Here is a 144,179-nt window from a genome sequence, read left to right as displayed (position 1 = left end):
CAAAAAATACCAGTTGGGTGCATGGCAGGACTCAGAAGGGAAGGAGTGATTTTTGGATTTTGCGGCTCAGATTCTGGTGGAATTTTGGTGGGTGCTATGTCGCATTAGCAAGACCCCCCAAGCACCAATACAGTGGAACCCCCCCACAAGTCACCCCATTTTGCAAACTACACCCCTCAGGGAATTCATCTAGGGGTATAGTGTACATTTCAAACCCCCAGGGGTTTCACCAATTTTGATACAAGTGGGCAGTGAAAATGAAAAATTACATTTTTTACACAAAAATGCAGTTCTGGCTCGAAATTTTTCATTTTCAGAAGGTATGAAGGAAAAAAAGCACCCCAAAATCTGTGCCCCAATTTCTCCCGAGTACGGCAATGCCTCACATGTGACCAAAAAATACCAGTTGGGTGCATGGCAGGACTCAGAACGGAAGGAGTGATTTTTGGATTTTGCAGCACAGATTCTGGTGGAATGAATGGTGGGTGCTATGTTGCACCAATACAGTGGAACCCCCCCACAAGTCACCCCATTTTGCAAAGTACACCCCTCAGGGAATTCATCTAGGGGTATAGTGTACATTTCAAACCCCCAGGGGTTTCACCAATTTTGATACAAGTGGGCAGTGAAAATGAAAAATTACATTTTTTTACACAAAAATGCAGTTCTGGCTCAAAATTTTTCATTTTCAGAAGGTATGAAGGAGAAAAAGCACCCCAAAATCTGTGCCCCAATTTCTCCCGAGTACGGCAATGCCTCACATGTGACCAAAAAATACCAGTTGGGTGCATGGCAGGACTCAGAAGGGAAGGAGTGATTTTTGGATTTTGCAGCTCAGATTCTGGTGGAATTTTGGTGGGTGCTATGTTGCATTAGCAAGACCCCCCAAGCACCAATACAGTGGAACCCCCCCACAAGTGACCCCATTTTGCAAACTACACCCCTCAGGGAATTCATCTAGGGGTATAGTGTACATTTCAAACCCCCAGGGGTTTCACCAATTTTGATACAAGTGGGCAGTGAACATGAAAAATTACATTTTTTACACAAAAATGCAGTTCTGGCTCAAAATTTTTCATTTTCAGAAGGTATGAAGGAGAAAAAGCACCCCAAAATCTGTGCCCCAATTTCTCCCGAGTACGGCAATGCCTCACATGTGACCAAAAAATACCAGTTGGGTGCATGGCAGGACTCAGAAGGGAAGGAGTGATTTTTGGATTTTGCAGCACAGATTCTGGTGGAATGAATGGTGGGTGCTATGTTGCACCAATACAGTGGAACCCCCCACAAGTCACCCCATTTTGCAAACTACACCCCTCAGGGAATTCATCTAGGGGTATAGTGTACATTTCAAACCCCCAGGGGTTTCACCAATTTTGATACAAGTGGGCAGTGAACATGAAAAATTACATTTTTTTACACAAAAATGCAGTTCTGGCTCAAAATTTTTAATTTTCACAAGGAATGAAGGAGACAAAGCACCCCAAAATCTGTGCCCCAATTTCTCCCGAGTACGGCAATGCCTCACATGTGACCAAAAAATACCAGTTGGGTGCATGGCAGGACTCAGAAGGGAAGGAGTGATTTTTGGATTTTGCGGCTCAGATTCTGGTGGAATGAATGGTGGGTGCTATGTGGCATTAGCAAGACCCCCGAAGCACGGTGAAATTATGAACCTAATATTCCATAGATGTGTGGTATATTTTAAAACACTCCTTTATACATAGGCCGGGTTTGTCGGGGCAAGTGTCACACTGGAAAATAGTTTGCTTTCTTATTCCCTTTTTATAGCAAACTTTGCACCTTTTTTGTGTCCTGCCCTTTTTTCCAGTGGAGGGGATTTCATCAGGAAAATGCTGCCCTGGTACAATACGGGGGCCAGTACTAGAAGTACTGGGGCCCTCTGCCTGCTGGTTCCCAAATATTAGGCCCTTTATGACTTCCTCTTGAAAGTGCATAAATGTCCCCCTCTGGCCGGTAGAACGGAATAGCACGTAAGCGTTATACAGTGCCATCTGGATGATATACACGGCCACCTTCTTGTACCAGATTTTTGTTTTCCGCAGGGCACTGTACGGCTTCAGTACCTGATCTGAAAGATCCACTCCGCCCATGTACCTATTGTAATCCAGGATACAATTAGGTTTGGAGGTGTGGGTACTGGTACCTCGTACAGGGACGGAGGTGGTACTGTCTCCGTGAATTGTTGTCAGTATAAGGACATCCCTCTTGTCCTTATATTTGACCAACAACATATTTTCGTTGCATATTCCCCTGCTTTCACCCCTTCTCATTACTTGGGCAATGTGCGTTTTTGGGAGGCCTCTTTGGTTCTTGCGCACAGTACCGCAAGCTGCTGTACCTCTTGAACCAAGGGCCTTAAACAGGGGGATGCTGGTGTAAAAGTTATCCACATAGAGGTGATAACCTTTATCCAGGAAGGGGTGCACTAAATCCCAGACAATTTTCCCACTAACACCTACGAGGGAGGGGGGGCATTCTGGCGGTTCAATTCTTGAATCCTTCCCTTCATAAACCCTAAACCTGTGGGTGTACCCTGAGGTGCTTTCACACAGTTTATACATTTTTATGCCATACCTTGCCCTCTTACTGGGAAGGTACTGGCGGAATTTAACCCTTCCTTTAAAATGTATAAGGGACTCGTCGATACAAATAAATTTTTCAGGGATGTACACCTCTTCAAATTTGGCACTGAAATGATCAATGACCGGCCTGACTTTGAATAGCCGGTCAAAGGTGGGATCATCTCTGGGTGGGCACTGTGCATTATCGGTGTAATGTATAAATTTAAGAATTGTCTCAAATCGAGTCCGGGTCATGGCCATACGGTAAAATGGAGTACTGTACAGAACATCTGTACTCCAATATTGCCTAATTTCTGGCTTTTTTACTATGCCCATATGAAACACCAGACCCCAAAACGTCATCATCTCTACTGCATCTACAGGGGTCCACCTAGCAAATGATGACGTGGGGTTTTGAGCAATAAACTGCTGGGCATATAAATTAGTTTGGTCCACCATTAAATTTACAAAATCATCAGAGAAAAATAATTTGAAAAAGTCAATTTCTCTGAGACCTGTGGAATCAAATTGGATTCCTGGCATGGCCAAAAACTCAGGAACCTGGGGCTCAAAATTGTCTGGTGGTGGGGTCCATACGAGATCAATTGTTGGGGGGGGGGGTCTCAGCTGCTCTACGGGGGCGTCTTTGAGGGGGTCCCTCATCATCAGAGGAGGAAGAGGAGCTTAAGGCGAATCCTTCAAATTCCCCGCTTGCATCACTGGCTGTGTCAGAGTCAGAAGCAAGCAGGGCATATGCCTCCTCCGCTGAATACATTCTTCTGGATGACTGTGATGACATTTGGGAGGACATTTGGGAGGACATTTGGGAGGACATTTTTATTTTTGTGTTACTGGTAGTGAAATGTTTCAACACGTGTATAGTGTAGGGGGGGGGGTACAAACTTTATTTCAACCCGGGGGATATGTAGTGTGTATGTAGTGCAGAAAAAAAAAAAATACTTTATACCAATAAAAAAAAAAAAAAATGAAGGGGTTAAAAATAAAAAATTGAAGGGGTTAAAAAAAAAAAAAAAAAAAAGGTCCTGCGTCAAAAAATGAGCACAGATGTTGGTCAGTAACGTCTGTCACTGAACAGCGCTCAAAGGCAACAGGAATTTGATCAAAAAAAAAAAATAAAATAGATCAACCCTGTGCCGAAAAAGATGATCAGTGATGTACGTCACTGATCAGCGCACAGCGGCCACAGGACACCCACAAAATCACAGTGTGTGTAAAAAAAAAATTAAAAAAAGACCCCACAGCACACACACAAAAAAAAAAAGGTGATCAGTGATGCGACACTGATTACCAGTGAGGTGCAGCAGGTGTGTGACAGACTCACTGACACGGTGTGGTGTGATGAGTACCTGGACTCTGGACTTGCCGGCTTCAGATCTTCACGGCCTCTTCTTGGATGAACCTGTGGCAGGGAATGGCACAACCCAAGGAGGACCCACAAAAGCAACAGTACCACAATTAGCAGCGACAGTGATTTTATTTACCACTACACTGACTGGCCGCTGCAATATTTCAATAAGTTGCAAATGATGTAACAAATACTCAATAAACAGACATTTATAGTAAAGCATAAAATCAAACAATAATCACTCTCTACTTCCGCAATCAATTTAAATGATTCAAAAATCTCAATATACTCTAACAACAAATCATTTAACATACACTGCCACAGAATACCAGTCTCTGGCTCAAACCAATGGTCCCTCGTCGACGGGTCCTCAAACATATAAGTGTATGTCCCTATGATAGTGTGCACACTTATTTATGATTCCTAGGGAAGGGTGAATGACAACAACAATCCTCACTGAGGGGCAGGCAGATTCCCGGCTCAGGGGTAACCTCCTGTTTGTAACTGTAAAACAGGCTGCAGGGATAGCCTCAATATAGATCTGTCCTGGACAGGGTGAATCTAGCAGGCACTTCTCTGCCCTGCTTCTATATACTTTTACTGGGGTTAGGCAGACCTTGTCCTGTCTGAAGGGCTCAGTAGGGTACTAGCCTTTGTAGTGGGAGTCTATGAGGTGGCTCTATTTCCTGATATCCCCTTACAAGGGTGCAGATGCTGTCTCAGGGGGACTGGATCAGTACCTTGGGTGTTGCTGGCTTCTGCCACATGAATCTCTGGCTATACTGCTGCATGCTGTCTGGCCCCTCTGCTGGGTGCTGCAGTGTGCTCTCTCTCTCTCTCTTCCTTCTGCTCATACTTGGGACAGCAACCTCCTTTATCTTCCTTTCACATGCCTCAGTGCACTTGTTCCCTCTGTCTTTAGGCAGCACTCTCCTTTTCTCTCTGACACTGGAGTTGTTGCAGCTCTTCTTCACAAAGCTTTTACCCTCTCTCCACATGTCCTCTCTCTCACTCTGCTGCTGGGATCCCCTCTGACCTCCCAGCTTCCTGTCACATGTGCAGGGACACTAGCTGAGTCTGTTAACCCCTCACAGCCCTGCTGACAGGGGAAAGGACCTGTTCTGGCAGCATTGGCTGCAATGTTAACTCCCTGGGGGCACAGGAATAAAAGAGGTAGAGCGGGGTGCCACATACCTCCATGCTAGAAATTTGCCTGTCCCCAGGCAACCAACCAGGGGCATTCAATCCTGAGTACAGTCTTTCAATGTCCATGACAAAATATTTGAACGGTCAAATAAAACAGGTACAATTATACATTCAATAACATGTACGCATTACTACCTTTCTGCTGTCACCTGGCTATCTAAAGTGGGCTCCCTGGGTCAACCATCCCTCCGCCACAGGACTCCCATCCCTCTGCGGTCCAGGTGCTTCACTGTTGTCCATGGATGGTGCCCACTCTCACGGTGTGCAAACGGCTCTAAGCACATCTCGCCTCTCGGTCTTGCTTCTTAGATCTCAGTATCGCCTGCTGGACCCTGAAGGCGAATTCTTCTCCTGATATGGTTGTATATTCTCTGTTCGTTACAGGCTTCCCATTGATGGAACAGGTCTCGGCCTTCTCATCTCTCTTCGGCGTTTCTATCTCAGCCTTGGGTTCGGGTGGTGGCATAGCTGGTTCTGCTCGTTCTTCTTCTGATGGCTCCACTGTCTGTGTCGCAGCCATGTGGACCACCATCTCAGGGCTTCTCTGCAGGTCGATCACCCTGGCATTTGTCTGCCTTAGGTTTGCCACCCGATAGTCGGCATTGTCCATTCTGGGTACGTACTCCCGCGTCAGCTCAGGGGGAAGGTGAGGCCTGGTCACTTCTTGCCAGTTCTGGTGGACTGCCTCACTCAGCACAAACGGTTTCTCGCTTTCTCTCAGCGGTTCACGTTGCCTCGTGACGTCAGGTTCCGGTGGGCGGGGCATCTGTTCCGGTTGAGGAGGGTTGGCGGTAAATCTGTCACTCTTGCCATTTGTTGTCCTGTTGTGCTGGTAGCCTTGCTGATGGTACTGTGGAGGCTCTTTATGGTGCGGGTAGCGCCAATGTTGCTCTGGAGCGTGTCTGTTGCTGTGCACCTGGATTCCATTCGGGCCGGTCACGTTGGCGGCCTTGGTGCCTCTCCTCCCGTTCACCAGTTCAAACTCTACGGTTTCGCCATTTTTCAGGCTCCGGAAGTTGTGCTCAGGGTCGGCATGCTGAATGGCGGTGTAATGCACATACACGCTACGCCCTGTATCTGTGCGTTGAATGAAGCCATACCCGCGTGGTACGTTGAACCACAGGACACGACCTGACATTCTTCTTGGGCCGGTTCGCGGTCTATCCCTTGACTGTATCACACCGGATGTTCTTGCTGTGTTCTGAAACACTGTCGGTGGACCTCCTCTCACGTGTCTTCTCGCAGTCTGTGGGCATACGATGACTCGGTCAGAGGGTAGTCGTTCTGACCTCAATGGGGGATTCCACTGCTGTCTGCGCCTTCTGTCGCATTCGCGTCGCCATCTTCTATGCTCATATTCCTCCTGTTCTCTTCTCTGGTCAGCTAGGGTTTTCCTCATCTCCGTCATCATCTTGATGATTCCATCCAGTGCGACAGACATTTCACTGATGGATTGGTCATATGTGGTGGGATTGCCTTTATGCACTTCCATGTCCGATCCTGTTCGTGACGCCAAGTGTGACAGACTCACTGACACGGTGTGGTGTGATGAGTACCTGGACTCTGGACTTGCCGGCTTCAGATCTTCACGGCCTCTTCTTGGATGAACCTGTGGCAGGGAATGGCACAACCCAAGGAGGACCCACAAAAGCAACAGTACCACAATTAGCAGCGACAGTGATTTTATTTACCACTACACTGACTGGCCGCTGCAATATTTCAATAAGTTGCAAATGATGTAACAAATACTCAATAAACAGACATTTATAGTAAAGCATAAAATCAAACAATAATCACTCTCTACTTCCGCAATCAATTTAAATGATTCAAAAATCTCAATATACTCTAACAACAAATCATTTAACATACACTGCCACAGAATACCAGTCTCTGGCTCAAACCAATGGTCCCTCGTCGACGGGTCCTCAAACATATAAGTGTATGTCCCTATGATAGTGTGCACACTTATTTATGATTCCTAGGGAAGGGTGAATGACAACAACAATCCTCACTGAGGGGCAGGCAGATTCCCGGCTCAGGGGTAACCTCCTGTTTGTAACTGTAAAACAGGCTGCAGGGATAGCCTCAATATAGATCTGTCCTGGACAGGGTGAATCTAGCAGGCACTTCTCTGCCCTGCTTCTATATACTTTTACTGGGGTTAGGCAGACCTTGTCCTGTCTGAAGGGCTCAGTAGGGTACTAGCCTTTGTAGTGGGAGTCTATGAGGTGGCTCTATTTCCTGATATCCCCTTACAAGGGTGCAGATGCTGTCTCAGGGGGACTGGATCAGTACCTTGGGTGTTGCTGGCTTCTGCCACATGAATCTCTGGCTATACTGCTGCATGCTGTCTGGCCCCTCTGCTGGGTGCTGCAGTGTGCTCTCTCTCTCTCTCTTCCTTCTGCTCATACTTGGGACAGCAACCTCCTTTATCTTCCTTTCACATGCCTCAGTGCACTTGTTCCCTCTGTCTTTAGGCAGCACTCTCCTTTTCTCTCTGACACTGGAGTTGTTGCAGCTCTTCTTCACAAAGCTTTTACCCTCTCTCCACATGTCCTCTCTCTCACTCTGCTGCTGGGATCCCCTCTGACCTCCCAGCTTCCTGTCACATGTGCAGGGACACTAGCTGAGTCTGTTAACCCCTCACAGCCCTGCTGACAGGGGAAAGGACCTGTTCTGGCAGCATTGGCTGCAATGTTAACTCCCTGGGGGCACAGGAATAAAAGAGGTAGAGCGGGGTGCCACAGGTGCACAACCTTTGGTGCAACTGACAGGTATATATAAAAAAACAAAAACCTCTGTACCCCCAAAAAAGTTGCTGATCACCTCAGATATAGTGATCAGCACAAAAGGCGGGGGCAGCAGACACAAAATTTAGCACTCTCTATCACTCTCTGTCACTATCTCTCTCTATCTCTCTATCTCTCACTATCTATCACTCTATGACACTGCAGCAGCAGCACTGACAGGTATATCTATATATAAAAAAAACCCTGCGCCCCCAAAAAGTTGCTGATCAGTTAATTTATACTGATCAGCACAAAAGGAGGGGGCAGCAGTCAGTTATATAAAATATATATAGCACAATCTGTCACTATCTCTCTCTATCTCTCTCTCTCTACCTCTCTCTATCTCTCTCTCTCTATCTCTCTCTCTCTATCTCTCTCTCTATAACTATCACACTGCAGCAGCACAAAATATAGCACTCTGTCACTAGGCCTCTCTATCTCTCTCTATCTCTCTCTCTCTATCTATAACTATATCACACTGCAGCAGCACAAAATATAGCACTCTCTGACACTATCTCTCTCTATCTCTCTCTCTCTATCTCTCTATAACTATCACACTGCAGCAGCACAAAATATAGCACTCTGTCACTAGGCCTCTCTATCTATCTCTCTATCTCTCTCTCTCTATCTATAACTATATCACACTGCAGCAGCACAAAATATAGCACTCTCTGACACTATCTCTCTCTCTATCTCTCTCTCTATCTCTCTCTATCTCTCTCTATCTCTCTCTATCTCTATCTCTCTATCTATCTCTCTATCTAGCTAGTACACTGCAGCAGCACAATTTCACAGAAAGGCACAAGTAGCAACAGGATCCAGGAAGCAGTGATGAAGCAGCGATCAGGTAAGTATGGAGCAAGTATGGAGCAAGGTTCTGGTCAGTATGGCGGCAGGGGGGTACGGTGACCGCACTGCACGCTATTCCAGACCGGAATGGCGTCTGCAGTGCAGTCACCGTTAGTTTAAATCCCCCTCCTTGGCTGTGATTGGTCCGTCGGTCCGACGGACCAATCACGGCCTTTGGGGGCGGGCGGGGTGAGGTGGGGTGACACCAGTGTCACCCTTACACCCCGCGGTGATTGGTGCTGTACTTTACAGCACCAATCACCTCTGATCCCGTGTCACCGGCGAACGTTATTCGCCGGTGACACAGGAAAACGCTGTAATTGGCTGTTCACACTGAACAGCCAATCACAGCGATCGCCGACGGGGGGGCGGCATCGCAGCCCCCCCTGGGCATGCACGGACATGTCTGCTGTCAGGGACAGCAGACATGTTGAAACTGTCACCGCGTCTATAGACGCGGTGACAGTTTAAATCCATGACGTACATTTACGCCATGTGTCGGGAAGTGCTTCCCGACCATGACGTAAATGTACGTCAAATGTCGGGAAGGGGTTAACCAAATTACAGTAAAATCATTCTTCAATAATTATTTTTAATAATTAAACATTTATGGATTATATGGACCTATTTAGGAGTTTAAAAATATTGTGAAAATGACAGCTATCGTCACATTTTCGTAAAGTTATAAACGGGTAGCTGGGCTCCGATTAGATCAACTGCTAACGGAATGGATTTCTGGAAGAAGCTAAATGAGTTTGAAAGGGGATCAATGTAGGATGGCTGATCGGAGGCATGTGTGAGAGATGTATTGTGGATGTTATGAAGGTCCCTTAATCCACTGGGGCTTTTGTGATTAATATGTGTAAGAGGAGCGGTCATTGCCGGAATGCACTTCGCCCTGGAAGACCTCAGCCAACCGCAACCCATGGACCATAGAGTGCAAAGCAGGGGTTACCACATGCATACAAGTTCCAAATGGCCACTAATGTGTTGGTTTCGACAAGAACATTTTGTAGGGAGGCCCATGTACTTGGATATTATGGGTGAGCAGCTGCTCTATTCACAAAGAAGAATTCAACGCAGCACTTAAGATGGTGTAAAGAGTGCAAACACTGGATAGTGGACCAATGGCAGCGAGTGTCACGGAGTGACAAATCACTTTGAAGATCAGGAGGAGGGGTTTGACGATTACCAGAAGAGTGTACAGTATAGAATGGAGGTGGTGGGGTTATGCTGTGGGGCATAGGTCCACTAGTTATACTGCATGGTCACATTCAGTGCTATTTTTGTAAGAAAGTAGGTTCAGGAACTGTGGGTGGGGCAGAAGTGGGCAGAGCTACCAAGGCAGGGCATCAACTGTTGCATAAACTAAATTATTTTTTAAACATAATGCCCTCAGCAGTGCCATATATACACATTAAGCCACAAGTAATGCCATATATACACATGACACCTGTAGTGCCAGTTACACAATGCCCCAATACCCGCAGTAATGCCAGAAACTTAATGCCCCCAGCAGTACCAGATGAACAATTCCCCCCCCCCCCCCAAGCCACTGGTGCAAGTCTAAAAAAAAAAAAAAAAAAAACCTCAGCGGTACTGTGTGCAAACAAAAAATGGGTGTAGCCACATGGGGTGCGGCCAATGAAAATGGGGGTATTATACACATATGCCCCCAATAGTGCCAGATACACATATGCTCCCACGGTGCCATGTATGCCCCCACAGTGCCAGAAACACATATGCCCCCAATGTGTAAGAATTTCCCAGCAGCAGTGCAACTCACCGCTGCTGTTGGGGAGTGGACCCCCTGCTGTCTGTCTCCTCCGCCGCATCACGCGTCTGTCCTTCCCCTCACTGTGTCCCTGTGACTGGACCGTCAGCCAATCAAAGTTCGCGGGCTGGCTCCTGCTTGGCTGCCAGCCCGTGAGCTCTGATTGACTGATGGCCCAGTCACAAGGACACAGTGTGCTCTCCTCCCATTCCCTCAAAAGGGAATCAGCAGCCGTCACTTCGCCCGGCAGAGGAGACAGACAGCAGGGCAGGTTGCAGAGGTCCCAGAAGCCGTTACTGATGATGTCATTTTGAAAAGAGCTTCAGTATTGGTGTTCCAGGGCTTTCTGGCCCACAAATATCCCTGGTCACATTACCTCTAAGTAGTATAGAGATGTTCTCTATAACTCTGTGCTCCCTACATTGCGGTAGTTCTACGACAATGCCACCTTTCATGTTTCCATGGTGACGCTGGACTCATATACAGAAAATGCGATAACCCGCAAAGAACTGGCCAGCTCAGAATCCAGATTTTAACCCCACTGTGGGGTCGATCCTATTTGGTGTGGATGATTCGCGAGTGCGAATCATCACGACACTGGGCGTACTATACAGCGGGCTGAATTCGCTTAAAAGTGCTCGTACCTCCATCGGGTTATAAGCAATGGTAAGCGAATTCGGCCCAGCGAAGAGTGTGAGATCGGGCTGAATCGGGTGCCGTTGCCGACATTTACACACATGAAAATGGCACCAGAATGGCACCTCGCACCCTTCGGACCTAATAGGATCGACCCATGAGTTTGAATTAAAGAGACAGGTGCGTTCTAGGCCGACTCGACCTTCTTCAATGTCACAGTTAGCAGCTGTACTAAAAGACAAAACGGCAAAACCTACCACCGGCTGTTGTCCAGGAACTTGTAGGCCGTGTGCAAAGAAGGGAGTCTGCAGTGGTGGCTGCACCTGGAGGACCTGCAAAATACATTCGTCTATTTACCGTCAATGTCCAATAATTTTGTCTACACAGTGGCCCTCATTCTGGTCTGTGCGATCCCCCGTGTGTTCGCACGGTTGAGCAATGTTGAGCATCTGCGCATGTGCAGACACTTGGTGCGAGCGGGCATGGTGAACTGCCAGTTGGCTGTCCTGTTCGCACACGGTGCTATTTTACCTTGTGATGTGGCTCCCATGTACATCATATCGCAAGGTACAAAAAGTATGTGCAGCAGGTACTGTTATCATACCAACATGATCCATGCCAGGAGGGACACAATGCTCTGCTCCTGGGCTTCCCTCGGAATGTTTGATTGACATCACCAGGTGGATGCGGATCGTACTGTCGACAGCACTTAGGGCAACAGTCATTAGGTTGACATGTGTCTAGGTCGACATGGTTTTTTTTTTACTGATTTTTTTTTACCTGAATGTCGACATGGACACAGTTGGAAGTCAACCGCAGCCGCTCACTACGCTAGCGATGCTTTGGGCACACTATTTTATTCTCCAACCACGCCCTAGTGCAGGGCTGGGCAACACCGGCCCTCCAGATGTTGATGAACTACACATCCCAGCATGCCTTGCATCAGTTTCAGCATGGCCACATAGCCAAACTAATGCAAAGCATCCTGGGATGTGTAGTTCACTAACATCTGGAGGGCCGGTGTTGCCCAGCCCTGCCCTAGTGGATGGTAGGGCATGAAAAACGGCCTGTCGGCACATGTCGGCTCAAAAACAGTACAAATAACCATGTTGACCTTCCGACCTAACGATGTGTCCATACCCCCCAACATTTCCTTCTCCAGTAGGGACACATTGCTCTGCTCCTGCACTTCCCTCCGAATGTATGATTGCCATCACCTGTGGTAAAGCACCTTTCTTATCAATTAACCTGTTCAACACAGATGGCAGTAATCCTACATTAAGAAGTGCAGGAGCAGAGCATTGTGTCCCTCCAGGAGAGGGTCATGTTGGGAGGTATGTATGTCGACCTAAGTGCTGTCGACAATACAACCGTATCCCCACGCAGGTGATGGTAATCATACATTTAGATGGAAGTCCAGAAACAGAGCATTGTGTCCCTCCTGGAGAGGGTCATTTTGGGGGTATGCTTTTGAGATCTCGTCCAAAATGCACGTATGGGCAGCAATAGTGCTTAGTATTAGCAGTAAGGTCATGAGTTTAAGTCCTTGGTCTATCGGTGACAAGTTTGTATGTTATCCCTGTGTTTGTGTCGGTTTCCATTGGGCACTACAGTTACCTCAGGGTTGCCTACCTGACCCTCTCCATGAGGTAGAAAATACTCTGTTCCTGGTCTTCCCTGGTAATATATGATTACCAGCACCTGTGGTGAAACACCTTTCTTATCAGTTACCTAGCTCCACACAGGTGATGGCAATCATACATTACCAGGGAAGACCAGGAACAGAGTATTTTCTCCCTCATGGAGAGGGTCAGGTAGGAAACACTGAGGTAACTGTACAGCACAGCAGCAGTGTGGAGGCTCCCACATGGCAGCGTACACACCAAACCCACCCCCAGGTTACTCCTGTCCCTGCTCTCTTTAACCTTTGGTGCAAGTGACCTCCATAAATAAAGACACCAATCTGTACTTGTGTTACATATTATTTATATGGCACCCTCAGATTACAGGGAACCCCTCCCCCCTAATCACCGCTCTCATGTGACCCCTGTTCCCCAAGTCACCCCACTTATTTCTGTAAGCCAGCACCAGTCACCCTGACCTCCATGAGCCAATTCTCCCACCTGCTTCTCCATTCCTGCTTCCACCATTAGTCTGACATTACACCAGTATGCTCTTACCTGGAATGCAGTTACAGCAGTTTCCTAAATTACAGTCCAGGTTTTAAGGATATTGATGCATGAGTCCAGATGATTAAATCAAATTGACCAAGGTACTAATTATGTCACCTGTGCTCAAGCATGGATATCCTCAAAATCTGAATAATGGGCCTGATTCAGACCTGCTATAAACACTCGCAGCCCAGCGAGCAGGTAGCCGCCCTCCCTGACAAACACACGCTCCCTGCACTTCCCCGCCACTGTGCACGGGTGCGAATGCATATGCAGTCGAGCACACAGGGGGGACATCATTCACCATCAAATTATTTTCGCCTGTTCGTAGCACTGAGTGAGCCAGGACTGCAAAGGCCGCGGGAAGAAGGAATCCACTGATGACATTAGCTGCCCTCCCTCTCGACGGCCAGGGTACATAAGCATTTTCTGGCAGTTCCAAATGCCCGCAGGGAACGTGGGACGCGTTAAGAAACCAAAAGGCCGGTTTCACACACTCCGGCTCCTGCCGGACGGTGAAATCCCGCACGGCCAGGGAGCCGTGCCGCACACAGTAGTTTATCATGGAGGGGATGGCCACAGCCCGGCAGCCGTCCCTTCCAGTGGCGGGATCCAGCTGCAGCCGTGCGGCCGGGCCGTGACCGTCCCGTGTGAATGGACACAATAGTGTCCATTCACAACTACTGTGTGCGGCACGGCTTCCTGGCCGTGCGGTATTTGACCGTCCAGCAGGAGCCGGAGTGTGTGAAACCGGCCAAAGGCTTCTATGCGGTTATTGCGGCTAGAGCTGGCATAACTTCCCGTGGTGAAGCCCTCGCAGGGGGTCTTTATTGCATATCAAAATAACAGGGTTTTCACTGTATTTCCAGTTTAGTACATCCAGTGTGTGGTACTATAAGTCTCAGCAAGGCAGCACCACACATTACATAGGGAGTGCAGTATAGGGCCTCTCCCTATATCTCCTGTGTGTATCCTGCTTCCCCTGCATCTCTCCAGCCACCATATAACAGTAAGGGCCTGATTCATGTTTGTGATACCCCTTTCAGATCACAGTGCCGGGTCGGACCTGGGATCTTGATCTCTGGTCCAACCCAGAACCAACCCGGGTCCAATGCTTTCACATTAAAGCCAGGTCCACCCATTATAAAATGGGCGACCCTGGTTGTAAACTTTGGTGCTCTTACACCACACCTCAGTCTGGGTCATCACTTCGTTAAACCAGTAATTACCCGGGTCCAAGGTGCGATGTGAAAGGGGTGTACAGAAAGCAAAAACATAAAGTAACTCTGTGTCTGGAAGAAACCATGCTGCCCTGCAGGGGGAGCAAGTACATTTATATTTGTTCTGTGCAGGGTAAATACTGGCTAGTTTTGCATGCAGCACAGAAATGTTAGACAGCTTTATGGCTCTGCACAACACACCTTCCCCACCTGCAGTGCATCATGGGTTTGCCCAGTTGCTTGCTAACAAACATGAATCAGGCCCATAAGTCTCATACACACTATTCAGATCTGATATACAAATGTTTCTGAAAATGGACAAAACCATGTGCACTGCAGGTGGGGCAGATGTAACATGTGATGCAGGCACATGGCAGCAAGGATGGTAACGTCCCATTCCAATGCAGCCTATTTACTCCTATATACTCCAGAGGAGAAAAAGAGGGTGTCCCTGAGACATTGCCAGGTAGGGAAAGGAGAGAGAGGGGTGGGGGAAGACAGCACGGGAAAGAGAAAAAGAGGGGGCTGTGGAGGCAAGGAGTATGAAAGAAGGGGGGTTGTGGAGATAGGGGACTGTGATGGGGGATATATACAGTGGGCTGGGCATATGGAGTGGGGAGAGAGGGGGCTGGAGAGACAGGGAAGGGGGAGATGGGCGTTGTGGTGGGGGGAGAGAAGGGGCTGTGGAGACGGAGTGGCGAGAGAGGGGGCAAAGGAGATGGAGTGGAAGAGGGGGCAAAGGAGATGGAGTGGAAGAGGGGGCAAAGGAGATGGAGTGGAAGAGGGGGCAAAGGAGATGGAGTGGAAGAGGGGGCAAAGGAGATGGAGTGGAAGAGAGGGCTGAGGAGACAGGGAGTGAGGGAGGGGAACTGCGGAGGGGGCTAGGGAGACGAGGACGGGAAGGTAAGCAGACAGAGAAAGGGGACTGAGGACAGAGAGTAGGGTGGCGACAGAAATAACTTGTAAAGTACCTCCTTATCCCCCCATCCTGGGTAAGTACCCAGTCTCCCATTAGCAATAGCGGCACTTCTGTCGGGTCTCATCAGCCCTGCAGATCCGGATCTCCCGCAGCGCTGGCATCTTCAGGTGCATCAATCACGTGACGCGCTGTTTCCCTCACTGACCGGCGCCGGAAACTCCAGGTCAATTGATCTCCAGCACCGGCCGCAGCATCAGGTCTCATGATCTGCTGTCACGCTGCGCATCGCTCTCTCCCACCTCTCCCTCCGCTGCAGACCTCTTGCTGCTGCTGCTGCTTCCAAATGCCTTCAGCGCTGAGGAGCCGCCGGGCATTCAGAAGCAGCAGCGGCAGTAGGTCAGCAGCCACCCTACTTAAAAAAAAAAAACCCTGAGTGCGCCATTGCCTAGTCCCTGTATACTGCAGACCCCGCAGGGTTAGTGGGTGCCAGAGCCCGGCGCCCCTGCTGCCGCCCGCTCCCCCAAGCGGCAGCGGGGGCTGCCTTACGCTAGCTACGCCACTGCTGTAGACCCTTTGAGCCACACCCGTTACCAGCATGTCATTGGTTCCTCAGTCCTGTGCCCACAACACATGCCGATCCCTGACAGAAGCGGGGTAGGTCTTCTCTAGGTGACCGCTTTACCATAGAGATGTTTTATGTCTTCATACAGAAAAACCAGGACTGTCGCACCACAACAGCTACTGAGACAATAATGCAAGACACCAGAAACATTCCGGAACCTTTATTAGTTACATCACTGATAAATAACTGAAGAACACTCATTTATTAACTGAAGAATACTCATAACTATACAGTTACATAGAAATATTACGCTGATTGGTACAAATTACTTTATGAATGATATATATTTGCCCTGTCAGGAATAGAACAACAGATAACGTTAGACATGACACACAGATGCTGAAACACTGAATACACAACTTGCAGTGTCCACATAATTACAGTATACACCAATTCCCTGCACCATCATTGTCTGTATAAATATACATAAAAACTTCTGTATCCACTACATCATTCTAGTGTTCCACCAATCAGATTCCTCTCCCTGACTGCTCCAGGCTATCCACACAAAAAAATGTACATAATCCCCTTCCCATACACCTGATACAGCATACAGGGGCTCAGTGAAGGTGGCAGTGTAGGTGTGTAAGTGTCTGATCGGGATGCGGTCATCTATTAGAATGAACTTAGGTCTACAGTCATTAGGTCGACCCCACTAGGTCGACTGGCAGGAAGGTCGACCTGACTTAAGGTCGACATGGGCCAAGGTCGACATGACTTAAGGTCGAATTTGCATAAAGGTCGACATGAGGAAGGTCGACTGGTCATAAGGTCGACATGGGTTTTTCACTGTTTTTTGAGCCGACATGTGCCGACAGGCGGTATTTCATGCCCTACCATCCACTAGGGCGTGGTGGGAGAATAAAATAGTGTGCCCGAAGCATTGCGAGCGAAGCGAGCGATGCGAGGGTCCGATTCTCATTGCCAACTGTGTCCATGTCGACTGTGTCGACATTCGGATAAAAAAACAGTGAAAAACCCATGTCGACCTTATGACCAGTCGACCTTCCTCATGTCGACCTTTATGCAAATTCGACCTGAAGTCATGTCGACCTTGGCCCATGTCGACCTTAAGTCAGGTCGACCTTCCTGCCAGTCGACCTAGTGGGGTCGACCTAATGACTGTAGACCTAAATGCAGTCTGACGAATGATCCCATTCCGTCTGATCAGGTCACACACAGAATAAAAGGACAGCTGTCCTGCCTCATAATCCACATACACCCTCACTCTATCATAGGGAATACTGCCAGGTAATGGGATCATCTCACTGTCATATACCACTGAATACTCATGATAAGTCCTATCCACGCACCAAGATGTGTTATTATATCCAATTAGTGACTCATCCCCTCTCCTGTCTATACTGGGATAACACCCCCCACACACCAGGTGTCTGCGTTACTGACGTCCACATCCCAGTAATGTCGCCCTGAGGAGAATCCCCTGGTGCTTAACACCTGAGGCTCATCCTGGAATCTCTCTGGTGTCTCTGGCTGACTCTGTTTTATTGAAGACCTGGCTGCAGTTTTCATGTCACCTGATCGTGGGCCTTATTCTGGTTGGTGCGGCCGGGCCGTACGCGTACGTCCCGGGTTTTTTTATGATCTGCGCATGCGTACATTCGCTAATGCGCAGGCGCGACCACTCAACAACGCTTACGGACGGGTCTCTACGTGCGAAAAAACCTGTACGCGAGTGTACGGGTATTGGGGGCGGCATAGGGGCGTGAAGAGGGGAGCGGCCGAAATAATGAGGGAAAATGGGCGTAAATATGGGCGTACACGGGGGTGTGTACCAAAAATGAGCGGTGCTACTACCGCACGATCGACTAAGGCACCGTTCATTTCGGACACAAAACAGGCGTCCGCCAACCGCCACCTCAAACCACCCCTACAGATACCGCATGCCAGCGTGCGCCTGGGTTAGCTAATTAACGCTGATTCCTACTCAAACACATACACCTGAATGTAATAAGCAATGCTGCAGTCTATTAAGTCCAAACCATGATTTCACTACCTGCAAGCCACACACAGCACTCAAACACATTGGAAGCTTATGTTTCTATACTTCTCTACATTTAAAGGTTTGTTTAATTTAAGGTAAGAATCTTTTTAAGACCTGCTTATATATGCTAAGGTAGGTATTTGCTAAACAGTTAGACACATTCACTACGTGCTTTCATAGACTTTACACAGTAGCACACTCAATCTACACAAGTCGACATGTGTCAACGTGTTCACTCTAATACAAACATAGGTTTTGTATTTAGGATACAATAACATAAACCACATCTAACACCTACAAAGGATGTTTCAGCAATGTTTTAAGCCCCTAACCACTATTTTGCACATTAATTAATTCAATTAATTAATTTTCATAATTATAGTTGAAAGGCAAGATTTGCAGGTCCATATATATGAAGGGTATGTCAGCGTACACGGACGTACGCTCACTCTCACGAGCGGTGACATAAGCTGACTTTTCTATTGAAAACAATAGGGATCCGTCCGTGCAAGCTGGCGTACGCTCAGATCTCCGCAAGAAGGCGGTGGGAAGACGGACGAGAGACGTCCGTAAACGGCGGCGTACGCTCAGTTGTACGCCAGTTGTCGGAGTGTAAGGGCTGGCCCGTCCGTGTACGTTGTACGCTCATTTGTACGCCACTCCCCTTTTACGTTGTTTATGCCCGTACGTATGCGGCTGAGTTGTGGGTGGACTTAACCCCAACGGCCGCGTGCGGCTAGCGTACGTTAATAGCGAACGTACGCACGTTTGGCCGCTCCAACCAGAATAAGGCCCATAATTATATGGTACTTGTTTCCTAGCACGGCCACAACGATCATGATCGTGGGCATCGTGAGGAAAAATCGTGGGCATCGCGGCCATCGCAAGCACTAAAAAATCGGGTGCGATGGCCGCGACGCGATGCCCGCGATTTCCCCATAGGGAACAATGTTAAATGCCTCAATTTAGCCACGATGCCCCCGATTTCCCATAGGAAACAATGTTAAATGGGTCAATTTACCCAAATCATCATAGGGAACAATGTTAAATGGGCCATAAACCCCCCAAAACACCCCTGAACAGAGAAATGTCCCCCCAAAAGTACTTTACGCCACCCCACGATCAACCCGAAGCGTGGCGAGCGCAGCGAGCCCGCGAGGGGCGGTGGTACGCGTCCTCCGACCTTTTCATACCCCCACTATCCACGCCGGCGTGGAGTTGAGAATAGAATAGTGTGGCGAGCGCAGCGAGCCACCGAGCCCGAAGCGCGGCGAGCCCTGCGAGGGGACACGGATACCTGTGAAGCCCGCGAAGGGACGCGTTTACCTGTGAAGGTATCCGCGTCCCCTCGCCACGCTTCGGGCTCGGTGGCTCGCTGCGCTCGCCACACTATTCTATTCTCAACTCCACGCCGACATGGATAGTGGGGGTATGAAAAGGTCGGAGGACGCGTACCGCCGCCCCTCGCGGGCTCGCTGCGCTCGCCACGCTTCGGGTTCGCGTTGATCGTGGGGTGGCGTAAAGTACTTTTAGGGGGACATTTCACTGTTCTGGGGTGTTTTTGGGGCTTTCTGGCCCATTTACCATTGTTCCCTATGATGATTTGGTGAAATTGAGGTATTTAACATTGTTCCCTATGACAAATCGGGGGCATCGCGGGTACATTGAGCCATTTAACATTGTTTCCTATGGGGAAATCGTGGGCATCGCGTCTGGACCATTTAAGCCTTTTTTAGCCACATACGACGCGACCGACGCGATTTTGACTTTTTTCAATGCATTTCAATGGGAAAATCGGGGGCATCGCGTCGGTCGCGTCGTATACCACTAATAATGACACCCGATGCCCGCGATTGTGGCCGTGCTAGGAAACAAGTACCAATTATATTTTTACCCGCTGTGTGATATGTGATATGTCTGCTGGTGTCTGCACATAGAAACATACATTTATTCCTGTTATTATATCAGATAATGTTTGTAAATCCCTGAGATAAGGCCTACATCCAGGTCTCCTACTTGGCCATGCTCAGCCTCCTCTAAATCCCCCTTCTCAATGCCCTCCTTCTCGTTGTTCTCCTCTATGTCTCCCTCCACCACCATCTCCTCCTCTCTCTCTTCAGTAGCCTGTTTTTGGACAATAGTCATTGGATCAGTCATGGAACATGGCTCCTCTGTATCAGACAAGTCACCAGTGTCTGGTTCCTGTAAGACAGTCACTGGGTCAGACATGTTACCCAGCTCCTCAATCTGACACATCTTCCCGGCAATCTCATCCTTCTTCATTTCCAGCTGCTGAATCAGATCGGAGACTGAGAGTGAAGCACTCTGTTCCTGCTTAGAGATCTCATTCAGCACTCTCTTCTCTAGGACCTTCAGCTGTCTCCTGATGTCTCTAAACAGGGCAGTGATTGTCTCTGTTGAACCAGCTGCTTTTTTCTGATCTTCACACCTGCGTTTCTGCAGACTCTGGATACTTTTCTCAGTCTCGTCTCTATTTGTGGTCAGTTTCTGCAGAACATTTCTCAGTTTCTCCTTCTTCTTCTCAGAGGCCTCACCCAGCATCTCCACCATGTGCCCCCGATGCTCTCCAGCCAAACTGCAGGACACACAGATACAGACATTGTCCTCAGTGCAGAAATACTTCAAGATCTCTTTGTGCAGGGAACATGTTCTTTTCTCCAAGGAAGTGGTGGGATCAACCAAGACATGTTCTGCTGACTTGTTGTGTGTCCTCCAATGTATATCACAGAGAGAAGCTTCACACTTCAGACAGGTTTTAAGAACAGGTACTTGAGAGTGAACACAATAAGTGCAGAACATCCCAGTTCCCTCCTCTGGAATAGAGCGTACACGTTCTGCTATATTGCAGAGCTTTCTGTTTATCTCTAGTGCAGGATGATCCAGATACTCTGCTCTGCATTCTGGACAGGTAAAAACTGTAGTCCTCTCCTGTGTATCCAGCACATGATCAATACAGGCCCGGCAGAAGTTGTGTCCACATCTCAGGGTGACAGGATCTGTATAAATGTTCAGGCAGATAGAACAGTCCAGCTCCCGTCTCCATACCTCCCAACTTTTCATTTGAAGAAATAGGGACGCTCGCGCGGCGAAGCCGCGCGAGCGCCCGAAAAGGGGGCGTGGCGTATGTAAATGAGGGCGCGGCTTATGCTAATTAGCCGCAACCTCATTTTCATACGAGAATAGACGCTGTGCGCATGCGCACAGCGTCTATTCTACTACATTGGGGGGTCTCCCAACTGCCACCCCCCCCGCAGCGGGACAATGCCTGCCGCGGGTGGGACGTCGGGACAGGACCCGAAAATCGGGACTGTCCCGACGGAATCGTGACAGTTGGGAGGTATGGTCTCAGATCAGCAGACGCCATAGCTGGTAGCAGAAGAGAGAAATGAAAGTGAAAGTTTCTGACTCTCAGATATCAGTGGGCTGGACTCATAGGGCGGTATTCAATGAGGCAGAATCGCCAAGTTTTATGGCGATTCTGTGTTTTTTTCGTGTGTGCCGGCGTTTTTTTGAGCTGAAAAAGCGAATCACCCTATTCAACGACTTCTATTCGCCGATGACGACCGGTGAATGAAGCACCAATCGCCAAATGTTATTCTCTACAAATCGCCGGTTTTTGTCTATAGGAATTTTCATGGGGATTCGCCGGTAGTCGACGGGAATCACCATGAATCGCCAAAAGTGTATTCAATGAGAGGTTGGCGATTCTTATTTCTTGTTTCATATCGCCGTTCCTCACCGAGTGTCCCTCGTCATCTTTTTATGGTGAACTTTGTTATGAACCTGTGAAATAATTGGTTTTAAGTGTTTAATTTCACTCTGCAAGTGTAATCTAATATTATTTGCTGCCCTTGTGTGATTTGATGGTTGTAGAAGTGCTATACAAATATATATTTAATTTTTTCTGGTATTTTTTTTTTCTCCCACAATGCACTGTTCTTACCCATGGTGCACCTCACTTACCCATGATTCTCCTCCCCACCTCACTCCTTCGTTTGGCCTTTGAGGAGATTACACAGCTTTTGCAGTCTGCTGTATTGGAATCGTTTTTTCAGGGTAATTTGCATTTTTCTTGCATTTCACTGCAATTTCTTACAGTACTGAAGCTGTTTAGTGAAACGCCGGATTGGCTGAGAATCGCCGTTGGGGGCGGCGATTCTCAGCCACGTTGAATAGGGTGACACAGCTAGTCCCGGCGACTCCCGACGAATCCCTACGCGTGGCGAATCGACGTAAAAAAACCGGCGAATGGCTGGCGATTCTGAAATCAGAATCGCCGTGACCAACGATTCACGTCATTGAATACCACCCATATTCTCCACACAGGGTGGGGCTGAGCTTATATTTCAGCTAGGGATGGCCATCGTTGCAATTGCCATCGATGGATGCCATCGATGGCAATTCTGCAACTGGCCATCTATAATGCTAAACTATGCAATGGCTGACCATCGATATTTTTACATATTGATGGTCAGCCATTGTGTTTGATTGCTTGCCCAGTGGGCCAATCAAAACACAGGGGCGGGGCTTCGGGGGTGTCGGGGGGCGAAGCTATGCTCTGTGTCCCGGCACTTTGAAAAAAAAAAAAAGCAAAACATCGTTTTGCTGTTCCATCGATGGAGGGAAACCATCTGGTTCTCCCCCATCGATGGCAAAAGTATTCGACATCGGGCATGAACCATCAATGATTTTGAATCATCGATGCTCGATGGCCATCCCTAATTTCAGCTAATACTCATAGGTACAAGACAGTATTATGGACACAGCTAATCCATAAAGGAACAACATGCTAAAATATATTTGTTTGTTGGGAGGCTTGCCACCTAGCATCAGCACTGTAGGTTAGGTGCAAGCCTCCCAACAGAAAGTAGGGGCAAACACAGAGTTTTTGTAAGGGGGTTCCCTCCCACAATCCAAAAATATACTGGTAGGCCAATTGGTTCCCAACAAGCACTGCAGAATATGTGTGCACTATAGAAAACACTGGTAATAAATAAATAATACTCCGAAAACAACTGAGATGACAGCCAGTGTGGTGCCGTCAAGAGAATTCTGTATGGTAGCAGTGGTGTAGTTAGGTGCCATGGCGCCCGGAGCAAGGGCATGTTTTGCGCCCCCCCTCCCCCCCAATATGTCATAGGTGAGGCTCCTGCGCAGTGAAAAGTTGGCACAGACCAACATTATACCACACACCGTAATGCCCATTGCACATTTTAGTGAACTTTGTAATTCCAATTACACATAAGCCCACACATGATGCCCATGACATACTATATAACACTCCGCAATGCCCATGACATACTATATAACACTCCGCAATGCCCATGACATACTATATAACACTCCGCAATGCCCATGACATACTATATAACACACCGCAATGCCCATGACATACTATATAACACTCCGCAATGCCCATGACATACTATATAACACTACGCAATGCCCATGACATACTATATAACACTCCGCAATGCCCATGACATACTATATAACACTACGCAATGCCCATGACATACTATATAACACACCGCAATGCCCATGACATACTAGATAACACTCCGCAATGCCCATGACATACTATATAACACACCGCAATGCCCATGACATACTATATAACACTCCGCAATGCCCATGACATACTATATAACACTCCGCAATGCCCATGACATACTATATAACACTCCGCAATGCCCATGACATACTATATAACACTCCGCAATGCCCATGACATACTATATAACACTCCGCAATGCCCATGACATACTATATAACACTCCGCAATGCCCATGACATACTATATAACACTACGCAATGCCCATGACATACTATATAACACTCCGCAATGCCCATGACATACTATATAACACTACGCAATGCCCATGACATACTATATAACACTCCGCAATGCCCATGACATACTATATAACACTCCGCAATGCCCATGACATACTATATAACACTCCGCAATGCCCATGACATACTATATAACACACCGCAATGCCCATGACATACTATATAACACTACGCAATGCCCATGACATACTATATAACACACCGCAATGCCCATGACATACTATATAACACTCCGCAATGCCCATGACATACTATATAACACACCGCAATGCCCATGACATACTAGATAACACTCTGCAATGCCCATGACATACTATATAACACTCCGCAATGCCCATTGCATACTATATAACACTCCGCAATGCCCATTACACATTTGACACATAAGTGCCACTTACCTAGATGCTCAATGCCAGGGGCTTCATGCTCAATGCCAAGGGGCTTCATGCTCAATGCCAAGGGGGACTGAATTTGCTCGTTGCCCAGGGGTGCAGAACTGTGCAGCAGCCCGCTCCCGGCCACTGTGCAGCAAGGTGGGAGGATGGGTGCAGCAGGGTAGTAGGGTCTGTGGGTGGGTGCAGCAGGCTGGGAGGGTTGGTTGGTGCCGCAGGGTGAGTGGGTGCAGCAGGGTGGAATGGTTGGTGGGTGCAGCAGGGTGGGTGGGTGTGTGCTTGCAGCATGGTGGGTGGGTTAGTGCAGCAGGGTGGGTGGGTGCAGCAGGGTGGGCGGGTTGGTGCCGCAGGGTGGGTGGGTGCAGCAGGGTGGGACGGTTGGTAGGTGGGTGCAGCAGGGTGGGTGGGTGTGTGCTTGCAGCAGGGTGAGTGGGTTTGTGCAGCAGGGTGGGTGGGTGTCTGCTTGCAGCAGGATGGGTGAGTTTGTGCAGCAGGGTGGGTGGTTGCAGCAGGGTGGGTGGGTGGGTTTGTGCAGCATTTGGGTTTGTGCAGCAGGGTGGGTGGGTGGCTGCTTGCAGCAGGGTGAGTGGGTTTGTGCAGCAGGGTGGGTTTGTGCAGCTGGGTGGGTGTTTGGTTGCAGCAGGGTGGGTGGGTTTGTGCAGCAGGGTGGGTGGGTGCGCGGGTGATGCAGGGTGGATGCAGCAGGGTGGGAGGGTGCACCTTACCTCACCCCTCCCCCTGCTGTGCTGTGCTGCGTCGCGTCCACCCCTCCCTCCCCTCCTCCTGGCTCCCCGCTGTGTCCGGGAGAGAGACGCGCACTGCTGCTATGTAAAATTCATATCTCCCGCTGGACCGCTAGCCAATAGGCGCTCGCGGTCCAGCAGCCACCAGTTGATTGGCTTTTGGACCGCAAGCGCCCATTGGCTAGCGGTCCAGCGTGCGGGAGACGTGTTGTGAATTTTACATAGCCGCCACAGCAGCACGTCTCTCGCGGGGGAGCGGGCGGGCGAGCTGGCAGTGCCGGCACAGCTCCGGCGCCAGGCTAGCTTCCTGCGCCCGGAGCGTGTGCTCCGCCGGCTCCGGGCTCGCTACGCCTCTGTATGGTAGATGTAAATTGGCGACTCTCACATGCTCCAAATGATGGGGTGTTCCTGGTATGCAGCGGTTAGTGCCTTACCAAACGTTGTCCATGAAAGGACAACTGATGATCGTTGACCCAGCGTCCGGGTAGCCCCACAGGAGAGCTGCTACAACACAAATACCTCACGGTAATACACAAGTTAATACTAATCTCACAGATCTTTCAACACATATTGATGAAGAGGGAAGGTCCATCATTAGGTCAAGATTTGTTAAAGCTTGTATAAGCATGGTCATAAGAGAGACGTCCTACTACGAGCTATATTGAAGATGGTACTTGGTGGTGTCGCATTCCCATGGAAATGATGGGGGTGCCGGGGGCGGGCAGCTGATGTCAGCAGATGCAGACGGCATTTAAATGTCTTGCAAAGCTGAGAAATTTGCAGCTTTGCAAGTCAACCAGAAAAAGGTCCCATATTCCCAACATCTCCAGCTACTGTTGAAGTAATTGTGATGGGGAAGGTTCATTCCTACACACTCTATGGCCTTGTCCAACTATAAAAGTGTTTTGGAGCTAGGTCAGTGCAATGTTGTCTAGTATACTAGGTAGGCCTGCCTCTGTCCAGTGATACTTCTGTGGCGATACTTTGTGCCCCGGTTACTGTATATCTGTTAGTAAGTTTATAGTCCATGTATGCAATGCAGACAAATCTTTGATTGACAAACATTGGAAATGTTTGGTGGCTCCTTCACTGAATGTCCTGCATGCTCGTATCGTGTGTGGCCTCCATGGATTACATGATTACATCTCCTGACTGCAAAATAACGCTGTGAATACTTCTCACAACATATGGTTCTCAATCCCCCCCCCTCCCCCCCTCCTGTTAGTATTTCCTTATTTTTTACTTTTTTATTTTTATTATTTTTCAATATATGAGACCAGGTGGCCCTGTGGTTTTTGTGTCACCAAGGGACCTTTAGCTGGGTTTTTGTCTGTTTGTCTCTAAAAAACGTTTTTATTACTTATGTTCTCTGTACCAGGCGTCTATTGTTTTTGTAAATGCTGTATCTTTATAGTATTGTGGGCCTGATTGAGTACCGCTTAGCAAGCAGCTTAACCCAACCCGTCGCACATCCGAATGCCCAAACTGCCCCCCCCCCCCCCCCTGCCACTGAATCCCCGCGGTAACATGCCTGGGGATGTATGCGACCACATCCCCTCTCCTGCAGCCAAAGGCGAGAGAAATCATTCGATGGTCACCGATCATCGAATGATTTCTCTCTCCATCAGAAATAAGTCAGTCTAAACTGACTTTTATTTCCGACGGAGTCCGATGAAGAGGGGTCGGGCGCTGACATAATGTGACGTCAACTGCCTGCCCCCAGCAGGCAATGGTCTGCCTGCATCCCCAGGGGAACAACTAGCATTTTCATGGGGACACCTGTTTTTTAATTTCCAAAAATTTATTAATAATAATAAATTAAAAAAATGAATGCCTTTTTTTTTAAATGTAATGCAATAATATAACAATAATAATAACAATAATAATAATAAATAAATACAACTGCACGTGACACATGACCCTCTGTCGCAGGTGGCAGAACAGCTCATTAATCCCTTTGGAGAAGACGATGATGACTTTGAAACCAACAGACTGATTGATAGGAATCTGCAAGTAAGAACATTAATGAATCGCAAAAATGTGACAGGAAATCAGGAGGGGTAAATTTACTAAGGTGAGAGTTTTTAGAAGTGAGATGTTGCCCCTAGCAACCAATCAGATTCTAGATATTATCCAAAACGCGCTGGATACATGGTAAGTAGGTAAGTATCTGATTGGTTGCAACATCTCTCACTTCTAAAATCTCTCATCTTAGTAAATGTGCCCCAGAGTATCTGTGGGTGGGGGGTGGGGGGGGGACTATTCATGAAGCCGTAAGTAACCACAAGTAACTGAACACAGGGCTTTTTACTCATTTGTTCTATTCAGGAAGTGGGTTACCGTGGAGATGGTACTAACTTCTCCAGCGCCGGTCCACTCCATATTCCATACTGCTGCAGCTGGCAGGATGGGTAGGTAGTCACCTGAGGCGGGTGGGTATAAATGTACAAACTGCACCATGTCAGCCCCATCTCCTGCCCCAGGACCCATGGATAGTTACATTTCCAATTATGGGGGTGGGGCAGTGGTCGAAGTGGGCCGGTATACAACGGTATGGTATACTGGCACTTCTCCACTGTGAGACTTTTTTTTTTTAAGTAATAGGAGTGTGCAGACTAGTGTCTGCACACTCCTATTACTATATGTAGCGTTGTGGGGGGTGTGGCCAAGACCGGCATGCAGTAGGAGCGTCTCGCAGCGGCCCTGCAGCATCGTGTGTGAGCCGCCATCATCCCTCCCTCCGTCTGCCTGTCAGGCTCCGCTCCCGTCCTCCCAAAGGCCCGGACCACACGGCGCACCGGATCTGGCTCTCCTGACCCCGCTGCAGCGTCTCAACAAGACACAACTGCTCTCCCAGGACAGTGCTGTCCACAACAAGCTCAGTGAGCCGCCATTTTGGGCCTTCCACCGGACACTGGGCCTTATTTTGGTTCATTCTTTCTGACAAAATCCTTCTTAGATGGACAAAACCATGTGCAGTGCAGGTGGGGCTGATGTAACATGTGCAGAGAGAATTAGATTTGGGTGGGGTTTTACTTCAAAGTGAGATCTATATTGCAGTGTAAAAATAAAGCAGTCAGTATTTACCCTGCACAGAAACAAAATAACTCACCCAAATCTAATTCTCTCTGCACATGTTACATCTGCCCCCCTGCAGTGCACATGGTTTTGTCCATCTAAGAAGGATTTTGTCAGAAAGAATGAACCAAAATAAGGCCCACTATTACTAAGGTACCTGTGTACTACTAGGGGAGGTCCTGATACCACCAGTCTCCCAGGGACAGTATATAAGTCTGAAACCCGCATGACCAGGTCCACAGCAGTGGCTGTATGCTGCATGATGTATGCTCTCCCTGGCGCTGTCCCTCTTTTTCTTATTCTCCTTGTCGCTGTCCCTCCTCTCTCACTCTCCATTGCTGTCTCCCTCTCTCCCCATCATTGTCCGTCATTCTCTCTCCCCATTGCTGTCACCTCACCCCATCGCTGTCCCTCCTATCTCTTCCCGCCGCTCTCACCTTCCCCATTGCTGGCCCTCCCTCTCTCCCCATCCCTATCCCTCCTTCTTTCTCTTCCTGATGCTGTCTCTCCTTCTTTAGCTCCCCGACATTGTCCCTGGGTGGGGCACTTTAAGTATTTTGCTACGGAGCCCATGTTCTAGTTACGCCCTGGTGGTAGCTTCAGCTGTGTTTTAGCAGCCGTAAGCACCAAAGAAGTGGCAGCTCGGCACAGCGGCCTGTGATGTCCACATTCTCATGGCTCTGCCCCTTATGCCTTATACACTACAGGACAAGCCCCTTTTTGAGTGGCCACGCCCCTTTATAGGTGACCACGCAACCTTGCCCCGAGCGCACCTGCACCTTCGGCGCACGCATAATTACATCCTTATTTTTTGCATACCCCCACTTCTAAATTTCCACTTCAAGCACTGGGGTGGGGCCTAATGATGTGACCTGTGTCCTGAGAGTGGGGGCAGTAGGACTGTCCATATTACATGTGTTCCTGGAATGAGTGGACACTGGGACTGTCTGTATTACAAGTAATGATAATGAGTGGACATCTAGATAGTCTGTAGCACATGTGTAATTAGAGAGGGGATGCTGAGACCAGGAACGATAATGTATAGGCACACTGGGCAGCTGCCAACGGCCCCCCGATTTTAGGGGCCTTACTTGAGCAGGGGTGACCTTGTGTATCCAGAACCTCTTTTGGGAGGCTGGTAGAGAATGCTGTCCAACCATTGTGAGTGTGAATTGCACATACTCAGAACCTCTCACTCTGCTGCCAGACAGTAAATGGCTGTCAGCATGCTGATTGGTGGATGGCTAGCACTATCTACCAATCAGAGTGCAGCATTCTCTACCTGCCTCTCATCCTGCTGCCAGACAGTGAGAGGCTATCAGCATGCTGATTGGTGGATGGCTGGAGCTATCACAGTGCTGACAGCCAGTCACTGTATGGAAGCATTAGGAGAGAAGGTGCAGGACTGCAGGAGGGGTAATTTATGGTGTTTTATGTATTTCCATGAATACGTTTGTAGAGACCCCAGTACATATCTTTGCCCAGAGTCTACAATGCTGATAAGACGGCCCTGATTGAGACTGTCTGTATTACATGAATCCTGAAAGTGAGGGGACATGGTTACTGTAACAGGAGGTTAGTGTACTATTGGAATACAATAGATACATCATTAATTTTTTGGGAAAGAAATCCACACAAACACAGGGAGAACATACAAACTCCACACAATTAGGACCTTGTGGGAATCAAACCCAAGACCTCAAGAATGTGTAATAAAGTAATAATAACCATTACACCATCCATGCTGCAAGGAACTAAACCAGATGTTCTCAGCATTGATTTGTATAAGGTCTTATGTGAATGCAGCAGCACACATTCATGGGGTACAGTACGCAAACCATTATTAACCCCAAGGTGTGCTAAAATATATCTACAGCTAATTAATTGGACTAAAAGGGTAAACATACTAGTTTAATCCATGCTTCCGTCAGTACATCCAGAAAACATGTACTGTTCAGAGGGCAGGTTTCATCCTTTGTTCTCTTCCAATAGGTCTCTCTCTTATCTGTGGATGACATGTACCAAAACCTGCCACCAATGGTAAAAGACAAGTACTGGGACGAGCAGAGTGCACTACCTCCCTATACCGTGGCAACAGCATCCGAAACCCTGAAACCATCCTTCATGGGCTCCACCTTCGACATGCGGTATGGACTCACTCTGTATCTGTATATTATACCCCTTTTACACCGTCGAAAAATCCGGGTCAGCGGCAGGTCAGACCCGGATCTTCGGCGGTGTAAATCCCTAACGCCGTGTCCCTTTACACGGGACTTCTACCCAGGTCCTGACCTGGGTAGAACACGGCTAGGACCTGGGTAGAGGGCGGTGTAAATGGGAACGCCGGGTCGGATGACCCGGCTCCCATTTACATGAATGGGGAACGTCCAACCTGCGGACCACAGCGTCCGCAGGTTGGACGGGTTGTCAGCCTGACACTGACAGCCGGCGCTGCTGTCTGCTATACCCTGCAGACAGCAGCGGCGGCGGGGGAGGGAGGTGAGCGGATGCCTGTGTGCGGCATCCATTCACCTCCTGTGCGACAGCGGGGGGGGGGGTGCGCGCGGGGACTGGGGGCAGCCCAGCAGCTTACCTTAGTGCTGGGATGCCCCCAGCAGCGTTGGGCGGTGATTGGCGCTTGGAGATGACATCATCCTGTCATCTCCAAACACCGGGGGCGGGGGCGCGGGTGCGGGCCGTCCGCCCGGTGTAAATTGCACTAAATGCCGGGTCGCACCCGGCGTTTTGTTGTAAAAGGGGTATTAGGTAGAATGGAGAAGACAATGGCCCTTATTCTGGTTCACTCGCAAAGACAAATTCCTTTTCAAATGGACAAAACCATGTGCACTGCAGGTGGGGCAGATGTAACATGTGTAGAGTTAGATTTGGGTGAGTTATTTTGTTTCTGTGCAGGGAAAATACTGACTGCTTTATTTTTACACTGCAATATAGATCTCACTTTGAAGTAAAACCCCACCCAAATCTAATTCCAAATGTAAAGCGCAACGGAATATGCTGCGCCATATAATAAACTGTAAATAAATAATTATCTCTGCACAAGTTACATCTGCCCCTCCTGCAGTGCACATGGTTTTTTCCATTTGAGTAGGAATTTGCCGTTGCGAGTGAACCAGAATACGGGCCAATTAGTAAAAGGCAATGAGTACTGGTTAATGATCCACATAATAATATGAAGTCTGAATACAGATTGGATATAATGATGAACATGCAGAATAGGGTTATGTTATAAATTAGAGTTTGCTGCATCTTTCAAAAACTTTTGGGCATTCATTTTTATATTACTTTATAACTTAATTTTCTTATAAAAAACTGAGGCGTGCTGTATAGTCAAATCCTAGTTCATCTGTGATTGATACTTTGGGTCTTTCCCAAAAATGAAAAGGTGACCCAATAGTGGGGCTTTCATTTTTAGTTCCTCCTTCCCCAAAGTTAGGGGAGTCTCTTTAATTCAGAACTCCCATAGGCCCATTTCCACCACAAGGTTCTTCTGGGACCACTTCCCTAGAGGTCTAGTCATCAGCCCCTCCTTGTGGCCGCTCTTCTTACAATAATATCAGGAGATTATAACAGGGTTGCCGACTTTAAGATTCTCCTCTCCGGGAGAAGCCCGGAGAGGAGAGATTCAGCAGCAACTCAGGGGGGCGGGGCTTGCGAGTGACATCACTAAGCACCGCCCCATGATGTTAAATCAGCTAATTCACGGATCTCCGTGGAGGGGGCGGGGCTAAAATGACACGATTGTGCCGTTTTAGCTCCGCCCCCTCCTCTGAGACCCGAGGATTGCGGCATTTTAATGCCGCGATCCGGGAGTCAGCGGGGGTCCCCCCTGAATCCGGGAGGGTTGCCCACCCTTCCGGGGGGGCCGGGAGGGAGCCCCGATTTTCGGGAGACTCCCGGAAATTCCGGGAGGGTCGGCAACCCTGGATTATAATAAAATATGGTATGATAGGGATTGTAGTCTTTCAGGAACTACCGAAAAATATCTTGGCCACTTAGTATTAGGGTCAGAAACAGAAACAGTTGTACATTCAGCCTGGTCTAGGCGAGGGGCGACCCTAACCTTCTAATACAGGATACAGCCTGAGAGAGCACCCTCTGTAGGTCGGAGGCTGATACTGAACAGGGAATTAATAAACTGGGCAAAACTAAGAATGCAAAGGGTTCATGTGCAATTACTGGAAGGGCCACTATTTCATTCATTGCACACACTGTATCAGTACCTACATTGGCAGGTATTCGATGCGGCCGGCGAGGGGGTTAAACAGCGAGGATTGCAGAAAACCAGCAATCCTCGCTGTTCAACCCCCTCGCCGACCACTCGCCCTATTCAACCTTCTGGGGAAATCCTCGCCGTCACAGGACGGCGAGGATTCCCCCAAACAGCGAGACCCGCGGCTAATGCAGCGAACCCACTGTATTTAGCCACGCCGGTTCCCCCTCGCTCAAAAAATGGAGCGAGGGGGAATTGGCGTATGAGGAGGGGTGCGTTGAATACTGACAGAGTGACTGGTGACAGCGAGCAGGAAGCCTGCTCGCTGTCGCCGCTCGCCCACGGCATTGAATACCCCCCATTATCTCCTTCATATATTACTAATAAAATCTGCTTTGCAAATTTTCAGTCATGCATATATATATATATATATATATATTGAAAAAGTCACATTGTACCGAGATTAAGTTTTCATTGAATGTGTGTCCTTTCTTTTCAGCATTGTTGGGGATTCCGAGCAGAGTCAGCAAGTGTCAGCCACTCCCAACCTCCCCCGAGCTCGCACTCCTATGCTCAGCCGCTTTCTGTCCTCCGCCGCTTCCCCTGCAGTGAGCATGAAAAACTTCATGGGCCGGGGTGCGCGGAACCACCACCTTGTCCGCTTCAGAGGGGATGGGTTCCCGTCTCCCAATCCAAATGCCCGTTACAGCGATCTTGACCCAGATGGACGCATTGATGAGGAGGAGAACACAGAGGATGAGAGTAGGGCCAGTGAGCCACCAACCCCTCAAGTCATACCCAGGATTCCTCGAAGGCTTGAGGCCTCTGAGAAGCAGAAGAAGATGGAGCAGCCCAAGGTCCCTCTTATTCTAATCAATGTTGAGGAACCTTCTGAGGAGAACTTGGATCCAGACCAGACGGAAGAGTAAAGAGAGATGTCTACAGTGGTCCTTAAACCTCTAGTAGAGATCAGGGCCGGCAACAGAAATCTTGGGGCCCAGTACACTTATATTTCTGGGGGCCCCCCTACACCCTCCCCTAAATCCCAGTACTGAATAAAGCTGTAATGTACACTGTATTACTGTACTAAGTGCAGCATGCTTACGTGATCGTCACTATTGTATCATTGCGGCTCCATTTTAAATAGTAAATAATAAATTTACTTGATCATTGGATTAACTACCAGCCAACACACACACACACACAGGGGTCACTACCAGCTCCCGCCCATACACACAGGGGTCACTACCAGCCCCCCACACACACAGGGGTCACTACCAGCCAACACACACACGGGTCACTACCAGCCCCCACCCATACACACAGGAGTCACTACCAGCCCACACACACACAGGGGTCACTTCCAGCCTACACACACACATACACATGGGTCACTACAAGCCCACAAACACACACACACAGGTCACTACCAGCCTCCCTGTCCACACACACACACAGGGGTCACTACCAGCCTACACACACACAGGGGTCACTACCAGCCTACACACACACACAGGGGTCACTACCAGCCTACACACACACATACACAGGGGTCACTACAAGCCCACAAACACACACAGGGGTCACTACCAGCCTACACACACACAGACACACACACACGGGTCACTACCAGCCTCCCTGTCCCCACACACACAGGGGTCACTACCAGCCCCCCCCCCCACACACACAGGGGTCACTACCAGCCTCCCTGTCCCCCCCCCCCCCCCCCACACACACACACACACACACACACACACACAGGGGACACTACCAGTCTACACATACATTCTCACACATACACACCCACACCCACACAGGGGTCACTACCAGCCTACACACCCACACACACACACACACCCACACAGGGGTCACTACCAGTCTACACACCCACACAGGGGTCACTACCAGTCTACACACCCACACAGGTGTCACTACCAGCCTATACATACATACATACATACATACATACATACATACATACACACACACATGGGTTACTACCAGCCTAAACATACATAAACACACACATTCAGGGGTCACTACCACCCTTCACCCACCCACACACAGGGTATGGAGCTACTGAGGCAGAACCACATGCACTAACCTGGGAGCACTCCTGCTCCTCCCCAGCCTTTTCTCGGAGCTCCTTGCTGGCCTGGGCTGACAATCTCCACACACAGGCACAGCTACTTCCTGTTGTACTTGTTCTGTCACTCCCCCTTGTGGATGACTCCAGCACGGAGCATGCTGCAGCTCCGTGTCCAGAAGAGGGGAAGGCTCCTGTGCTGCTGCCACGGCTGCTGGTAAAGTCTCCCTGGCTGCTGATTGCTAGCAGACTGGCTCTGCTGGGCGGCTCTCTCCCGAGTGGCTGTGTGAAGCCGAAGGCTGAGCAGCCTGCAGAGCCGGCCCTAGCCTAAATGACACCCTAGGCAAGATTTTGGCTGGCGCCCCTTAGCACCGCCACTAGTTCTGCCTCTGACCCTGCTCCCCTTTCCCAGCACCATCAACCCTCATCATAGCAGTCATCATTTTGGTGCTCCTACCCACAATATTTTAAATAGAAACAGTGCACACATTCTGTGCACAGCCCAAACAGGGGTGTGTTCTTGCTGGGAAGGGGAATGGCCTCACTCACACACAGAATATAGGCATGCTGCATATCATTTTAATCAGCAGAAGCTGCTGATGCCCCTAGGCATTCCAAATGCCCTAGGCAATTGCCTAGTTGGCCTATGCCTAAGGCCGGCCCTGGCAGCCTGCTTGGGGGAGGCTGAGCAGTCAGAGGGCAGCCAGTGCAGGTGGCAGAGCGGCTCAGGGAGTAGGACTGTAGAAGAAGGAAGCACTAGCTGAGGTGACCGCAGGGGGAGGGGGATGACTGATCAGGGAGACGACTGAGTGGACACCCAAGTTTATCACTGCTGCAGCCATTCTTGGGGCCCCTCAGATCGTCGGGGCCCGGGTCAGCTGTCCCCTTTGACCCCCCCTGTCGCCGGGCCTGGTAGAGATAGGAAACCTGTGGATCGCCTGGAAACAAACTGCGCAGCTATATACTATCTTTATTGAGTCGTTCAAATATTATTTACTGACAGTGACAAAATTCCCCTTCCAGGGAGGTAGACGTAGCTCAACGTTCTCTTCAGCATTGTCTAACTAGAGATTGTGAATGTAGAGTTGCCTGCGAGGTACCTGGGTGTGTAGTAACGGTCCCCTGCGATCTGTAGCCATTTGCACACCGGTGACTCATCTACTGGATACATTAGTGCACCTCATTTTTTTACCCCAATGTATTCAATCTATAGAAGTTTTATTACAAATCCATTGCTTCAATTGTTTGTTTCAGCAGACCAGTTATCTGTCCGAATCCAAATCTGTCACTTTCATACAGCAGTATCATGTTAGACCACATAGATTGTAAGCTTGCGAGCAGGGCTCTCCTACCTTTTGACTGTCTGTAAATACCGTTTGTTGTATCACTGTCGCCTTTTGTAAAGCGAAACGGAATATGTTGCGCTATATATGAAACTGTTAATAAAGTTACTTGTCTTGGACAGGAAACAGTTAATGACCCTTATATTAGATAAAATGTTTAATTTAATTATAGGTGAAGTTAATTTTAACTAATTATTCCCGACAGCTGTAGTGGAAGAGCTATCAGCCAATGGAAATATGGAAGGGTGCTACACCCGGCCTCACCAGACTAAGGGGCGCATTTATCATTATAAAGCGATGCCGGCGTGATGACACCGCCGGCCATCGCATTGCGGTATCATCTGATACCGCCAGGATTTATCAAATTGAGGGCGCAGGGACAGGGCTCCGAAAGGAGCCCGTCCCTGCGAAGCCCTGACGCGGAAGCCGGGAGGTCAGCGCATGCGCGGTTATGCGCTGACCCCAGCCATAGGCTACAATGGGCTATCGCCATATCAGAATGACGATAGCCCAGGGGTGTGATGCCGGGCTGCCCGATGTTGATACATCGGGCAGCTTCGCATCCCCCATAGAAACCTATGGGGGATGCGGCCGGCGGCGGTGAAGGGGGGGATCGCAGCAGGGATCGGAGATTTGGGGGTACTAAATATTTGCGGTAATCCGTTTTCGGGGATTTAACCGCAAATATTGCTTGATAAATGCAGCCCCAAGAGGCAAATGGGTATGGGTCGACACATGCAAGGGGTCGACCACTGAAGATCGACACAGCTAAGGTCGGCAGGGTTGGAAGATTGATACAAGCATTAGGTGGACAATGGCTAGTCGACAGTCAAAAGGTCAAGATGAGTCTTTCACATTATTTTTGGCCCGAATGTCGACATAGTCGACATGGACACCGTTAAAGTGTACAGTGTCCCCTTGCATGCCTCGCTAGTCTCCTTCCACACCCCAGTGGATGGGTAGACACAGAGGCGTAGCGAGGGCGGTGCCGGTGGAGCACCAGCTCCAGGCGCAGGAAGCAATCATGGCGCCGCAGCCGTGCCAGCACCGCCATCTCGCCCGCTCAGGTGCCCAACTCAGTGCGGCTCCCCCGCCGGCTCCCCACTGCCCGCTGCATCCAGGAGACGTGGTATATTTAAAAGTCACTCACATCTCCCGCTGGACCGCGCTCGCGGTCCAGCAGCCACCAGTTGATTGGCTGCTGGACCGCGAGCGCCTATTGGCTATTGTATGTGATGGGCATTGCGGTGTGTTAGTATGTGATGGGCATTGCGGTGTGTTAGTATGTGATTGGCGTTGCGGTGTGTTAGTATGTGATGGGCATTGCGGTGTGTTAGTATGTGATGGGCATTGCGGTGTGTTAGTATGTGATGGGCATTGCGGTGTGTTAGTATGTGATGGGCATTGCGGTGTGTTAGTATGTGATGGGCATTGCGGTGTGTTAGTATGTGATGGGCATTGCGGTGTGTTAGTATGTGATGGGCATTGCGGTGTGTTAGTATGTGATTGGCGTTGCGGTGTGTTAGTATGTGATGGGCATTGCGGTGTGTTAGTATGTGATGGGCATTGCGGTGTGTTAGTATGTGATGGGCATTGCGGTGTGTTAGTATGTGATTGGCGTTGCGGTGTGTTAGTATGTGATGGGCATTGCGGTGTGTTAGTATGTGATGGGCGTTGCGGTGTGTTAGTATGTGATGGGCATTGCGGTGTGTTAGTATGCGACGGGCATTGCGGTGTGTTAGTATGTGATGGGCATTGCGGTGTGTTAGTATGTGATGGGCATTGCGGTGTGTTAGTATGCGACGGGCATTACGGTGTGTTATATAGTATGTAATGGGCATCATGTGTGGCCTTATGTGTAATTGGCATTATGGCTGTGGCTTTATGTGTAATTGGTATTACAAAGTTTGCTAAAATGTGCAATGGGCATTACGGTGTGTGGTATAATGTTGGGCCGTGCCCACTTTTCACGGAGCAGGAGCCTCACCTACTACAAATGGGGGGGGGGGGCAAACATGCCCTTGCTCCAGGCGCCGTGGCACCTAGCTACAGGCATGAAATATCGCCTACCAGCTCAGAAAGCAATGAAAAGCTCATGTCGAACTAATACTTGTGCCGACCTCCCAATCATGTCAACCTATTTCATGTGTCGACCTAAGCCATGTAGACCTTCAGTGGTCGACCCAATGCAGGTCAACCTTGGGGGTAAATTTACTAAAGCTTCAAAAAACATAAATAGTTGATGTTGCCCATAGCAACCAATCAGATTAAGTCATTTTCTAAGATGCAATAGAGAAATGATAGACACAATCTTACTGGTTGCTATGGGCAACATCACCTTTTTTTCATTTTTAGAAGCTTTAAGAAATGTTAAGCCATTCGCAAAGGGGGGGGGGGGGTGGGCTGCACATGCGCATAATAGACCATGCGCAGTCCCCAAAACATCGATGATGAATGAACGAGAATCACCCCCGCGGTGAGTTACCCCCTTTCACATCGCAGCTAATTACCGGGTACAAGGTACCGGCTAGAGCTGGCGAAGCCCCGGCGGTGGGGCTTTAATGCCTATGAAAATGCGGTAAAAACCCCAATAACGGGGTTTTAACCGCATTTTTAGTTTAGTAAATCCAGTGTGTGGCACTATAAGTCTCAGCAAGGCAGCACCATTTATTACATAGGGAGTGCAGTATAGGGCCTCTCCCTATGGCCCTTATTCTGGTTGGTGCGGTAATATCCGCGTGCGTTCGTGCCGCCGATGTTTTGTGTCTGCGCATGTGCGAGCGGGACACACGGCCAAATTCCGCATGAAATGTGTACACTACGAACAGGGGGTGGAGAGGGGTGTGAAGGGCTATTTGGGCTCATTACCATATGTTTACACCCCGCGTTTCATGGGCGTTCCCATGAAAACGCTGGGCGTCCGTATGGTAATGCAGCCATGACGCACGTGTAGGGGGCGGACATATGACATTACAGGATGTCAGCTGCCCACACAGATCCCTGCTTTAGCACGGAGAAATGCCCGTGTGGTCTGAGGTTGCGGGAGCTGCCTGGCCACTCGGTCCTGCATTTGATGGTCTACGACCATCGAATGATGGGGGAGGTTCCAAGAGATGGAGGAGGTGTATCCGTAAGAAATACACACGTGCTCCGTGCGGTCAGCGGATTACCGCATTCGGACGGAGTGAGCGATCTGTACGAAAGGCGGGGTTTAGGACGCACGGTCCTGGCCGCATATTCGGCTCCGATCAGAATAAGGGCCTATATCTCCTGTGTGTATACTGCTTCCCCTGCATCTCTCCAGCCACCATATAACAGTAAGGGCCTGATTCAGGTTTGTGATACCCCTTTCACATGGCAATGCCGGGTCGGACCTGGGATCTTGATGTCGGGTCCATCCCAGAACCAACCCGGGCCGATGCTTTCACGTTAAACCCAGGTCCGCCCATTATAAAAAGGACGACCTGGATAGTAAGCTCTAGCGCCACACCTCGACCCGAGTCGTCACGTCATCAATCCAGTAATTACCAGGGTTCGAGGTGCGATGTGAAAGGGGTGTACAGAAAGCAAAAACATAAAGTAACTTTGTGTCTGGAAGAAACCATGTTGCCCTGCAGGGGGAGCAAGAACATTTATATTTGTTCTGTGCAGGGTAAATACTGGCTGGGTTTGCATGCAGCCCACAAATGTTAGACAGCTTTATCGTTCTGCACAACACACCTTCCCCACCTGCAGAGCCGCCCCCGATGATGCAGGCACATGGCAGCAAGGATGGTAAAGTCCCATCCAATGCAGCCTATATTCTCCAGTCCAATAATGCAAGATACCAGAAACATTTCAGAACCTTTATTAGTTACATCACTAATAAATAACTGAAGAACACTCATTTATTAACTGAAGAATACTCATAACTTTACAGTTACATAGAAATATTATGCTGTTTGATACACATGACTGTATGACTGATACATATTTGCCCTGTCAGTAATAGAACAGATAACATTGGACATGACACACAACTACTGTAACACTGAATACACAACTTGCAGTGCCCACACAATTATACACCAATTCCCTGCACCAGACTCACTGTCTGTATATACATATAAATATCTGTATCCACTGCATCATATTATGTAATGCAACCAATCAGATTCCCCTCCCACCAGCTCCAGTCTCCTCTCATATTTCTGTACAGAATCCCTTTCCCATACACCTAATACAGCATGAAGGGGCTCAGTGAAGGTGGCAGTGTAGGTGTGTAAGTGTCTGATCATGTCACTCACAGAATAAAAGGCCATAGAAAAAAAGGACATCTGTCCTGCCTCATAATCCAAATAAATCCTCACTCTATCATAGGGAACACTGGCAGGTAACGGGATCGTCTCACCGTCATGTATCACTGAATGCGCCTTATCAGAAGTCCTATCCAAGCACCAAGACTTGTTATTCCATCCAATTTGTGACTGCTCCCCTCTCCTGTCTGCACTGGGATAACACATCCCCACACGCCAGGTGTCTGCGTTACCGACGTCCACATCCCAATAATGTCGCCCTGAGGAGAACCCCCTGGTGCTTAACACTAGAGGATAATCCCAGAATCTCTCTGGTGTCTCTGGCTGATTCTGTTCTATTGAAGACGTGTATACAGTTTTCATGTCTTCTGAGATAACTATGGGCCTTATTTTGGTTCACTCTTTCTGACAAAATCCTTCTTAGATGGACAAAACCATGTGCACTGCAGGTGGGGAGAGAATTAGATCTTGTGCAGAGAGAATTAGATTTGGGTGGGGTTTTACTTCAAAGTGAGATCTATATTGCAGTGTAAAAATAAAGCAGTCAGTATTTTCCCTGCACAGAAACAAAATAACTCACCCAAATCTAATTCTCTCTGCACATTTTACATCTGCCCCCCTGCAGTACACATGGTTTTGTCCATCTAAGAAGGATTTTGTCAGAAAGAGTGAACCAAAATAAGGCCCTATATTATTACCCGCTGTGTTTTCATCCAGTGATAGGTCTTCTGATGCCTGCAGAAACATACATTTATTCCTGTTATTATATCAGATAATATTAGTAATTTCATTGATATAAGACCCACATCCAGGTCCCCTACTTTATTGGCATGCTCATTAGGTCTTCCACTTTCCTCTCTATTCAACTTCTCAATGACCGCCTCTTCATTCTTCTCAGTATCTCCCTCCTCCTTCTTAGTGCCCCCCTCTTCCTCCACCTGTTTTTGGCCAATAGTCATTGGATCAGTCATACAACATGGCTCCTCTGTATCAGACAATACACCTGTGTCTGGTTCCTGTAAGACAGTCATTGGATCAGACATGTTACCCAGCTCCTCAATCTGACACATCTTCCTGGCAATCTCATCCTTCTTCATTTCCAGCTGCTGAATCAGATCGGAGACTGCGAGTGAAACACTCTCTTCCTGCCTAGAGATCTCATTCAGCACTCTCTTCTCTAGGTCCTCCAGCTGTCTCTTAAGGTCTCCAACGAGAGCAGTGACTGTCTCTGGTAAACCAGCTGCTTTTTTCTGATTTTTTCTCCTGCGTTTCTGCAGACTCTGGATACTTTTCTCAGTCACATTTCTCTTGGCGGTCAGTTTCTGCAGAACATTTCTCAGTTTCTCCTTCTTCTTCTTAAAGGCCTCACCCAGCATCTCCACCACGTGCCCCCGATGCTCTCCGACCAAACTGCAGGACACACAGATACAGACATTGTCCTCAGTACAGAAATACTTCAAGATCTCTTTATGGAGGGAACATGTTCTCTTCTCCAAGGAAGTGGCGGAGTAGATAAGGCACACTTTTTCTTCAAACTAATTGGTTTTGACAGGTCCACGCCCCTTTTATACAGGTTGTCCACGCCCCCATTTATACAATTTGATATCAAACTTGATATGATCGTATCACGTTTGATATCAAAGTGGTATAAATAATATTAACCCCCGTATTAAAATATAATTGGTTTGAGGCTGTAACTTCATACACTGATATTGACTATGTGAAATAACACATATATAAAGCTCGCTTAATGTTATCTTAACCAGCTGGAAGAATTTCTAAACATAATGCTAAAAAAGTTGTTAGAAAAATATGGTATACAACAGATATATAATTCGTAGAAATGTAGATCTTGTTTTATATCAAATTTGATTTGTGTAGGATGTCGCGCAACGCCGATCATCAAAACAGCCGGCTGAAAGCCAGGTATTATAACGTATTAAAGCCGGGGAGTTTTTGCGGCTTTGATAAATATTATAAAGCTTTGAAAAATAAATTTAAAAGATCCGATGTGAGAAAAAGTAGATCTTGTTGTATACCATATTTTTCTAGGAATATGATATGCGTATCGGATATAAATCAACAAGGGCAATGTGATTTGGTATAGCTCATAGATCTTTCACAGTGAATAATACAGGCAGATCATTACCAACTATAATAACACTTACCTTAGAACGAGCCAAAAGCGCTACAACGATGTGGCTGACCAACCGTGTATCAAAAATAAATAAAATAAAAATAAAAAGTTATATTCCACACGATAACTTCCACAGCATCTAAGGACCTTCTTGCTTTTAAAATAAATGAAATATCCGCGTACATAACAAAGAGGTCTGGGTATACATATGTTATGCATTTAAAGATACAGGAGCTAAAAAGTTATATGCCACACGATAACTTCCACAGCATCTAAGGACCTTCTTGCTTTTAAAATAAATGAAATATCCGCGTACATAACAAAGAGGTCTGGGTATACATATGTTATGCATTTAAAGATACAGAGCCATTCAGTCTGGGCCTGACATGTTGTAGGCATTTAAATTTAAAGACACACAGCGTGAGAAGTATAGTGTTACTTTTAGAAAGACATCAGATATGACGGATGATTGTAATTTTCAAAAGTAATTTTAAACACCGGATTCCATAGTCTTTGAAGACGTTGACATTTACGTATGACGCAATTAGCGTAGACAGCACAGCAGGGCTGGTAACAATTATATTCATTAGAAAGCACATACCTCTGAAAAAAACATTTTCACACGGCTAACCGTTTAATTAGTTTAGACAGTACAAAGAAAGGCCATGAAATCTTTGCAACAGAGCATGAGTGGCATCTAGTGGTCATGTATTGCAGTTGCAAGCAAGTTCCAGACGGAGCTAGAGACTACAGAATTAACTTATATATATACTGTATTATATTTAACTGAACATTATCAATGCTGATAAATAAAGGATTTATATAAAGTATATATATATATATATATATATATATATATATATATATATATATAGCTATATACAGTATATATATATATATATATATATATATATATATATATATATATATACAGTATATATAAATATATATATGTGTAATGTGATGGTATCATTATATTATGTGATGAATAAAATATGGATAAAATGCTATATTATTTAAATCAGATATATATATATATATATATATATATATCTCAATCAAATTACACAGGGGTGGTGGATAAGGTATATATTTTAAATTAAAAAGCATACACATGTATATATAGGTCTTATGTAGGCTGTTGATGTTGAAACATATCTGTCATTTATTTAATAATAAGGATAAGTATTTTATACATCACATTTTTGGTTTTATTTTATCAAGCACTATATTCTGAAAACAGCTGTGTTTTGGGTAATATGCTATATATTTGTTATGCCAGTCTTTAACTTTGGAACACAACTCATGAATATTCAAATGAAACAAATGCAACACAGATGTGCTAACTGGCTGATGTGTATATATATGTTCTCCATGAGGAACCAGGCCACACATTTTGAAGGCAGAGAACTTGAAAACTTTTGTCCACACACTGTTCAGAGAATACTTGAAGATTTTGTTCCAGAAATATTCAGAGAAAACTTGAAGATTTTGTTTCAGAAAGGAGGGGTGAGTCTATATTAATTTTCTAAATAAATATATATATATATATATATATATATATATATACAATATTTCTAAATAGCATAGTTTTAATATTTTATAATATACATAGCAAGATGTTTTATTTAGTGGTAGGGTGGGGGGTTTTTAAATATAGTTTGTTGCTGCATGCATTGTATTGTAATGTATTGGGAGTACATACATGCATACTGGCTGCTTGTAGTTAAACATTTATTTAGGAAAGAAAAATATTGAGCTTATGGTACTTTAACTGTCCATTTGCATGTGCAGTGATTAGTGTATTGTGGGGTGTACATTATACATATTGCTTTTAAAAATACAGTATATTGTGTTATTACAATTTACAGTTCGTTAATGTTAGTCATCGCAGATTACGGTATAACGGATGTGTAACGGCTGTATAAAGTGATTTTGTTATTATAGTGTAATTTTATAAGCTGGTTATCCACAATGCGGCCAGGTATGAGCAGTCTGCTGACTACACATGTGATATGGAGTAACAATATATATATGTATATACAATATTTCTAAATAGCTTCATTTTAATATTGTATCATTGTATTATACATAATGATTTTAAATAATGCGCTAGTTATTACATTTTCATGTGTAAAGCAGCACGTTATGATGCCATGTATGGTTGTCTGCTGACTAAACTTGTGATATGGAGGGATTCTGCATTAGCATTGTTGGATCACCTGTAATAAATTTTTATTGATTGTTTCATAGATGAGTTTTTTTTTTTTTTTTTTGGTATTACGGCTTTGATACTTATAAATAGCTTCATTTTAATATTGTATCATTGTATTATACATAATGGTTTTAAATAATGAGCTAGTTATTACATTTTCATGTGTAAAGCCGCACGCTATGCTGCCATGTATGGCTGTCTGCTGGCTAAACATGTGATATGGTGGGATTAGTCATTAGCATTGTTGGATCCCCAGTAATAAATTTACATAGATGAGGTTTTTTGTGAGAGCGTTAATAGTTTTATGCGATTTTGTGCACGCAAATTTCGTTATGGATACTTACAGATATCTTTTATTATCAACAGTGATTGTTGCAGAAATTGACTTTGAACTATAAATATCACCGAAACTTAAGCTACTGTACCAATTAACAAAACACCAACATGCAGGTGTGTATATGATATTTACAATAGTTTAACAATATCTTATTGTATTGTTATTTCAACTTATTATTATTTATTACAGAGAAAGGAATACAAAACCATTAATGCAAATAAAATAAGTCTCAGAGATTTTCAAGATTTACCCAGCTTCCAACAGCCGTCAAATGAGCAGACAAATACATGTAAGTTTACAGACCAAAGACACATTGTTGTTGGTGGTTATAAATGTTACTCTGTTGGTGTTAATTATCAAGCGCCCTATTGGTATTAATGTTACACGTGTTGATTGTATTTTTCGTTCTACAAAATTGTTGTGTTAATTTTTATTTTATTTTTTATGTATATATTATTTTTTATTAAATTGTTAATCCCATAAATCAGTTTCAGATGTCACAAATGACGCATCTGAAGTTGGATCATATGGTTCGGATTTCACAGTCGGTCCGGATCTGACGACATTCGAAAACCCATACGCAGCATACTCTGATTTGTCCGAATCGCAAAAATGTAGGTGATCATAAGCCGTCAAAAAAATGTGATGTATGTTAAAAAAATGTGATATATTATTATTTCCAAAAATATGTCTCTCTCTCTCTCTCTCTCTCTCTCTCTCACGCTATCTCGCGCGAACTCTCACGTTCTCACTCATATATATATATATATATATATATATCCTGTTATATTCATTTTTATACCGCCTGTGATATTAATGTGTTATTTGTTCTCTGTTAGTATCGCCGATTATGTCGAAATCTGATGCAGAACACATAATGGATGATCTCTGGAATTTACCATCGGCAAAACACTATAAACAGCTATACCAGACCCCGGCTATACAAGGTGAATTTTGACGATTGGCTGGTGATGTTTTTATAATGTGTTTTTGTGTTAAATGTTACATATCGTCGCAAAATCATGAATAGTGTCCACAGGAGTTGTTGTTATCATGACTTAAATGACGGTTTTTTTTTTTTTTTTCTCAAGTCGGCGAATGTGTCGTTAATTGATAATATATGTATTACAGATGACATAGCTAGCCGGTATGAACCTACGGTACCTAGGGCCGATACGTGTGAAGCGGGACCATCCGGATACAGAGGACCGACATCGAGTGTTGGATCAAACGCCAAACAACCCAACAGCACATTGGCTAAAGGAGCAAAAAGAACCCAGATCAGCGATCAAGCTTTCTGGTCATTGTTTAAAGGAACCATGCCGGCGCAAACCTTTGACAAATACCCGTGTATGTTTATTTATTTGGTTTCTTATATAGCACAACATTTACCACTGTTCTTTACAAATGGAAACCACAGGTATTAAACAGACTGTGTAGATGAAAACCGACATGGATGGGTTGGGTGTTTTGGGAGGCGGGTCTGAAGGTGTTATAAAGCGGTTGTCTTAGTGTCCGCGAATGTGTAACTAAAACGTTGTTATTTTTTATTTACAGCGGATCCGCGACGATTCGCAAAAATGATAGCCGCGGCCGGGGTTGCTCAACCACTCAATGCTGAAATGGATGGGGGTGAATCAGCTAAAACGGTGATCGACCCACAACTTCAAGAAAATGTATCAAGGGCCGAGATCATGGCCACCGAGCGCGACGATTTCAAGCCAAGCAAGCGGAGAATTACAAAAAGTCGAGTCGGTCAAGAAAACAAGGCCGATTTATCAGACCTTAAAAGAAGATTGAAATATTCGGAAGGTAGGCCCGTGAGAAAAAGAATTGCATTACAAACAGTGCCAACCGTGAGTAATGTGGATTACCCGCACGCATTTACAACACCTGCAACACCTACTGAATCCGACATTGACATTGCCGGTAATACAAAGACTGTGAAGACTCGTAAAACTTTACGACTGTCAAGAGAGAGATACACGCCGCTGACGGATGATGATGTCATCGTGATTTCAGACACGCAGGAACATCATACTGCAGAAACGCAAAGCGTGGTCAGTAACACGCCTGCAGATACATTATCCGCTAATGATGAGGACTTAAATGGTCAAACATTTTTTATCACCCCTAGTGAAGAGTCAGTCTCAGATACACCACAGAATGATGATGAGGCTGTAACATCTGTAGCCGGAATCCCTGATAAAGTAATGGGTGATGATTACACAAAACTGCCCAGTGTTTTTACCACGGTCGGAGAGGCAACCGCATCGGGCGGTGCGGATGCCCCGCCGACCGTGGTATCGACAGACATAGTTGATGGGGGTCAGAATGTGGAACAATTAGGACAAGATGCGGAAATACAATACTACGCGGTCATGGGGAGGATGCGTGAGCATATAGGGTACATGCGTAGAAATGTCAATACCATGTTGAACCGTATAAAAGATGAGCTTTATGGTTCAAAAAAGAAGCCAGAGATCATTAAAGAACTTGTAGAAATGTACATGAATGTAACATCAAACCATATAGCAGAGACCGTGAGGACTAGGGATTTTATTAAAGCGAACATGTATCATTTTGCAGAGATAATTGAAACGGATCCGTGACTAGGCATGGTGGGTTATGGAATGAAACGTAATTTACATGTGTGTAAAAAAGTCCCAAGAATTAAAGCAAATGTACCGTGCAAAATCTCACACTTATTTCGCCGTTCGAAAATAAAACAGGCTTTAAAATGCATATACAGACTGAGAAAGCGTAAACAACACAGGGTGCGAGACACACCCCCAACCCCGTGTGCACAGGCTGACAAATCACCGGACCAACCATTACCGGGTGACGCTGCGTCACCTGACAATGTTGAACACCCCGCAACGCCCATGCATAATGACATAGCTGGGGGTGCGCCACCCGGTAATGGTGAAGGACGGCGAGATGTGTACTTAGAAGCTGTTAACAGGTATGAGCGACACCATCCTAATTTCAGAGCTATTGAGTATCATAATCATTTTCAATTTGTTAATTTGGAAAGAGTTACATCATTTGCAGAGGGTGTTGAAGCCGTACACAACGCTATACAGGTTATGATTGATGAATTCATGGTTGGTGTTGACCCTAATGATCGTGTACAGTTAAGATTGGAGGGGGGTGGTTTACACAACGCCATCTACTCACACCGAAAGCCGCAAGAATCATTAGACGCTGTCAGTTTCTTGAATCAAATTACAAACACTCTTCAAAGTAACGCTGAATTCTTATTAGGCACGGGTTTAAGGTTTGTGATCACTGTTTTTAGAAATAGAGCGGGTGGGGCCCTAACTGGTCGCGGCCTTAGACGCATTCCATACAGCTTAATTATAGAAAGTCGCAGAAGACACCTGTATGATTTCAACAATACGCACAATTATTTGTGCTTTGCGGCATCGATCTGCAAACTTCTGGATAAAGGTAATGCCACAGACGCTGAAATACACGATCGGGCGCTTCAAATTCATAAGGATTTGAAACTATCGATCGATAAAGCAGTCAGCTTTAGCGACGTTGTTGTTTTTGAAAAACACTTAAAAACAAAAATGACAATACTATATCATAATAATCGTTCTTGGCATTACTATTCTTCAGATTCGCGCTACGGTGATACCCTGTATGTATTATATCACGATTCACACTATTATGGCCTGATTAATATCTGCGCATTTCTCGGATCGAGATTTTTCTGTTCCTTATGTAATCGAACTTATGAGCGCAAAAATAGCCACGATTGTCTTTTCTTTTGTAAGGCTTGTCACAGACAAGCGTGCGCTGATGATGGGGCTTCCGCATTAAGATGTTCGGTTTGTAGGGTGTTTTGCAGATCGCGTGAATGTTTAGAGGAGCACAAATCCTTAGCTTTAGATCGCAAAATATCCTGTCTTGAACATGTTTATTGCGACAGGTGTTGTCTCTACCGTCGCAGGTCTCATGAGTGTCAGGGGCTAAAGTGTTCTACTTGCAAGGCATATGTTGATGGGTTTGCGGATCATTTGTGTTACATACAGCCCATCAAAGCGGAAGAACCCACCACCAAATACATCTTTTTTGATTTCGAATGCATGCAGGAGACAGGTATACATATACCAAACTACTGTTACGCTCTCACATTAATGGGTGAGAAATCCTGGGAGTTTAAGGGCAAAGCTTGTATCGATGATTTTGTAAAGACGTTCATGAAACCAAAATTTGCGCATTACACATTCATAGCCCATAACGCTGGGCGGTATGATTCGTATTTTGTATTGAACAAGATCATCAAAGAACGGTATACAGTATCCCTCATCTCTAATGGCGGAAACATAATGTGTATCACAATAAAAGATCTGAAGATTAGGTTTATAGACTCTCTCAATTTTCTCCCCATGAAATTGAGCAGATTTCCAAAGGCCATGGGATTTGATGGCGTTAAAGGTCATTTCCCGCATTTTTTTTAACACAGCCGATAACCAAAATTACATAGGGGGCATGCCCTCAATAGAATATTTTGGCCTACAACACATGATGCCTGAGGAGGCCGCTGATGTTACAGAGTGGTACGAAAAAAACAAACACAAGGCGTTTAATTTTCAAAAAGAATTAATACGATATTGTAAAGAGGATGTCAGAATATTGCAAAAAGGGTGCGCAGCTTTCAGATCAGCCGTTATAGCCATGACAGAACAGGAGTTTGTAATAGCGGCAGAGAAAAAAGATGTAGCCGTTAAACGTCACGTTGATCCATTCCAACTGACGACTTTAGCGTCGGTTTGTATGGCTATGTATCGTTGTAAATATTTACAGGCAAACACATTGGCTCTTGTACCGGGTGATAACTATCACAAGACCCAGAAGCGTTACTCAACACCAGCCATACAGTGGTTAATGTACATAGAACACAAAGAAGGTGTGAGTATAAGACACGCTTTACAAGGTGGTGAGAAGAAAGTCGGTAGATACAGTCTGGATGGTTACGCCGTGATTAACGGCGTGCCAACAGCTTTTGAATTCCAGGGGTGTTTTTATCACGGTTGTGACAACTGTTACAAAGCCGATGATGAAAACAATCTGACTAAAACAACCTACGGTCAACTGCGGCACAAGACACAGTTAAGGATACAATTCCTTAAACGGTGTGGATTTCAGATAAGGGAGATGTGGGGGTGTGAGTGGAAGAAAATGAGGGAGACTGATGAGGAGCTTCAGGTTTTTCTGAAAGGTTTGGAAATCCCTGAACCCTTGGATCCTCGTGATGGTCTTTATGGCGGACGCACTAACGCCATAAAACTTTATCACAAGACAGAGTGCGATGAAAAAATACACTATTTTGACTTTACTAGCCTATACCCATTTGTCAACAAGACCAAAACATATCCTATACGTCACCCACGCATCATTTATAAGGACTTTGATGATGTCACAAAGTATTTCGGTTTTGTTAAATTAAAAATTAATCCTCCGCGAGGCCTTTTCTTTCCAGTTTTACCGGTTAAAATGAATGGTAAGTTAATGTTTCCGCTGTGCCGCACATGCGCCGAATCTGGACAGTGTGAGCCGTGTGTTCATGACACAGAAAACCGCGCCCTAACCGGTACATGGTGCACAGTGGAGATAAATCTTGCTATAGAAAAGGGGTACAAAGTGTGTAAAATCTATGAGGTGTGGCATTTTGATGAGAGATCTGATGATCTGTTTTCAGGTTACATTAAAACACACCTCAGAGATAAACAGGAGGCTTCTGGTTACCCTGATTGGTGTACAGACTCTGTGAAACAACAAGAGTACATAGACGCGTATCAAAAAAATGAGGGCATAGCTTTAAGACACGAACACATAAATGTCAACCCCGCCAAAAGACAAATTTCTAAATTGTTTTTAAACTCATTATGGGGTAAATTTGGTCAACGTAGCAACATGCCCAATACTTGTCTAGTGACAGATCCTGATAAGCTTTTTGAATATGCCTTTCAACCACACTATGAGGTGTCTGCTTTAGACTTCATAGACTCAGAAACTGTTATGGTCAACTGGAAATACGCCAAAGACCATTATACCAGGTCTTCAACAACAAATATATTTATAGCAGCATTTACCACAGCGCACGCCCGCGTCGAGTTGTACAACCTATTGGATAGATTACAAGATAGATGTCTGTATCACGATACAGATTCTGTAATTTTTGTCAGCAGGCCCGGTGACTGGAATCCGCCATTAGGCGATTATCTAGGGGAGTTGACCAGCGAACTACCATCTGGTACGCATATAACAGAGTTTGTTTCAGCCAGCCCCAAGTCATACGGCTATAGACTAAGCAACGGCAAGACGAGCCTCAAGGTCAAAGGTATAACGTTGAATGTTTGTAATGAGCAGCACGTTAACTTTGACAGTCTGAAAGAACTGGTCTTAGATTATCCTTTAAACCCCAAAGGCGAGGATCAGAAAAAAATTGTGACCAGGCAGCCCGGTATAGTACGTGTGAAAAAGTACTGGCAGATTGAAACCCGTATGCTGCAGAAAACGCAAAAGTGCGTTTACACTAAACGTAGCCTCACGGATAATTTTACAACCCTACCATTTGGTTATTAAGATGGATATCCGTTTTCAACACCCCTTCTCCTGTATTTTAGCCGGACCCTCCAATTCGGGGAAAAGTTATTTTGTGAAAACGCTAATACAACACGCATCCACACATATGACGCATGTACCTGATAATATTGTTTGGTTTTTCACCTGTTGGCAACCGATATATGACCAACTTCTGAGTGCTCACCCTGGTATGCGTTTTATAGAGGGGTTGCCCGAGTCATTTAGCGACGACCAGCTTTTTCCCCCTGATAAGATTAATTTAACGGTGATAGATGACTTGATGGATGCAGCGAGTAATAATTCTGAGGTTGAGAAAGCGTTCACAAAGTATGTGCACCATCGTAATCTCAGTGTCATGTACCTTGTGCAAAACATATTTTGTCAAGGTAGAAAGAGCAGGACTATACATTTAAACACAAAATATATGGTCCTGTTTAAAAACCCCAGGGATAAAATGCAGGTTAGCATTCTGGCTAGACAAATGTACCCATCAAAATATCGTTTTTTTCTTGAAGCCTATGAGTCCGCTACGGAGCCTCCATACGGTTATTTACTGGTTGATTTAAGAAACAATGCCCTTGATGATTATCGTTTACGAAGCGGTTTATTCCCCCCCGACACACCAGTAGCTTATGTTGTTAAGAAGCGGGGTTCTAAATAGCTATAACCGCGCATCCTATAGTCATTCATTACCACTTCTAACAGCTGTGAACATGTCGACCAGGATAAGGCGTAATTGGGCCCTTTTAAAAACCCTCATTAAAGCCAAACCGGCCCAAAGAAACGCTATATTATCCAACGCTTCAAACGATTTGGTGACAGCCATATGTGAGATTGCTCTCAATACGCTTAAAGGTAAAATACCCCTGTCACAGCGCCAGTTGAACTACCTTAAAAAGAAGAGGTCCCTTATAAAATCGCTTTGTAATAAGAAATGCGCCATTGGGAAAAAGAAGAGGTTGGTGAAACAGTCGGGTGGGTTTATCGGATCGTTGCTAGGATTTGCCATTCCATTAATTACCGGACTACTGTCTAACCGGTGATGGAATACGCTGAGAAAATGTATCTGGTCCCCCAGCAACAGATAGACCGTTTAAACAACAAACCAAACAGCGATGATATACGCAAAACAGCCACGCAAGGCCTAGATGCTGAGATCATAAGTATACTACATAATAATGCTTTATCAGAGTATGAAAAGGCAAAACGCTACACAGCTGTGTTACAGAGATACCTGGTGTTGAGTAAACAAACTGATAGAGAAATGTCAACTTTAACGCTTTTATCACCCGGTGCAAATGCTGTTGAGGATACAACTAACCCTACACAAGACGACGCTACCGACGCTGTTTATCACGATGTCTTGAACAGTGTTAATGCGCGGTATAAAAAGAACTGTGAAATACTAATGAGTAAAATGGTTCGCTCTAAAGACATTGCGAATTGGGACCGCAAGGGTGTGTTTATGTATAAAGGCGTCACAGTGCCAGGATCCAATGTGTTAGACTTGATAAGGGGTATCACGCAAAATCACAGCGTGACGAGTCATAAAATGCCTAAAGGATGGATTGAATTTATGCGCGCTATGGCTGAGTTGAATATCCCGTCCACTGTAGTTGGTAATGCATCAAACAGATTACAGTTAGATCGCTTAAAAGCTGAAATCTACGATGATGAAATTGGCAATGTAAATATAGCCTCCCCAATACACAACATTAAAAAAAGTCGTATAAATGCTTTAAATTCCCCCGGGTTAACAACGCCACACGGATACTTACTACCGAGGAAAAGATCCGTAAATCTGTTTCAGGATTCGCAGTGGTTGAACCTTTAACATATAACTAATTTATAATGTTTTTATACGATGTATTTTTGTGTGTTTAATTTGTACGATGACGTTTAATTTGTAATGTATCATGTATTTAGTGTATTGTTTTAACTGTAAAGTTTATCGTGTTATTCGTGATTATTTTGCTGTAAATACATTTTGTCTGTACCAATAAAATATGGTTATGATTTATAAAATGCTGTTTTGTTCTTTGATTCTAACCAGTTTGTCTGCAAAAATATGCAATCACACGATATAAAGTTCAATAAGCAAGATTTTTTAATAGAAAGTAACCATAAGCAATGTACATACAGCATTTCAATCACAACATTAGTTACAAGTTACACAAACAATTTTGTATTACACATTATTTTTATCAAACACATGTTGGTTACTGGTGACACAGGACTGTATACAGTTACCCGTATATCGACTCAAACAATGACTTCTAGGGAGACGTCTTACAAAGTTTGATACATAGCGATCATTACGTTTTGTATCAAAACTAAAACGGACCAACACATCTGTATATTTGTAATTTTTACACATGAAAAATATAAAGTATATACAATATTGCCCACAAACGGTACTGTTAAAACCTTGCAACTGCTTATTTTGGTGGTAAATTCTTTTTGAATTTGAGTTTAAAAAATTTATTATGGCCTTTGGGAATAGGGGATTGTCAGGTTCTAAACCGTAAGTGTCCAAAAAGTAACACTCGCGCTGGTTGTTAAAATAAACGGCCAACCAATGCTCCCCCGGTTGGGCGCTGGTGTGTGTGTTGATTACAAACGCGCAGGGGTATTGCGATAGTTTACCGCTCGGAAGCATATCACACGGGTAGGTCCCTTTAAAAAACAGGCGCGTCACCGGATTAGCGTACAGTATACAATTTATCTGTAATGTGTTCATATCGCTGATGGGGTGATGAATATTGGTAAATATACGATAAATATAAAAATTATTTATTTCATTTATAGATAATCATACAGCACATCGCGCCGCTGGTTGATCTCGATGATATTATCAAATAATGCGTATATTATTATGTTGACTGTCCGGTCTAGTGCTCCTGCAAACCGGAATTCAGCTCGTAGATTTCCGGTTCTGATTAGAGACAGATGCTCCGCGCATTCCTGTTCAGGCGACAGATCAAAAGCAAATAGTGTGTAGCCGTTGAGGTACTCTTCACGGTCAATTAGTATACCCGAATCTGATTTCTGCTTATTTGTGATCTGAATGAGCGACATATACTCGCGAACCGCGTTACCGTGTTCAAAGTCTGGTTGAAATGGTTTGGCCGGATGCGGTGTTCCATCCAGGTATAGGGATGCGAAGTTTACATTTTTATGTTCAAACCGTAGAGGGTTTTTGTCATAGGCTCCTGAAAACGCTTCATTATCTACAAAAGCGGCTATAACGGTTTTTGGTACCTGGCCTAAAAACAGGTTTTCTAAATTAAATACGCGGCTCCCCGTCGGTATACTATAGATCTTCATGCCCACTCTATCGATCGCGTATTTGGCGTTGGTGGCCAGTAAGGCCTGGGCGTGTCCAATCCGGACTGCGGGTGAGACCTGAACTCTTTTCACAAACAGGGACGCTGCAACAATCTGAATTTTAAAGGCCTCCGCTTCAGCAGACATTAAGCAGAAAGCATCTTTGTTTCTGATGAGTTTTATCTTCAAGTCCACGGCGTTCAATATTAGTTTATGTTGATGAAAAAGGTCACAGTGTAGCGGCCCCAATAATTCAACCGTTCGACTTTGTGCCGTTGTTCTTGCCCTTTTTATAAACCCTGTGTTTACACCATCCAGGGCTCTTGTGTTGTGTTCTCCAGCCACATCTTTGTAGAATAATCCAGTTGTGTGTTTTGTGGATAACGCATGAGCTATAATTCAGTATGGTCTCTATGTAGGCCCTATAAGCGTAAAGATTATTGGACTGCGATATTAGCCTATCGCCCAAAGTGACATCAACCTGACTAAATAAAGTTGCTATGGGGTAATTAATAAGAGCGACCTTGGCGTCTTGAGGTATAGCCGTGTTATCAGGCCGTACGATCTTGCAGGTCACGTACAGCAACGTGTTGTTCAGATCGTAGTAGTGTTCACCGCTGGCCGCTATGTAGAATTCAAGCGGCGCGGTCTCGGATAATGCCGCCAAAGGTTGAACTTCGACGTAGAGGCTTTTCTCTACGCTGGTCTGCGTCGGTGGTACGTCAAAAAGGTCAAGTTCAGATTTTGCGCATTCCATGGATTCATTGTGTATGAAAGACATGCTTAAAAAATATCACCGACCCTTCGCTTCGGTTTCCTTTTTTTAATTAAGCCGCGTCTGCTCCGTTTTTTGTTTAAAAGGGGTCTGCACCATGTCGGAAGTCGTATTGCCCGCTTCCGTTTATTTTTAGCCGCCCCTTTCCTGGCATAGATTAAACCTGATCCATCTTGCTTCGCTTGATTTGCGTCGTGTATTTTGCTCACAACAGCCGCAGTGGCTTGTCCGATGACGTCTTTCGCGATGTTGCGTGCTGCATTCTTCACGTGGGGCTTTGCTATCGCCAGCCCTCTTCGGAAAAGCGGTACCGCTTTTCTGAACAGGCTTCGAAAAATTCCACCTAAACCGCACCCGTACATATACGCGCTGCCGTGAAAACCGGGTAATCCATTACCGGCCTGTGTTTTATAATATTGCGCGTAGAGCCCCGGGTCACCATAATTTTTAACGGCCACCATTGTCTTTAATAAAATTCGGATTTGCGGCGTCTGAAATGTAGTTTCACGTTCGCTTTCCCAAACTTGAATGACATGTTTTCGTTCTGATCATTCTTTATCTCTATGGCTATAGTGTCAAAATGCGTCTTGCACAACGGAACATAATCGGGCTTCTCATACCGTATAGTGACCATCTCGTTGTTACGGCCCTTTATTTCAACGGTGCGCAACAACGGAACATAACTATCACCGACCCTCTGATGTTCGATAATATCTGTGTACACGAAGAGCGTATATTGCCCGCCGTTGATGTCGGCGCACGGTTTTAAAAACTTAGTTTTCGGGTATAACCCCAGTATTCTCGACAATTTAGGACCGGCTGTGATGTTGTACATCGCCTTGTTGTCGATGATTATCTCTCGTTCAAGCGGATCGTACAATAGTTTTAAACCATCCAGTTTATGTCGGTCAATTTCAGCGTTGAAAGAAAACAGTAACGCCCCGATGGTTTCATAAAACCCCGGTTTAACGCAAACCCTCGTTGCTGTACCGCTCGTCCCATCCCACTTTGTTATTTTCAACACACAATCACGCACATCGATTGTATTCCAGGTGTGTGGGTATTGTATTTCTGTAAGAGCTACTTCCCAATCTCCACTTAAGTCTATAGGCCTTGCTAACTTTGTGGTATAGTCAGAAATCTTATTTTGTGGAAATGTATCGGCTGAGGCGTTACTCGGCAATGTTATGTAGAAGGGTTTGTCATCCATCTTCCTCTTTGTTTATATATCTTTTATCTCCGATGCAGCGACCCAACTGTTAAATTTTGTGGGGTATCCACGCCACTTGACTAATACGTGTTTCCTCCCTCTAACCGTCTTATTTTTTAAAATCTTCTCCACTTTGTAAATCCTATTATAGTTTTTCGGTATACTTTGAAGTTCTTCGGGGTAAAAACTACCCGTTATAGCCTCCCCGTAGAGATCCTCCAACGTGTAAAGCGGCTTAAGTCCTTTAGTGTTCACGCCGCGTATTACAAATATTTCCTCAGAAAAACTCTGTTCGTAACCTTTCTGAAATATATCCTTATATTTTGAGATACGAACGTGGTCCCCGACCGCTAAACAAGCCTTTGTTTTCTTACTTCTAAAGTAATCGCCATATATCGTCTTGAAGACATCCAGCGCATTAGAGCCATCCACCTCATTCGGCGCCCGCTTAATCGTTCTATGGTATGTGTTATTATAACTGGTAATGAACGCTTGTAAAACGTCTATATATCGGTATGTATTATTCGCCGTGAAATATCGCCACATTCGTGTTTTTAAAGTCCTATTGAAGCGTTCTATAACGGCTGCTTTCACATCATTATTGGTTGTGAAATGTTGTATACCGTATTTTTCTAACAACTTTTTTAGGACTTTGTTTAGAAACTCTTTACCATTATCGGTTTGTAGTTTCCGCGGTACGTCCCCCTGTTGGAATAATTTTTCAAAAGCCTTAGCGACAGTCGTCGCGCTCTTAGCAGTCAGACTTTCAGCCCAGGCCCTCTTACTGAATATATCGATGACGGTTAGTATATATTTTACGCCGTCGTTGTGCTTTGCCAGATCTATGAGTGATACCAAATCACATTGCCACTGTTGATTTATATCCGATACGCATATCATATTCCTTTTATAGTTTTTTCTAGCCGGTTTGTGCAATGTGTACGCGTCTTGCTCTTGTAACCATTTTCTCACATCGGATCTTTTAAATTTATTTTTCAAAGCTTTATAATATTTATCAAAGCCGCAAAAACTCCCCGGCTTTAATACGTTATAATACCTGGCTTTCAGCCGGCTGTTTTGATGATCGGCGTTGCGCGACATCCTACACAAATCAAATTTGATATAAAACAAGATCTACATTTCTACGAATTATATATCTGTTGTATACCATATTTTTCTAACAACTTTTTTAGCATTATGTTTAGAAATTCTTCCAGCTGGTTAAGATAACATTAAGCGAGCTTTATATATGTGTTATTTCACATAGTCAATATCAGTGTATGAAGTTACAGCCTCAAACCAATTATATTTTAATACGGGGGTTAATATTATTTATACCACTTTGATATCAAACGTGATACGATCATATCAAGTTTGATATCAAATTGTATAAATGGGGGCGTGGACAACCTGTATAAAAGGGGCGTGGACCTGTCAAAACCAATTAGTTTGAAGAAAAAGTGTGCCTTATCTACTTGGCGGGATCAACCAAGACATGTTCTGCTGACTTGCTGTGTGTCCTCCAATGTATATCACAGAGAGCAGCTTCACACTTCAGACAGGTTTTAAGAACAGGTACTTGAGAGTGGACACAATAAGTGCAGAACATCCCAGTTCCCTCCTCTGGAATAGAGCGTACACGTTCTGCTATATTACAGAGCTTTCTGTTTATCTCTAGTGCAGGACGATCCAGATACTCTGCTCTGCATTCTGGACAGGTAAATACTGTAGTCCCCTCCTGTGTATCCAGCAGACGATCAATACAGGCCCAGCAGAAGTTGTGTCCACATCTCAGGGTTACACGTTCTGCTATATTGCAGAGGATGTGTCATTTGGTCTACAGCATTATGGTCGACAGTCATTAGGTCGACATTGGTCTAGGTTATTAATTCGACATTGTCTAGGTCGACAGTCAAAAGGTCGACATTGAGTTTTTCACTGTTTTTTGAGCCAACATGTGCCCACACGCGGTATTTCATGCCCTACTATCCACTAGGGCAGGGGTGGGGAACCTCAGGCCCGGGAGCCGTATGCGGCCCCCATAGCCGGTTTGAGTGGCCCTCCCACCTGCCCAGCGGCTTTGCCGGGAGTCAAGTACAAGGGAATTCTCACTTGAGGTCGGTATTTCTCGCGAGATTCCTCTTAATCAACAGCAGCCGGAGACTGTCAGTCCTATTCAGCGGCAGCCGCTGGAGCGTGGGATGGCTGCAGCAGGACAATTTGTAAGAGAAATTTTTACATATGGCCCCCGAAGGATTTTTTCCCTTTACAAACGGCCCTTGGCACAAAAAAGGTTCCCCACCCCTGCACTAGGGCATGGTGGGAGAATAAAATAGTGTGCCGAGTGTAGTGAGGCACCGTGCCCGACGCATTGCAAGCGCAGCAAGTGTAGTGCACTTTAAACTGTGCACATGTTGACTGTGTTGACATTCAGGTCAAAAACCGGATGTCGACCTTTTGACTGTCGACCTAGACAATGTCGTACTAATGACCTGTCGAACTAAAGACCTGTCGAACTAACGACCTTTCGACCTATAACCATGTCCATCTTATTTGTGTCGACCATAATGCTGCAGACCAAATGATCCCAACCCGTCAATAGGAATGTTAAAGTCACCGAGGATGATAGAGGGGAGGTCATAGGCAAGAAAGTATGGTAGCCATGCAGCAAAGTTATCAAGGAAAGAGGAGCAGGGGCCACGGGGGCGGTAGATCACAGCCACAAGGAGGTGAATGGGGTAGAAGAGGCGGATAGTGTGTACCTCAAAAGGTGGAGAATGTGAGGGAGGGCTCAGGTGGGATGATGCGGAAGGTGCAGCAGAGGGAGAGGATGCCCACTTCTCCACCCTGGTGGCCATCAGGTCTGACCAAGTGGGCGAAGGAGAGGCCTCCATAGAAGAGGGCAGCAGGGGAGGTAGTGTCAGAGGAGGACAGCCAGGTTTCAGTTATGGTGAGAAGGTTAAAAAAGTGGGAGATGAAGAGGTTGTGGATATTTGGAAGCTTGTTGCAGATTGATCTAGCATCCCAGAGAGCACAGGAGAAAGGAAGGGACAGGTGAGATAGGAATTAGGTTGTGTGGGTTGTGGGTGCATGTTAGCGGTGTGGAAATTGAGAGGGGGCGAGCCCTGATAGTGAGGACTGGTATGGGACAGGAACGAGGAGCCATATTTCAATACAGAAGTTGTTCAGAGGGGCAATATAGAATGGAGTTGGTGTAGCCAACCCTAGTCCTCGAGAGTTACCAACAGTGCATGTTTTGCAGGTCTCCTCACAGAATCACAAGTGAGCTAGTTAGCTCCATATGTGTATCTTTTAAAATGTGTCAGTGATTAATGAGTGCAGCAGCTAGGCTGTCTGGAAAATGTGAACTGTTGGTAGCTCTCGAGTGCTAGGGTTGGCTAACACTGGTGTAGCCCAAGGGTAGTCAACTCCAGTCCTCGAGAGCTACCAACAGTTAACGTTTTCCATGTCTCCTCAGAGAATCACAAGTGAAGTATTTGGCACCACCTGTGGATCTTTTAAAATGTGTTGGTCAGTAATGAGTGCACCTGTGAGGTGAGCTGAAAAATGTGAACTGTTGGTAGCTCTTGAGGACTGGAGTTGGCTACCCCTGGTGTAGCCTAAAATGAGCAGTGAGAAGGTGATATAGTAGAAGGGAGAAGTGCCTACAGAAAATATTATCAGACAAGTGTATGGTGCCTTTAGAATGTTAGGGACTTATCCGATGATGTTACCTGGAAAGGGAGGAGGTGTAAACCCATAATCCTGACCAAGATTGTGAAAAGCAAAATATTTAGTGCAAAACTTATTACAAAATGTATAACTAGTATTAGGGCAGATGTAGGAAGTGTCATTATGGGGGAGAAGGGGTATCAGCAGATGTTATGTGCATGGATACCGCTTCTCCCCCATGTATGAAGCAGCCGGTGAGCGCTAAATGACAGGGGTGGTATGCGCCCCTGTCCATATCGGCACTGCTATCTAAATGATAGCAGGCCAGGGGCCATGGCTTGAACGGGCATGTGAGTGGACGCTGGGTTTGAGAGCTCTGCTAAAATCCTGCCCCAGGGACCGTGGGCGCACCATCCTTACCTCTTTGCCCTCCGGAGTCTCTCCTGCACCTCCTGTGCCGCCCGCGGCTCTCAGACGGCCTGTGGAGGCTTCGGCGGCTGCCTGGGCCCGCTGCGCTCCGTGCTCCCTCTCCTCCGGACATGGGTGCCATCTTGGATCGGCTTCTCCCTGCTCTGCAGCTCCGGCCTGGTCCTGCCCTGCTGCTGCGCCGGGGGGATACTCTCCAGATGCGCCGCCACCTTCCTCCTGCGGTGCTCTGCTCCCGACTCCTGGTGGTGAGTGGGGCTGTGAGGTTGTGGAGTGGCATGGATACACCCGCTGAGAGGCCACCATCCCTGCTGCAGCCTCACATATAGCTCTTCGAACGTGGGATGTCGGCGCCATCTTGCCTAGGAGTGGTGGCTGTTTCCCCTGAAATTCTCCGCTGATATTCTAGTTTATATATGAAAGAGTTTGGGTAGGACTTGGAATTAGTTAGTGTAGTTAGTTGGTGGGTAGGGGGAGAGGGGTAGATTATTATTATTATTATTTTTTTGGCATAATTTATCTAACATAGGAATGTTCTATTGCTGATGTAGCTTTGACTCGGTTTTAGTTAAGGGCCACTAATTTACTTCCTTTCTCTAGTCCACAATAGATAATTAGTGGGGTAGGGGTAGGTTTAATTTATGGGATCCAAGTACGCCTACATTGGGGGTGGGTTGTACAGGGTGGGGGGTTTTTGTGGTAAGTTTTTTTTTTTTTTTTATTGTTTGACACTTCAATGCCAATGTATTCTTTTGTTATTCCCCCTGATTTGGTACGTAGATATTCTCTCTACAATGTGCAATGGGTGACTTTGTGCATTATACTTAGATACATTTCTACCATATACTTCTGTTTCATTTATACTAGATATTTGGGATTGGTTTGAAATCCCAACGCCGGAATCATGACCGCCGGAATGTACATTGATATGTCTGTTTGGGTATCGGGATCTGTTGAAAATTCAATAAAAAACGACTGTATAACAATTTTTTATATATATATATATATAAAAAATTGTTATACAGTCGTTTTTTATTGAATATATATATATATATAATTGCAGGCCGATATGCAGGGTGAATGTATGAAAGTTCAGCAGCACTGACCCTGCTGCTATCTGCAGGGTGGGGAAGTCCTATCTCAACAGTAGGGACAGGGCTGTCCCTGCTGTTGGCTCTGGGCTGCGATGGAGATCTCGCGTGAGTAGCAAGACCGCGAGCATGCCCGTCAGGCTGGCCGAGAGGCTGTCTGTCTGCCCGCATGTAAACTGATGTGCTGTCTCCAGGAGGGCGGGCATCGCCGGAGATGGGAGTTTGTGCTCCCCCGCTTTGGTAGAAAAAATGTTAATACATCTTGTTGATGTCCCTTCCCGCGCTGTGTGCTATAATACATCTGCCCCATCGTTTGAATAGTGCATCTGCCTCTTTTTCCCCTCTTAGTGTGTGGCACTATTAGTCTCAGCAAGGCAGCACCACTCATTACATAGTGTGTGCAGTATAGGGCCCCTCCCTAACTCATGTGTTTATACTGCACGCCCTGCCAATTATATCAGCTGTATCTCTCCAGCCACCATATCATATTAAGAGCCTGATTCATGTTTGTGATACCCCTTTCAGATCGCAATGCCAGCTCGGGCCTGGGATCTTGATCCCGGATCCGACACTTCCACGTTAAATCCGGGTCAACTGTAATTTGACTGTCTATTGACTGTCGCTCTAGATACGGTCGACCCTTTCAACCACACCCGTTACAGCAGGTCATTGGTTTCCCGGTCCTGTGCCCACAACACATGCTGATCCCTGACAGAAGCGGGGAAGGTCTTCTCTAGGTGACCACTTTACCATAGAGATGTTTTATATCTTCATACAGAAAAACCAGGACTGTTGCACCACAACAGCTACTGAGACAATAATGCAAGATACCAGAAACATTCCGGAACCTTTATTAGTTACATCACTAACAAATAACTGAAGAACACTCATAACGTTAGAGTTACATAGAAATATTACGCTGATTGGTACAAATGACTATGAAGGATACATATTTGCCCTGTCAGGAATAGAACAGATAATGTTGGACATGACACACAACTACTGTAACACTGAATACACAACTTGCAGTGCCCACACAATTATACACCAATTCCCTGCACCAGACTCACTGTCTGTATATACATATAAACATCTGTATCCACTGCATCATTCTTTGCACTAATGTCCCACCAATCAGATTCCTCTCCCTGACTGCTCCAGGCTATCCACACATATCTGTACAGAATCCCCTTCCCATACACCTAATATAGCATGAAGGGGCTCAGTGAAGGTGGCAGTGTAGGTGTGTAAGTGTCTGATCATGTCACTCACAGAATAAAAGGACAGCTGTCCTGCCTCATAATCCACATACACCCTCACTCTATCATAGGGAATACTGCCAGGTAACTTGATCTCGTCATCATCATGTATCACTGAATACTGATCTTCGATTTTCTCCAAGCACCAAGACACGTCATTAGATCCAATTCGTGACTCCTCCCCTTCCCTGTCTATACTGGGATAACACATCCCCACATACCACATGTCTGCATTACTGACATCCACATCCCAGTAATGTCGCCCTGAGGAGAATCCCCTGGTGCTTAGTACCTGAGGATAATCCTCAAATCTCTCTGGTGTCTCTGGCTGATCTTGCATTGAAGATGTGAATACAGTTTTCAGGTCACCTGATATAAGTATATATTCATACGCTGTGTTTGCATCCAGTGATATGTCTGCTGGTGCCTGCACATAGAAGCATACATTTATTCCTGTTATCATATCAGATAATGTTTGTAATTTCCCTGAGAGGAGACCCACATCCAGATCTCCCACTTTATGGTCATGCTCATCATATCTTTCAGCCTCCTCTATATCCCCCTTCTCAATGCCCTCCTTGCTGTTCTCCTCTGTGCCTCCCTCCACCACCTTCTCCTCCTCGCTCTCTTCACTATCCTGTTTTTGGTTAATAGTCATTGGATCAGTCATACAACATGGCTCCTCTGTATCAGACAAGTCATCTGTGTCTGGTTCCTGTAAGACAGTCATTGGATCAGACATGTTACCCAGCTCCTCAATCTGACACATCTTCCTGGCAATCTCATCCTTCTTCATTTCCAGCTGCTGAATCAGATCGGAGACTGAGAGTGAAACACTCTCTTCCTGCCTAGAGATCTCATTCAGCACTCTCTTCTCTAGGTCCACCAGTTGTCTCCTGATGTCTCTAAACAGAGCAGTGACTGTCTTTTTTGAACCAGCTGCTTTTTTTGGATATTCTCTCCTGCGTTTCTGCAGACTCTGGATATTTAGATCAGTCCCTTTTCTTTTTCTGGTCAGTTTCTGCAGAAAATTTCTCAGTTTCTCCTTCTTCTTCTCAGAGGCCTCACCCAGCATCTCCACCACGTGCCCCCGATGCTCTCCAGCCAAACTGCAGGACACACAGATACAGACATTGTCCTAAGTGCAGAAATACTTCAAGATCTCTTTATGGAGGGAACATGTTCTCTTCTCCAAGGAAGTGGTGGGATCGACCAAGACATGTTCTGCTGACTTGTTGTGTGTCCTCCAATGTATATCACAGAGAGAAGCTTCACACTTCAGACAGACTTTAAGAACAGGTACTTGAGAGTGGACACAATAAAAGCAGAACATCCCAGTTCCTTCCTGTGGAATAGAGCGTACACGTTCTGCTATATTGCAGAGCTTTCTGTTTATCTCTAGTGCAGGACGATCCAGATACTCTGCTCTGCATTCTGGACAGGTAAAAACTATAGTCCCTTCCTGTGTATCCAGCAGACGATCAATACAGGCCCGGCAGAAGTTGTGTCCACATCTAAGGGTGACAGGATCTGTATAAATGTTCAGGCAGATGGAACAGTCCAGCTCCCGTCTCAGATCAGCAGACGCCATCGCTGGTAGCAGAAGAGAGAAATGAAAATTAAAGTCTACGGGTGGGATGTACTAAAGGGAAAATGCGGTAAAACTGGAGTTTTATTGCATTTTCCTATGCACCATTACCCGTCCGCCCCATCTCCGCCGGGCAGGGTATCGCCACCTTTGGGTGGCGATACCCTATAGAAGCCTATGGGCTTCTGTCACCGCCCGCAGCCCGCCATCCGCGCGAGCCCCCCTCCCGTCCTCCATCGATCTCCTCCCCCGGCAGGTGTCACAGCCGGGAGGACATCCGACTGCAGGGGGAGGAGGAGACGCCGGGGACACTGACAGCCACCGGGATGTGACGGAGACCCCCGCAAACCACATTACAGGTATCGCGGGGGTCTCAGTCACCACACTCCGATGCTAGCCACATATGTTAGTACATATGCGGTAGCATTGCAGCGGCTGGGCGGAGATGTATATTAATACATCCCGCCCCAAGACACTCAGAAATCAGAAGTCTCATAGGCGAAAGCCAATTGCCATTCCATTTTGCCTCCCTGTTCACCCAAAAGTGCTCTCTACCCTATGGGGTAGTGAACACCTTTGAGCGAGATCCTGCCACCATAAAGTGCAAGATTGGATTCCCCCCATATTCTCAAAACAGGAAGGGAGATGTACCAAGCATTGTAGAGAGATGAAGTGTAGAAGTTTCCCAAAATAACCAATCGGCTTAAGGCATTTCATACACTGTACTAGAATTGACAGAAGCGGATTGGTGGATTTGGACAACATTTCCACATTCCCTCTCTCCAAAGCTTAATATATCTCCACCTGGGTCCTTCCTTTACAAAAAACTTAATGTGTAATAGCCACTGCGGTGTATGGCGTAACATGTAATGGGCATCACGGTGTGTGGCATAACGTGTAATGGGCATTACTGTGTGTGATGTAACATGTAACTGGCATTATGGTGTGCACAAACAAGAATGATTTCACAAAAGGTAAAAAAAAACAAAAAAAAACACATAAAAGGTGGGTGAAGGGGCGGGGCAGTGTCCGGGAATCTCTCAACACAAAGGTGGTAACCCATAAAGGGACAACATATAGAAACATGTACTTTAGGGGGATTATGCAAAAGCTTCTTAACCAAATTACAGTAAAATCATTCTTCAATAATTATTTTTAATAATTAAACATTTATGGATTATATGGACCTATTTAGGAGTTTAAAAATATTGTGAAAATGACAGCTATCGTCACATTTTCGTAAAGTTATAAACGGGTAGCTGGGCTCCGATTAGATCAACTGCTAACGGAATGGATTTCTGGAAGAAGCTAAATGAGTTTGAAAGGGGATCAATGTAGGATGGCTGATCGGAGGCATGTGTGAGAGATGTATTGTGGATGTTATGAAGGTCCCTTAATCCACTGGGGCTTTTGTGATTAATATGTGTAAGAGGAGCGGTCATTGCCGGAATGCACTTCGCCCTGGAAGACCTCAGCCAACCGCAACCCATGGACCAGAGAGTGCTAACCAGGGGTTACCACATGCATACAAGTTCCAAATGGCCACTAATGTGTTGGTTTCGACAAGAACATTTTGTAGGGAGGCCATGTACTTGGATATTATGGGTGAGCAGCTGCTCTATTCACAAAGAAGAATGCAACGCCATTAAGATGGTGTAAAGAGTGCAAACACTGGATAGTGGACCAATGGCAGCGAGTGTCATGGAGTGACAAATCACTTTGAAGATCAGGAGGAGGGGTTTGATGATTACCAGAAGAGTGTACAGTATAGAATGGAGGTGGTGGGGTTACGCTGTGGGGCATAGGTCTACTAGTTCTACTGCATGGTCACATTCAGTGCTATTTTTGTACTGTGGGTGGGGCAGAAGTGGGCAGAGCTACCAAGGCAGGGCATTTTCTGTTGCATATTCTACTTTATTTATTTATTTCTTAAACATAATGCCCTCAGCAGTGCCATATATACACATTATGCCACAAGTAATGCCATATATACACATGACACCTGTAGTACCAGATGAACAATGCCCCCCCCCCCCCCCAAGCCACTGGTGCAAGTCTAAAAAAAAAAAAAACCTCAGCGGTACTGTGTGCGACCAAAAAATGGGTGTAGCCACATGGGGTGCGGCCAATGAAAATGGGGGTGTTATACACATATGCCCCCAATAGTGCCAGATACACATATGCTCCCACGGTGCCATGTATGCCCCCAAAGTGCCAGAAACACATATGCCCCCAATGTGTAAGAATTTCCCAGCAGCAGTGCAACTCACCGCTGCTGTTGGGGAGTGGACCCCCTGCTGTCTGTCTCCTCCGCCGCATCACACGTCTGTCCTTCCCCTCACTGTGTCCCTGTGACTGGACCGTCAGCCAATCAAAGTTCGCGGGCTGGCTCCTGCTTGGCTGCCAGCCCGTGAGCTCTGATTGACTGATGGCCCAGTCACAAGGACACAGTGTGCTCTCCTCCCATTCCCTCAAAAGGGAATCGGCAGCCGTCACTTCGCCCGGCAGAGGAGACAGACAGCAGGGCAGGTTGCAGAGGTCCCAGAAGCCGTTACTGATGATGTCATTTTGAAAAGAGCTTCAGTATTGTTGTTCCGGGGCTTTCTGGCCCACAAATATCCCTGGTCACATTACCTCTAAGTAGTATAGAGATGTTCTCTATAACTCTGTGCTCCCTACATTGCGGTAGTTCTACGACAATGCCACCTTTAATGTTTCCATGGTGACGCTGGACTCATATACAGAAAATGCAGTAACTCGCAAAGAACTGGCCAGCTCAGAATCCAGATTTTAACCCCACTGTGGGGTCGATCCTATTTGGTGCGGATGATTCGCGAGTGCGAATCATCACGACACTGGGCGTACTATACAGCGGGCTGAATTCGCTTAAAAGTGCTCGTACCTCCATCGGGTTATAAGCAATTGTAAGCGAATTCGGCCCAGCGAAGAGTGTGAGATCGGGCTGAATCAATCGGGTGCCGTTGCCGACATTTACACACATGAAAATGGCACCAGAATGGCACCTCGCACCCTTCGGACCTAATAGGATCGACCCATGAGTTTGAATTAAAGAGACAGGTGCGTTCTAGGCCGACTCGACCTTCTTCAATGTCACAGTTAGCAGCTGTACTAAAAGACAAAACGGCAAAACCTACCACCGGATGTTGTCCAGGAACTTGTAGGCCGTGTGCAAAGAAGGGAGTCTGCAGTGGTGGCTGCACCTGGAGGACCTGCAAAATACATTCATCTATTTACCTTCAATGTCCAATAATTTTGTCTACACAGTGGCCCTCATTCTGGTCTGTGCGATCCCCCGTGTGTTCGCACGGTTGAGCAATGTTGAGCATCTGCGCATGTGCAGACACTTGGTGCGAGCGGGCATGGTGAACTGCCAGTTGGCTGTCCTGTTCGCACACGGTGCTATTTTACCTTGTGATGTGGCTCCCATGTACATCTTATCGCAAGGTACAAAAAGTATGTGCAGCAGGTACTGTTATCATACCAACATGATCCATGCCAGGAGGGGCACAATGCTCTGCTCCTGGGCTTCCCTCGGAATGTTTGATTGACATCACCAGGTGGATGCGGATCGTACTGTCGACAGCACTTAGGGCAACAGTCATTAGGTTGACATGTGTCTAGGTCGACATGGTTTTTTTTTTACTGATTTTTTTTTTTACCTGAATGTCGACATGGACACAGTTGGAAGTCAACCGCAGCCGCTCACTACGCTAGCGATGCTTTGGGCACACTATTTTATTCTCCAACCACGCCCTAGTGCAGGGCTGGGCAACACCGGCCCTCCAGATGTAGATGAACTACACATCCCAGCATGCCTTGCATCAGTTTCAGCATGGCCACATAGCCAAACTAATGCAAAGCATCCTGGGATGTGTAGTTCACTAACATCTGGAGGGCCGGTGTTGCCCAGCCCTGCCCTAGTGGATGGTAGGGCATGAAAAACGGCCTATCGGCACATGTCGGCTCAAAAACAGTACAAATAACCATGTTGACCTTCCGACCTAACTATGTGTCCATACCCCCCCCCAACATTTCCTTCTCCAGTAGGGACACATTGCTCTGCTCCTGCACTTCCCTCCTAATGTATGATTGCCATCACCTGTGTTAAAGCACCTTTCTTATCAATTAACCTGTTCAACACAGACGGCGGTAATCCTACATTAAGAATAAAGTGCAGGAGCAGAGCATTGTGTCCCTCCAGGAGAGGGTCATGTTGGGAGGTATGTGTGTCGACCTAAGTGCTGTCGACAATACAACCGTATCCCCACGCAGGTGATGGTAATCATACATTTAGATGGAAGTCCAGAAACAGAGCATTGTGTCCCTCCTGGAGAGGGTCATGTTGGGGGTATGCTTTTGAGATCTAGTCCAAAATGCACGTATGGGCATCAATAGTGCTTAGTATTAGCAGTAAGGTCATGAGTTTAAGTCCTTGGTCTATCGTTGACAAGTTTGTATGTTATCCCTGTGTTTGTGTCGGTTTCCATTGGGCACTACAGTTACCTCAGGGTTGCCTACCTGACCCTCTCCATGAGGTAGAAAATACTCTGTTCCTGGTAATGTATGATTACCAGCACCTGTGGTGAAACACCTTTCTTATAAGTTACCTAGCTCCCCACAGGTGATGGCAATCATACATTACCAGGGAAGACCAGGAACAGAGCATTTTCTCCCTCATGGAGAGGGTCAGGTAGGAAACCCTGAGGAGGCTCCCACATTGCAGAGTACACACCAAACCCACCCCCAGATTACTTCTGTCCCTGTTTTCTTTAACCTTTGGTGCAAGTGACCTCCATAAATTAAGACACCTACCTGTACTTTTGTTACATATTATTTATATGGCACCCTCAGATTACAGGGAACTCCTCCCCCTAATCACCGCTCTCATGTGACCCCTGTTCCCCAAGTCACCCCACTTATTTCTGTAAGCCAGCACCAGTCTCCCTGACCTCCATGAGCCAATTCTCCCACCTGCTTCTCCATTCCTGCTTCCACCATTAGTCTGACATTACACCAGTATGCTCTTACCTGGACAGCTGCTCAGTACTCTGCAGTGCTCTATCTGGCAGCACCAATCAGTGTGCAGTGGTTGTATCTGATTTATCCAATCATATCATGTGTTCCTGATCACTGGGAACTTGGAAGAGCTGACTCTCCCTGGGTCCTAGCTCCCGCTTTGTTCTACCCTGGCAGTGAATGCAGTTACAGCAGTTTCCTAAATTACAGTCCAGGTTTTAAGGATATCGATGCATGAGTCCAGATGATTGAATCAAATTGACCAAGGTACTAATTATGTCACCTGTTCGTAGCACTGAGTGAGCCAGGACTGCAAAGGCCGCGGGAAGAAGGAATCCACTGATGACATTAGCTGCCCTCCCTCTCGACGGCCAGGGTACATAAGCATTTTCTGGCCGTTCCAAATGCCCGCAGGGAACGTGGGACGCGTTAAGAAACCAAAAGGCCGGTTTCACACACTCCGGCTCCTGCCGGACGGTGAAATCCCGCACGGCCAGGGAGCCGTGCCGCACACAGTAGTTTATCATGGAGGGGATGGCCACAGCCCGGCAGCCGTCCCTTCCAGTGGCGGGATCCAGCTGCAGCCGTGCGGCCGGGCCGTGACCGTCCAGTGTGAATGGACACAAACAGGAGCCGGAGTGTGTGAAACCGGCCAAAGGCTTCTATGCGGTTATTGCGACTAGAGCTGGCATAACTCCCCGTGGTGAAGCCTCGCAGGGGGTCTTTATTGCATATCAAAATAAGAGGGTTTTCACTGTATTTCCAGTTTAGTACATCCAGTGTGTGGTACTATAAGTCTCAGCAAGGCAGCACCACACATTACATAGGGAGTGCAGTATAGGGCCTCTCCCTATATCTCCTGTGTGTATCCTGCTTCCCCTGCATCTCTCCAGCCACCATATAACAGTAAGGGCCTGATTCATGTTTGTGATACCCCTTTCAGATCACAGTGCCGGGTCGGACCTGGGATCTTGATCTCTGGTCCAACCCAGAACCAACCCGGGTCCAATGCTTTCACATTAAAGCCAGGTCCACCCATTATAAAATGGGCGACCCTGGTTGTAAACTTTGGTGCTCTTACACCACACCTCAGTCTGGGTCATCACTTCGTTAAACCAGTAATTACCCGGGTCCAAGGTGCGATGTGAAAGGGGTGTACAGAAAGCAAAAACATAAAGTAACTCTGTGTCTGGAAGAAACCATGCTGCCCTGCAGGGGGAGCAAGTACATTTATATTTGTTCTGTGCAGGGTAAATACTGGCTAGTTTTGCATGCAGCGCAGAAATGTTAGACAGCTTTATCTCTCTGCACAACACACCTTCCCCACCTGCAGTGCATCATGGGTTTTGCCCAGTTGCTTGCTAACAAACATGAATCAGGCCCATAAGTCTCATACACACTATTCAGATCTGATATACAATTTTTTCTGAAAATGGACAAAACCATGTGCACTGCAGGTGGGGCAGATGTAACATGTGATGCAGGCACATGGCAGCAAGGATGGTAACGTCCCATTCCAATGCAGCCTATTTACTCCTATATACTCCAGTCTCACTTTATTTCAGTCTGTTACCAGGGGATACGGATTATAGGTCAACAGTCAATATTTCCACAGTAATTTGACTGTTGTCCTAGATACTGTAGACCAGGGCTGGGCAACACCGGCCCTCCAGATGTTGATGAACTACACATCCCAGCATGCCTTGCATCAGTTTCAGCATGGCCATATAGCAAAACTAATGCAAAGCATCCTGGGATGTGTAGTTCATTAACATCTGGAGGGCCGGTGTTGCCCAGCCCTGCTGTAGACCCTTTGAGCCACACCCGTTACCAGCATGTCATTGGTTCCCCGGTCCTGTGCCCACAACACATGCCGATCCCTGACAGAAGTGGGGTAGGTCTTCTCTAGGTGACCGCTTTACCATAGAGATGTTTTATGTCTTCATACAGAAAAACCAGGACTGTCGCACCACAACAGCTACTAAGACAATAATGCAAGATACCAGAAACATTCCGGAACCTTTATTAGTTACATCACTAACAAATAACTGAAGAACACTAATTTATTAACTGAAGAATACTCATAAAAGTTACATAGAAATATTACGCTGATTGGTACAAATTACTTTATGAAAGATATATATTTGCCCTGTCAGGAATAGAACAACAGATAACGTTAGACATGACACACAGATGCTGAAACACTGAATACACAACTTGCAGTGCCCACACAATTACAGTATACACCAATTCCCTGCACCATCATTGTCTGTATAAATATACATAAAAACTTCTGTATCCACTACATCATTCTAGTGTTCCACCAATCAGATTCCTCTCCCTGACTGCTCCAGGCTATCCACACAAAAAAATGTACATAATCCCCTTCCCATACACCTAATACAGCATACAGGGGCTCAGTAAAGGTGGCAGTGTAGGTGTGTAAGTGTCTGATCGGGATGCGGTCATCTATTAGAATGAACTTAGGTCTACAGTCATTAGGTCGACCCCACTAGGTCGACTGGCAGGAAGGTCGACCTGACTTAAGGTCGACATGGGCCAAGGTCGACATGACTTAAGGTCGAATTTGCATAAAGGTCGACATGAGGAAGGTCGACTGGTCATAAGGTAGACATGGGTTTTTCACTGTTTTTTGAGCCGACATGTGCCGACAGGCGGTATTTCATGCCCTACCATCCACTAGGGCGTGGTGGGAGAATAAAATAGTGTGCCGAGCGCAGCGAGGCACCGTGCCCGAAGCATTGCGAGCGAAGCGAGCGATGCGAGGGTCCGATTCTCATTGCCAACTGTGTCCGTGTCGACATTCGGATAAAAAAACAGTGAAAAACCCATGTCGACCTTATGACCACAGGGATGGGGGGAGTGAAAAGATTCACTCAGTAGCGCTGGCTGTTACACTGGGGGATTTCAAGATAGCATCCAATATTTCAAATTTAAAAGATTTGGGTATAGCTGCTGCCACCTTCTCAGAGGGATTGTGTTTCCTCTGTGTAACAAGACAAGACAAGGTGTGTGGAGACTGGTTCCCCACTAGATGGCGCTGCTGCACTCAAAATAAATTTTATCACAATAAATCTTCAATAAGAAATTGCTTTTTGTATATATTTTTGTTTAATAGAAAAAGAAGCAAACCATGGTATACATTTTAAAAAAGATATTAATGCGCATTTTCACAAAGATATCATAACACTCAAATAGGACAAACTAGACATACAACATATAACATATAAAATTATTTAGACACGGGCTGGCTATGAGGCTTATATTTGCATGTAATTACTTAATGAGACAATGAGCTTTTAAGCAAATAGTTACCAGTCCACATGGAATGTCCTTTTCAATATACTGGGTGGTAACAAGGAAACCAGGTCCTATATCTGAGCCAGAGACCGTTGTTGAATCTCCACAGTGGGTGTCCACTCCGTTACTTTGGAGGAATAAGGCTCAAGCTCCAGGCGCTGGTCCCATAAACGATAGTGTCCCAGATCCCCAATGGGATATTTGTAATCCAAATGTATTTTGTGGTGGCTGGTACAGAATAGGGCTCAAGCAGGCTCCAGAACGCGTTTCTCCGCCTTCAATATACTCGGCGGCTTCCTCAGCTGGATGCCCTGTCCCTCTCCTCGCCGGATTTTTATAGTGTTATCTTTCGCGGGCTTCCGCGACTTCCGCATTTTGCGGGTCAAGCCTCCTTTTCAAGTTCTTATGTTGCGGCGGCCATTTTGCCTTGCACTTCCGCTGTTTGTGGCTCAAGCCTCTCTTTCGTTAGCGGTGGCCATCTTTATTTAGCTATATACATCAAGCCTTGCTCTCATTCACGGTGGCCATCTTTAATACAGCTTTATATGTCAGCCCTGCGTTCTCCCACTTGGGTTAGATCTCATCTGCTGTGTGTGTGTCTCTGTCCGAATGGGAGAGTGGGAAACAGGGATAGTATCCTAGCTGTTTCTCCGTCCCCAGAAGATAGGTGGATCCTTCCTCTTATCCATGTCCTCTTGTTAGTATATCTCCCCTCCATCTCCCCATTTCTCTCCTTCTCCCTTCCCCCCCCCCCCCCCCTCCCCCCCAAAACAGCCTTCCCCTGGGTCAATGTTTAATCTGGGATATTGATCTACATTCAGTCTCAAATATATAAATAACTTGATAGGATAGAATTGTCTGTGTAAAGTGATTTTTATATTTACTAATGAACGGGGTCCCTTAGAAGCATCCGGAAGAACGTATAAATATTTCAAAAATATAAAATAAAGAAATGAAGAAGTTTTCTAAAAATGATATATGATAGAGAAGTTTTTGAGATAATATATATGAACTAGTACATTTAGATAACATATATGAAATGTTATGATTATCATTAGTATTAGTTTTATTATTTTTATTATACTTAATTATATATATATATATATATATTTTAACTTATTCATTTTTTATTTTTATTTTTATATTTATATTTATTTTTATATTTATTTTTATTTTTATTTTTATTATTTGTTTATTTTTATTCATTTTGTGAACACTATAAATGAATTAGATGTTTATTATTATTATTATTTTTATCATTAGTTCACATGTGCGTCTCAGCATAAATTCAAATACAATTAAAATCCAGATGATAGTGTTATAGTGCACATGAGAACGCTCAAGGGTTAATTCGATTGTTTTATGTTATGTGGTATTGTTTAGACACGGAGCTGGTATGTGGTTATAAGACAATGAGCAAGCAAATATTTGGGCTGAGCGGCTTATAATGAGATATAAGAGGCTTAATAAATATATGAATAATAAAAACTGCATGTTATTGACTCTTATTAGAAGGATGGACTCTATGTGAAGAACCCACCAGAAAAATGGCTGCCGCTATATTACGGATCCCAAAAAATGGCTGCTGGGTTGTGATGAGCGGACGGAAATAAAGATGGCCGCGATCGGATTCATAAAACAAATAAAAGGAGGTATGGCTGCCGTAGTTGAATATGAATGTGAGGCCTGACACGCAGAGGGCGGAAATCATAAGTACAAGAACGCAGGGCTGACATATAAAGCTGTATTAAAGATGGCCACCGTGAATGAGAGCGAGGCTTGATGTATATAGCTAAATAAAGATGGCCACCGCTAACGAAAGAGAGGCTTGAGCCACAAACAGCGGAAGTGCAAGGCAAAATGGCCGCCGCAACATAAGAACTTGAAAAGGAGGCTTGACCCGCAAAATGCGGAAGTCGCGGAAGCCCGCGAAAGATAACACTATAAAAATCCAGCGAGGAGAGGGACAGGGCATCCAGCTGAGGAAGCCGCCGAGTATATTGAAGGCGGAGAAACGCGTTCTGGAGCCTGCTTGAGCCCTATTCTGTACCAGCCACCACAAAATACATTTGGATTACAAATATCCCATTGGGGATCTGGGACACTATCGTTTATGGGACCAGCGCCTGGAGCTTGAGCCTTATTCCTCCAAAGTAACGGAGTGGACACCCACTGTGGAGATTCAACAACGGTCTCTGGCTCAGATATAGGACCTGGTTTCCTTGTTACCACCCAGTATATTGAAAAGGACATTCCATGTGGACTGGTAACTATTTGCTTAAAAGCTCATTGTCTCATTAAGTAATTACATGCAAATATAAGCCTCATAGCCAGCCCGTGTCTAAATAATTTTATATGTTATATGTTGTATGTCTAGTTTGTCCTATTTGAGTGTTATGATATCTTTGTGAAAATGCGCATTAATATCTTTTTTAAAATGTATACCATGGTTTGCTTCTTTTTCTATTAAACAAAAATATATACAAAAAGCAATTTCTTATTGAAGATTTATTGTGATAAAATTTATTTTGAGTGCAGCAGCGCCATCTAGTGGGGAACCAGTCTGACCTTATGACCAGTCGACCTTCCTCATGTCGACCTTTATGCAAATTCGACCTTAAGTCATGTCGACCTTGGCCCATGTCGACCTTATGTCAGGTCGACCTTCCTGCCAGTCGACCTAGTGGGGTCGACCTAATGACTGTAGACCTAAATGCAGTCTGACGAATGATCCCATTCCGTCTGATCAGGTCACACACAGAATAAAAGGACAGCTGTCCTGCCTCATAATCCAGATACACCCTCACTCTATCATAGGGAATACTGCCAGGTAATAGGATCATCTCACTGTCATATACCACTGAATACTCATGATAAGTCCTATCCACGCACCAAGATGTGTTATTATATCCAATTAGTGACTCATCCCCTCTCCTGTCTATACTGGGATAACACCCCCCCACACACCAGGTGTCTGACTTACTGACATCCACATCCAAGTAATGTCGCCCTGAGGAAAATCCCCTGGTGCTTAACACCTGAGGCTCATCCTGGAATCTCTCTGGTGTCTCTGGCTTTTTCTGTTTTATTAAAGACCTGGCTGCAGTTTTCATGTCACCTGATATAATTATATGGTACTTGTTTCCTAGCACGGCCACAACGATCATGATCGTGGGCATCGTGAGGAAAAATCGTGGGCATCGCGGCCATCGCAAGCACTAAAAAATCGGGTGCGATGGCCGCGACGCGATGCCCGCGATTTCCCCATAGGGAACAATGTTAAATGCCTCAATTTAGCCACGATGCCCCCGATTTCCCATAGGAAACAATGTTAAATGGGTCAATTTACCCAAATCATCATAGGGAACAATGTTAAATGGGCCATAAACCCCCCAAAACACCCCTGAACAGAGAAATGTCCCCCCAAAAGTACTTTACGCCACCCCGCGATCAACGCGAACCCGAAGCGTGGCGAGCGCAGCGAGCCCGCGAGGGGCGGTGGTACGCGTCCTCCAACCTTTTCATACCCCCACTATCCACGCCGGCGTGGAGTTGAGAATAGAATAGTGTGGCGAGCGCAGCGAGCCACCGAGCCCGAAGCGTGGCGAGCCCCGCGAGGGGACGTGGATACCTGTGAAGCCCGCGAAGGGACGCGTTTACCTGTGAAGGTATCCGCGTCCGCTCGCCACGCTTCGGGCTCGGTGGCTCGCTGCGCTCGCCACACTATTCTATTCTCAACTCCACGCCGACGTGGATAGTGGGGGTATGAAAAGGTCGGAGGACGCGTACCGCCGCCGCTCGCCACGCTTCGGGTTCGCGTTGATCGTGGGGTGGCGTAAAGTACTTTTGGGGGGACATTTCACTGTTCTGGGGTGTTTTTGGGGCTTTCTGGCCCATTTACCATTGTTCCCTATGATGATTTGGTGAAATTGAGGTATTTAACATTGTTCCCTATGACAAATCGGGGGCATCGCGGGTACATTGAGCCATTTAACATTGTTTCCTATGGGGAAATCGTGGGCATCGCGTCTGGACCATTTAAGCCTTTTTTAGCCACATACGACGCGACCGACGCGATTTTGACTTTTTTCAATGCATTTCAATGGGAAAATCGGGGGCATCGCGTCGGTCGCGTCGTATACCACTAATAATGACACCCGATGCCCGCGATTGTGGCCGTGCTAGGAAACAAGTACCAATTATATTTTTACCCGCTGTGTGATATGTGATATGTCTGCTGGTGTCTGCACATAGAAACATACATTTATTCCTGTTATTATGCAAGAAAAGAATGGTAGACTGCGCTCATTGATGACAGAATGAGGAATATAAAAATATTTTAATTATACAAATAGCATGCTATAATAAACATAAAAAACAAGGTACACAGTAATAAGGTACACAATATAAAAAATGGGGGAAGGGGGAATGACAGGGATGTTGAAAATAGCTGCGTCCACTTGTTAAAGTGATATCACCTGATATTGAGTCCACAGTCCAATGGATAACCGTTTAAATTGAGGAGCAGATGGAAAAACTGGCCGTGGCGGTACTCGGATGTTGTTATTCTTCTTCCAATTATAATAGGGGGTAGCGATCCTCCCAATTTGGATAGGAAGTAGTAGTTGAGTGTCCGCTGTAGAACCCTGGGTGGATATTAGATAGGCGGCTTGCCTTCAAGAGGTGAGTGCCTCACTCCAGGTTGGTGTGGCCGGTGATGGTATACAAGTAGAAATCTCCAAACGGTTTTCAGTGGAAATAGGTGGCAGTGGAGGGCAGCGTTTTGTGGTGGGCAGTTAGGAGCCTGGGCCAACGCGTTTCACTGCACAGAGCAGCTTTTTCAAGTGGAAATTTATTCCTGTTATTATATCAGATAATGTTTGTAAATCCCTGAGATAAGGCCTACATCCAGGTCTCCTACTTGGCCATGCTCAGCCTCCTCTAAATCCCCCTTCTCAATGCCCTCCTTCTCGTTGTTCTCCTCTATGTCTCCCTCCACCACCATCTCCTCCTCTCTCTCTTCACTAGCCTGTTTTTGGACAATAGTGATTGGATCAGTCATGGAACATGGCTCCTCTGTATCAGACAAGTCACCAGTGTCTGGTTCCTGTAAGACAGTCACTGGGTCAGACATGTTACCCAGCTCCTCAATCTGACACATCTTCCTGGCAATCTCATCCTTCTTCATTTCCAGCTGCTGAATCAGATCGGAGACTGAGAGTGAAGCACTCTTTTCCTGCTTAGAGATCTCATTCAGCACTCTCTTCTCTAGGACCTTCAGCTGTCTCCTGATGTCTCTAAACAGGGCAGTAATTGTCTCTGTTGAACCAGCTGCTTTTTTCTGAGCTTCACCCCTGCATTTCTGCAGACTCTGGATACTTTTCTCAGTCTCGTCTCTATTTGTGGTCAGTTTCTGCAGAACATTTCTCAGTTTCTCCTTCTTCTTCTCAGAGGCCTCACCCAGCATCTCCACCATGTGCCCCTGATGCTCTCCAGCCAAACTGCAGGACACACAGATACAGACATTGTCCTCAGTGCAGAAATACTTCAAGATCTCTTTATGGAGGGAACATGTTCTCTTCTCCAAGGAAGTGGTGGGATCAACCAAGACATGTTCTGCTGACTTGTGTGTCCTCCAATGTATATCACAGAGAGAAGCTTTACACTTCAGACAGGTTTTAAGAACAGGTACTTGAGAGTGGACACAATAAGTGCAGAACATCCCAGTTCCCTCCTCTGGAATAGAGCGTACACGTTCTGCTATATTGCAGAGCTTTCTGTTTATCTCTAGTGCAGGACGATCCAGATACTCTGCTCTGCATTCTGGACAGGTAAATACTGTAGTCCTCTCCTGTGTATCCAGCACATGATCAATACAGGCCCGGCAGAAGTTGTGTCCACATCTCAGGGTTACAGGATCTGTATAAATGTTCAGGCAGATAGAACAGTCCAGCTCCTGTCTCAGATCAGCAGACGCCATAGCTGGTAGCAGAAGAGAGAAATGAAAGTGAAAGTTTCTGACTCTCAGATATCAGTGGGCTGGACTCATATTCTCCACACAGGGTGGGGCTGAGCTTATATTTCAGCTAGGGATGGCCATCGTTGCAATTGCCTTCGATGGATGCCATCGATGGCAATTCTGCAACTGGCCATCTATAATGCTAAACTATGCAATGGCTGACCATCGATATTTTTACATATTGATGGTCAGCCATTGTGTTTGATTGCTTGCCCAGTGGGCCAATCAAAACACAGGGGCGGGGCTTCGGGGGTGTCGGGGGGCGAAGCTATGCTCTGTGTCCCGGCACTTTGAAAAAAAAAAAAGCAAAACATCGTTTTGCTGTTCCATCGATGGTGGAAAACCATCTGGTTCTCCCCCATCGATGGCAAAAGTATTCGACATCGGGCATGAACCATCAATGATTTTGAATCATCGATGCTCGATGGCCATCCCTAATTTCAGCTAATACTCATAGGTACAAGACAGTATTATGGACACAGCTAATCCATAAAGGAACAACATGCTAAAATATATTTGTTTGTTGGGAGGCTTGCCACCTAGCATCAGCACTGTAGGTTAGGTGCAAGCCTCCCAACAGAAAGTAGGGGCAAACACAGGATTTTTGTGAGGGGGTTACCTCCCACAATCCAAAAATATACTGGTAGGCCAATTGGTTCTCAACAAGCACTGCAGAATATGTGTGCACTATATAAAACACTGGTAATAAATAAATAATACTCCGAAAACAACTGAGATGACAGCCAGTGTGGTGCCGTCAAGAGAATTCTGTATGGTAGCAGTGGTGTAGTTAGGTGCCATGGCGCCCGGAGCAAGGGCATGTTTTGCGCCCCCCCTCCCCCCCAATATGTCATAGGTGAGGCTCCTGCGCAGTGAAAAGTTGGCACAGACCAACATTATACCACACACCGTAAAGCCCATTGCACATTTTAGTGAACTTTGTAATTCCAATTACACATAAGCCCACACATGATGCCCATGACATACTATATAACACTCCGCAATGCCCATGACATACTATATAACACTCCGCAATGCCCATGACATACTATATAACACACCGCAATGCCCATGACATACTATATAACACTACGCAATGCCCATGACATACTATATAACACACCGCAATGCCCATGACATACTAGATAACACTCTGCAATGCCCATGACATACTATATAACACTCCGCAATGCCCATGACATACTATATAACACTCCGCAATGCCCATGACATACTATATAACACTCCGCAATGCCCATGACATACTATATAACACTCCGCAATGCCCATGACATACTATATAACACACCGCAATGCCCATGACATACTATATAACACACCGCAATGCCCATGACATACTATATAACACTCCGCAATGCCCATGACATACTAGATAACACTCCGCAATGCCCATGACATACTATATAACACACCGCAATGCCCATGACATACTAGATAACACTCCGCAATGCCCATGACATACTATATAACACACCGCAATGCCCATGACATACTAGATAACACTCCGCAATGCCCATGACATACTATATAACACACCGCAATGCCCATGACATACTATATAACACTACGTAATGCCCATGACATACTATATAACACTCCGCAATGCCCATGACATACTATATAACACTCCGCAATGCCCATGACATACTATAAAACACTCCGCAATGCCCATGACATACTATATAACACTCCGCAATGCCCATGACATACTATATAACACTCTGCAATGCCCATGACATACTATATAACACTCTGCAATGCCCATGACATACTATATAACACTCCGCAATGCCCATTGCATACTATATAACACTCCGCAATGCCCATTACACATTTGACACATAAGTGCCACTTACCTAGATGCTCAATGCCAGGGGCTTCATGCTCAATGCCAAGGGGCTTCATGCTCGATGCCAAGGGGGACTGAATTTGCTCGTTGCCCAGGGGTGCAGAACTGTGCAGCAGCCCGCTCCCGGCCGCTGTGCAGCAAGGTGGGAGGATGGGTGCAGCAGGGTAGTAGAGTCTGTGGGTGGGTGCAGCAGGCTGGGAGGGTTGGTTGGTGCCGCAGGGTGAGTGGGTGCAGCAGGGTGGGATGGTTGGTGGGTGCAGCAGGGTGGGTGGGTGTGTGCTTGCAGCAGGGTGGGTGGGTTAGTGCAGCAGGGTGGGTGGGTGCAGCAGGGTGGGCGGGTTGGTGCCGCAGGGTGGGTGGGTGCAGCAGGGTGGGACGGTTGGTGGGTGGGTGCAGCAGGGTGGGTGTGTGTGTGCTTGCAGCAGGGTGGGTGGGTTTGTGCAGCAGGGTGGGTGGGTGTCTGCTTGCAGCAGGATGGGTGAGTTTGTGCAGCAGGGTGGGTGGTTGCAGCAGGGTGGGTGGGTGGGTTTGTGCAGCATTTGGGTTTGTGCAGCAGGGTGGGTGGGTGGCTGCTTGCAGCAGGGTGAGTGGGTTTGTGCAGCAGGGTGGGTTTGTGCAGCTGGGTGGGTGTTTGGTTGCAGCAGGGTGGGTGGGTTTGTGCAGCAGGGTGGGTGGGTGCGCGGGTGATGCAGGGTGGATGCAGCAGGGTGGGAGGGTGCACCTTACCTCACCCCTCCCCCTGCTGTGCTGTGCTGCGTCGCGTCCACCCCTCCCTCCCCTCCTCCTGGCTCCCCGCTGTGTCCGGGAGAGAGACGCGCACTGCTGCTATGTAAAATTCATATCTCCCGCTGGACCGCTAGCCAATAGGCGCTCGCGGTCCAGCAGCCACCAGTTGATTGGCTTTTGGACCGCAAGCGCCCATTGGCTAGCGGTCCAGCGTGCGGGAGACGTGTTGTGAATTTTACATAGCCGCCACAGCAGCACGTCTCTCGCGGGGAAGCGGGCGGGCGAGCTGGCAGTGCCGGCACAGCTCCGGCGCCAGGCTAGCTTCCTGCGCCCGGAGCGTGTGCTCCGCCGGCTCCGGGCTCGCTACGCCTCTGTATGGTAGATGTAAATTGGCGACTCTCACATGCTCCAAATGATGGGGTGTTCCTGGTATGCAGTGGTTAGTGCCTACCAAACGTTGTCCATGAAAGGACAACTGATGATAGTTGACCCAGCGTCCGGGTAGCCCCACAGGAGAGCTGCTACAACACAAATACCTCACGGTAATACACAAGTTAATGCTAATCTCACAGATCTTTCAACACCTATTGATGAAGAGGGAAGGTCCATCATTAGGTCAAGATTTGTTGAAACTTCTACAAGCATGGTCAAAAGAGAGACATCCTACTACGAGGTATATTCAAGATGGTACTTGGTGGCGTTGCATTGCCATGGAAATTATGGGGGTGTCGGGGGGCGGGCAGCTGATGTCAGCAGATGCAGACGGCATTTAAATGTCTTGCAAAGCTGAGAAATTTGCAGCTTTGCAAGTCAACCAGAATAAGGTCCCATATTCCCAACATCTCCAGCTACTGTTGAAGTAATTGTGATGGGGAAGGTTCATTCCTACACACTCTATGGCCTTGTCCAACTATAAAAGTGTTTTGGAGCTAGGTCAGTGCAATGTTGTCTAGTATACTAGGTAGGCCTGCCTCTGTCCAGTGATACTTCTGTGGCGATACTTTGTGCCCCGGTTACTGTATATCTGTTAGTAAGTTTATAGTCCATGTATACAATGCAGACAAATCTTTGATTGACAAAAATTGGAAATGTTTGGTGGCTCCTTCACTGAATGTCCTGCATGCTCGTATCGTGTGTGGCCTCCATGGATTACATGATTACATCTCCTGACTGCAAAATAACGCCGTGAACACTTCTCACAACATATGGTTCTCAATCTTCCCCCCCCTCCCCGGCCTGTTAGTATTTCCTTATTTTTTTACTTTTTTATTTTTATTATTTTTCAATATATGAGACCAGGCGGCCCTGTGATTTTTGTGTCACCAAGGGACCTTTAGCTGGGTTTTTGTCTGTTTGTCTTTAAAAAAGTTTTTATTACTTATGTTCTCTGTACAAGGTGTCTACTGTTTTTGTAAATGCTGTATCTTTGTAGCACTGTGGGCCTGATTCAGTACCGCTTAGCAAGCAGCTTAACCCAACCCTTCGCCCGTCTGAATGCCCAAACTGATCCCCCCCCCCCTGCCACTGAATCCCCGCGGTAACATGCGTGGGATGTATGCGACCACATCCCCTCTCCTGCAGCCAAAGGGGAGAGAAATCATTCGATGGTCACCGATCATCGAATGATTTCTCTCTCCATCAGAAATAAGTCAGTCTAAACTGACTTTTATTTCCGACGGAGTCCGATGAAGAGGGGGCGGGCGCTAACGTCATGTGATATCAGCCGCCTGCCCCCAGCAGGCAATGGTCCGGCTGCATCCCCAGGGGAACAACTAGCATTTTCATGGGGACGCCTGTTTTTTAATTTCCAAAAATGTATTAATAATAATAAATTTAAAAAATGAATGCCTTTTTTTTTAAATGTAATGCAATAATATAACAATAATAATAACAATAATAATAATAAATAAATACAACTGCACGTGACACATGACCCTCTGTCGCAGGTGGCAGAACAGCTCATTAATCCCTTTGGAGAAGACGATGATGACTTTGAAACCAACAGACTGATTGATAGGAATCTGCAAGTAAGAACATTAATGAATCGCAAAAATGTGACAGGAAATCAGGAGGGGTAAATTTACTAAGGTGAGAGTTTTTAGAAGTGAGATGTTGCCCCTAGCAACCAATCAGATTCTAGATATTATCCAAAAGGCGCTGGATACATGGTAAGTATCTGATTGGTTGCAATATCTCTCACTTCTATAATCTCTCATTTTAGTAAATGTGCCCCAGAGTATCTGTGGGTGGGGGGGGACTATTCATGAAGCCGTAAGTAACCACAAGTAACTGAACACAGGGCTTTTTACTCATTTGTTCTATTCAGGAAGTGGGTTACCGTGGAGATGGTACTAACTTCTCCAGCGCCAGCCCACTCCATATTCCATACTGCTGCAGCTGGCAAGATGGGGAGGTAGTCACCTGAGGCGGGTGGGTATAAATGTACAAACTGCACCATTTTAGCCCCATCTCCTGCCCCAGGACCCATGGATAGTTGCATTTCCAATTATGGGGGTGGGGCAGTGGTCGAAGTGGGCCGGTATACAACGGTATGGTATACTGGCACTTCTCCACTGTGAGACTTTTTTTTTTTAAGTAATAGGAGTGTGCAGACTAGTGTCTGCACACTCCTATTACTATATGTAGCGTCGTGGGGTGTGTGGCCAAGACCGGCATGCAGTAGGAGCGTCTCGCAGCGGCCCTGCAGCATCGTGTGTGAGCCGCCATCATCCCTCCCTCCGTCTGCCTGTCAGGCTCCGCTCCCGTCCTCCCAAAGGCCCGGACCACACGGCGCACCGGATCTGGCTCTCCTGACCCCGCTGCAGCGTCTCAACAAGACACAACTGCTCTCCCAGGACAGTGCTGTCCACAACAAGCTCAGTGAGCCGCCATTTTGGGCCTTCCACCGGACACTGGGCCTTATTTTGGTTCATTCTTTCTGACAAAATCCTTCTTAGATGGACAAAACCATGTGCAGTGCAGGTGGGGCTGATGTAACATGTGCAGAGAGAATTAGATTTGGGTGGGGTTTTACTTCAAAGTGAGATCTATATTGCAGTGTAAAAATAAAGCAGTCAGTATTTACCCTGCACAGAAACAAAATAACTCACCCAAATCTAATTCTCTCTGCACATGTTACATCTGCCCCCCTGCAGTGCACATGGTTTTGTCCATCTAAGAAGGATTTTGTCAGAAAGAATGAACCAAAATAAGGCCCACTATTACTAAGGTACCTGTGTACTACTAGGGGAGGTCCTGATACCACCAGTCTCCCAGGGACAGTATATAAGTCTGAAACCCGCATGACCAGGTCCACAGCAGTGGCTGTATGCTGCATGATGTATGCTCTCCCTGGCGCTGTCCCTCTTTTTCTTATTCTCCTTGTCGCTGTCCCTCCTCTCTCACTCTCCATTGCTGTCTCCCTCTCTCCCCATCATTGTCCGTCATTCTCTCTCCCCATTGCTGTCACCTCACCCCATCGCTGTCCCTCCTATCTCTTCCCGCCGCTCTCACCTTCCCCATTGCTGGCCCTCCCTCTCTCCCCATCCCTATCCCTCCTTCTTTCTCTTCCTGATGCTGTCTCTCCTTCTTTAGCTCCCCGACATTGTCCCTGGGTGGGGCACTTTAAGTATTTTGCTACGGAGCCCATGTTCTAGTTACGCCCTGGTGGTAGCTTCAGCTGTGTTTTAGCAGCCGTAAGCACCAAAGAAGTGGCAGCTCGGCACAGCGGCCTGTGATGTCCACATTCTCATGGCTCTGCCCCTTATGCCTTATACACTACAGGACAAGCCCCTTTTTGAGTGGCCACGCCCCTTTATAGGTGACCACGCAACCTTGCCCCGAGCGCACCTGCACCTTCGGCGCACGCATAATTACATCCTTATTTTTTGCATACCCCCACTTCTAAATTTCCACTTCAAGCACTGGGGTGGGGCCTAATGATGTGACCTGTGTCCTGAGAGTGGGGGCAGTAGGACTGTCCATATTACATGTGTTCCTGGAATGAGTGGACACTGGGACTGTCTGTATTACAAGTAATGATAATGAGTGGACATCTAGATAGTCTGTAGCACATGTGTAATTAGAGAGGGGATGCTGAGACCAGGAACGATAATGTATAGGCACACTGGGCAGCTGCCAACGGCCCCCCCGATTTTAGGGGCCTTACTTGAGCAGGGGTGACCTTGTGTATCCAGAACCTCTTTTGGGAGGCTGGTAGAGAATGCTGTCCAACCATTGTGAGTGTGAATTGCACATACTCAGAACCTCTCACTCTGCTGCCAGACAGTAAATGGCTGTCAGCATGCTGATTGGTGGATGGCTAGCACTATCTACCAATCAGAGTGCAGCATTCTCTACCTGCCTCTCATCCTGCTGCCAGACAGTGAGAGGCTATCAGCATGCTGATTGGTGGATGGCTGGAGCTATCACAGTGCTGACAGCCAGTCACTGTATGGAAGCATTAGGAGAGAAGGTGCAGGACTGCAGGAGGGGTAATTTATGGTGTTTTACGTATTTCCATGAATACGTTTGTAGAGACCCCAGTACATATCTTTGCCCAGAGTCTACAATGCTGATAAGACGGCCCTGATTGAGACTGTCTGTATTACATGAATCCTGAAAGTGAGGGGACATGGTTACTGTAACAGGAGGTTATTGTACTATTGGAATACAATAGATACATCATTCATTTTTTGGGAAAGAAATCCACACAAACACAGGGAGAACATACAAACTCCACACAATTAGGGCCTTGTGGGAATCAAACCCAAGACCTCACGAATGTGTAATAAAGTAACAATAACCATTACACCATCCATGCTGCAAGGAACTAAACCAGATGTTCTCAGCATTGATTTGTATAATGTCTTATGTGAATGCAGCAGCACACATTCATGGGGTACAGTGCGCAAACCATTATTAACCCCAAGGTGTGCTAAATATACCTACAGCTAATTAATTGGACTAAAAGGGTAAACATACTAGTTAAATCCATGCTTCCCTCAGAACATCCAGAAAACCTGTACTGTTCAGAGGGCAGGTTTCATCCTTTGTTCTCTTCCAATAGGTCTCTCTCTTATCTGTGGATGACATGTACCAAAACCTGCCACCGATGGTAAAAGACAAGTACTGGGACGAGCAGAGTGCGCTACCTCCCTATACCGTGGCAACAGCATCCGAAACCCTGAAACCATCCTTCATGGGCTCCACCTTCGACATGCGGTATGGACTCACTCTGTATCTGTATATTATACCCCTTTTACACCGCTGAAAAATCCGGGTCAGCAGCGGGTCAGACCCGGATCTTCGGCGGTGTAAATCCCTAACGCCGTGTCCCTTTACACGGGACTTCTACCCAAGTCCTGACCTGGGTAGAACACGGCTAGGACCTGGGTACATGAATGGGGAACGTCCAACCTGCGGACCACAGCGTCCGCAGGTTAGACGGGTTGTCAGCCTGACACTGACAGCCGGCGCTGCTGTCTGCTATACCCTGCAGACAGCAGCGGCGGCGGGGGAGGGAGGTGAGCGGATGCCTGTGTGCGGCATCCATTCACCTCCTGTGCGACAGCGGGGGGGGGGGGGTGCGCGCGGGGACTGGGGGCAGCCCAGCAGCTTACCTTAGTGCTGGGATGCCCCCAGCAGCGTTGGGCGGTGATTGGCGCTTGGAGATGACATCATCCTGTCATCTCCAAACACCGGGGGCGGGGGCGCGGGTGCGGGCCGTCCGCCCGGTGTAAATTGCACTAAACGCCGGGTCGCACCCGGCGTTTTGGTGTAAAAGGGGTATTAGGTAGAATGGAGAAGACAATGGCCCTTATTCTGGTTAACTCGCAAAGACAAATTCCTTTTCAAATGGACAAAACCATGTGCACTGCAGGTGGGGCAGATGTAACATGTGTAGAGTTAGATTTGGGTGAGTTATTTTGTTTCTGTGCAGGGAAAATACTGACTGCTTTATTTTTACACTGCAATATAGATCTCACTTTGAAGTAAAACCCCACCCAAATCTAATTCCAATTGTAAAGCGCAACGGAATATGCTGCGCTATATAATAAACTGTAAATAAATAATTATCTCTGCACAAGTTACATCTGCCCCTCCTGCAGTGCACATGGTTTGTTCCATTTGAGTAGGAATTTGCCGTTGCGAGTGAACCAGAATAAGGGCCAATTAGTAAAAGGCAATGAGTACTGGTTAATGATCCACATAATAATATGAAGTCTGAATACAGATTGGATATAATGATGAACATGCAGAATAGGGTTATGTTATAAATTAGAGTTTGCTGCATCTTTCAGAAACTTTTGGGCATTCATTTTTATATTACTTTATAACTTAATTTTCTTATAAAAAACTGAGGCGTGCTGTATAGTCAAATCCTAGCTCATCTGTGATTGATACTTTGGGTCTTTCCCAAAAATGAAAAGGTGACCCAATAGTGAGGCTTGGGTTTTTAGTTCCTCCTTCCCCAAAGTTAGGGGAGTCTCTTTAATTCAGAACTCCCATAGGCCCATTTCCACCACAAGGTTCTTCTGGGACCACTTCCCCTCCTTGTGGCCGCTCTTCTTACAATAATATCAGGAGATTATAATAAAATATGGTATGATAGGGATTGTAGTCTTTCAGGAACTACCGATAAATATCTTGGCCACTTAGTATTAGGGTTAGTAACAGAAACAGTTGTAGATTCAGCCTGGTCTAGGCGAGGGGCGACCCTAACCTTCTAATACAGGATACAGCCTGAGAGAGCACCCTCTGTAGGTCGGAGGCTGATACTGTAGCAACAGGGAATTAATAAACTGGGCAAAACTAAGAATGCAAAGGGTTCATGTGCAATTACTGGAAGGGCCACTATTTCATTCATGGAAGGGCCACTATTTCATTCATTGCACACACCGTATCAGTACCTACATTGGCAGGTATTCAATGCGGCCGGCGAGGGGGTTAAACAGCGAGGATTGCAGAAAACCAGCGATCCTCGCTGTTTAACCCCCTCGCCGGCCACTCGCCCTATTCAACCTTCTGGGGAAATCCTCATCGTCACAGGACGGCGAGGATTCCCCCAAACAGCGAGACCCGCGGCTAATGCAGCGAACCCGCTGTATTTAGCCACGAGTCTCGTTGCTTCTGGAGCCACATACGCCGGTTCCCCCTTGCTCAAAAAATGGAGCGAGGGGGAATTGGCGTATGAGGAGGGGTGCGTTGAATACTGACAGGGTGAGTGGTGACAGCGAGCAGGAAGCCTGCTCGCTGACGCCGCTCGTCCACGGCATTGAATACCCATTATCTCCTTCATATATTACTAATAAAATCTGCTTTGCAAATTTTCAGTCATGCATATATATATATATATATATATATATATAAATATATATATATATATATTGAAAAAGTCACATTTGTACCGAGATTAAGTTTTCATTGAATGTGTGTCCTTTCTTTTCAGCATTGTTGGGGACTCCGAGCAGAGTCAGCAAGTGTCAGCCACTCCCAACCTCCCCCGAGCTCGCACTCCTATGCTCAGCCGCTTTCTGTCCTCCGCCGCTTCCCCTGCAGTGAGCATGAAAAACTTCATGGGCCGGGGTGCGCGGAACCACCACCTTGTCCGCTTCAGAGGGGATGGGTTCCCGTCTCCCAATCCAAATGCCCGTTACAGCGATCTTGACCCAGATGGACGCATTGATGAGGAGGAGAACACAGAGGATGAGAGTAGGGCCAGTGAGCCACCAACCCCTCAAGTCATGCCCAGGATTCCTCGAAGGCTTGAGGCCTCTGAGAAGCAGAAGAAGATGGAGCAGCCCAAGGTCCCTCTTATTCTAATCACTGTTGAGGAACCTTCTGAGGAGAACTTGGATCCAGACCAGACGGAAGAGTAAAGAGAGATGTCTACAGTGGTCATTAAACCTCTAGTAGAGATAGGAAACCTGTGGATCGCCTGGAAACAAACTGCGCAGCTATATACTATCTTTATTGAGTCGTTCAAATATTATTTACTGACAGTGACAAAATTCCCCTTCCAGGGAGGTAGACGTAGCTCAACGTTCTCTTCCGAATTGTCTAACTAGAGATTGTGAATGTAGAGTTGCCTGCAGGGTACCTGGGTGTGTAGTAGAGATCTCCTGCAATCTGTAGCCATTTGCACACTGGTGACTCATCTACTGGATACATTAGTGCACCTCATGTTTTTACCCCAATGTATTCAATCGAAGTTTTAATACAAATCCATTGCTTCAATTGTTTGTTTCAGCAGACCCGTTATCTGTCCGAATCCAAATCACTTTCATACAGCAGTATCATGTTAGACCACATAGATTGTAAGCTTGCGAGCAGGGCCCTCCTACCTTTTGACTGTCTGTAAATACCCTGTTTGTTGTATCACTGTCGCCTTTTGTAAAGCGCAACGGAATATGCTGCGCTATATATGAAACTGTTAATAAAGTTACTTGTCTTGGACAGGAAATAGTTAATGACCCTTATATTAGATAAAACGTTTAATTACCCAAATTGTTATATCATATCCAGCAACATGATTAACCATTGTTTTTACTACATTAATGACTGAGCTCTGAGATCTAATGGAGTAATTATAGGTGAAGTTCATTTTAACTAATTATTCCCGACAGCTGTAGTGGAAGAGCTATCAGCCAATGGAAATATGGAAGGGTGCTACACCCGGCCTCACCAGACTAAGGGGCGCATTTATCATTATAAAGCGATGCCGACGTGATGACACCGCCGGCCATCGCATTGCGGTATCATCTGATACTGCCAGGATTTATCAAATTGAGGGCGCAGGGACAGGGCTCCGAAAGGAGCCCGTCCCTGTGAAGCCCTGACGCGGAAGCCGGGAGGTCAGCGCATGCGCGGTTATGTGCTGACCCCAGCCATAGGCTACAATGGGCTATCGCCATATCAGAATGACGATAGCCCAGGGGTGCGATGCCGGGCTGCCCGATGTTGATACATCGGGCAGCTTCGCATCCCCCATAGAAACCTATGGGGGATGCGGCCGGCGGCGGTGAAGGGGGGGATCGCAGCAGGGATGGGAGATTTGGGGATACTAAATATTTGCGGTAATCCGTTTTCGGGGATTTAACCGCAAATATTGCTTGATAAATGCAGCCCCAAGAGGCAAATGGGTATGGGTCGACACATGCAAGGGGTCGACCACTGAAGATCGACACAGCTAAGGTCGGCAGGGTTGGAAGATTGATACAAGCATTAGGTGGACAATGGCTAGTCGACAGTCAAAAGGTCAAGATGAGTCTTTCACATTATTTTTGGCCCGAATGTCGACATAGTCGACATGGACACCGTTAAAGTGTACAGTGTCCCCTTGCATGCCTCGCTAGTCTCCTTCCACACCCCAGTGGATGGGTAGACACAGAGGCGTAGCGAGGGCGGTGCCGGTGGAGCACCAGCTCCAGGCGCAGGAAGCAATCATGGCGCCGCAGCCGTGCCAGCACCGCCATCTCGCCCGCTCAGGTGCCCAACTCAGTGCGGCTCCCCCCAGGAGACGTGGTATATTTAAAAGTCACTCACATCTCCCGCTGGACCGCGCTCGCGGTCCAGCAGCCACCAGTTGATTGGCTGCTGGACCGCGAGCGCCTATTGGCTAGCGCGGTCCAGCGGGAGATGTGAGTGACTTTTAAATAGCAGCACCGTGCACAGCGGGGAGCCGGGAGCGGGCAAGCCCGGCAACAGGGGGGAGGGGGTGCGCGGAAAGCACCGCTGCTGCTTTGCTGGCTGTGGGTGGGGTGCACTAATCTCTGCACTATCCTCTCCCACCCACCCTGCTGTGCACTATCCTCTAACACCCACCTGTGCACTATCCTCACCCACCCACCCTGCTGTGCACTATCCTCACTCACCCACCCTGCTGTGCACTATCCTCACCCACACACCCTGCTGTGCACTATCCTCACCCACCCACCCTGCTGTGCACTATCCTCACCCGCCCACCCTGCTGTGCACTATCCTCACCCGCCCACCCTGCTGTGCACTATCCTCACCCACCCACCCTGCTGTGCACTATCACTCCCACCCTCCCTGCTCTGCACTATCACTCCCACCTTCCCTCCCTCCTCTGCACTATCATTTACTCACACCTTCCCTCCCTGTGAGCAAATTTCAGTCCCCCTTGGCATCGAGCATGAAGCCCCTGGCATTGAGCATGTAGGTAAGTGGCACTTATGTGTTAAATGTGTAATGGGCATTACGGTTTGTTAAATAGTGTGCGATGGGCGTTGCGGTGTGTTAGTATGTGATGGGCATTGCGGTCTGTTAGTATGTGATGGGCATTGCGGTGTGTTAGTATGTGATGGGCATTGCTGTCTGTTAGTATGTGATGGGCATTGCGGTGTGTTAGTATGTGATGGGCATTGCGGTGCGTTAGTATGTGATGGGCATTGCGGTGTGTTAGTATGTGATGGGCATTGCGGTGTGTTAGTATGTGATGGGCATTGCGGTGTGTTAGTATGTGATGGGCGTTGCGGTGTGTTAGTATGTGATGGGCGTTGCGGTGTGTTAGTATGTGATGGGCGTTGCGGTGTGTTAGTATGTGATGGGCGTTGCGGTGTGTTAGTATGTGATGGGCATTGCGGTGTGTTAGTATGCGACGGGCATTGCGGTGTGTAAGTATGTGATGGGCGTTGCGGTGTGTTAGTATGTGATGGGCATTGCGGTGTGTTAGTATGCGACGGGCATTACGGTGTGTTATATAGTATGTAATGGGCATCATGTGTGGCCTTATGTGTAATTGGCATTATGGCTGTGGCTTTATGTGTAATTGGTATTACAAAGTTTGCTAAAATGTGCAATGGGCATTACGGTGTGTGGTATAATGTTGGGCCGTGCCCACTTTTCACGGAGCAGGAGCCTCACCTACTACAAATGGTGGGGCGAAACATGCCCTTGCTCCAGGCGCCGTGGCACCGAGCTACACCACTGGGTAGGCATGAAATATCGCCTACCAGCTCAGAAAGCAATGAAAAGCTCATGTCGAACTAATACTTGTGCCGACCTCCCAATCATGTCAACCTATTTCATGTGTCGACCTAAGCCATGTAGACCTTCAGTGGTCGACCCAATGCAGGTCAACCTTGGGGGTAAATTTACTAAAGCTTCAAAAAACATAAATAGTTGATGTTGCCCATAGCAACCAATCAGATTAAGTCATTTTCTAAGATGCAATAGAGAAATGATAGACACAATCTTACTGGTTGCTATGGGCAACATCACCTTTTTTTCATTTTTAGAAGCTTTAAGAAATGTTAAGCCATTCACAAAGGGGGGGGTGGGCTGCACATGCGCATAATAGACCATGCGCAGTCCCCAAAACATCGATGATGAATGAATGAGAATCACCCCCGCGGTGAGTTATACCCCTTTCACATCGCAGATAATTACCGGGTACAAGGTACCGGCTAGAGCTGGCGAAGCCCCGGCGGTGGGGCTTTAATGCCTATGAAAATGCGGTAAAAACCCCAATAATGGGGTTTTAACCGCATTTTTAGTTTAGTCAATCCAGTGTGTGGCACTATAAGTCTCAGCAAGGCAGCACCTCTCATTACATAGGGAGTGCAGTATAGGGCCTCTCCCTATGGCCCTTATTCTGGTTGGTGCGGTAATATCCGCGTGCGTTCGTGCCGCCGATGTTTTGTGTCTGCGCATGTGCGAGCGGGACACACGGCCAAATTCCGCATGAAATGTGTACACTACGAACAGGGGGTGGAGAGGGGCGTGAAGGGCTATTTGGGCTCATTACCATATGTTTACACCCCGCGTTTCATGGGCGTTCCCATGAAAACGCTGGGCGTCCGTATGGTAATGCAGCCATGACGCACGTGTAGGGGGCGGACATATGACATTACAGGATGTCAGCTGCCCGCCCAGATCCCTGCTTTAGCACGGAGAAATGCCCGTGTGGTCTGAGGTTGCGGGAGCTGCCTGGCCACTCGGTCCTGCATTTGATGGTCTACGACCATCGAATGATGGGGGAGGTTCCAAGAGATGGAGGAGGTGTATCCGTAAGAAATACACACGTGCTCCGTGCGGTCAGCGGATTACCGCATTCGGACGGAGTGAGCGATCCATACGAAAGGCGGGGTTTAGGACGCACGGTCCTGGCCGCATATTCGGCTCCGATCAGAATAAGGGCCTATATCTCCTGTGTGTATACTGCTTCCCCTGCATCTCTCCAGCCACCATATAACAGTAAGGGCCTGATTCAGGTTTGTGATATCCCTTTCACATGGCAATGCCGGGTCGGACCTAGGATCTTGATGTCGGGTCCATCCCAGAACCAACCCGGGCCGATGCTTTCACGTTAAACCCAGGTCCGCCCATTATAAAAAGGACGACCTGGATAGTAAGCTCTAGCGCCACACCTCGACCCGAGTCGTCACGTCATCAATCCAGTAATTACCAGGGTCCGAGGTGCGATGTGAAAGGGGTGTACAGAAAGCAAAAACATAAAGTAACTTTGTGTCTGGAAGAAACCATGTTGCCCTGCAGGGGGAGCTAGTACATTTATATTTGTTCTGTGCAGGGTAAATACTGGCTGGGTTTGCATGCAGCCCACAAATGTTAGACAGCTTTATCGCTCTGCACTACACACCTTCCCCACCTGCAGTGCCGCCCCCGATGATGCAGGCACATGGCAGCAAGGATGGTAAAGTCCCATCCAATGCAGCCTATATTCTCCAGTCCAATAATGCAAGATACCAGAAACATTTCAGAACCTTTATTAGTTACATCACTAATAAATAACTGAAGAACACTCATTTATTAACTGAAGAATACTCATAACTTTACAGTTACATAGAAATATTATGCTGTTTGATACACATGACTGTATGACTGATACATATTTGCCCTGTCAGTAATAGAACAGATAACATTGGACATGACACACAACTACTGTAACACTGAATACACAACTTGCAGTGCCCACACAATTATACACCAATTCCCTGCACCAGACTCACTGTCTGTATATACATATAAACATCTGTATCCACTGCATCATACTATGTAATGCGACCAATCAGATTCCCCTCCCACCAGCTCCAGTCTCCTCTCATATTTCTGTACAGAATCCCTTTCCCATACACCTAATACAGCATGAAGGGGCTCAGTGAAGGTGGCAGTGTAGGTGTGTACGTGTCTGATCATGTCACTCACAGAATAAAAGGCCATAGAAAAAAAGGACATCTGTCCTGCCTCATAATCCAAATAAATCCTCACTCTATCATAGGGAACACTGGCAGGTAACGGGATCGTCTCACCGTCATGTATCACTGAATGCGCCTTATCAGAAGTCCTATCCAAGCACCAAGACTTGTTATTCCATCCAATTTGTGACTGCTCCCCTCTCCTGTCTGCACTGGGATAACACATCCCCACACGCCAGGTGTCTGCGTTACCGACGTCCACATCCCAATAATGTCGCCCTGAGGAGAACCCCCTGGTGCTTAACACCTGAGGATAATCCCAGAATCTCTCTGGTGTCTCTGGCTGATTCTGTTCTATTGAAGACGTGTATACAGTTTTCATGTCTTCTGAGATAACTATGGGCCTTATTTTGGTTCACTCTTTCTGACAAAATCCTTCTTAGATGGACAAAACCATGTGCAGTGCAGGTGGGGCAGTTGTTACTTGTGCAGAGAGAATTAGATTTGGGTGGGGTTTTACTTCAAAGTGAGATCTATATTGCAGTGTAAAAATAAAGCAGTCAGTATTTTCCCTGCACAGAAACAAAATAACTCACCCAAATCTAATTCTCTCTGCACATTTTACATCTGCCCCCCTGCAGTGCACATGGTTTTGTCCATCTAAGAAGGATTTTGTCAGAAAGAGTGAACCAAAATAAGGCCCTATATTATTACCCGCTGTGTTTTCATCCAGTGATAGGTCTTCTGATGCCTGCACATAGAAACATACATTTATTCCTGTTATTATATCAGATAATATTAGTAATTTCATTGATATAAGACCCACATGCAGGTCCCCTACTTTATTGGCATGCTCATTAGGTCTTCCACTTTCCTCTCTATTCAACTTCTCAATGACCGCCTCTTCATTCTTCTCAGTATCTCCCTCCTCCTTCTTAGTGCCCCCCTCTTCCTCCACCTGTTTTTGGCCAATAGCCATTGGATCAGTCATACAACATGGCTCCTCTGTATCAGACAATACACCTGTGTCTGGTTCCTGTAAGACAGTCATTGGATCAGACATGTTACCCAGCTCCTCAATCTGACACATCTTCCTGGCAATCTCATCCTTCTTCATTTCCAGCTGCTGAATCAGATCGAAGACTGCGAGTGAAACACTCTCTTCCTGCCTAGAGATCTCATTCAGCACTCTCTTCTCTAGGTCCTCCAGCTGTCTCTTAAGGTCTCCAACGAGAGCAGTGACTGTCTCTGGTAAACCAGCTGCTTTTTTCTGATTTTTTTCTCCTGCGTTTCTGCAGACTCTGGATACTTTTCTCAGTCACTTTTCTCTTGGCGGTCAGTTTCTGCAGAACATTTCTCAGTTTCTCCTTCTCAGAGGCCTCACCCAGCATCTCCACCACGTGCCCCCGATGCTCTCCGACCAAACTGCAGGACACACAGATACAGACATTGTCCTCAGTACAGAAATACTTCAAGATCTCTTTATGGAGGGAACATGTTCTCTTCTCCAAGGAAGTGGCGGGATCAACCAAGACATGTTCTGCTGACTTGTTGTGTGTCCTCCAATGTATATCACAGAGAGAAGCTTCACACTTCAGACAGGTTTTAAGAACAGGTACTTGAGAGTGGACACAATAAGTGCAGAACATCCCAGTTCCCTCCTCTGGAATAGAGCGTACACGTTCTGCTATATTACAGAGCTTTCTGTTTATCTCTAGTGCAGGACGATCCAGATACTCTGCTCTGCATTCTGGACAGGTAAATACTGTAGTCCCCTCCTGTGTATCCAGCAGACGATCAATACAGGCCCAGCAGAAGTTGTGTCCACATCTCAGGGTTACACGTTCTGCTATATTGCAGGGGATGTGTCATTTGGTCTACAGCATTATGGTCGACAGTCATTAGGTCGACATTGGTCTAGGTCATTAATTCGACATTGTCTAGGTCGACAGTCAAAAGGTCGACATTGAGTTTTTCACTGTTTTTTGAGCCAACATGTGCCCACACGCGGTATTTCATGCCCTACTATCCACTAGGGCAGGGGTGGGGAACCTCAGGCCTGGGAGCCGTATGCGGCCCCCATAGCCGGTTTGAGTGGCCCTCCCACCTGCCCAGCGGCTTTGCCGGGAGTCAAGTACAAGGGAATTCTCACTTGAGGTCGGTATTTCTCGCGAGATTCCTCTTAATCAACAGCAGCCGGAGACTGTCAGTCCTATTCAGCGGCCGCCGCTGGAGTGTGGGATGGCTGCAGCAGGACAATTTGTAAGAGAAATTTTTACATATGGCCCCCGAAGGATTTTTTTCCCTTTACAAACGGCCCTTGGCACAAAAAAGGTTCCCCACCCCTGCACTAGGGCATGGTGGGAGAATAAAATAGTGTGCCGAGTGTAGCGAGGCACCGTGCCCGACGCATTGCAAGCGCAGCAAGTGTAGTGCACTTTAAACTGTGTCCATGTTGACTGTGTTGACATTTAGGTCAAAAACCGGATGTCGACCTTTTGACTGTCGACCTAGACAATGTCGTACTAAAGACCTGTCGACCTAGAACCATGTCGACCTTATGGTGTCGGCCATAATGATGCAGACCAAATGATCCCAACCCGTCAACAGGAATGTTAAAGTCACCGAGGATGATAGAGGGGAGGTCATAGGCAAGAAAGTATGGTAGCCATGCAGCAAAGTTATCAAGGAAAGAGGAGCAGGGGCCACAGGGGTGGTAGATCACAGCCACAAGGAGGTGAATGGGGTAGAAGAGGCGGATAGTGTGTACCTCAAAAGGTGGAGAATGTGTTGGGGCGGGCTCAGGTGGGATGATGCGGAAGGTGCAGCTGCGGTAGAGGATGCCCACTCCTCCACCCTGGCGGCCATCAGGTCTGACCAAGTGGGCCAAGGAGAGGCCTCCATAGGAGAGGGCAGCAGGTGAGGTAGTGTCAGAGAAGGACAGCCATTCAGTGATGGCAAGAAGGTTAAAAAAGTGGGAGATGAAGAGGTCGTGGATATTTGGAAGCTTGTTGCAGATTGATCTAGCATCCCAGAGAGCACAGGAGAAAGGAAGGGACAGGTGAGATAGGAATTAGGTTGTGTGGGTTGTGGGTGCATGTTAGCGGTGTGGAAATTGAGAGGGGGCGAGCCCTGAGAGTGAGGACTGGTATGGGACAGGAACGAGGAGCCATATTTCAATACAGAAGTTGTTCAGAGGGGCAATATAGAATGGAATTGGTGTAGCCAACCCTAGTCCTCGAGAGCTACCAACAGTGCATGTTTTGCAGGTCTCCTCACAGAATCACAAGTTAGCTAGTTAGCTCCATATGTGTATCTTTTAAAATGTGTCAGTGATTAATGAGTGCAGCAGCTAGGCTGTCTGGAAAATGTGAACTGTTGGCAGCTCTCGAGTGCTAGGGTTGGCTACCACTGGTGTAGCCCAAGGGTAGTCAACTCCAGTCCTCGAGAGCTACCAACAGTTAACGTTTTCCATGTCTCCTCAGAGAATCACAAGTGAAGTATTTGGCACCACCTGTGGATCTTTTAAAATGTGTTGGTCAGTAATGAGTGCACCTGTGAGGTGAGCTGAAAAATGTGAACTGTTGGTAGCTCTTGAGGACTGGAGTTGGCTACCCCTGGTGTAGCCTAAAATGAGCAGTGAGAAGGTGATATAGTAGAAGGAAGGAGTGCCTACAGAAAATATTATCAGACAAGTGTATGGTGCCTTTAGAATGTTAGGGACTTATCCGATGAGGTTACCTGGAAAGGGAGGAGGTGTAAACCCATAATCCTGACCAAGATTGTGAAAAGCAAAATATTTAGTGCAAAACTTATTACAAAATGTATAACTAGTATTAGGGCAGATGTAGGAAGTGTCGTTATGGGGGAGAAGGGGTATCAGCAGATATAACATGGATACCGCTTCTCCCCCATGTATGAAGCAGCCGGTGAGTGCAAAATGACAGGGGTGGTATGCGCCCCTGTCCATATCGGCACTGCTATCTAAACGATAGCAGGCCAGGGGCCATGGCTTGAACGGGCATGTGAGTGGACGCTGGGTTTGAGAGCTCTGCTAAAATCCTGCCCCAGGGACCGTGGGCGCACCATCCTTACCTCTTTGCCCTCCGGAGTCTCTCCTGCACCTCCTGTGCCGCCCGCGGCTCTCAGACGGCCTGTGGAGGCTTCGGCGGCTGCCTGGGCCCGCTGCGCTCCGTGCTCCCTCTCCTCCGGACATGGGTGCCATCTTGGATCGGCTTCTCCCTGCTCTGCAGCTCCGGCCTGGTCCTGCCCTGCTGCTGCGCCGGGGGGATACTCTCCAGAGGCGCCGCCACCTTCCTCCTGCGGTGCTCTGCTCCCGACTCCTGGTGGTGAGTGGGGCTGTGAGGTTGTGGAGTGGCATGGATACACCCGCTGAGAGGCCACCATCCCTGCTGCAGCCTCACATATAGCTCTTCGAACGTGGGATGTCGGCGCCATCTTGCCTAGGAGTGGTGGCTGTTTCCCCTGCAATTCTCCGCTGATATTCTAGTTCATATATGAAAGAGTTTGGGTAGGACTTGGAATTAGTTAGTGTAGTTAGTTGGTGGGTAGGGGGAGAGGGGTAGATTATAATTATTATTTTTTTGGCATTATTTTTTTGGCATAATTTAGCTAACATAGGAATGTTCCATTGCTGATGTAGCTTTGACTCGGTTTTAGTTAAGGGCCACTAATTTACTTCCTTTCTCTAGTCCACAATAGATAGATAGTGGGGTAGGGGTAAGTTTAGTTTATGGGATCCAAGTACGCCTACATTGGGGGTGGGTTGTACAGGGTGGGGGGTTTTTGTGGTAAGTTTTTTTTTTTTTTTTATTGTTTGACACTTCAATGCCAATGTATTCTTTTGTTATTCCCCCTGATTTGGTACGTAGATATTCTCTCTACAATGTGCAATGGGTGACTTTGTGCATTATACTTAGATACATTTCTACCATATACTCCTGTTTCATTATACTAGATATTTGGGATTGGTTTGAAATCCCAACGCCGGAATCATGACCGCCGGAATTCCGACGAGAGGGGGGGGGGGGGGAAGGATCATCACACTTGCGGGCTTGCTGCACTCACCACGCCCGGTGCCTTGCTACGCTTGGCACACTAATTTATTCTCCCCCTATGCCACTCACTTGCTGTATACCATATGTACATTGATATGTCTGTTTGGGTATCGGGATCTGTTGAAAATTCAATAAAAAACGACTGTATACATTTTATATATATATATATATATATATATATATATATATATAATTGCAGGCCGATATGCAGGGTGAATGTATGAAAGTTCAGCAGCACTGACCCTGCTGCTATCTGCAGGGTGGGGAAGTCCTATCTCTACAGTAGGGACAGGGCTGTCCCTGCTGTTGGCTCTGGGCTGCGATGGAGATCTCGCGTGAGTAGCAAGACCGCGAGCATGCCGTCCAGCTGGCCGAGAGGCTGTCTGTCTGCCCTCATGTAAACTGATGTGCTGTCTCCAGGAGGGCGGGCATCGCCCGAGATGGGAGTTTGTGCTCCCCCGCTTTGGTAGAAAAAATGTTAATACATCTTTTTGATGTCCCTTCCCGCGCTGTGCGCTATAATACATCTGCCCCATCCTTTGAATAGTGCATCTGCCTCTTTTTCCCCTCTTAGTGTGTGGCACTATTAGTCTCAGCAAGGCAGCACCACTCATTACATAGGGTGTGCAGTATAGGGCCCCTCCCTAACTCCTGTGTGTATACTGCACCCCCTGCCAATTATATCAGCTGTATCTCTCCAGCCACCATATCACATTAAGAGCCTGATTCATATTTGTGATACCCCTTTCAGATCGCAATGCCGGCTCGGGCCTGGGATCTTGATCCCGGATCCGACGCTTCCACGTTAAATCCGGGTCAACTGTAATTTGACTGTCTATTGACTGTCGCTCTAGATACGGTTGACCCTTTCAACCACACCCGTTACAGCAGGTCATTGGTTTCCTGGTCCTGTGCCCACAACACATGCTGATCCCTGACAGAAGCGGGGTAGGTCTTCTCTAGGTGACCGCTTTTATATCTTCATACAGAAAAACCAGGACTGTCGCACCACAACAGCTACTGAGACAATAATGCAAGATACCAGAAACATTCCGGAACCTTTATTAGTTACATCACTAACAAATAACTGAAGAACACTCATTTATTAACTGAAGAACACTCATAACTTTAGAGTTACATAGAAATATTATGCTAATTGGTACAAATGACTATGAAGGATACATATTTGCCCTGTCAGGAATAGAACAGATAATGTTGGACATGACACACAACTACTGTAACACTGAATACACAACTTGCAGTGCCCACACAATTATACACCAATTCCCTGCACCAGACTCACTGTCTGTATATACATATACAGTAAACATCTGTATCCACTGCATCATTCTTTGCACTAATGTCCCACCAATCAGATTCCTCTCCCTGACTGCTCCAGGCTATCCACACATATATGTACAGAATCCCCTTCCCATACACCTAATATAGCATGAAGGGGCTCAGTGAAGGTGGCAGTGTAGGTGTGTAAGTGTCTGATCATGTCACACACAGAATAAAAGGACAGCTGTCCTGCCTCATAATCCACATACACCCTCACTCTATCATAGGGAATACTGCCAGGTAACTTGATCTCATCATCATCATGTATCACTGAATACTGATCTTCGATTTTCTCCAAGCACCAAGACACGTCATTAGATCCAATTCGTGACTCCTCCCCTTCCCTGTCTATACTGGGATAACACATCCCCACATACCACATGTCTGCATTACTGACATCCACATCCCAGTAATGTCGCCCTGAGGAGAATCCCCTGGTGCTTAGTACCTGAGGATAATCCTCAAATCTCTCTGGTGTCTCTGGCTGATCTTGCATTGAAGATGTGAATACAGTTTTCAGGTCACCTGATATAAGTATATAATCATACGCTGTGTTTACATCCAGTGATATGTCTGCTGGTGCCTGCACATAGAAACATACATTTATTCCTGTTATCATATCAGATAATGTTTGTAATTTCCCTGAGATAAGACCCACATCCAGATCTCCCACTTTATGGTCATGCTCATCATATCTTTCAGCCTCCTCTATATCCCCCTTCTCAATGCCCTCCTTCTCGTTGTTCTCCTCAGTGCCTCCCTCCACCACCTTCTCCTCCTCGCTCTCTTCACTATCCTGTTTTTGGTTAATAGTCATTGGATCAGTCATACAACATGGCTCCTCTGTATCAGACAAGTCACCTGTGTCTGGTTCCTGTAAGACAGTCATTGGATCAGACACGTTACCCAGCTCCTCAATCTGACACATCTTCCTGGCAATCTCATCCTTCTTCATTTCCAGCTGCTGAATCAGATCGGAGACTGAGAGTGAAACACTCTCTTCCTGCCTAGAGATCTCATTCAGCACTCTCTTCTCTAGGTCCACCAGTTGTCTCCTGATGTCTCTAAACAGAGCAGTGACTGTCTTTTTTGAACCAGCTGCTTTTTTTGGATATTCTCTCCTGCGTTTCTGCAGACTCTGGATACTCAGATCAGTCCCTTTTCTTTTTCTGGTCAGTTTCTGCAGAACATTTCTCAGTTTCTCCTTCTTCTTCTCAGAGGCCTCACCCAGCATCTCCACCACGTGTCCCCGATGCTCTCCGGCCAAACTGCAGGACACACAGATACAGACATTGTCCTCAGTGCAGAAATACTTCAAGATCTCTTTATGGAGGGAACATGTTCTCTTCTCCAAGGAAGTGGTGGGATCAACCAAGACATGTTCTGCTGACTTGTTGTGTGTCCTCCAATGTATATCACAGAGAGAAGCTTCACACTTCAGACAGACTTTAAGAACAGGTACTTGAGAGTGGACACAATAAGAGCAGAACATCTCAGTTCCTTCCTGTGGAATAGAGCGTACACGTTCTGCTATATTGCAGAGCTTTCTGTTTATATCTAGTGCAGGACGATCCAGATACTCTGCTCTGCATTCTGGACAGGTAAATACTTTAGTCCCTTCCTGTGTATCCAGCACACGATCAATACAGGCCCGGCAGAAGTTGTGTCCACATCTCAGGGTGACAGGATCTGTATAAATGTTCAGGCAGATGGAACAGTCCAGCTCCCGTCTCAGATCAACAGACGCCATCGCTGGTAGCAGAAGAGAGAAATGAAAATTAAAGTCTAAGGGTGGGATGTACTAAAGGGAAAATGCGGTAAAACTGGAGTTTTATTGCATTTTCCTATGTACTATTACCCGTCCGCCCCGTCTCCGCCGGGCAGGGTATCGCCACCTTTTGGTGGCGATACCCTATAGAAGCCTATGGGCTTCTGTCACCGCCCGCAGCCCGCCATCCGCGCGAGCCCCCCTCCCGTCCTCGATCGATCTCCTCCCCCGGCAGGTGTCACAGCCGGGAGGACATCCGACTGCAGGGGGAGGAGACGCCGGGGACACTGACAGCCACCGGGATGTGACGGAGACCCCCGCAAACCACATTACAGGTATCGCGGGGGTCTCAGTCACCACACTCCGATGCTAGCCACATATGTTAGTACATATGCGGTAGTATTGCAGCGGCTGGGCGGAGATGTATATTAATACATCCCGCCCCAAGACACTCAGAAATCAGAAGTCTCATAGGCGAAAGCCAATTGCCATTCCATTTTGCCTCACTGTTCACCCAAAAGTGCTCTCTACATTATGGGGTAGTGAACAACTTTGAGCGAGATCCTGCCACCATAAAGTGCAAGATTGGATTCCCCCCATATTCTCAAAACAGGAAGGGAGATGTACCAAGCACCAAGCATTGTAGAGAGATGAAGTGTAGAAGTTTCCCAAAATAACCAATCGGCTTAAGGCATTTCATACAGTGTACTAGAATTGACAGAAGCGGATTGGTGGATTTGGACAACATTTACACATTCCCTCTCTCCAAAGCTTAATATATCTCCACCTGGGTCCTTTCTTTACAAAAAACTTAATGTGTAATAGCCACTGCGGTGTATGGCGTAACATGTAATGGGCATCACGGTGTGTGGCATAACGTGTAATGGGCATTACTGTGTGTGATGTAACATGTAACTGGCATTATGGTGTGCACAAACAAGAATGATTTCACAAAAGGTTAAAAAAATAAAAAACACCACATGAGGTGGGTGAAGGGGCGGGGCAGTGTCCGGGAATCTCTCAACACAAAGGTGGTAACCCATAAAGGGACAACATATAGAAACATGTACTTTAGGGGGATTATGCAAAAGCTTCTTAACCAAATTACAGTAAAATCATTCTTCAATAATTATTATTTTTAATAATTAAACATGTATGGATTATATGGACCTATTTAGGAGTTTAAAAATATTGTGAAAATGACAGCTATCATCACATTTTCGTAAAGTTATAAACGGGTAGCTGGGCTCCGATTAGATCAACTGCTAACGGAATGGATTTCTGGAAGAAGCTAAATGAGTTTGAAAGGGGATCGATGTAGTATGGCTGATCGGAGGCATGTGTGTGAGATGTATTGTGGATGTTATGAAGGTCCCTTAATCCACTGGGGCTTTTGTGATTAATATGTGTAAGAGGAGCGGTCATTGCCGGAATGCACTTCGCCCTGGAAGACCTCGGCCAACCGCAACTGCAACCCATGGACCAGAGAGTGCTAACCAGGGGTTGCCACATGCATACAACTTCCAAATGGCCACTAATGTGTTGGTTTAGACAGGAACACTTTGTAGGGAGGCCATGTACTTGGATATTATGGGTGAGCAGCTGCTCTATTCGCAAAGAAGAATGCAGCGCAGCACTTAAGATGGTGTAAAGAGTGCAAACACTGGACAGTGGACCAATGGCAGCGAGTGTTATGGAGTGACAAATCACTTTGCAGATCAGGAGGAGATGTTTGACGATTACCAGAAGAGTGTACAGTTCCTACAGTATAGAATGGAGGTGGTGGGGTTACGATGTGGGGCATAGGTCTACTAGTTCCACTGCATGGTCACATTCAGTGCTATTTTTGTAAGAAAGTAGGTTCAGGAACTGTGGGTGGGGCAGAAGTGGGCAGAGCTACCAAGGCCGGGCATCAACTGTTGCATAAACTACTTTATTTTTTAAACATAATGCCCTTTAGCAGTGCCATATATACACATTATGCCACAAGTAATGCCATATATACACACACATGACACCTGTAGTGTCAGTTACACAATGCCCCAATACCCGCAGTAATGCCAGAAACGTAATCCCCCCAGCAGTGCCAGAAGAACAATGCCCCCCCCCCCAAGCCACTGGTGCAAGTCTAAAAAAAAAAAACCTCAGCGGTACTGTGTGCGACCAAAAAATGGGTGTAGCCACATGGGGTGCGGCCAATGAAAATGGGGGTGTTATACACATATGCCCCCAATAGTGCCAGATACACATATGCTCCCACGGTGCCATGTATGCCCCCACAGTGCCAGAAACACATATGCCCCCAATGTGTAAGAATTTCCCAGCAGCAGTGCAACTCACTGCTGCTGCTGTTGGGGAGTGGACCCCCTGCTGTCTGTCTCCTCCGCCGCATCACGCGTCTGTCCTTCCCCTCACTGTGTCCCTGTGACTGGACCGTCAGCCAATCAAAGTTTGCGGGCCGGCTCCTGCTTGGCTGACAGCCCGTGAGCTCTGATTGACTGATGGCCCAGTCACAAGGACACAGTGTGCTCTCCTCCCATTCCCTCAAAAGGGAATCGGCAGCCGTCACTTCGCCCGGCAGAGGAGACAGACAGCAGGGCAGGCTGCAGAGGTCCCAGAAGCCGTTACTGATGATGTCATTTTGAAAAGAGCTTCAGGAACGGTGTTCCGGGGCTTTCTGGCCCACAAATATCCCTGGTCACATTACCTCTAAGTAGTATAGAGATGTTCTCCATAACTCTGTGCTCCCTACATTGCGGTAGTTCTAAGACAATGCCACCTTTCATGTTTCCATGGTGACGCTGGACTCATAAACAGAAAATGCGATAACCCGCAAAGAACTGGCCAGCTCAGAATCCAGATTTTAACCCCACTGTGGGGGTCGATCCTATTTGGTGCGGATGATTCGCAAGTGCGAATCATCACGGCACTGGGCGTACTATACAGCGGGCTGAATTCCCTTAAAAGTGCTCGTACCTCCATCGGGTTATAAGCAATTGTAAGCGAATTCGGCCCAGCGAAGGGTGCGAGATCGGGCTATATCAGGTGCCGTTGCCGACATTTACACACATGAAAATGGCACCTGAATGGACCTAATAGGATCGACCCGTGAGTTTGAATTAAAGAGACAGGTGCGTTCTAGGCCGACTCAACCTTCTTCAATGTCAGTTAGTCGCTGTACTAAAAGACAAAACGGCAAAACCTACCACCGGCTGTTGTCCAGGAACTTGTAGGCCGTGTGCAAAGAAGGGAGTCTGCAGTGGTGGCTGCACCTGGAGGACCTGCAAAATACATTCATCTATTTACCGTCAATGTCCAATAATTTTGTCTACACAGTGGCCCTCATTCTGGTCTGTGCGATCCCCCGTGTGCTCGCACGGTTGAGCAATGTTGAGCATCTGCGCATGTGCAGACACTTGGTGCGAGCGGGCATGGTGAACTGCCAGTTGGCTGTCCTGTTCGCACCTAGCAGTGCGGGCGGGGTTCGGCAGTGAGGTTTCGTGCCCATGGGAATGCCCAGCGTTTTTGCCCAGGAATCTTTTGTTATTGGGAGCCGATTAGCTTAACAAGATAATTTTTGGGATTGTGGGAGGAAACTCCACACAAGCACAGGGAGAATATACAAACTCCACACAGTTATTGCCATGGTGTGGAGTTTGTATACCCATGGCCTCAGTGCTGAGAGGCAGTAATGCTGTACGTGTGTATATACAGAGATACGGGGACATAAGGTGCCCACACACGGTGCTATTTTACCTTGTGATGTGGCTCCCATGTACATCATATCGCAAGGTACAAAAAGTATGTGCAGCAGGTACTGTTATCATACCAACATGATCCATGCCAGGAGGGACACAATGCTCTGCTCCTGGGCTTCCCTCGGAATGTTTGATTGACATCACCAGGTGGATGCGGATCGTACTGTCGACAGCACTTAGGGCAACAGTCATTAGGTTGACATGTGTCTAGGTCGGAAAGAAAAAGCAAAATGGTGGAGCGCTTAAAAAAATCACACTTGGATCAACTGGGTATCACATAAATTCATAGAAAATATTTAATAAGCAATATTGTGCACAATAAAAAACACTAATAAAACAACAATATTAAAATTACTGCGGACCCTGGAATAGTGGAACTTCCACTTGTTCCTATAAATGCTCCTTATAATTAAATGGAAACATATTACCCCTTGGATGTATTCCGTTTGGTGGTATCGGAGTGTTCAATATTTACTGCTGAAGTCCCTTTATAATTTGCCTGGAGATGTGGAATATGAAGCAAAGTCCAGAGTCCAACAGTGGGTAAAAACTAGGTTTTTACCCACTGTTGGACTCTGGACTTTGCTTCATATTCCACTTGAACCAGCTCCTTACCACCCCATTGGACCCCCCCTTATTCCAATCCACCAATTGGACTCATACTTCCAGGGATACCATCATCTGCTCAAATTTTGGAGACCCACCTGGTAATCCTCAGGTTCACCTGCTCAACATCTCCAGGCAAACTACAAGGGACTTCAGCAGTAACATTGGACACCCTGTTACTATCCAAAACGGATTACAATTTAGGGGGATACCATCATCTGCTCAATTTTTGGAGACCCACCTGACATTCCAAAAGGCCTACTTGTCTTACATCTCCAGGCAAATTATAAAGGGACTTCAGCAGTAAATATTGAACACTCCGATACCACCAAACGGAATACATCCAAGGGGTAATATGTTTCCATTTAATTATAAGGAGCATTTATAGGAACAAGTGGAAGTTCCACTATTCCAGGGTCCGCAGTAATTTTAATATTGTTGTTTTATTAGTGTTTTTTATTGTGCACAATATTGCTTATTAAATATTTTCTATGAATTTATGTGATACCCAGTTGATCCAAGTGTGATTTTTTAAGCGCTCCACCATTTTGCTTTTTCTTTCCGATTATTATTGGGGGACTGACCTCCCCCTCAGGTGTGAGCAGCTAGCTAAGCACTACATCCATAGCGCCTTTTTGTTTTTCACTCACGTGAATAAACAATTTCATGTGTCTAGGTCGACATGGTTTCTTTTTTACTGATTTTTTTTTACCTGAATGTCGACATGGACACAGTTGGAAGTCAACCGCAGCTCACTACGCTAGCGATGCTTCGAGCACACTATTTTATTCTCCAACCACGCCCTAGTGCAGGGCTGGGCAACACCGGCCCTCCAGATGTTGATGAACTACACATCCCAGCATGCCTTGCATCAGTTTCAGCATGGCCACACAGCCAAACTAATGCAAAGCATCCTGGGATGTGTAGTTCACTAACATCTGGAGGGCTGGTGTTGCCCAGCCCTGCCCTAGTGGATGGTAGGGCATGAAAAACGGCCTGTCGGCACATGTCGGCTCAAAAACAGTACAAATAACCATGTTGACCTTCCGACCTAACGATGTGTCCATACCCCCCAACATTTCCTTCTCCAGTAGGGACACATTGCTCTGCTCCTGCACTTCCCTCCTAATGTATGATTGCCATCACCTGTGTTAAAGCACCTTTCTTATCAATTAACCTGTTCAACACAGATGGCGGTAATCCTACATTTAGATGGAAGTCCAGAAACAGAGCATTGTGTCCCTCCTGGAGAGGGTCATTTTGGGGGTATGCTTTTGAGATCTAGTCCAAAATGCACGTATGGGCAGCAATAGTGCTTAGTATTAGCAGTAAGGTCATGACTTTAAGTCCTTGGTCTATCGATGGCAAGTTTGTATGTTATTCCTGTGTTTGTGCCGGTTTCCATTGGGCACTACAGTTTCCTCAGGGTTGCCTCCCTGACCCTCTCCATGAGGTAAAAAATGCTCTGTTCCTGGTCTTCCCTGGTAATGCAGGATTGCCAGCACCTGTGGTGAAACACCTTTCTTATAAGTTACCTAGCTCCCCACAGGTGATGGTAATCCTACATTACCAGGGAAGTCCAGGAACAGAGCATTTTCTCCCTCATGGAGAGGGTCAGGTAGGCAACCCTGAGGTAACAGTACAGCACAGCAGCAGTGTGGAGGCTCCCACATTGCAGCGTACACATCACACCCACCCCCAGATTACTCCTGTCCCTGCTTTCTTTAACCTTTGGTGCAAGTGACCTCCATAAATAAAGACACCTACCTGTACTTTTGTTACATATTATTTATATGGCACCATCAGATTACAGGGAACCCCTCCCCCCTAATCACCGCTCTCATGTGACCCCTGTTCCCCAAGTCACCCCACTTATTTCTGTAAGCCAGCACCAGTCTCCCTGACCTCCATGAGCCAATTCTCCCACCTGCTTCTCCATTCCTGCTTCCACCATTAGTCTGACATTACACCAGTATGCTCTTACCTGGACAGCTGCTCAGTACTCTACTCTGCAGTGCTCTATCTGGCAGCACCAGTCAGTGTGCAGTGGTTGTATCTGATTTATCCAATCATCTCATGTGTTCCTGATCACTGGGAAGAGCTGACTCTCCCTGGGTCCTAGCTCCTGCTTTGTTCAGCCATGGCAGTGAATGCAGTTACAGCAGTTTCCTAAATTACAGTCCAGGTTTTAACGATATTGATGAATGAGTCCAGATGTTTAAATTAAATTGACCAAGGTACTAATTATGTCACCTGTGCTCATGCATGGATATCCTCAAAATCTGAATAATGGGCCTCATTCAGACCTGCTCCAAACACTCGCAGCCCAGCGAGCAGGTAGCCGCCCTCCCTGACAAACACACGCTCCCTGCACTTCCCCGCCACTGTGCACGGGTGTAAATGCATATGCAGCCGAGCACACAGGGGGGCAGTGACGTGCGGTGAGGTCATTGCCTGGGGAGGCACTGATCTCCCCGCACGGAACCCCCGACCCCCCACCCCCCACCCTCGCCCGCCCGCATACCATGCTATATGGTATATGCAGCGGCCGGGCACAGGCGGCAGGCAGGGCTGGCAACAGAACTATTGGGGCCCCATACACGGATATCTCTAGGGGCCCCCCACCCCCTCAAACGCTATCACCCCCCACCTCTATGCTGGAACATAAACTGGACGCACTGCGGCCTACATTCTATCACACTGACACACTCCCTCAGCCCACAGCCTACGATCTATGACACTGATGCCCTCCCTAACCCCTTGGCCTGCCCTCTATCACTTCGACGCACTATTTGACCCTGCGGCCTGCACTCTATCACACTAAGGTCATCCCTCACCCTACAGCCCACAAAATTGCCACTTATGCACAATGACCACAGTACTGGCTGCCTGTGCACAATTCCCAGAGTAATTCTGCTTGTGCATAATGTCCACAGTGATGTCCCTTACCCATAATGAGCCTGAACACGATAATTTAGATACCCACCTCCCAATGATATACACTTAACCACCCTCCCCTGAGACACAATTGCCCCCTCGCCATAGTAGACCGTTAAATCCCCTTCCACATATTTTGCAGTTCCCTTCCTCCCCCATGGTACAGTTACATGGTGCACAGAGATACTCACAGTTATGATAGTATGCACCTCCTCCGTTGTAGACTGTTCAGGGCTCCAGGGGAAACTTTGGCAGTCTGCTCGTGGTCTCATGGTGCAGTATACATTGGGTCCTCCAGCACCTGCTGCCTGTGCCTCTTCCAGCAGCCCAGTGGTCACTGCGATGGCTCTGTTTAAGTGGTGGCTCGTGGCTGGGAAGTACTGCTGCTCCCGCCGCGGACTTCACTCCCTCCCAGCTCCAGTGGCCGCCGTGCACCTCCCTCCCACCCAGCTCCAGCACCTGCCGTGCACCTCTGCCACCTCGCTTCATCTGCCCAGCCCGCACCGCGGACCTCCCCGGCTCCCCTCCTCACAGCCGCAATTGCGGAGGAATATAATGATACACCTCCCGCTGCCGACCTCCCCTACTCCCAGGTCAGCGGTGCCGCCGGCGGCATGGGCGACTTTGAGGTACTATAAATCTACGCCTGATGATCCCCGGGGCCCCTCTCACCTCTCCTCGGCGGTGACAGCGGCGACGGACTCCACGCTGTCACGCTGCTGCATCCTACGCTGCTGCATGTGTGTGATTGGACAGCGGATCCATCACTGGATCCGCTGACCCAATCACATCTGGGGGCGTGCATTCATACTGGTGCCCCTGTCATTGCGGCACCAGTATGAGTGCCGCTTCCCCATTCATTTTCAATGGGCTTTTACAGCCCATTGCTGCACGCTTCCCCCTGCCCACCCCTACCCGCCCCCCGCTGCCCGGTGTTTTAATGTTAACAGCGGGAGGCACCTCTCCCGCTGCCTCCCACCCTCACATGCAGCAGTGTAGGATGGTAGGAGGCAGGGGGAGAGGTAAAAATGATGAAAATAATAAAAGAAGATATATAAATATATCTTCTTTTTATTATTCACATCATTATGACAGGGGAGGCACTGCCTCCCCTGCCTCCCCTGACTGCACGTCCCTGCAGGGGGGACATCATTCACCATCAAATTATTTTCGCCTGTTCGTAGCACTGAGTGAGCCAGGACTGCAAAGGCCGTGGGAAGAAGGAGTCCACTGATGACATTAGCTGCCCTCCCTCTCGACGGCCAGGGTACACAAGCATTTTCTGGCCGTTCCAAATGCCCGCAGGGTGCGTGGGACGCGTTAAGAAACCAAAAGGCTTCTATGCGGTTATTGCGGCTAGAGCTGGCATAACTCCCCGTGGTGAAGACCTCGCTGGGGGGCTTTAATGCATCAAAATAACAGGGTTTTCACTGCATTTCCAGTTTAGTACATCCTACATCCAGTGTGTGGTACTATAAGTCTCAGCAAGGCAGCACCACTCATTACATAGGGAGTGCAGTATAGGGCCTCTCCCTATATCTCCTGTGTGTATCCTGCATCTCTCCAGCCACCATATAACAGTAAGGGCCTGATTCATTTTTGTGATACCCCTTTCACATGGCAATGCCAGGTCGGACCTGGGATCTTGATCTCTGGTCCAACCCAGAACCAACCCGGGTCCGATGCTTTCACATTAAAGCCAGGTCCGCCCATTATAAAATGGGCGACCCTGGTTGTAAACTTTGGTGCTCTCACACCACACCTCAGTCTGGGTCATCACTTCGTTAAACTGGTAATTACAAGGGTCTGAGGTGCGATGTGAAAGGGGTATACAGAAAGCAAAAACATAAAGTAACTCTGTGTCTGGAAGAAACCATGTTGCCCTGCAGGGGGAGCAAGTACATTTATATGTGTTCTGTGCAGGGTAAATACTGTCTGGTTTTGCATGCAGCACACAAATGTTAGACAGCTTTATCTCTCTGCACAACACAACTTCCCCACCTGCAGTGACTCATGGGTTTGCCCAGTTGCTAACAAACATGTATCAGGCCCATAAGCCCCATACACACTATTCAGATCTGATATACACATTTTTCTGAAAATGGACAAAACCATGTGCACTGCAGGTGGGGCAGATGTAACATGTGATGCAGCGGCGTAGCTTTGTTTGCCCCCCCCACCCGCCGTTAATGGGGGGGCGCCCCCCCTCCCCGCCCATGCCCCATGCTTACCTGTCCGCGCATCCCGGCTCCCCTCCTGGCTTCAATTAATTCTATGCAGACGGACCACGATAAAATGGCCGCCCCCATACCGCAGACAGTTTCAGAGAACAGTCTGCTATATGGGGCGGCCATTTTATCGTGGTCCGTCTCCATAGCATTGATTGAAGCCAGGAGGGGAGCCGGGACGCGCGGACAGGTAAGCCTGCGGGGGATGGGGGGCGGGGGGATTACTATAGCACCGCAGCCCCCCCGGCGCCCCCATATGCACAGCGCCCCCCCCCCCCCGCGACCGCGGGGGCTGCGGTGCTATAGTTACGCCACTGATGTGATGCAGGCACATGGCAGCAAGGATGGTAACGTCCCATTCCAATGCAGCCTATTTACTCCTATATACTCCAGTCTCACTTTATTTCAGTCTGTTACCAGGGGATACGGATGATAGGTCAACAGTCAATATTTCCACAGTAATTTGACTGTTGACCTAGATACTGTAGACCCTTTGAGCCACACCCATTACCAGCATGTCATTGGTTCCCCAGTCCTGTACCCACAACACATGCTGATCCCTGACAGAAGTGGGGTAGGTCTTCTCTAGGTGACCGCTTTACCATAGAGATGTTTTATGTCTTCATACAGAAAAACCAGGACTGTCGCACCACAACAGCTACTGAGACAATAATGCAAGACACCAGAAACATTCCGGAACATTTATTAGTTACATCACTAATAAATAACTGAAGAACACTCATTTATTAACTGAAGAATACTCATAAAAGTTACATAGAAATATTACGCTGATTGGTACAAATTACTTCATGAAAGATATATATTTGCCCTGTCAGGAATAGAACAACAGATAACGTTAGACCAGGGTTGCCGACCCTCCCGGAATTCCCGGGAGTCTCCCGAAAATCGGGTCCCCCGGAAGGGTGGGCAACCCTCCCGGAATCTGGGGGACTCCCCTGAGCCCCCCGAATCGCGTCATGTAAATGCCGCAATCCGCGGGTCTCAGAGGAGGGGGCGGAGCTAAAATGGCACAATCGCGTCATTTAGCCCCGCCCCCTCCATGGATATCAGTCATTTCTTCTCTTTCCCGTCATGGGGGCGGGGCTTAATGACGTCACCGTCAAGCCCCGCCCCCCGATCGGGTAAGGAAAGTCTCCTCTCCGGGCTTCTCCCGGAGAGGAGCATTAAAAAGTCGGCAACCCTGCGTTAGACATGACACACAGATGCTGAAACACTGAATACACAACTTGCAGTGCCCACACAATTACAGTATACACCAATTCCCTGCACCATCATTGTCTGTATAAATATACATAAAAACTTCTGTATCCACTACATCATTCTGTGCACTAATGTCCCACCAATCAGATTCCTCTCCCTGACTGCTCCAGACTATCCACACATATCTGTACAGAATCCCCTTCCCATACAGCATGCAGGGGCTCAGTGAAGGTGGCAGTGTAGGTGTGTAAGTGTCTGGTCATGTCACACACAGAATAAAAGGACAGCTGTCCTGCCTCATAATCCAGATACACCCTCACTCTATCATAGGGAATACTGCCAGGTAATGGAATCATCTCACTGTCATATACCACTGAATACTCATGATAAGTCCTATCCACGCACCAAGATGTGTTATTATATCCAATTAGTGACTCATCCCCTCTCCTGTCTATACTGGGATAACACACCCCCACACACCAGGTGTCTGCGTTACTGACATCCACATCCCAGTAATGTCGCCCTGAGGAGAATCCCCTGGTGCTTAACACCTGAGGCTCATCCTGGAATCTCTCTGGTGTCTCTGGCTTTTTCTGTTTTATTGAAGACCTGGATGCAGTTTTCATGTCACCTGATATAATTATATTTTTACCCGCTGTGTTTATATCCAGTGATATGTCTTCTGGTGTCTGCACATAGAAGCATACATTTATTCCTGTTATTACATCAGATAATGTTTGTAATTTCCCTGAGATAAGGCCTACATCCAGGTCTCCTACTTGGCCATGCTCAGCCTCCTCTATATCCCCCTTCTCAATGCCCTCCTTCTCGTTGTTCTCCTCTATGTCTCCCTCCACCACCATCTCCTCCTCTCTCTCTTCACTATCCTGTTTTTGGACAATAGTCATTGGATCAGTCATACAACATGGCTCCTCTGTATCATACAAGTCACCTGTGTCTGGTTCCTGTAAGACAGTCATTGGATCAGACATGTTACACAGCTCCTCAATCTGACACATCTTCCTGGCAATCTCATCCTTCTTCATTTCCAGCTGTTGAATCAGATTGGAGACTGAGAGTGAAACACTCTCTTCCTGCCCAGAGATCTCATTCAGCACTCTCTTCTCTAGGTCCTCCAGCTGTCTCCTGATGTCTCTAAACAGGGCAGTGATTGTCTCTGTTGAACCAGCTGCTTTTTTCTGAGCTTCACCCCTGCGTTTCTGCAGACTCTGGATACTTTTCTCAGTCTCGTCTCTATTTGTGGTCAGTTTCTGCAGAACATTTCTCAGTTTCTCCTTCTTCTTCTCAGAGGCCTCACCCAGCATCTCCACCACGTGTCCCCGATGCTCTCCGGCCAAACTGCAGGACACACAGATACAGACATTGTCCTCAGTGCAGAAATACTTCAAGATCTCTTTATGGAGGGAACATGTTCTTTTTTCCAAGGAAGTGGTGGGATCAACCAAGACATGTTCTGCTGACTTGTTGTGTGTCCTCCAATGTATATCACAGAGAGAAGCTTCACACTTCAGACAGGTTTTAAGAACAGGTACTTGAGAGTGGACACAATAAGTGCAGAATATCCCAGTTCCCTCCTCTGGAATAGAGCGTACACATTCTGCTATATTGCAGAGCTTTCTGTTTATCTCTAGTGCAGGACGATCCAGATACTCTGCTCTGCATTCTGGACAGGTAAATACTGTAGTCCCCTCCTGTGTATCCAGCAGACGATCAATACAGGCCCGGCAGAAGTTGTGTCCACATCTCAGGGTGACAGGATCTGTATAAATGTTCAGGCAGATGGAACAGTCCAGCTCCCGTCTCAGATCAGCAGACGCCATCGCTGGTAGCAGAAGAGAGAAATGAAAGTGAAAGTTTCTGACTCTCAGATATCAGTGGGCTGGACTCATATTCTCCACACAGGGTGGGGCTGAGCTTATATTTCAGCTAGGGATGGCCATCGTTGCAATTGCCATCGATGGATGCCATCGATGGCAATTCTGCAACTGGCCATCTATAGTGCTAAACTATGCAATGGCTGACCATCGATATTTTTACATATTGATGGTCAGCCATTGTGTTTGATTGCTTGCCCAGTGGGCCAATCAAAACACAGGGGCGGGGCTTCGGGGGGTGTCGGGGGCGAAGCTATGCTCTGTGTCCCGGCACTTTGAAAAAAAAAAGCAAAACATTGTTTTGCTGTTCCATCGATGGAGGGAAACCATCTGGTTCTCCCCCATCGATGGCAAAAGTATTCGACATCGGGTTTTGATTTTGAATCATCGATGCTCAATGGCCATCCCTAATTTCAGCTAATACTCATAGGTACAAGACAGTATTATGGACACAGCTAATCCATAAAGGAACAACATGCCAAAATATATTTGTTTGTTGGGAGGCTTGCCACCTAGCATCAGCACTGTAAGTTAGGTGCAAGCCTCCCAACAGAAAGTAGGGGCAAACACAGGATTTTTGTGAGGGGGTTACCTCCCACAATCCAAAAATATACTGGTAGGCCATTTGGTTCCCAACAAGCACTGCAGAATATGTGTGCACTATATAAAACACTGGTAATAAATAAATAATACTCCGAAAACAACTGAGATGACAGCCAGTGTGGTGCCGTCACAAGAATTCTGTATAGTAGATGTAACTTGGCGACTCTCACATGCTCCAAATGATGGGGTGTTCCTGGTATGCAGTGGTTAGTGCCTACCAAACGTTGTCCATGAAAGGACAACTGATGATAGTTGACCCAGCGTCCGGGTAGCCCCACAGGAGAGCTACTACAACACAAATACTTCATGGTAATACACAAGTTAATGCTAATCTCACAGATCTTTCAACACCTATTGATGAAGAGGGAAGGTCCATCATTAGGTCAAGATTTGTTGAAACTTCTACAAGCATGGTCAAAAGAGAGACATCCTACTACGAGGTATATTCAAGATGGTACTTGGTGGCGTTGCATTGCCATGGAAATTATGGGGGTGCCGGGGGGCGGGCAGCTGATGTCAGCAGATGCAGACGGCATTTAAATGTCTTGCAAAGCTGAGAAATGTGCAGCTTTGCAAGTCAACCAGAATAAGGTCCCATATTCCCAACATCTCCAGCTACTGTTGAAGTAATTGTGATGGGGAAGGTTCATTCCTACACACTCTATGGCCTTGTCCAACTATAAAAGTGTTTTGGAGCTAGGTCAGTGCAATGTTGTCTAGTATACTAGGTAGGCCTGCCTCTGTCCAGTGATACTTCTGTGGCGATACTTTGTGCCCCGGTTACTGTATATCTGTTAGTCAGTTTATAGTCCATGTATACAATGCAGACCAATCTTTGATTGACAAAAATTGGAAATGTTTGGTGGCTCCTTCACTGAATGTCCTGCATGCTCGTATCGTGTGTGGCCTCCATGGATTACATGATTACATCTCCTGACTGCAAAATAACGCCGTGAACACTTCTCACAACATATGGTTCTCAATCCCCCACCCCTCCCCCCGGCCTGTTAGTATTTCCTTATTTTTTTACTTTTTATTTTTATTATTTTTCAATATATGAGACCAGGTGGCCCTGTGGTTTTTGTGTCACCAAGGGACCTTTAGCTGGGTTTTTGTCTGTTTGTCTCTAAAAAAAGTTTTTATTACTTATGTTCTCTGTACCAGGCGTCTATTGTTTTTGTAAATGCTGTATCTTTGTAGCACTGTGGGCCTGATTCAGTACCGCTTAGCAAGCAGCTTAACCCAACCCGTCGCACGTCCGAATGCCCAAACTGACCCCCCCCGCCACTGAATCTCCGCGGTAACATGCCTGGGGATGTATGCGACCACATCCCCTCTCCTGCAGCCAAAGGCGAGAGAAATCATTCGATGGTCACCGATCATCGAATGATTTCTCTCTCCATCAGAAATAAGTCAGTCTAAACTGACTTTTATTTCCGACGGAGTCCGATGAAGAGGGGTCGGGCGCTGACATAATGTGATGTCAACCACCTGCCCCCAGCAGGCAATGGTCCGGCTGCATCCCCAGGGGAACAACTAGCATTTTCATGGGGACACCTGTTTTTTAATTTCCAAAAATGTATTAATAATAATAAATTAAAAAAATGAATGCCTTTTTTTTTAAATGTAATGCAATAATATAACAATAATAATAACAATAATAATAATAAATAAATACAACTGCACGTGACACATGACCCTCTGTCGCAGGTGGCAGAACAGCTCATTAATCCCTTTGGAGAAGACGATGATGACTTTGAAACCAACAGACTGATTGATAGGAATCTGCAAGTAAGAACATTAATGAATCGCAAAAATGTGACAGGAAATCAGGAGGGGTAAATTTACTAAGGTGAGAGTTTTTAGAAGTGAGATGTTGCCCCTAGCAACCAATCAGATTCTAGATATTATCCAAAAGGCGCTGGATACATGGTAAGTATCTGATTGGTTGCAATATCTCTCACTTCTATAATCTGTGGGTGGGGGGGGACTATTCATGAAGCCGTAAGTAACCACAAGTAACTGAACACAGGGCTTTTTACTAATTTGTTCTATTCAGGAAGTGGGTTACCATGGAGACGGTACTGACTTCTCCAGCGCCGGCCCACTCCATATTCCATACTGCTGCAGCTGGCAGGATGGGGAGGTAGTCACCTGAGGCGGGTGGGTATAAATGTACAAACTGCACCATGTCAGCCCCATCTCCTGCCCCTGGACCCATGGATAGTTGTATTTCCAATTATGGGGGTGAGGCAGTGGTCAAAGTGGGCCAGTATACAACGGTATGGTATACCGGCACTTCTCCACTGTGAGTCTTTTTTTTTAAAGTAATAGGAGTGTGCAGACTAGTGTCTGCACACTGCTATTACTATATGTAGCGTTGTGGGGGGTGTGGCCAAGACCGGCATGCAGTAGGAGCCATCATCGCACCTTCCGTCTGCCTGTCAGGCTTCGCTCCCGTCCTCCCAAAGGCCCGGACCACACAGCGCACCGGATCTGGCTCTCCTGACCCCGCTGCAGCATCTAAACAAGACACAACACCCACTGCTGCTCTCCCAGGAAAGTGCTGTCCACAACAAGCTCAGTGAGCCGCCATTTTGGGCCTTCCACCGGACCCTATTACTTAGGTACCTGTGTAATACTAGGGGAGGTCCTGATGCCACCAGTCTCCCAGGGACAGTATATATAAGTCTGATACCCGCATGACCACAGCAGTGGCTGTATGCTGCATGATGTATGCTCTCCCTGGCGCTGTCCCTCCTTTTCTCATTCTCCTTGTCGCTGTCCCTCCTCTCTCGCTCTCCATCGCTGTCCCTCTTTGACTCTCTCCCCATCGCTGTCTCCCTCTCTCCCCATCATTGTCCGTCATTCTCTCTCCCCATCGCTGTCACCTCACTCCATCGCTGTCCCTCCTATCTCTTCCCATCCCTATCCCTCCTTCTTTCTCTTCCTGATGCTGTCTCTCCTTCTTTAGCTCCCCGACATTGTCCCTGGGTGGGGCCCTTTAAGTATTTTGCTATGGAGCCCATGTTCTAGTTACGCCCCTGGTGGTAGCTTCAGCTGTGTTTTAGCAGCCGTAAGCACCATAGAAGTGGCAGCTCGGCACAGCGGCCTGTGATGGCCACATTCTCATGGCTCTGCCCCTTATGCCTTATACACTAAAGGACAAGCCCCTTTTAAAGTGACCACGCCCCTTTATATGTGACCACGCCCCTTTTAAAATAGCCACGCCCCTTGCCCCAAGCGCGCACGCACCTTCGGCGCACGCATAATTACATCCTTATTTTTTGCATACCCCCACTTCTAAATGTCCACTTCAAGCACTGGGGTGGGGCCTAATGATGTGACCTGTGTCCAGAGAGTGGGGGCAGTAGGACTGTCCATATTACATGTGTTCCTGGAATGAGTGGACACTGGGACTGTCTGTATTACAAGTAATGATAATGAGTGGACATCTAGATAGTCTGTAACACATGTGTCATTAGAGAGGGGATGCTGAGACCAGGAACGATAACGTATAGTCACACTGGGCAGCTGCCAACGGCCCCCCAATTTTAGGGGCCTTACTTGAGCAGGGGTGAGCTTGTGTATCCAGAACCTCTTTTGGGAGGGTGGTAGAGAATGCTGTCAGTCCAACCATTGTTGGTGTGTATTGCACATACTCAGAACCTCTCACTCTACTGCTAGACAGTAAATGGCTATCAGCATGCTGATTGGTGTATGGCTAGCACTATCTACCAATCAGAGTGCAGCATTCTCTACCTGCCTCTCATCCTGCTGCCAGCATGCTGATTGGTGGATGGCTGGACCTATCACGGTGCTGATAGCCAGTCACTGTTCGGAAGCATTAGGAGAGAAGGTGCAGGACTGCAGGAGGGGTAATTTATGATGTTTTATGTATTTCCATGAATACGTTTGTAGACCCCAGTACATATCTTTGCCCAAGGTCTACAATACTGTTGAGACGGCCCTGATTGAGACTGTCTGTATTACATGAATCCTGAAAGTGAGGGGACATGGTTACTGTAACAGGAGGTTAGTGTACTATTGGAATACAATAGATACATCATTAATTTTTTGGGAAAGAAATCCACACAAACACAGGGAGAACATACAAACTCCACACAATTAGGGCCTTGTGGGAATCAAACCCAAGACCTCAAGAATGTGTAATAAAGTAATAATAACCATTACACCATCCATGCTGCAATGATCTAAACCAGATGTTCTCAGCATTGATTTGTATAAGGTCTTATGTGAATGCAGCAGCACACATTTATGGAGTGCAGTACGCAAACCATTATTAACCCCAAGGTGTGCTAAAAAATACCGACAGCAAATTAATTGGACTAAAAGGGTAAACATACTAGTTTAATCCATGCTTCCCTCAGAACATCCAGAAAACCTGTACTGTTCAGAGGGCAGGTTTCATCCTCTGCTCTCTTCCAATAGGTCTCTCTCTTATCTGTGGATGACATGTACCAAAACCTGCCACCAATGGTAAAAGACAAGTACTGGGACGAGCAGAGTGCGCTACCTCCCTATACCGTGGCAACAGCATCCGAAACCCTGAAACCATCCTTCATGGGCTCCACCTTCGACATGCGGTATGGACTCACTCTGTATCTGTGTATTAGGTAGAATGGAGAAGGCAATGGCCCTTATTCTGGTTAACTCGCAAAGACAAATTCCTTTTCAAATGGACAAAACCATGTGCACTGCAGGTGGGGCAGATGTAACATGTGTAGAGTTAGATTTGGGTGAGTTATTTTGTTTCTGTGCAGGGAAAATACTGACTGCTTTATTATTACACTGCAATATAGATCTCACTTTGAAGTAAAACCCCACCCAAATCTAATTCCAAATGTAAAGCGCAACGGAATATGCTGCGCTATATAATAAACTGTAAATAAATAATTATCTCTGCACAAGTTACATCTGCCCCTCCTGCAGTGCATATGGGTTTGTCCATTTGAGTAGGAATTTGCCGTTGCGAGTGAACCAGAATAAGGGCCAATTAGTAAAAGGCAATGAGTACTGGTTAATGATCCACATAATAATATGAAGTCTGAATACAGATTGGATATAATGATGAACATGAAGAATAGGGTTATGTTATAAATTAGAGTTTGCTGCATCTTTCAAAACCTTTTGGGCATTCATTTTTTTTTTTTTAACATCAATATTTTTATTGAATACAATTTTTAGGGGGGGATACAGAAAAAAGAAATAGGGTAACAGGGATAGTGGGTACAAGTGGGGGGGGGTTAACATCTGCAATCATACAATACAATCAAATTAGCAAAGAAAGTATGCTAGGCATAGAATACAAAGCAGGCAGGACATAGGATCGGTAACAACTAGAGGCATATACGTGCCGGGTGTAATAGCCGTAGGCAATGGACGTCATACATTTTCCATGACTGGTGGGCGGAAGGTTAGGCTGGTAAAAATGTGGCAATAGCAGGTTATGCATTGCTTGGAGGTATCAAAACTCACTCATTAAGGCTAAATTGGCGGGGATCGCAGAGGGACGGCTTAGGGAAATATCGTGAACCCTCTCCGTCAGTAATATAGTCTTGCCAATAGGACCAGCGCACTAGTGGGGAGGTAGATGAGTAGGAATATGGGATGCATTCTGTTTCCATAGTATAGCTGAAGTGGACTTTTTGGATGACCTTCTCAAGCCGGGGGGGTGTAGGCTGTTTCCAGCATTGAGCCAGGGCTGAGCGGGCAGCGATTAGAATGTGCCCTAAAACATAACGTTTATGAGTGGGAATCGAGTCAGGAAATATATTTAGTAGCGCCACCGAGGGGGAGGGGAGCAGTGTGATATCTAGAACTTGTTCAATTAAGCCAAATACATCCTTCCAATAGCCAGTGATGGAGGGACAAGACCAGAATATATGGTAGATGTGGCCTATTTCTCCACACTGCCTCCAGCAATACTTGGAGCAAGAGGGCCAAAAGGAGTTTAATCTGTCTGGAGTTAAATATAGCCTATGGATCAACTTTATGTGCATCTCGGCATGGTTCAAGCAGCGAGACATGGAGTGGGAGGATAGAAAGACTTTACTCCACTGGGCATCTGAAAGTGTTAAACCTAAGTCAGTTTCCCATTTTTTCTGTGCGTTTGATTTAGGAATTTCAGATAGGTCTAGTTGCATTTTGTACCAGAACGTGATTTCTCCTCTAGACTGTGATTGGGTGAGACGAGAGTAGATTTGTGGGGATAGGGTGTTATGTGGGTCTGATTGGCGGGGGACACTTTTCCACCAATGACATATTTGGTAGTAGTGAAAGAGTTCAGACCCCGGAATAGAGAATTTATTCTGTATTTGGGGGAATGATAGTAAGCATTGGCCATCTAGAATATCACCTAGTTTAGTCGCTCCAGAAGCAATCCAATGCGAGAGGCACAGATTGGGTATCAGTTTGGATATCGTCTTCAGGGAAATAAGTGATAATTGGGATGTAGAGTGAGGGAGCTTAGTAGCTAGAGAATCCCATACTAGGAGGGAGGCTTGGGTGGAGGGGAGGATTGAATGGGTCTTGGGCCTGAGGGATTTGGGCATCATGAAAAGATCCTCAGCAGGGAACGGGACATGGGATCTTTCAAGCCCTACCCACCTCGAGTCGGAGTTTGCATTGGAGAGGAGTTTTAGTTGGGCCAATTTACAGGCATTGTGGTAGAGACTCAAGTCCGGAAGAGTCAGACCACCCTTAGCCTTAGGGAGGACCATTCTGGAGCGGGCCAGTTTGGGGGGGCCAGAGGACCAGATGTATTTAAGCATGATTGAGGTGCATGTGGCAAGTTCTTTTTTAGGGAAGACATAAGGGATATTACGAAATATATACATCAGTTTAGGCAGGAGAGACATTTTGAAGGCCGCCATACGGCCTAACCAAGAGATATCGAATGCAAGCCAGGACTTGGTGAGGGCTGTTAGGGAACTGAGCAGGGATGGAAGGTTTACCTCAAAAACTTTCTTGGTGTCAGCAGGGATATTTATGCCCAGGTATCGGATGGACTCAGTTTGCCAATTATAGGGGAATTTAGAGCGTAATATGGGTGAAGAGCTAGCAAGGTTAATGGGGAGGGCATCAGTTTTTGTGGTGTTAAGTTTATAGTAAGATGCTTTACTAAATAAATCGAGGGTGTTGTGTAGATGAGGAAGGGTTGAGGAGGGGTCAGTGACAAAGAGGAGGACATCATCCGCGAAGAGGCTCAGCTTATGCGTGGAGGGGCCAATCTGTATTCCGGGAAAAAGGGGGTCTTGGCGAATTTTAGTTGCTAGGGGTTCGATTGACAACACAAAAATTAAAGGTGAGAGGGGGCAACCTTGCCTAGTGCCGTTTGAGATAGAAAAGGGATCGGAGAGGAAGCCGTTGCTGAACACCCGGGCCGAAGGAGCGCTATAAAGAGCAAGGATAGACGATAGAATTCGGTCTCTGAAACCGAATTTGGAAAGGACTTCGCGCATATAGAGCCAATTTAAGCGATCAAAGGCCTTCTCCGCATCTAGTGACAGCAGAAGGAGACCCTGGTCATCTTGCAAGGAATCAATTAAGTTAAACACTCTGCGCGTGTTGTCAGATGACTGCCTTCCAGGTACAAACCCAGTTTGGTCCGAGTGTATCAGCGAGGGCAAGTAGGCGTTAATCCGTACGGCAATAAGTTTAGCAAATAGTTTGATGTCCCCATTGAGTAACGCTATTGGGCGGTAGTTATGGCAGTAGGCTGGGTCCTTTCCAGGTTTAGGAAGGGTCACTATCTGTGCCTCTAGCATTTCCTTGGGGGGAGAGCCTGAAGAGGAGATGTGGTTAAAAAGATCTGTCAGGTAAGGGGTGAGCATGTCACGGAAAGTTATGTAAAAATCATTAATGTATCCGTCGGGACCAGGGGCCTTGCCTCGTGGTAGGGACTTAATTGCGTTAGCAACTTCGAGGGGGGTCCAGGGGGCATTCAAGGCTTCCAGGTGATCTGTAGTGAGAGAAGGCAAGTTCAGTCCGTCCAGGAAAGAGGTGATAGAAAGATTTGTGGGTTGGGGGGTCTCTGAGTCTTGGGACAGGTTGTAGAGCTGAGAATAATAGTTAGCAAATTGATTGGAGATATCCCGCGGGTTCATGAGCTTCTCATTGGAGGAGGTATGGATAAGCTTGATTCTGTTCTTAGATTGTTGCATCCTTAATTTACGGGCCAACATCTTGCCTGATTTATTACCTAGTAGGTAGAATTTTTGGCGTAGCCTATTAAGGGCCGACTGAGTTTGCGCCAACTGCATTTTCTGCAGTTGGCTGCGCGTTTCGGAGAGTTCTTTCCGGAGGGCGGGGGAGGGGGAAGATTTATTTATGCTTTCCAATTCTTTAAGTTTTTTTTCTAAATCTGATTGCTTCTGGGTGTTTTGGGCTTTAAGGGTTGCGCCAGCCTGGATAGCTGCGCCCCGGGTGACTGCCTTAAAGGCACACCAATGGTTCGGGACGGAGGTGTCAAGGGGAGAGTTGGAGGAAAAATAGCAGGAGATACTATCAGAAATAATTTTTTGGGATATTGGTTCTGAAAGAAGGTGGGAGGAGAGACGCCATGGCCTAGGGGGAACATTATGACTATGTAGTTTCCATCTCCAGGCTAGTGGAGCATGGTCTGACCAAGTGATGGGGAGGATAGTTATTTTTTTAGACTGTTGTAGAGTCCACTTATCACACAGAAGCAGGTCAATCCTGGAATAGGTGTTATGGACGGGGGAGTAAAAGGTATACTCGCGGTCAGAGGGGTTATGGGTTCTCCATATGTCATATAAGTCAAACTCTGCTAAGAGGTTGCGAAATGCCAGGGAGGGGCCTGAGGACGTGGGTGGGCGGGAGGATGAGGGTTTGGAGGATTTATCAAGTATAGGGTTTAACACTAAGTTAAAATCGCCCATTACTAGTAATGCGCCTTTTGCCGATTTACGTATTAAGAGGCACAATTTGCGTAGAAAGGGAATCTGGTTAGTATTAGGGGCATATACGGACACCAGAGTAACAAGTTTCTCTTCCAGAGTCCCGGTTAGGATTAGGTAACGCCCGTTTTTATCAGCGATTTGGGATTGCTGCACGAATGTCACATTTTTACTAAACACTATAGCAACCCCGTTACGTTTAAAAGGACTGTTGGCAAAAAAGCCAAGGGGATATCTGTTGTCTTTAAATAGGGGGGGATTTAGCGAGGAGAAGTGAGTTTCCTGGAGGGCAACAACGTCTGCTTTCTGCTTGTGGAAGAATGTGAGAGCTAGCCTATGTTTATTGGGGGAATTTAATCCCTTGACATTTAAGGAAAGGACATTAGTCATTGGAAAACCATTGGGGACTGCAGATAGGTAAGTGAGCTAACACACAATGGTAAGGACTTGGTGGGTGGGACACCCACAGCTTGGAGCATGATGCAGAATTTGGAAGGGGGGGAAGAGCACAACAACAGGGAAGGGTAGGGGGAAACTTGAATAGGAGTAAGGGGGGGCAAAACCTAAACGGTCCAGTATATCGGACCGGCATGACTACTGCAGGGAAAAAAAATAAAAGTAAGTGCAGTAGTATGGGAGAAGTAGGGGGCATATTGAGTGGCCTAGCGCCACCACCCATAAAAACCCAACTGTAAATTTTTAAATCAAGTAACACGGCCCTGAGTAAATGACGATTAATTAACGGCAACTGAAAGAGGAATAAAGAGAGACATAACTATCTATGCATCCGCTTACCATACATTATAACACATAGAAATCAATACGGCAGGCGGGTGAGCCGATATGTGATAACCTACTAAGGAAAACAGTGATAAACAATACTAAACGATATAACTTGTATCACTTAAAGGTAAACAGGCAATGAGAAGTCTGGACAGTGAAAAGGTTGTTATACTTATCCAGGGACCACTCTTCCTGTAGTTAAAGGCAGGTAACTGTCCAGTTATGAATTGTCGGAACTGTTGGAACCAAGGAAGTGTATGGGAAAGTTCCGCGCTGTCGTTCAGGTGGTCGACCATTCTGTGCGAGGTGCGGGACCCGGCTTGGAAGCGGCAGGGCGGATCACCGTAATGTCCCACTCTAGGAGGAGTTTGACCCCGGCATCCAGGGAGGAGACCGTGTACGAGGAGTCTTCATGCGTGATCAGGAGCTTCACCGGGAACCCCCAGCGGTAGGAAATCTCATGTGCTCTAAGGGCTGTCGTGATCGGAGCTAATGATCTTCTCCTGGCTAGGGTCAATGCTGAGAAGTCTGGGAAGAGCTGTAGGCCGCCCAGGATGCCAGAGTCGCTCGCCATCCTCGCCGCTCTCATGATACGTTCCTTGGTGGTAAAGAAATGTACCCGCAGGAGAGTGTCTCTGGGGAGTGCTGAAGAAACTGAGCGAGGCCTCGGCAGCCGGTGGACTCGGTCAATCAGAAGTTCGTTCCCGTCGGCGGTTGGCAGTAGCTTCCGGAACAGAATGGTAACGTAGTTTTCCAATTCTGAATTAGACACCGAGTCAGGGATCCCTCTGATCTTGATGTTATTCCTCCTGGACCTGTCTTCCATGTCTGCCATCTTGTTCTGGAACGTCTCAATTTCAATTTGCTGTCGGTCGTACGAAGATATAAGGTCGTTGTGTGAGGTAACAAGTTCCTCCATCTTCCTCTCGAGATGGTCTGTGCGATCTCCGATAGCGACCAGTTCTGTCTTGACCTCCCGAATTGCAGAGGCCAAGTCTTTGGTCAATTAAGATTTGAAGGTGGACATCACCCGGCATAGAGCTCCAATTGTGAGTGGTGCGTCGGGGTCGCAGTCAGCGCCCATTGTGGAGAGGAGCAGGTTGGGGCTGCGTAGTAGGGCATCCCCCGCGGCGACAGGTGCCTGTTGACTGGGCGAGGGTGTATGGGTCGCCGTGTGCTTTCGGGTGGGAAATGAGACACGGGGGGGTTGCGTCTCCTTGGGCTTCTTGGTAGGCATGGTGAGTGGCCAGGTCAGGGCAGCAGAACACAGAGAGGGAGCTGTACAGATTTCTTCGTACTGGTAGGTCAGGCGTTATACTTCGCTGTCATAGATTGGCCTTGAGAGCACGGGTAGCATGGGTGGTGGCGGATCGGAGTGCAGGCTTACATCATGAAAGACTGTGGTCCCGGTACCCCGATGGGAGCGAGGATGGCACCCAGGGCAGCCAAAAGCAGGTGGAGTAGTAAGTTAGAGCACTGAATTTTGGAAATGTAGCACACTGTATGGGTGGGTGCAGGTCAGCGTATGTGCCAGAATAGTAAACTTGAGAGGACAGCAACGGCACTGGGGGATCTCTAGTAGTAGATTGGCAAGGAGTACACTGAGAGGTCTGCCACTTGGTCCCTTGATGGGACACTGTGGATGCAGAGAGGGGTGCTAGCAGGGGAATCACTGCTGAGGGGGAGAGTGCAGTAGTAGTGAGGCCCAGTAACAGACTGATCTTCTTCTGTAGGGCAAGGAGCAGAGGTGGTGGGCTGCAGAGGGTGCAGTGTTTTTTTTTTATTGGTGCAGCTAGGGAAGTCTGTGTATTATTTAGCTGTGCCTGCAATATATAATGTGCAGGCAGAATCCAAGATGGCCACCGCCGGGAGGACTGAGCCTCTTGCAGCTCCCCACTGATCTTCCTGGGGCTTTAAAGTAAGGCTGTGGGGGGAGGATAGGCTGGGAGGGTAGAGGGGGATAGGACTCACCCTCCAGCTGCTGAAATGCGGGGTCTGGTGGCCGCGGCAGTCCGCGAACGGCCGCGATGCGGGTCTGGAGCTCGAATCCTGGGCAGGCCGATAAATTGAGGCCGCGGCTCCGTGCACGGAGTAGGCCGCAACCTGCAGGACGGGACCCAGCCCGTCCCCGGCTCCGCAGCACAGAGCTCCGTACTCCGGGGGACCTCTGGAGGCAGATGGGGGATGTCTGCAGGGCTGCCGGGGTGGATAACTCAGTGTTTCAGGGGGGACAGCAGGAGCACTCCAGAAGTGCGTCTGGCTCCGTTCCCCGCTAGGCCACGTCCCTCCTGGGCATTCATTTTTATATTACTTTATAACTTAGGGCCTTATTTTGGTTCACTCTTTCAGACAAAATCCTTCTTAGATGGACAAAACCATGTGCACTGCAGGGGAGCATATGCAAAATGTGCAGAGAGAATTAGATTTGGGTGGGGTTTTACTTCAAAGTGAGATCTATATTGAAGTGTAAAAATAAAGCAGCCAGTATTTACCCTGCACAGAAACAAAATAACTCACCCATATCTAATTCTCTCTGCACATGTTACATCTGCCCCCCTGCAGTGCACATGGTTTTGTCCATCTAAGAAGTATTTTGTCAGAAAGAGTGAACCAAAATAAGGCCCTTAATTTTCTTATAAAAAACTGAGGCGTGCTGTATAGTCAAATCCTAGTTCATCTGTGATTGATACTTTGGGTCTTTCCCAAAAATGAAAAGGTGACCCAATAGTGGGGCTTGGGTTTTTAGTTCCTCCCCAACGTTAGGGGAGTCTCTTTAATTCAGAACTCCCAAAGGCCCATTTCCACCACAAGGTTCTTCTGGGACCACTTCCCCTCCATGTGGCCACTCTTCTTACAATAATATCAGGAGATTATAATAAAATATGATATGATAGGGATTGTAGTCTTTCAGGAACTACCGATAAATATCTTGGCCACTTAGTATTAGGGTTAGTAACAGAAACAGTTGTAGATTCAGACTGGTCTAGGCGAGGGGCGACCCTAACCTTCTAATACAGGATACAGCCTGAGAGAGCACCCTCTGTAGGTCGGAGGCTGATACTGTAGCAACAGGGAATTAATAAACTGGGCAAAACTAAGAATGCAAAGGGTTCATGTGCAATTACTGGAAGGGCCACTATTTCATTCAATGCACACACCATATCAGTACCTACATTGGCAGGTATTCAATGCGACCGACGAGGGGGTTAAACAGCGAGGATTGCAGAAAACCAGCGATCCTTGCTGTTTAACCCCCTCGCCGGCCACTCGCCCTATTCAACCTTCTGGGGAAATCCGATTCCCCCAAACAGCGAGACCCGCGGCTAATGCAGCGAACCCGCTGTATTTAGCCACGAGTCTCGCTGCTTCTGGAGCCGCATACGCCGGTTCCCCCTTGCTCAAAAAATGGAGCGAGGGGGAATTGGCGTATGAGGAGGGGTGCGTTGAATACTGACAGGGTGAGTGGTGACAGCGAGCAGGAAGCTCTGCTCGCTGTAACCACTCGCTCACAGCATTGAATACCCCCCATTATCTCCTTCATATATTACTAATAAAATCTGCTTTGCAAATTTTCAGTCATGCATATATATATATATATATATATATATATTGAAAAAGTGACATTGTACCGAGATTAAGTTTTCATTGAATGTGTGTCCTTTCTTTTCAGCATTGTTGGGGACTCCGAGCAGAGTCAGCAAGTGTCAGCCACTCCCAACCTCCCCCGAGCTCGCACTCCTATGCTCAGCCGCTTTCTGTCCTCCGCCGCTTCCCCTGCAGTGAGCATGAAAAACTTCATGGGCCGGGGTGCGCGGAACCACCACCTTGTCCGTTTCAGAGGGGATGGGTTCCCGTCTCCCAATCCAAATGCCCGTTACAGCGATCTTGACCCAGATGGACGCATTGATGAGGAGGAGAACACAGAAGATGAGAGTAGGGCCAGTGAGCCACCAACCCCTCAAGTCATACCCAGGATTCCTCGAAGGCTTGAGGCCTCTGAGAAGCAGAAAAAGATGGAGCAGCCCAAGGTCCCTCTTATTCTAATCACTGTTGAGGAACCTTCTGAGGAGAACTTGGATCCAGACCAGACGGAAGAGTAAAGAGAGATGTCTACAGTGGTCATTAAACCTCTAGTAGAGATAGGAAACCTGTGGATCGCCTGGAAACAAACTGCGCAGCTATATACTATCTTTATTGAGTCGTTCAAATATTATTTACTGACAGTGACAAAATTCCCCTTCCAGGGAGGTAGAGGTAGCTCAATGTTCTCTTCAGCATTGTCTAACTAGAGATTGTGAATGTAGAGTTGCCTGCAGGGTACCTGGGTGTGTAGAAACGGTCCCCTGCAATCTGTAGCCATTTGCACACCGGTGACTTATCTACTGGATACATTAGTGCACCTCATGTTTTTACCCCAATGTATTCAATCTATAGAAGTTTTATTACAAATCCATTGCTTCAATTGTTTGTTTCAGCAGACCCGTTATCTGTCCGAATCCAATACAGCAGTATCATGTTAGACCACAGAGATTGTAAGCTTGCGAGCAGGGCCCTCCAACCTTTTGACTGTCTGTAAATACCGTTTGTTGTATCACTGTCGCCTTTTGTAAAGCGCAACGGAATATGCTGCGCTATATATGAAACTGTTAATAAAGTTACTTGTCTTGGACAGGAAACAGTTAATGACCCTTATATTAGATAAAACGTTTAATTACCCAAATTGTTATATCATATCCAGCAACATGATTAACCATTGTTTTTACTACATTAATGACTGAGCTCTGAGATCTAATGGAGTAATTATAGGTGAAGTTCATTTTAACTAATTATTCCCGACAGCTGTAGTGGAAGAGCTATCAGCCAATGGAAATATGGAAGGGTGCTACACCCGGCCTCACCAGACTAAGGGGCGCATTTATCATTATAAAGCGATGCCGGCGTGATGACACCGCCGGCCATCGCATTGCGGTATCATCTGATACCGCCAGGATTTATCAAATTGAGGGTGCAGGGACAGGGCTCCGAAAGGAGCCCGTCCCTGCGAAGCCCTGACGCGGAAGCCGGGAGGTCAGCGCATGCGCGGTTATGTGCTGACCCCAGCCATAGGCTACAATGGGCTATCGCCATATCAGAATGGCTATAGCCCAGGGGTGCGATGCCGGGCTGCCCGATGTTGATACATTAGGCAGCTTCGCATCCCCCATAGAAACCTATGGGGGATGCGGCCGGCGGCGGTGAAGGGGGGGATCGCAGCAGGGATCGGAGATTTGGGGATACTAAATATTTGCTGTTTTCGGAGATTTAACCGCAAATATTGCTTGATAAATGCGGCCCCAAGAGGCAAATGGGTATGGGTCGACACATGCAAGGGGTCGACCACTGAAGATCGACACAGCTAAGGTCGGCAGGGTTGGAAGATTGATACAAGCATTAGGTGGACAATGGCTAGTCGACAGTCAAAAGGTCAAGATGAGTCTTTCACATTATTTTTGGCCCGAATGTCGACATAGTCGACATGGACACCGTTCAAGTGTACAGTGTCCCCTTGCATGCCTCGCTAGTCTCCTTCCACACCCCAGTGGATGGGTAGGCACAGAGGCGTAGCGAGGGCGGTGCCGGTGGAGCACCAGCTCCAGGCGCAGGAAGCAATCTTGGCGCCGGAGCCGTGCCAGCACCGCCATCTCGCCCGCTCAGGTGCCCAACTCAGTGTGGCTCCCCCGCCGGCTCCCCACTGCCCGCTGCATCCAGGAGACGTGGTATATTTAAAAGTCACTCACATCTCCCGCTGGACCGCAGTTGATTGGCTGCTGGACCGCGAGCGCCTATTGGCTAGCGCGGTCCAGCGGGAGATGTGAGTGACTTTTAAATAGCAGCACCGTGCACAGCGGGGAGCCGGGAGCGGGCAAGCCCGGCAACAGGGGGGAGGGGGTGCGCGGAAAGCACCGCTGCTGCTTTGCCGGCTGTGGGTGGGGTGCACTAATCTCTGCACTATCCTCTCTCACCCACCCTCCCTGCTGTGCACTATCCTCTAACACCCACCCTGCTGTGCACTATCCTCTAACACCCACCCTGCTGTGCACTATCCTCTAACACCCACCCACCTGTGCACTATCCTCACCCACCCACCCTGATGTGCACTATCCTCACCCACCCACCCTGCTGTGCACTATCCTCACCCACCCACCCACCCACCCACCTGTGCACTATCCTCACCCACCCACCCTGCTGTGCGCTATCCTCACCCACCCACCCTGCTGTGCACTATCCTCACCCGCCCACCCTGCTGTGCACTATCACTCCCATCTTCCCTCCCTCCTCTGCACTATCATTTACTCACACCTTCCCTCCCTGTGAGCAAATTTCAGTCCCCCTTGGCATCGAGCATGAAGCCCCTGGCATTGAGCATGTAGTAAGTGGGACTTATGTGTTAAATGTGTAATGGGCATTACGGTTTGTTAAATAGTGTGCGATGGGCGTTGCGGTGTGTTAGTATGTGATGGGCGTTGCGGTGTGTTAGTATGTGATGGGCATTGCGGTGTGTTAGTATGTGATGGGCATTGCGGTGTGTTAGTATGTGATGGGCATTGCGGTGTGTTAGTATGTGATGGGCATTGCGGTGTGTTAGTATGTGATGGGCATTGCGGTGTGTTAGTATGTGATGGGCATTGCTGTCTGTTAGTATGTGATGGGCATTGCTGTCTGTTAGTATGTGATGGGCATTGCGGTGTGTTAGTATGTGATGGGCGTTGCGGTGTGTTAGTATGTGATGGGCATTGCGGTGTGTTAGTATGTGATGGGCATTGCGGTGTGTTAGTATGCGACGGGCATTACGGTGTGTTAGTATGTGATGGGCGTTGCGGTGTGTTAGTATGTGATGGGCGTTGCGGTGTGTTAGTATGTGATGGGCATTGCGGTGTGTTATATAGTATGTAATTGGCATCATGTGTGGCTTTATGTGTAATTGGTATTACAAAGTTTGCTAAGATGTGCAATGGGCATTACGGTGTGTGGTATAATGTTGGGCCGTGCCCACTTTTCACGGAGCAGCAGCCTCACCTACTACAAATGGGGGGGGGGGGAACATGCCCTTGCTCCAGGCGCTGTGGCACCTCGCTACACCACTGGCTAGGCATGAAATATCGCCTACCAGCTCAAAAAGCAATGAAAAACTCATGTCGAACTAATACTTGTGTCGACCTCCCAATCATGTCAACCTATTTCATGTGTCGACCTAAGCCATGTCGACCTTCAGTGGTCGACCCAATACAGGTCAACCTTGGGGGTAAATTTACTAAAGCTTCAAAAAACATAAATAGTTGATGTTGCCCATAGCAACCAATCAGATTAAGTCATTTTCTAAGATGCAATAGAGAAATGATAGACACAATCTTACTGGTTGCTATGGGCAACATCACCTATTTTTCATTTCTAGAAGCTTTGAGAAATTTTAAGCCATTCGCAAAGGGGGGGGGGGGGGCTGCACATGCGCATAATAGACCATGCGCAGTCCCCAAAACATCGATGATGAATGAACGAGAATCACCCCCGCGGGGAGTTATACCCCTTTCACATCGCAGCTAATTACCGGGTACAAGGTACCGGCTAGAGCTGGCGAAGCCCCGGCGGTGGGGCTTTAATGCCTATGAAAATGCGGTAAAAACCCCAATAATGGGGTTTTAACCGCATTTTTAGTTTAGTAAATCCAGTGTGTGGCACTATAAGTCTCAGCAAGGCAGCACCTCCCATTACATAGGGAGTGCAGTATAGGGCCTCTCCCTATGGCCCTTATTCTGGTTGGTGCGGTAATATCCGCGTGCGTTCGTTCCGCCGATGTTTTGTGTCTGCGCATGTGCAGAGGCTTCTCTGCGCATGTGCGAGCGGGACGCACGGCCAAATTCCGCATGAAATGTGTACACTACGAACAGGGGGTGGAGAGGGGTGTGAAGGGTTATTTGGGCTCATTAACATATGTTTACACCCCGCGTTTCATGGGCGTCCCCATGAAAACGCTGGGCGTCCGTATGGTAATGCGGCCGTGACGCACGTGTAGAGGGCGGACATATGACATTGCCGGATGTCAGCTGCCCGCCCAGATCCCTGCTTTTGCACGGAGAAATGCCCGTGTGGTCTGAGGTTGCGGGAGCTGGCGGATCACTCGGTCCTGCATTCGATGGTCTGCGACCATTGAATGATAGGGGAGGCTCCAAGAGATGGAGGAGGTGTATCCGTAAGAAATACACTCGTGCTCCGTGCGGTCAGCGGATTACCGCATTCGGACGGAGTGAGCGATCCGTACGAAAGGCGGGGTTTAGGACGCACGGTCCTGGCCGCATATTCGGCTCCGGCCGCACCGATCAGAATAAGGGCCTATATCTCCCGTGTGTATACTGCTTCCCCTGCAACTCTCCAGCCACCATATAACAGTAAGGGCCTGATTCATGTTTGTGATACCCCTTTCACATGGCAATGCCGGGTCGGACCTGGGATCTTGATGTCGGGTCCATCCCAGAACCAACCCGGGCCGATGCTTTCACGTTAAACCCAGGTCCGCCCATTATAAAAAGGATGACCTGGGTAGTAAGCTCTAGCGCCACACCTCGACCCGAGTCGTCACGTCATCAACCCAGTAATTACCAGGGTCCGAGGTGCGATGTGAAAGGGGTGTACAGAAAGCAGAAACATAAAGTAACTCTGGGGGAAATTTACTAATATGAAAAACCTAGTTTTTCGTATTAGTATTTTCCCTACGACTGCATACGACTGTTTCAGTCGTATGCAAAGTCGTGTTCCGGAGGGGGATTTACAAAGCAGTCATATACGACTGCTTTGTAACCCTCCGATGTCGTAGGAATTCGTATTAGCAGCCGCATATATACGGCCGCTAATACGAATTACTTGTAGGCAGTCTGCACGGATCAGTCAGATCCGTGCAGGCTGCAGTGTAGAAAAATAGAAAAATTAAATAAATTAAAAAAAAAACGGCGTGGGGTCCCCCCCACAGCCGAAACCAGCACCAGGCTGACAGAGCCTGGAGCCGGTAATAAAAAATCAGGGAACCCGACAAATAGGGGGTTCCCTGATTTTTAACAACCAGCCCCAGGCTCCTGCTCTGGGGCTGGTTCCCAAAATACGGGGGACAAAATGACTAGGGGTCCCCCGTATTTTAAGAACCAGCCCCAGGCAAAACCAGCCAGCAGGGTAATGCCACAGCCGGGGGGAGACTTTTTATGCAAGTACCCCCGGCCAAAGCATTAACCCTACCGACCAGTCAGCCTGGCCAGGGGCCCTGGGGGAGTGGGGACCCCCCCAATAAAGGGGTCCCCCCCCCTCCAGGACTTACCTGACCAGGCTGAAGCCTGGTGCTGTCCTCGATGCCCCTGGGCGGTGGGCATCGAGCTGATAGCGGTGTAAAAAATAGAACAAACGATTGTTTTTTACTGTGGCACTACAAGTGCCAGCAAGCCTCCCCAGCAAGCTGGGACTTGGAGAACCACAAGTCCCAGCCTGCTGGGCATTAAAGGGCCCGCTGGGTCTTGTAGTGCCACAGTAAAAAAAAAATAGTTAAATAAAACACACTGACACCCATTTTAAATAAAAGTTTAATACACACATTACACACATACTGATACTTACCTATCTTGATCCCGTTGGTAGGTCGCTGGCTCCGGTGTCGGCGGCTCCGTGTCGGCGGCTCCGGAGACGGCGTCCTGTCCGAGGATAATCCATGTTGGACCTGTGGAAGGAAATCCTACTCACCCAGGTCCTGCATGGATGGTCTTCTTTCTTCATCTGTCGACATCCAGGTCTTCTGACAGCTGCTGGCGACTTCCAGCAGCTGTCGGCATCTTCCAATTAGGAGCCGCCTGATTGGCCGCTAGGCGGCTAGGGGGCTCCTGATTGGCCAGAATTCATTCTGAGCCCAGACACCGAAGAGGAAGGTTCTCTCCGGCTCTGAAATCCGGGGAGCGTCGCGGAAGATGCCGACAGCTGCTGGAAGTCGCCAGCAGCTGTCAGAAGACCTGGATGTCGACAGATGAAGAAAGAAGACCATCCATGCAGGACCTGGGTGAGTAGGATTTCCTTCCACAGGTCCAACATGGATTATCCTCGGACAGGACGCCGTCCCCGGAGCCGCCGACACCGGAGCCAGTGACCTACCAACGGGATCAAGATAGGTAAGTATCAGTATGTGTGTAATGTGTGTATTAAACTTTTATTTAAAATGGGTGTCAGTGTGTTTTATTTAACTATTTTTTTTACTGTGGCACTACAAGACCCAGCGGGCCCTTTAATGCCCAGCAGGCTGGGACTTGTGGTTCTCCAAGTCCCAGCTTGCTGGCACTTGTAGTGCCACAGTAAAAAACAATCGTTTGTTCTATTTTTTACACCGCTATCAGCTCGATGCCCACCGCCCAGGGGCATCGAGGACAGCACCAGGCTTCAGCCTGGTCAGGTAAGTCCTGGAGGGGGGGGGGACCCCTTTATTGGGGGGGTCCCCTCTCCCCCAGGGCCCCTGGCCAGGCTGACTGGTCGGTAGGGTTAATGCTTTGGCCGGGGGGACTTGCATAAAAAGTCTCCCCCCGGCTGTGGCATTACCCTGCTGGCTGGTTTTGCCTGGGGCTGGTTCTTAAAATACGGGGGACCCCTAGTCATTTTGTCCCCCGTATTTTGGGAACCAGCCCCAGAGCAGGAGCCTGGGGCTGGTTGTTAAAAATCAGGGAACCCCTATTTGTCGGGTTCCCTGATTTTTAATTACCGGCTCCAGGCTCTGTCAGCCTGGTGCTGTTTTTTTTTTTATTTATTTAATTTTTCTATTTTTTTACACTGCAGCCTGCACGGATCTGACTGATCCGTGCAGGCTAAAACGCAAATAGAACAGGAAAATGGTGTTCTATTTTCCTGTCGTATTTGCGTGGGTGTTTTACACCACTAAGCAGCCGTATTATCAGTACGGCTGCTTAGTAAATCAGAAACCACCATTCTTTTGAATGGTGATTTCTGTCGTATCCTATCGATGGTGTAGACATTCGTATTTGTAAATACAAATACGAATGTTCCATCTTTAGGACTACGAATTGTTGTATTTTTGGGATTGTAAATCCCGAAAATACAAATTAGTAAAAAAAAGGTGTATTTCTCCCTACGAATACACCTTTTTTCTACGAATCCATTTTGGTAAATGTCCCCCTCTGTGTCTGGAAGAAACCATGTTGCCCTGCAGCGGGAGCAAGAACATTTATATTTGTTCTGTGCAGGGTAAATACTGGCTGGTTTTGCATGCAGCCCACAAATGTTAGACAGCTTTATGGCTCTGCACAACACACCTTCCCCACCTGCAGTGCCGCCCCCGATAATGCAGGCACATGGCAGCAAGGATGGTAAAGTCTCATCCAATGCAGCCTATATTCTCCAGTCCAATAATGCAAGTTACCAGAAACATTTCAGAACCTTTATTAGTTACATCACTAATAAATAACTGAAGAACACTCATTTATTAACTGAAGAATACTCATAACTTTACAGTTACATATAAATATTATGCTGTTTGATACACATGACTGTATGACTGATACATATTTGCCCTGTCAGTAATAGAACAGATAACATTGGACATGACACACAACTACTGTAACACTGAATACACAACTTGCAGTTCCCACACAATTATACACCAATTCCCTGCACCAGACTCACTGTCTGTATATACATATAAACATCTGTATCCACTGCATCATATTATGTAATGGGACCAATCAGATTCCCCTCCCACCAGCTCCAGCCTCCTCTCATATTTCTGTACAGATTCCCTTTCCCATACACCTAATACAGCATGAAGGGGCTCAGTGAAGGTGGCAGTGTAGGTGTGTAAGTGTCTGATCATGTCACACACAGAATAAAAGGTCATAGAAAAAAAGGACATCTGTCCTGCCTCATAATCCAAATAAATCCTCACTCTATCATAGGAAGCACTGGCAGGTAACGGGATTGTCTCACCGTCATGTATCACTGAATGCGCCTTATCAGAAGACCTATCCAAGCACCAAGACTTGTTATTCCATCCAATTTGTGACTGCTCCCCTCTCCTGTCTGCACTGGGATAACACATCCCCACACGCCAGGTGTCTGCGTTACCGACGTCCATATCCCAATTTTTGAGGACAATAGTCATTGGATCAGTCATACAACATGGCTCCTCTGTATCAGACAAGTCACCTGTGTCTGGTTCCTGTAAAACAGTCATTGGATCAGACATGTTACCCAGCTCCTTAATCTGACACATCTTCCTGGCAATCTCATCCTTCTTCATTTCCAGCTGCTGAATCAGATCGGAGACTGCGAGTGAAACACTCTCTTCCTGTCTAGAGATCTCATTCAGCACTCTCTTCTCTAGGTCCTCCAGCTGTCTCCTGATGTCTCTAAACAGGGCAATGATTGTCTCTGTTGAACCAGCTGCATTTTTCGGATTTTTTCTCCTGCGTTTCTGCAGACTCTGGATACTTTTCTCAGTCCCCTTTCTCTTGGCGGTCAGTTTCTGCAGAACATTTCTCAGTTTCTCCTTCTTCTTCTCAGAGGCCTCACCCAGCATCTCCACCACGTGCCCCCGATGCTCTCCGGCCAAACTGCAGGACACACAGATACAGACATTGTCCTCAGTGCAGAAATACTTCAAGATCTCTTTATGGAGGGAACATGTTCTCTTCTCCAAGGAGGTGGTGGGATCAACCAAGACATGTTCTGCTGACTTGTTGTGGGTTGGGATCATTTGGTCTATTGCATTATGGTAGAAAGTCATTAGGTCGAATCCATTAGGTCGACATGCTAAAAGGTCGACATGATTCTAGGTCGACATGGGAAAAGGTCGACATGATTCTAGGTCGAAAGGTCATTAGTTCGACAGGTCATTAGTTCGACAAGGTCATTAGTTCGACATTGTCTATGTCGACATTCACAAGGTCGACATGGGGTTTTTCACTGTTTTTTTACCTGAATGTCAACACAGTCTACATGGACACAGTTTAAAGTGCACTGCATCCCCTCGCATCGCTCGCTGCGCTCGCAATGCGTCGGGCACGGTGCCTCGCTACGCTCGGCACACTATTTTATTCTCCCACCACGCCCTAGTGGATGGTAGGGCATGAAATACCGCCTGTCGGCACATGTTGGCTCAAAAAACAGTGAAAAACTCCATGTCGACCTTGTGACTGTCGACATAGACAATGTCGAACTAATGACCTTGTCGAACTAATGACCTGTCGAACTAATGACCTTTTGAACTAGAATCATGTCGACCTTTTCCCATGTCGACCTAGAGTCATGTCGACCTTTTAGCATGTCGACCTAATGGATTCGACCTAATGACTTTCTACCATAATGCAGTAGACCAAATGACCGCATCCCCTTGTTGTGTGTCCTCCAATGTATGGCCCTTATTCAGATTCGCGCGGTACGGCCCGCGTGCGGCCGTACCGCCGATGTTTTCCGTCTGCACATGCGCAGAGGTCAATCTGCGCATGTGCAGGCGAATTCGCCGCACAGAAATTTACTACGCCGCAAAGGGGGCGTATAGGGGAGTGAGGGGCTTCATGCCCTCATTTCCCTATGTATACGCCCCGCGTTTCATGGGCGTTCCCATGCAAACGCGGGGCGTACGCATGCTAATGAGGGCATGACGCAACTCATGGGGGCGGAAAGCTGACGTCGCCGGATGTCAGCTTTCAGCCCCCATACAAGCTACCACACGGACGATTATCCGTGTGGTCTCAGCTTGCGGGAGCTGCCGCGGCGTGCGGACCTGCCTTCGATGGTCGACGACCATCGAATGCAGGGGGCAGCTCCCACCATGGTGGAGGCGTAGCCTCCACCATTTTTATGCGGATCGCCAGCCGTCCGTGTACGGACGGCCGTGGCGATCCGTAGGGTGGGCGGGGATTCGTCTGGTGCGGTCGGAGCCGCATATGCGGCTCGACCGCACCAACCAGAATAAGGGCCAATATCACAGAGAGAAGCTTCACACTTCAGACAGGTTTTAAGAACAGGTACTTGAGAGTGGACACAATAAGTGCAGAACATCCCAGTTCCCTCCTCTGGAATAGAGCGTACACATTCTGCAATATTGCAGAGCTTTCTGTTTATCTCTAGTGCAGGACGATCCAGATACTCTGCTCTGCATTCTGTACAGTTAAATACTGTAGTCCCCTCCTGTGTATCCAGCAGACGATCAATACAGGCCCGGCAGAAGTTGTGTCCACATCTCAGGGTTACACGTTCTGCTATATTGCAGGGGGATGTGTCATTTGGTCTACAGCATTATGGTCGACAGTCATTAGGTCGACATGGGTCTAGGTCGAAAGGTCATTAATTCGACATTGTCTAGGTCGACAGTCAAAAGGTCGACATTGAGTTTTTCACTGTTTTTTGAGCCAACATGTGCCCACACACGGTATTTCATGGCCTACTATCCAATAGGGCAGGGGTGGGGAACCTCAGGCCCGGTGAGCCGTATGCGGCCCCCATAGCCGGTTTGAGTGGCCCTCCCACCTGCCCAGCGGCTTTGCCGAGAGTCAAGTACAAGGGAATTCTCACTTGAGGTCGGTATTTCTCGCGAGATTCCTCTTAATCAACAGCAGCCGGAGACTGTCAGTCCTATTCAGCGGCAGCCGCTGGAGCGTGGGATGGCTGCAGCAGGACAATTTGTAAGAGAAATTTTTACTTATGGCCCCCGAAGGATTTTTTTCCCTTTACAAACGGCCCTTGGCACAAAAAAGGTTCCCCACCCCTGCACTAGGGCATGGTGGGAGAATAAAATAGTGTGCCGAGTGTAGCGAGGCACCGTGCCCGACGCATTGCAAGCGCAGCAAGTGTAGTGCACTTTAAACTGTGCACATGTTGACTGTGTTGACATTCAGGTCAAAAACCGGATGTCGACCTTTTGACTGTCGACCTAGACAATGTCGTACTAATGACCTGTCGAACTAAAGACCTGTCGAACTAACGACCTTTCGACCTATAACCATGTCCACCTTATTTGTGTCGACCATAATGCTGCAGACCAAATGATCCCAACCCGTCAATAGGAATGTTAAAGTCACCGAGGATGATAGAGGGGAGGTCATAGGCAAGAAAGTATGGTAGCCATGCAGCAAAGTTATCAAGGAAAGAGGAGCAGGGGCCACGGGGGCGGTAGATCACAGCCACAAGGAGGTGAATGGGGTAGAAGAGGCGGATAGTGTGTACCTCAAAAGGTGGAGAATGTGAGGGAGGGCTCAGGTGGGATGATGCGGAAGGTGCAGCAGGGGGAGAGGATGCCCACTTCTCCACCCTGGTGGCCATCAGGTCTGACCAAGTGGGCGAAGGAGAGGCCTCCATAGAAGAGGGCAGCAGGGGAGGTAGTGTCAGAGGAGGACAGCCAGGTTTCAGTTATGGTGAGAAGGTTAAAAAAGTGGGAGATGAAGAGGTTGTGGATATTTGGAAGCTTGTTGCAGATTGATCTAGCATCCCAGAGAGCACAGGAGAAAGGAAGGGACAGGTGAGATAGGAATTAGGTTGTGTGGGTTGTGGGTGCATGTTAGCGGTGTGGAAATTGAGAGGGGGCGAGCCCTGAGAGCAAGGACTGGTATGGGACAGGAACGAGGAGCCATATTTCAATACAGAAGTTGTTCAGAGGGGCAATATAGAATGGAGTTGGTGTAGCCAACCCTAGTCCTCGAGAGCTACCAACAGTGCATGTTTTGCAGGTCTCCTCACAGAATCACAAGTTAGCTAGTTAGCTCCATATGTGTATCTTTTAAAATGTGTCAGTGATTAATGAGTGCAGCAGCTAGGCTGTCTGGAAAATGTGAACTGTTGGTAGCTCTCGAGTGCTAGGGTTGGCTACCACTGGTGTAGCCCAAGGGTAGTCAACTCCAGTCCTCGAGAGCTACCAACAGTTAACGTTTTCCATGTCTACTAAGAGAATCACAAGTGAAGTATTTGGCACCACCTGTGGATCTTTTAAAATGTGTTGGTCAGTAATGAGTGCACCTGTGAGGTGAGCTGAAAAATGTGAACTGTTGGTAGCTCTTGAGGACTGGAGTTGGCTACCCCTGGTGTAGCCTAAAATGAGCAGTGAGAAGGTGATATAGTAGAAGGGAGAAGTGCCTACAGAAAATATTATCAGACAAGTGTATGGTGCCTTTAGAATGTTAGGGACTTATCCGATGATGTTACCTGGAAAGGGAGGAGGTGTAAACCCATAATCCTGACCAAGATTGTGAAAAGCAAAATATTTAGTGCAAAACTTATTACAAAATGTATAACTAGTATTAGGGCAGATGTAGGAAGTGTCGTTATGGGGGAGAAGGGGTATCAGCAGATGTTATGTGCATGGATACCGCTTCTCCCCCATGTATGAAGCAGCCGGTGAGCGCTAAATGACAGGGGTGGTATGCGCCCCTTTCCATATCGGCACTGCTATCTAAACGATAGCAGGCCAGGGGCCATGGCTTGAACGGGCATGTGAGTGGACGCTGGGTTTGAGAGCTCTGCTAAAATCCTGCCCCAGGGACCGTGGGCGCACCATCCTTACCTCTTTGCCCTCCGGAGTCTCTCCTGCACCTCCTGTGCCGCCCGCGGCTCTCAGACGGCCTCGGCGGCTGCCTGGGCCCGCTGCGCTCCGTGCTCCCTCTCCTCCGGACATGGGTGCCATCTTGGATCGGCTTCTCCCTGCTCTGCAGCTCCGGCCTGGTCCTGCCCTGCTGCTGCGCCGGGGGGATACTCTCCAGAGGCGCCGCCACCTTCCTCCTGCGGTGCTCTGCTCCCGACTCCTGGTGGTGAGTGGGGCTGTGAGGTTGTGGAGTGGCATGGATACACCCGCTGAGAGGCCACCATCCCTGCTGCAGCCTCACATATAGCTCTTCGAACGTGGGATGTCGGCGCCATCTTGCCTAGGAGTGGTGGCTGTTTCCCCTGCAATTCTCCGCTGATATTCTAGTTCATATATGAAAGAGTTTGGGTAGGACTTGGAATTAGTTAGTGTAGTTAGTTGGTGGGTAGGGGGAGAGGGGTAGATTATAATTATTATTTTTTTGGCATAATTTAGCTAACATAGGAATGTTCCATTGCTGATGTAGCTTTGACTCGGTTTTAGTTAAGGGCCACTAATTTACTTCCTTTCTCTAGTCCACAATAGATAGATAGTGGGGTAGGGGTAGGTTTAGTTTATGGGATCCAAGTACGCCTACATTGGGGGTGGGTTGTACAGGGTGGGGGGTTTTTGTGGTAAGTTTTTTTTTTTTTTTTATTGTTTGACACTTCAATGCCAATGTATTCTTTTGTTATTCCCCCTGATTTGGTACGTAGATATTCTCTCTACAATGTGCAATGGGTGACTTTGTGCATTATACTTAGATACATTTCTACCATATACTCCTGTTTCATTATACTAGATATTTGGGATTGGTTTGAAATCCCAACGCCGGAATCATGACCGCCGGAATTCCGACGAGAGGGGGGGGGGGGGAAGGATCATCACACTTGCGGGCTTGCTGCACTCACCACGCCCGGTGCCTTGCTACGCTTGGCACACTAATTTATTCTCCCCCTATGCCACTCACTTGCTGTATACCATATGTACATTGATATGTCTGTTTGGGTATCGGGATCTGTTGAAAATTCAATAAAAAACGACTGTATACATTTTTATATATATATATATATATATATATATATATATATATATATATATTTGCAGGCCGATATGCAGGGTGAATGTATGAAAGTTCAGCAGCACTGACCCTGCTGCTATCTGCAGGGTGGGGAAGTCCTATCTCAACAGTAGGGACAGGGCTGTCCCTGCTGTTGGCTCTGGGCTGCGATGGAGATCTCGCGTGAGTAGCAAGACCGCGAGCATGCCGTCCAGCTGGCTGAGAGGCTGTCTGTCTGCCCGCATGTAAACTGATGTGCTGTCTCCAGGAGGGCGGGCATCGCCGGAGATGGGAGTTTGTGCTCCCCCGCTTTGGTAGAAAAAATGTTAATACATCTTTTTGATGTCCCTTCCCGCGCTGTGC

General features: G+C 47.2%; 4 protein-coding genes and 1 pseudogene across 4 annotated transcripts; 2 read left to right on the top strand and 3 right to left on the bottom strand.

Moving 5' to 3' along the window:
• The first annotated feature begins 46,123 nt into the window (after positions 1-46,123).
• On the top strand, positions 46,124-47,502 carry LOC146027153 (uncharacterized). Its single transcript, XM_083158113.1, has 2 exons — positions 46,124-46,226; positions 46,434-47,502. Exons 1-2 carry the CDS (start codon positions 46,196-46,198, stop codon positions 47,486-47,488), a joined length of 1,086 nt encoding a protein of 361 aa, XP_083014239.1. The 5' UTR covers positions 46,124-46,195; the 3' UTR covers positions 47,489-47,502.
• A 15,394-nt stretch (positions 47,503-62,896) lies between these two features.
• On the bottom strand, positions 62,897-64,827 carry LOC146027152 (E3 ubiquitin-protein ligase TRIM39-like; annotated as a pseudogene).
• A 22,068-nt stretch (positions 64,828-86,895) lies between these two features.
• On the top strand, positions 86,896-89,795 carry LOC146027151 (bestrophin-4-like). Its single transcript, XM_083158111.1, has 2 exons — positions 86,896-87,020; positions 89,248-89,795. Exons 1-2 carry the CDS (start codon positions 86,911-86,913, stop codon positions 89,675-89,677), a joined length of 540 nt encoding a protein of 179 aa, XP_083014237.1. The 5' UTR covers positions 86,896-86,910; the 3' UTR covers positions 89,678-89,795.
• An 11,292-nt stretch (positions 89,796-101,087) lies between these two features.
• Positions 101,088-103,144, bottom strand: LOC146027150 (E3 ubiquitin-protein ligase TRIM39-like). The gene has a single exon (XM_083158110.1). The coding sequence runs from the start codon at positions 103,142-103,144 to the stop codon at positions 101,426-101,428; it is 1,719 nt and encodes a 572-aa protein (XP_083014236.1). The 3' UTR covers positions 101,088-101,425.
• A 10,614-nt stretch (positions 103,145-113,758) lies between these two features.
• Positions 113,759-115,753, bottom strand: LOC146027149 (E3 ubiquitin-protein ligase TRIM39-like). Its single transcript, XM_083158109.1, has 2 exons — positions 114,865-115,753; positions 113,759-114,759 (listed from the first exon to the last, which is right to left on the bottom strand). Exons 1-2 carry the CDS (start codon positions 115,751-115,753, stop codon positions 114,056-114,058), a joined length of 1,593 nt encoding a protein of 530 aa, XP_083014235.1. The 3' UTR covers positions 113,759-114,055.
• Positions 115,754-144,179: the final 28,426 nt, after the last annotated feature.

This window comes from Crinia signifera, chromosome 8 (genome assembly GCF_055691185.1).
Source record: "Crinia signifera chromosome 8, ASM5569118v1, whole genome shotgun sequence".
In the NCBI taxonomy this organism is placed as follows: domain Eukaryota; kingdom Metazoa; phylum Chordata; class Amphibia; order Anura; family Myobatrachidae; genus Crinia; species Crinia signifera.
Note: the sequence above shows the minus strand (reverse complement) of the source record. Positions and strands in the feature narration are given on the sequence as shown.

Bases quoted from the DNA above. Each gene is read 5' to 3' on its own strand.
- LOC146027153 (XM_083158113.1), top strand. From the start codon at position 46,196: ATGCCGGCGCAAACCTTTGACAAATACCCGT. The intron at 46,227-46,433 runs GTATGTTTATTT...TTTTATTTACAG, and splicing joins AACCTTTGACAAATACCCGT to CGGATCCGCGACGATTCGCA.
- LOC146027151 (XM_083158111.1), top strand. From the start codon at position 86,911: ATGGTAAAAGACAAGTACTGGGACGAGCAGAGTGCGCTACCTCCCTAT. The intron at 87,021-89,247 runs GTATGGACTCAC...CTTTCTTTTCAG, and splicing joins GGCTCCACCTTCGACATGCG to CATTGTTGGGGACTCCGAGC.
- LOC146027150 (XM_083158110.1), bottom strand. From the start codon at position 103,144: ATGGCGTCTGTTGATCTGAGACGGGAGCTGGACTGTTCCATCTGCCTG.
- LOC146027149 (XM_083158109.1), bottom strand. From the start codon at position 115,753: ATGGCGTCTGCTGATCTGAGACGGGAGCTGGACTGTTCCATCTGCCTG. The intron at 114,760-114,864 runs GTGACTTGTATG...TGGTGGAGGGAG, and splicing joins CTTACAGGAACCAGACACAG to ACATAGAGGAGAACAACGAG.